This window comes from Choloepus didactylus, chromosome 12 (assembly GCF_015220235.1).
Source record: "Choloepus didactylus isolate mChoDid1 chromosome 12, mChoDid1.pri, whole genome shotgun sequence".
Lineage (NCBI taxonomy): Eukaryota > Metazoa > Chordata > Mammalia > Pilosa > Megalonychidae > Choloepus > Choloepus didactylus.
The window spans coordinates 39578041-39722219 of record NC_051318.1 but is presented as its reverse complement, the minus strand read 5'-3'; the positions used below and the strand labels follow the sequence as shown (position 1 = coordinate 39722219).

The window sequence follows — 144179 nt, the reverse complement described above, 5'->3', positions numbered from 1 at the left end:
TAAAACAGATCTTCTCTAGTTTCAATAAAGGAACTATAAAAACAAAGATGACTGTTTAATGAAGATTTGTTTCTATGATCTGGTTTTCTATTTGTTTGTTTCCATGGTTTTTTAGCAATATTCCTGCATAATCTGAAATAGTCTTGCTCAAACCCATTGCAAAAAGTAGGTGTTTTGAAACATTAGAAAGTTTTCTGACATGAGAATTTAAGTGTCTTAAAAGAAGAATGTGCTAGAAACATTTAAAAAAATTTTACCAATGTATACAGTAAGCTTTCAGTCAGCCCATATACTTTCCTTCTTCGGAATATAAAATAATCTCTCAATAGAAAGAATGCTTTAAATTGAGTAAACATCTTCACCCTTTTTTAGTTAATTAATAATTTGACAATAAACATTTTATAAAGCCTCATATGAAATACCATTTTCCCAGTGAAAGGCTCTCCATGGAAATTTAGGTATGGTATTAGAATATATAATACAGATGTACACATATATGAGTGTATGTATCTATGATCATTTATATTTTATAGGATAACAATATCAAAATTATGATCTATGACAGATCTTATGGTCATATTTTAAAATAAAATCATATTAAAAGGGATTAAATATATGTGGACAAGCAAAATATTTCTAAAGTTGCTTTTTCAATTTTAATGAAAAGTAATATTACAGGACATAGTATCACAAAATTCAGGATTTTTCTTGTAGAAAGTTTTTACTTTCAATCAAGTTATATCTCCTCCCTCCCACCCATTCTTCTCCTCCCTTCCTTCTCCACTTCTTTGCTTCCTTCCTTTCTTTTATTCCCATGAAAAGTCAATGATAACTCTGTAGAGAGAATATATTCAATAAGAGGTTGATGTAACCAGATAAAATATTGTTTTGGTTAATCACCTTAATAACAGCCCTTGTTATATCTATTTTGAAATAGCAATTATTTATTCAAAAGAACCTTATAAGGATGTATCACAAGTAGCCAGATTCCCCCTAAACACAGTCCTACTTTCAACTTGTCTTTACCAAAGTTGTTCTCTGATCTGGGAGAGTTTTCTTCCGGATTTACCTACTAAATCTTAATTATTTTTTAAACTTGGCTTAGGCACCAACTCCTCTGACACTAGCTCTTCTCTTAGCAGTCTCTACTCCCAACTGTCTGCCTTAACCAGTTAACCCCCTTCTCTGCAGTGCCCGCAGCTCCTGAGTGCAGGCATCCAATATGGCGTTCCCCAGTTAGCCCCACACATCGTCTCCCACCAGCAGGACCCTGTGCTCTCCAAATGGCATTTCGAACCCCTTGAGTCAGCTGTTTGTGTTATTATAACCATGCAATTTAATTAAAGCTTACAAGAAAACAATAACATGTGTATGGGCAAAAGATTTATTTCCCTAAAAACTAATTTAAGTGCTTTTAGAAGACTCAAGGAAGGTGATTGCAAACATTAAACAAAAGAAGTGTGATATTTGGGGAAAACAATGAAAAACCTGGAGGGATAGTGAACTCAGCGTGCTTCATATGAGTCTTTGTGGATTTACAGCTCTGTAAATGCATTGAAGCTGGAAACCACAGGAGATACATATAAATGTGGTTTATACAAGAAAGAGGCCTCAGTTTTCCAACTAATGGCCTTAGATGCGCAAAAAGGTTCAGCCCTTTCTCAGAGGAGTGACAAAAAATACAATGATGTTTTAAATTAAAACAAAATGTTTAAGGTTTGTATGTACCCTTTTTTGGCTACCCAATTCAACCAAATGTTTTGATTAACCAACTGTTCTGATAACATCTGATAATAAAGAGCTTCTATTATAATCACTTTCTCTGCTGCAATACTTTTATTCATTAAAAAAAAACCTAAATATTTCATTAGTATATTCAGTGCTTTAGGCACTAGGTTACATTCTGAGAATACAGCTGTGGAAAAAGGAAGTCTTTATGGAGCTTATAAGTTCATACATATATTATATTATTAACTTCCAGCATCTCACTGAGCTATAAATATGGCTATAGATATCTGTTTTCCCTGCTGTTTTGGTGATCATCTAAAAGATAGGAGATAAAATTTTCATTTTTGTATTTTCAGTGCCTTACAAAATATTTAGCCTCAGTGAAGGCTAAAAGAATTGGTTTAACTGAATTAATAAAGCTCAAAACTTTATTTTGTCTAAAAGCTCTAAGAGCTAATACAGATCTATATCGTGATTTATAATTTGGATATTTTTGTGCCTTAAATAAACCAAAGGCTAGGAGAGAAGTTTAAATATTTCAATGATAAAAAAATGGAAAAAAGTGACTATAATCAACATACACAGTAATACAATATTACACAGTTACTTATTAATTGGAGCATGATTTACGAAGGGAACTACTTGTGCACAGCAAGCACATTCTTGTAGAAATTTTCACAGTAGTCAGTCCGCAGCAGGTTTTCAGCATAAAAGTTCAGGATGAAATAACCTCACAGTCATGCAAGTGTGTAATGAATTTGGTCTGCACAAAAGATGAGTCAAAGTTAATTCTTTCCTAGTGAGGGAGGGCATTTTTAAAAGATGCTATTTCTTCAAATGTTGATGTGTTCCTCACCATTCTTAACACTTTAATCCTATAATAGCAGACAGGAGTATATGTAAGAATTCTTCAGAACAGCTTTCACTTTTAACAAGTTTTATTTGGCTTAAAAACTCTTTATTCCCACATAGCAGAAAAATCAATGTGAGGCTACATGAAATCTTAATGTCATTGATAATCTCATTTTGCAATCCGATGCTCCGTTCTGACCCTGTGATGGAATTGTTTCCAGGATTTGTTGCTGGAATGATTAAAGTCATCCAAATGGCCTTAGGTATATCTGCTCTGTCATGTGGTTTAACTGCCAGTCTTTGATGTTTCTTCCTAACCATGGATGTCAAGCTCTCTCTAACAGATGGTGGAGTTTCACACTTCCAGTTTCTCAATACAACTGCAGCAGATATCCGGGTAACATGCACCCACAATTTACTGAGGGTACAGTCACCTTATTGTGTTGTTTTTCTTCAAAAATTTGAAAATACAGGAAAGCATATATCAAGTGTCCATGAACCCACCACCAGTATGGAAAGTTGTTAACATTTTGACAAAATTGATTCAAATATTTTTAATTAAACACAATAAAGAATCTGAATAAAACTGAAGTCTCTTTTGTTCTCTATTCCCAGACTGAATTCTCTCTTTCCCTCCCCAATGGTAGCCTTTGTCTTGAATTTAATGTATGTCTTCCAGTCTATACAAATGAAACTTATGCATACATACATATTCAGGAATCATTTAAAAAAACATTGATTTCTATTAATGAAAATGACATTATTTTACATCTTTCTTTTTATATTCAAAATTACACATTTGGAGACCTTATTTTTCATTGTATAGATATATCACATTTTGTTTATCCATTCTTCAGTTGATGGCCATTTGGGTTGTCTCTACCTTTTGACTATTGTGAATAATGCTGCTATGAACATTAGTGTACAAGATTTTGTATGGATGTATGTTTTCATTTCTCTTGAGTGTATTATTGTATCAAATGGTAGCTCTACATTTTACTTTTTCAGGAACTTCCAGACTGTTTGTCACTGCAACATTTTACATTCCTACCAGCAGGGTATGATGGTACCAATTTCTCCACATCCCCACCAACACTTTTTCTTATCTGACTTTTAGATTCTAGACATCGCAGCAGACGTGAATTGTATCTCACTGTGGTTTTGACTAGTATTTATTTCCCTTATGGCTGATGACGTCAAGCATCTTTTCATGTGCTTACTGTCCCTTTGCATGTCTTCTTTTCAGACATGTTTATTCAGATGCTTTTCCCATATTAATTGTGTTACTTATTGAGTTGTAAAAGTTCTTTATATATTCTAGATACAAGTCACAGGTATATGATTTGCAAATATTTTATCCCAATGTGTGGGCTGTCTTTTAAATTTCTTGACAGTGTCCTTTAAAGCACAAAAGTATTTAATTTTGATGGGATCCTACTTATCTATTTTTTCTTTTGTTGCTTGTGCCTTTGGTGTTGTACCTAAGAAACCATTGCCAAATCCAAGGTCATGCAAATTTGCCCCTGTTTTCTTCCAAGAGTCTTATAATTTCAGCTTTTACATTTAAGTTTTTTGATCCATTTTGAGTTGATTTTTGCTTGTGGTATGAGACAGGGGTCCAACTTCATTCATTCAAATTGTTTATGCTCCAATTAAATAGTTTCATCTATCATTATGAAATATTTCTCTTTATCGCTAGTACTATATATATTGTGTATCCCATATAAGAACACTCTGATTTTTGCATGTTGATCTTGTATCCCACCACTTTACTGAACTCATTTATTGGCTCTAGTAGCTTTATTGTAGATTTGGGGGGATTTTCTAAATATAGGATCATGTCATCTGCAAACAGTGAAAGTTTTACTTCTTCCCCTCCAATTTGAATACTTTTTATTTCTTTTTCTTGCCTAATTGCTCTAGCTGGAACTTCCAGCACAATGTTAAATAACAATGGTGACAGTGGGCATCCTTGATTTGTTCCATATCTTAGAGGGAAAGCTCTCAGTCTTTCACCACACAACATGTCAAAACTTATGGGATGCAGTGAAGACAGTGCTGAGAGGGAAATTTATTGCTCTAAACACTTACATCAAAAAAGAAGAAAGAGCTAAGATTGAAGACATAACTTCATACCTGGAGGAACTAGGAAAGGAACAGCAGACTAACCCCAAAGAAAAGAGAAGGAAAGAAATAACAAAGATTAGAGCAGAAATAAATGAAATTGAGAATTAAAAAACAACAGAGAATCAACAAGACCAGAAGTTGGTTCTTTAAGAAAATCAATAAAATTGACAAATCCTTAGATAGGCTGAAAAAGAAAAAAAGGAGATGCAAATAAATAAAATCAGAAACAAGAGGGGAGACATTACCACTGACCCTATAGAAATAAAAAAGATCAGTAGAGGATACTATGAGTAACTGTAGGCCAACAAACTAGACAACCTAGATGAAATGGACAACTTCCTAGAAGCACATGAACACCCTTCCTTTCCAAGGTCTTTCATTTTTGCTTCAGTAGGCCGGCCTCATAAAGTGCATTGGAAAGTGTTCCCTCCTCTTCTTGTTTTTCTGAAAGTGTTTGTGAAGGCTTGGCATTATTTCTTCCTTAAATGATTAATGTAATTCACCAGTGAAGCCATCTATGCCTGACAATTTTCTAAAGGAAGATTTTTAATTACAGAGTCAATTCTTTAATAGATAAAGACTGTTCAGGTTTTTCCTTTCTATTGAGTAAATTTTGGTTATGTATGTCTTTCAAGCAACTTGTGCATTTCATCTGTTTTTCCAGCTATCATTATACAAATATTCATAATATTTCCTTGTCACATTTTAAATGTCTGCAAGATCTTTAGTAATGACCTCTCATATTCCTGATTTGGTAAGTTGTGGCTAGTCTCTTTTTCTTAATCAACTAGAGATGTATCAATTTTAATAAAATTTTCAAACATCTGGCTTCTGTTTTCATGTTTTTCTTCATTGTCCATTTTCTATCTTGCTAATTTGCACTCTTTGTTATTTCCTTTCCTCTTTATCATTCTAAATTCAATTTGTTCATCATTTTGTCTTCTTAAAGCAGGAATTTAGGGAATTGATTATAGACTTTTCTTCTTATAATTAAGCATTTTAATCTATCAGTTTTCCCCTAAACATCATTTTATTTGTATCACACAAATCTGATATGTTGTGTTTTCATTTTCATTAAATTCAGAATAGTTTTTTAATTTTTTTTAGATTTCTTCTTTGACCTGTGAGTATTTAAAACGCATTTGGGGATTTTCCAAAGATATTTTCTGTTATTAATATCTAATTTTATTGTGTTCTGGTCAAAGGACATACTCTGTATCATGCCATGTCTTTTCAATTTATTGAGACTTATTTTATATCCCAGAATTTTCCATAAGCACTTCAAAAGGATGCTTTTTTGTTATTGTTGGGTGAGTGTTTTATAAATATTAATTTAGTCAAGATAGTTAATAGTGTAGTTCAAGCCTTCTAAATCCTTACTGAATTTCTGTTCAATTCTTCTATCAGTTATTGAGAGAGAAGTGTTGAAATACACAACTATAATTTTGGATTTTTCTAATTCTTTTTCAGTTCTCTGTGTTTTCTGCTTCTTTTATTCTGAAACTCTGAAATTAAATGCATAAACATTTAGAATCATTCTGTCTTCTTGATTAATTGACCATTTATCATTATTAAATTATTCTTTAATACAAAGTGATATTCCTTGACCTAAAGTCTACTTTGTCTGATATTAATATGGCCACTTCAGCAATTTTTTATTAGTGTTGTGTGGTTAATAATTTTCCATTCTTCTACTTTAAACCTGTCTATCATTACAAGTAAAGTGGATTTTTTATAGACAGCATGTAGTTGAGTCTTGCATTTTTATCCAGTTTCATAATTCCTGCTTTTTCATTGAAATTTTTAGATCACTTACTTTTAACATAGTTAGCTATATTCAACAGCATATTTGCATTTTCCCCTTCCATCTTTATGCTATGTTGCCATGCATTTTCCTTCTACTCATGCAATCCCCAAAGTAAGTTATTATTTTAGATTTTAAATCATCAATGACATTTACATAAATTTTTAAATAATTTTAAAAATATTTTACATTTATCCATGAATTTATAAATTTTGGTTCTGTTCATACCTTTGTGTACCTCTGAGTTTGCATCTACTATCATAATTTATCTGCCAGAACATTTTTAAAATCAGTTCTTGTGGAAAAGTTCTTCATTGGTCATGAATTCTCTCAGTTTTTGTTTGTTTGGGGGAAAAATTTATTTTTTCCCTTTAAAGTATATTTTTGCTGCACTTTAAAGATGTCATTTCATTGTCTTCTTACTTGTATTATTTTCAACAAATTCTGTGGTAATTCTTTCCTTTATGTTTCTTTAATGATATATTATTTGTCTCTGGTTACATTTGAGATTTTCTCTTTTTCGGTGGTTGTCAGAAACTTAATTGCAATGTGCCTTAGTGTGTTTTTCTCTGTGTTTATTATGTTTGGGTTTATTGAACTTCTGGGATCTGGGTGTTTCCCTATTTCACCCTTACCCCAGTCTTTCATTTCTCTGTGCTTTAATTTGGAGAGTTTCTATTTCTGTGTCTTCAAGTTCACTGCTTTGCTCTTCTGCAATGTCCAATTTCTTATTTTCATCCAGGCATATTTTCATTTTGGATAATAGATTTGTCAACTCTGTAGGTTTTATTTGGTTATTTTCTATATCTTCCATACCTGTTCTGATTATGTTGATGTTTTTCTTTTAAGTTCTTGAGCATAATTTATAAGTGGTATTTTAAAGTCCTTGTCTGCTAATTCCATCATCTTAATTATTTATGGATTTATTTCTATTGGTTGATTTCCCCCTGATTATGCTTCACATTTTCCTGTATTCTTGTATATCTAGTGGTATTTTTACTGGATGCTGGGCATAGCCGATTTTACACTGTTGAGTGCCAGGTTTTGTCATCTTCCTGGAAAGAATGTTGGACTTTGTTTAAGCAAGCAAATAAGTGACTTCTGGACTGGGGTAGTGATTTTGATCCTTATTTTTAAGTTTTATCAGGGTAGATTTAGAGTAAAGACTACTATATTATTGGTTTAACCTTACTAAGAAGGCTTGGCTTCTATGGTGTCTTCAGTGAATTCCCTAAGTCTGCAGCAAGAGCTTTCCACTCTGATTGGAGCTGCAAAGTCTCTCATTCTTCTGTGAGCTCCGGGACTTGTTCAGCTTAGAGCTCCCTGGCGGTTCTTTGGCTGATTCACAGAGTTTCCTACACAGGCAAAATTTAACATCCAGTCTCATATTCAAGGGGATCCCTTTGCACATGTCTGGGGCTCCTAATCCATGCAACACCATTCTCTATTTTAATCTGTCCCAAAAATTCCAGCTGCTTCATCTCTCCCGAAGTCTAACCTGTGTTGCCTCACATCTATAAGACCACTGTACTCTGGGAGTCCTCTCCCTGCCACATCGTCCAGCAAGTTTCTCCAAGAAGAAAGTTGTGTCTCTTCTCACTTGCTTCCCTTATCTCAAGGATCACAGTCCTGCACTGCCTGTTGTCCAATATCCATACACAGTTGCCCCATTTATTTTGTCTGGTTATCTAGTTGGTTTTGGAGGGAGAATTCATTTTCATTTACTCCATTGGCCAGAAGCAGATATCTCCACATAAAATCCAAATTAATATGAATATACTAGCCTGTATACAATTAATGAGAAATCCATTCTTACTTCTTTTAGATCCCCTTCTTGTGATAGTTTGGGGCTTTTTCTAAGTCCAGAGTGCTCAGTACTGATTATTGTCACCTAAGACAAGAAAAATAGTAAATATGCTTAGTGGATTGGGGACCCTGGTCTCCGCTCTGTTCTGGCTGTGGTCGCCGCACATGCTCCATTGTGTCACTATCGTAGCAGGAATGTCAGCGTCAGTGGCATGGTTGATACTTGGAGTGTATTCTTTTTTACCTCCCTTGTCAACAAAATTATCTTTAGTAATAATCATAAAATAAAACTAGTATGTTACATATGTGAACTAAAATTTTCAACTATGGAACAAAAATATTATGCCTTTCAGTGAGTCCTCTGTTTTACACAGTTTTAAATCCAAATCAAAACTCCAAGAGATCATGTATATTGATAAAATAGAAATAATACATTTTGGTTTTTTGTCTTTATAATCACTGAACAAATATTGTTTATTTCTAATCTACTGTTTAAATACAGGAATATCTAGTACCGCAGAAGTTGGTGATACAAACTACTTCTGAAGCAAGCTCTAACTTTTCTGAGCTATTACAAACTTACTCTTGAAAAACCTCCCATGTAGGTAATTCTGCATATGTTGAGGGCTGACTGTATAACTGGGAGACCTTGGAATCAACTTCCATGTAAAATGCAATGTTTATTATAGGCTAAAAAATAAAAAGGTACACATGAAAAATTAACTTCAGAAGGAACTGATTTTTTCACAAAGAGGGCATTTTATTACTGACATTGTTTAGAATTACAGGCACATTATGATGAAATAAAGCAGACCAACTTTTAGTCATTTGACTATTGTTTTTTTTAACACTTTTTTGTGAAATATTACATGTATACAGAAAAGTGATAACTTTCAAAGTGCAGTTTAATAAGTAGTTACAGAGTAAATTTCAAAGCATGTTATGGGTCACAGTTCCACAATTTAGTTTATTTCCTTATAGCTATTATAATATACTAGAGACTAAAAAAAATATATGTAATGATTCAGTAGTCATAATCCTTTGTTAAATCCTATCTTGTCTGTTGCTTCTCCTCCCTTTCATTTGATCACTGTATCAATCTTCAGGGATATCTGGGCAGTGACCAGCCTAACTTGTTCATATTGAAAAAGTGTGTTGCCATTATGGAGAAGGGAGATGCAGCTAGTTGATATATAGAGGCTGTTGCCTCTGGGATTTGGGACTTATCTGGCATAGGAACAATCTTGAAGTTTTAAGTTTCTGAAAAATAAGCTTAGTGAGTGAAACTTTTATAGAGTCTTAGATAGGGACCTGGGTATACTTTAGGGTTTTCAGGATTACTGTTGATTTGGGTTTATCCTACTGTGGCCATTTGCAATATCTAGCTGAAGCTTGCATAAGAGTAATATCCAGGATTGAGGATTGTTTTTAAACTGTCTCCAGGCAATGCACTCTCTTATTGCTTGCACCCTGCAAGGATGGCCCCACTGTCCACCCTTGTTACACCATTTTCATCAGCCCAGGGCAGTACCTCTTCCCTGACGAAGCTCTGTGATAACCACCACATCACAGCTGGAACCCAAGCAATGCAATCCTGGGCCTTGTCCATCATCGGGAGTTTGCAGTGTTCATGGTCCCCTACATCACTCAGTCCAGCAAAGGTTCTTCAGGGTTTCAGGGATGGGGGAGAGAGCACCTCCATCACCCAGTGTCCCACCTTGTAGTGACATGGCTTTCTCAGTCACACACACACACACACACACACACACAGCTGGATCAGAAGAGCCTAGTCTACTAGAAATATTTTATTTAGCATAATTACCTCTTTATTTAAAGTGAGATGGTATATCATTTTTTGTACAAAAATTGTTTTATTTTAATAAGAGTGACATGTTGTAGAATGAGTTGGAAATTTTCTAGCTCTCTGATTTAATACAGCATATAGAAACTCTGAGCCTTAAAAGTTTATTATACTTCATCAATAAAATCCTCTGACCTAGCACCCATTAAGGGGATAATATTTGACTAACTTATTCAAATGAAATAAAATAACTTTAGCTTTTGTAAAATTGCACATGCTACTTATAAAGAATTAAATTAATGCAGAAAAAACAAAGATAAAAGTAAAATACTCAAAGCCTATCACCTAGAAATAATCATTAACATTAGGACTTTCATAAGAACTGAATCATATGTTTTCTAACAAAATATAACAAACACAATTATCTGAATTTAAGAGAAGAAAAATAAACTGAGGTAAAACCAGTGAAATCACTTAACCTTCACATGATCATTTCTTCACTCCATGAGATATTTCCCAACAAAAGATCCTTCTTAGATTAAGAAAAGATACTACATCAGACATTGACAGTGTAGTGATTATGTCTGTAATTTTAGACAGTATCAGCTAATTACCTGCAGAGATAGATGAGTGCATGAGTAATCTTATTCGTCCTCTAATCGTCAAGTATTTATATTTGTAACTACTACTCCCAAAGTTGTGAAGTATTTGTTTTATGTATAGATAAATCCAAAGCTCACCACCAATGCAATGTCTTCATTTCTAAATTCTTTATTTTCCTTCATCTCTGGATCTTTGTAATCAAGTAATTATTTGAAGAAGGGCTCAAACTGTGTCTTGTATGTATGCCTGAGTATTTCCTTTATCCTTGAAAGCAGGGCTGGCTTCATGAGTGTGCAAACTGTGCAATAGCACAAGGTCTGCACTTGGAAGCCCTGTGTTTAGTTTAATGTTCTGCTGTTGCTATCTGGAAATTCTTAACACATTTTCCACAAGGGATCTCACATTTTCATTTTGCTTTAGGCCCTGCAAATTATGTAGCTGGTAGTACTTGAAGGACATGTTTTTGGGGCACGATAGCTCTCAGTCACTCTTTTCTTCAGAACTGAGCATCAATTCAATATGACCATAGAGAAGTTGGGGACCAATCTGATATCTTTTCATTTCTGGGTCATTTGACATTGTTGCCTGAATATATCTTTCTTGATTTTGAAGTTGAACAACTTAACCAGAATATTTCTCTGTGTTAAGCTTTCTACATTGCAGTTTTTTGGAACACAGTATGTTCCTGCCTCAATCTGCAGATAAAGCTGTTTCTTTGTTTCAGAGAGTTATTCTTATATAATATATTTAGGTAGCTCTTAAAAAGCAAAGAGGCAGACCTGGACCTCCATGTGCTCCATGTTAAACTGCTCTCCTGGTGCACCCCAAACCTCCATTGGCAGGAGTGAAGAGGTGGCTCAGAGCATCCTGCTCCAGGAATAAAGAAATTTCTTAAAACAAAACAAAAACTTTTCCTGACCCCAAATCTCTCTCCAACTACTTTACAGTAAAATTCCTTGATAAAACTATTATTACTGATTCCAGCTTTGGAATGGTGGTGACTTCCTGCAGTTGCTAATCTCTTGGCTTCACATTCCATATCTGTCATTGAAGCTCCCCATCACATGTGTATCCAATTCTGTGTACTACATTCACCCCCTGTTTTAAATCCTTTGGTGGTTTCTGTTTCCTTGGTTGTCTTCTGACCTGATAGATTCATGGGTGAATATTTTAGTAATATCATCCAGATTACGTTTATTAGCCATATTGTTTAAATCCTCTATATCTTTACTGTTTTTTTTGTCTATCAATCACTCAGAGAGTTGAAAATTTCCCAGTATATTTGGAAATTTGCAGATATGTCAATTTCTCCTTATACTTAAGCAATTTTTTTCTTTTTATATTATTTATTCATTATGTATCAGTATATTTTATTCAATGCATACAATCCTAATGTTGTTATATTTTTCAAGTTGACCTCAAAGTCAACTTCTGCTCTTTGAATTGCTTGAGCACTTGCAAGTGTAAGTTGCCCAAGGGCTCCAAAGAGGTAAACGGAAGTTAGTCTGCATATTTGTTTTCTGTGTATAATATTTTTCTTTCTCTGATTTCTATACCCTTCTGTTCCAGTTTGCTTTTTACTTCTAAAAGTTTCTGAAAGTTTCTGGTTCTCTGATTTCACGCATTTTCCCACCAAGGTAATAGTTGTATTCTTTTTTATACTACACACAGACACACCTATATTCCCATTTCAATGGAATGAATGAAGAAGATCTATAGATTTCCCCTTTCTGTGACTGTTTTTATGGTATTGAAATCATCTGTTTAAGGCATCTATTGCTAAAATCATCAGGGCTTTGACTCCTTGGAAAAGTAGTTTTTTTTGATAACTTTTTTATTTCTTATGGTTATTTTCCAGGTTTTCTATTTTACTTAAATCAATTTTGATAATTTATATTTTCTGTAGAATTGAACTTAAATCAACATTTTCAAAGCTATGAACATTATTTTATTCTAATTCTGATTTAATTTAAAAAATTTTAAATACTTCCTTAGCAAACACAGATGTTACTCCTCCTACGCCTATTTTCTTTGTGTTTCTTATGCTTAGCTAAAGAAAGCCAATGATATATTAATTTTATTGGACATTTGTTATTTTATAAATAAATAATCCAAAATTAGATTTAATAAATAAATATTTTATTTATTTTAAACACATTAGTAAAATATGCTTATTTCATTTCGTGTTTCACATGAAGAAGTGCAGGATGCATAAAGAAAAAGTTAATACTCCTTTCAGCCACCTCACCATTTATTGTCCTGAGATAATGCTAACAGCCTGATGTGACTATCTTTCAATCCTGTTCTGCAAGCTTGTACAATCAGAAATGCAAGTAAACAGAGTTTTTTCATTTGTCTTTTATTTTACAAAAAGGGGATACACACCACACATTACTTTTTTAATTTCCAACTTTCAATATTTATGTATATTGGACATCCCATCCAGTTAGTATGCATAGATTTACATCATTCTTTTTATTTGGTGCATAGTATTTGATTGTATGGAGATTTTATAAAACACTTGATTTTTTTACAACTACGGGATATTGAGATTTCCATTTTTGAACACTTCAAATACTTCTGCAATAAAATTTTTCTATCTGATTTTAATTTTGTGTAATAGATTCCCCCAGAGAATGATTGCGAAACATTTTTTACATTACTATTTATTACCTGATTGTTTTGTAAAAACATAGTAGCAACTGAAACTTCCACCAGCAATGTAAGATAATGGCCATTTCCCTTCATCTCCATCAGCAGGGGATCTTATAAGTAATTTTTAATTGGTGCCTTCTTGAGTGGAAATGTTACCTCGTTTTACTATACATTTCACTTTGTGTAGGTGTGTGTGTGTGTGTGTGTGTGTGTGTATGCTAGTAGACAGTAGTTATTTCATATATTTAAGTTCTACCTTCCTAGTATGATTTTTTTGAGGACAGTTTTCTTGTCATATTTTTTCTCCTGTTTTTCTAAACATTAAAGCATACAAGTTTTAAGAATCTTCTATGAGTTGAACTGCATTTCTTAATGGATGTAACTACAAATTAGGTATGAGAGAATTAAAAAAAGGTGTATAGAGATTTTCCAGGAGGAATTTGAGAATGAGACAAGGGATTAAAGACAAAGAAGGATTTTATTTAAATTCTTTTAAAATAATAATGATGCAATTCCTTTTCTAATCATCTCTTTAAATTTTCTTACTTACATCCCACTCTAGCTAAACCACACTTCTCCCCAAATGCCATTTGCTCCTTCTGAGCCTTTCATGGTCTGATCCTTTACACAGTCACATTGAGCTGAGCTCAAACCCCTATTGCACTACTTAAGAACTAAATGACCTTGAAAATGTTGCTTAACCTCTCCAAGTTTCAGTTGCCTTATCTGAAATATAGGGGTGATAGTGGTACTTAGAATGTGTGTAAAGATCAAGTGAGATTAATCATGTAAAGTATTCCCATTCTTGATGTATTTTAAGGCAGTATTTATCAAATTGTTGATAACAAACTATTGAGTTATGAAATAAATTTGATCGATTCCAACCATCATTTTGGTTAAAGGCAAATAAATGGAGTTCAGTAGAGTGGAGTAGAAAAGGACATAACAAAATGTTTGCCCATGTTAAAGGTAAATATTGTTCTGTGAAAGCTTTATTTTGGATGCATATATTCATACATATAAATATGTGTAATACAATGTAACATAAAACGTATCTATTACTGAGGGTTCAGGGCAAAAGGTTGAAGAAAACTGTTTTAACGTCAGTTTACAGTGCAAGCTATTCAAGAAATGGAAATGAACTCTCCTTTGGACTTCTAAGACTCCTATGTGATAACACATTCTATGCACGATTAGAATTGCTTTTATGAGTGTCTTATTTTTACACCAAGATCAGAATCTCCTTGAGCATCTAGAGTGCATTTTGTTCACTTATCATCTCTGAACACTTGGCAGGGCTTTTCGCATATTTGTTTGCACTCTGTAAATGTTAAATATGTATTTTGTTAATAGATGATTAATTTTACCCATTTTTAATTCTGGAGATGAACAAATTGTCAAAGAAGACTAGAAAAGAATCTACAGGCAAATATCCAGGAATTTAACTTCAATAGGAGGAAAAAAAACACACAAAAAACCTATATTTACTTATTTATTTTAATGAGGACTCCTCATCCTGCTTGATAAAGTATTTTCCAAATTTTTGAAAGGATATGTTATTGGATGAAACCTTTCTTTCTTAATCTACATAGGGCAGGGCTTCCTAAAGTTGTTTTAATGGGCAAGCTTTACGGAAACATACTCTCTGAAATTGTATGCAAGATCTGGTGTGTGCTGTTTGTGTGTGTTCACACACACACACAAACACACACACGTACTCTAGAGAGTATGAGAGCTTACAGCATATTCTCCAAGGAGTGGTTCCATGATCCAAGAAACCACAACTAAAAGTCTATGATATATGCTAACAGTAAATTGTAATTTCCCAACTTTATGCATTCCCCATAGCCTCAACTCTTTTTCCTTTCAACTTAAAAATCATCCAGCTAGAGTTATTGATCCAGATTTGCTTCTAGTCCAAAGGGCACCCTCTGCTATTCAGTTAGGTGTGGAGGGAGGCACTGTGACTCTTTCAGTCCTTTAGGGAATCATTTAGTCACTGATCTCCAGGGTCCACCTCTCTGTAGTAATCTCTATTGTCTTTGCACAGCAATAAATCACGTTTTTGCTCAGCATCCAGACAGTTCTTGGAATATGTGACCACCACCCCTGGTTCCTCCTCCTCCAGCACTCTAGATGCCTGATGGGTGGTGCATTATGCCACTAATGCTCCGTTTGCTTTCACTCTTTCTAGTTGATAAGGGATGAGCACAGGGAAAGCTGCTACAATCAGTGGCCCTTTGGGGCCCCTCACATAATGAGTTTCCTGGGCAGGGAAGCCAGGGCAGCTCGGTGCCCAGAACAATTTGGAGGCTAATGTTTCCAGTTTTTAAGTGGAATTTAATGTCTCCACTTTTGTTTGTGGAGGTGCTTTTTGATTCTCACATTGCTGCTCACCCCAGGCAAAGGAACTTCTTTCAACACACTCCCCAGCATCAGCAGGAATGACCGGGGAGTAGGCAGGGAATGTGAACACTGTTGGTATTTAAAACAGCTACTTCCCTTCACCTTGAAGCTGATCCTCTCTCCTTCAGACTAATTCCCCTATTAAAACTGACCTTGCTTTCCAGAGAGGAGATGCCAGGGCCCTGGGGAACCTGCCCTAAGGTTTAAAAATCTGTCCTAGAAATATTGGTGTTAATGGTAAAATGATGAAGGAAGCTTTTATGCATTATTGACTATTGTGCCAGCCGGTCAGGCGGCACTCCAGACAAATTACCCTCTCCTTTTTCTGGGGCAATGTATGCCACCTCTGTAAGAAAATACTATGATTCCATTTCAGTGGTTCTCCAAAACTGCCCTTTCAGGTCTACAAGAAATCGGCTTCAGAGAAAATGGGCCACGGCTGGGTGCTAATTCCAGAACACTGGCTGCTCCAAGCAGCTGGAGTGAGAGAAGCATCACTCTGGTAGACTAAAGAAGTAGTTTATTCCTGATTTTATTTTTCCTTCATGAGATCTAAAAGCCTGAAAAATTAGTCTGTTCAAATGCTTCCCTTCATCTTAACTGAACACTTATCCTATGGTCACCAGTACAGTGGTGAAATCAAATCATGTAAGAGTGACTCTTCGGAGGAGTTCATCTTAGGACAATGATGTTATCCATTAGCCATTATTCGCTTAAAGTGCAATTTTCTATTCTTGGCTGAGTTTCCATTTTTTCCCCACTTCCCATTATACTTTATACAGTTTAACTTTTTGGCAGCAGCAGCCACGGGAATATCTGAATTTGGCTTCTGTTTTTCTTTGCCATCTGTAATAACTCCCTTGCTTTTGGATAGGCAGGATATTAATTCTCCACATGGCTCCTGATGAATCAGAAAAAAAAACAGGTGGTATCCATTTTCCAATAGACTCCTCCTGTCTAACAGTCAGTTTCCAAAGTAGTATTTGGAACCCTAATTTTTCATACAAGCAGGAAATGAATTTTTAAATCCCCATCCCTGTTTTCAGCCTTAGGCAGAAAGAATTGTGCCTCCCTTACTGCCTGTGCTCATTTGAAACTGTTATGGACCTCAGAAGAGCCATGGTCTTTTAATCCAATCCTGTTGGGTGCAACCTTAGGATTGAGTGTTTCCATGGAGATGTGACTCACCCAACTATGGGCGAGACTTTGATTAGATCATTTCCATGGTGTGGACCCCGCCCATTCTGGGTGGGTCTTGATTAGTTCACTGGAGTTCTTAAGAGAGCTCAGCAGCTGACTGAGATGCTTAGAAGTGCTTGGAGATGTGGACAAAAGGATGTTTGGATGTGCTAAGCTAAGAGAGGACTAAGCCCCGAGTTTGCCCTGGAGAAGCTAAGAGAGGACTCTTAGATGCTTAGAGAGAAAGCCACTGGAATCAGAAGCTGAAAGCAATGCAACCAAGAGCAAAGGACCAGCAGATGCCAGCCACATGCCTTTCCAGCTGACAGAGGCATTCTGGAACACTTCCAGAGGGTCATTCTAATCCAAGATCATATAGCCTTAGATTAACCTCCCATCTGACCAAGAAATATTAGTGATAATGGGAAAATGATGAAGGAAGCTGTTTTGTAGATACCCCTTTTTCCCATTTTCCAACTATTAATCCACACTTTAAAAATTTAAGGCTGGGTTTTACTTTTCTTTAAATGTCATTACAATAGGGGTTTGGCATGTGTGAGGTGTGTGTTCTCAGGCCACTGCTCCATTAGCCCCCATGTCTACATTGGTCATGGTGAAGCGGGGCTGGCTTGCTTCTCCTGCCCCAACTCCCTCCCCAACACACACTTTACCCCAAAACAAGGAAATCCTCAAGACTAAGCCCATCCTTCCCATCTCATGTACTTTTCAACACATGGACTCACAACCACATGAGGCCCCCTAACCTGACCCATCACAGATGCTGCCCTCCACCGTGCTCTCTGAATGTGCCACTGAAGAGCAAAATCCACCGTGTCCTCAATCCCTGCTCTAGAGCAGATGTGGTCTTCCCAGAGGACAGGGCGTTCCTGGTAGCCCTCTGGTGATGGTGCTTTCCTCCCCAGCCCTGGTAGTCCTAGGTCTGGGCTCCTTGCAGCTGCTTTCAGACCATTCTCCTCTGTGAAAACACATGTATTGAATAGAGAAACCAAGATGGAGGCTAGGTGAGACAGGGCTAAGGAACACCTCCGTGGAAAACACTAGATAAGGACCAGAGAGTGACCCAGAGTACCGGCTACAGCGATGTGCCAGCTGGACGGGATCTGCTAGTTCTCAGGGGCTGTATACTTGGTGAAACTGGGAGTCTGCATTCTGAAACGAGTGAGTAAGCTGGCTGGAAGTCCCGCAGCCGCGCGGCAATCTGGGGAAGCCAGGGTTTGGCATCTGGAGACCAATGGGCTCTTTTAATAAAAAAAAAAAACGGGAAAAACCCAGGAGCGGCTGCAGGTACAATTGTGGGAATCACACAGTAAAACACAGCAAGAGGGGGCTGGGCCAGCTTCTCGGTGTCTGGCCTGGAAGATAGCCCGCTGCAGATATCCCTGGGGCCGGGGGAATGGAGGGAAGTGCCAGAAGCCGAATGAAACCCCGCGGCTCGCAGCTCACTCCTGGGAAGGCTGGATAAACTCCTGCCTGGGGCCGTGCCCACAGCCCAGAGCCCCGCCAGTTGTCCCGGAGCTGGGAAGGAGGAACTGTGCGAGGAGGGGGGTGTGGAGACACCCCATTCAGCCATTTTTGCATCAGGCTGAAAGCGAACTGGCTTGGCCCAGCAGCCCGAGGCTTCCCTTGAGGGACGGCGCGCGCTGATGATGTAGCACAGCATTACCTCAGCAGAGGTCCTGGAGGAGTGCAGCTGGGTGGGGGGGCCCGCTCAGAGATCCCAGGGACACTAAGCCAAGTCTTGTGGTTTGTGGGACAGTGAGAGAGAGGGGCTGGGGCTGAAATGAAATGAAGGCTTGGACTCCTGCAGTGGCCTTGAATCTCCGGGAACCGGGGGATTTGAATATTGAGGCTGTCCTTCCTCCCTGACCACCCGTACAAGCACCCCGCACTCAGGGCGGACAGCTCCAGCAACACACCCAGGCTGAGTTCTCCGGCTGGACCCCACAAGAATCGTTTCCCCACACGGGAACAAGGTGGAGAACTGACTTGAGAGGTATAAGTGTCTCACAGACGCCATCTGCTGGTTAGTTAGAGAAAGTGTAAGTCACCAAACAGTGTTTCCGAAAAATTAGATAGGGTTTTTTTTTTTTTTTTTTTTTTTTACAAATTGAAAGAACCCTGTCAAGCAAAGCAAATGCCAAGAGGCCAAAAACAACAGAAAATCTCAATGCATATGATAAAACCAGACAATATGGAGAATCCAACTCCAAACACACAAATCAAGTTATCAGAAGAAACAAAGTTCCTCACAGAATTAATCAAAGAAATGCAATCGAGGAATGAAAGCATGGCAAAGGATTTAAAGGACATCAAGAAGACCATGGCCCAGGATATAAGCTACATAAAGAAGACCCTAGAAGAGCATAAAGAAGACATTGCAAGAGTAAATTAAAAAAATAGAAGATCTTATGGAAATAAAAGAAACTGTTGGCCAAATTAAAAAGACTCTGGATATTCACAATACAAAACTAGAGGAAGCTGAACAACATCTCAGTGTCCTAGAAGTCCGCAGAACAGAAAATGAAAGAACAAAAGAAAGAATGGAGAAAAAAATTGAAAAAATTGAAATGGATCTCAGGGAAACGATAGATAAAATAATGTCCAAACTTAAGACTCATTGGTGTCCCAGAAGGGGAAGAGAAGGGTAAAGGTCTAGAAAGAGTATTCAAAGAAATTGTTGGGGAAAACTTCCCCAACCTTCTACACAATATAAATACACAAAGCATAAATGCCCAGCGAACTCCAAATAGAATAAATCCAAATAAACCCACTCCGAGACATATTCTGATCAGATTCTCAAATACTGAAGAGAAGGAGCAAGTTCTGAAAGCAGCAAGAGAAAAGCAATTCACCACATACAAAGGAAACAACATAAGACTAAGTTGTGACCACTCAGCGGCCACGATGGAGGCGAGAAGGCAGTGGCATGACATATTTAAAATTCTGAGAGAGAAAAATTTCCAACCAAGAATACTTTAGCCAGCAAAACTCTCCTTCAAATTTGAGGGAGAGCTTAAATTTTTCACAGACAAACAAATGCTGAGAGACTTTGCCAATAAAAGACCTGCCCTACTTCAGATTCTAAAGGAAGCCCTACCAACAGAGAAACAACAGAAAGGAGAAAGAGATATAGAGAATTTTAACAGAAATATATAGTACCTTACATCCCAAAGCACCAGGACACTCATTTTCCTCTAGTGATCATGATCTTTCTCCAGAAGGGACCATAAGCTGGGACATAAAACAAGCCTCAAGAAATCAAAAAAAAAAAAAAAAAAAAAAATGAATATACTCAAAGCACATTCTCCAATCACAATGGAATACAAATAGAACTCAATGATTTTTGAACTGTAACTCCACTATTTACTTCCTACATGATATAAAATACACAAACTCTAATGACAAATCAGTGGTTTTGAACTCAATGCAAAATATGTAATTTTAGACAACTACATAACGGTAGGGGAATGGAGGAGAATAGGATCATAGTTTATGTGTCCTATTGAAGTGAAGGTGGTATCAAAGAAAAACAAGATTGACATGGATTTAAGAGGTTAATTTTAACCTCCACAGCAAACACAAAGAAATTATCAGAGAATATAACCCTAGAGATGAAATGTAGAGATTGGGTTAAGAGAAAAGGGGGAAGGGGCAATGGGGAATTAAGAAATGAGGGTGGAGATGCTGTTTGAGGTGAAGGGAAATTTCTAGTAATGGATGGTGGGAAAGAGCATTACAACATTCTAAAGGTGATTAATCCCACTAATGGAAGGCTAGGGAGGGGGTGGAATGGGAAGATTTAGGCTGTATGTATGTTTCCACAACTAAAAAAAAAAAAAGAAAGTCTAAATAGAAGATGATCGAATGCCAAGGATGAACTTGGATGGAATTGGAGGATAGAGGACAGGTGGCTCAAAGGGACACAGTTGAGACATAGGTAAAGGAAATATAGAATGTAAGCTTTGTATCATAGTTGAATCTCTTGTACTTCTTAGCTGTGCTTAATGGGATTGCATAAAAGAATGTTCTTGTTCATGGGAAGTGTATACGTGAATTATAGTGTATGTTCAAGGATGTGTGCAGCTAGCTCTCGTATGTTCAGAAGACAGAGCAATAGATGATGGATGATAGATAGGGAGGGAAAGAAATAGCGATGTGACAGCATGTTAAGGTTGGTGGATTGAGCTATCGGGGGAGGGGTGTCAGGGTATGATGGAATTCTTTGTATGGGGTTAGTATTGTTTTTGCAACTGTTCCTATAACTGTGAATTTATTTCAAAATAAAATAAAATAAAATAAAATAAAGAAAACACATGTATCAGATTCTACAACCTATTACTAAACCTGGATGTATCTTTCTTATATAATCCTTTTTCACAGAAAATTGTAGTTTCTGGCCCACTATCCTACTCCTGTAAATAGTTCCTAGTGATTCAACATAAATGACCTTTCCTACTCTGGCAAGTCAGTTCTTTGGCCTCTCTTCTCCATTGATCATGTCCTCCACCTTATCTTAACTGTCCACTCCTACAGTCATGACTTAGACCTTTGAACACTAATACTGCACCCCTTCTTGACCTCAATTTCAGGAACTACACCAAGAGATCTTTTCCAGTTCACTCCCTCTTGTACCCCAACTCCAAAAGGTATTCCAACACACCAGAGATTTTCATCCATTGACCTTCCTTCCTTTCCACCTCCCCCTCAGAGCCCCATTGACCTCCTTACTCAGCTTAGAGTCCATGCTCCATCACTGTCATTATTACTTTGCATATGCCTTTAGCTCCTTCTCCCTCTGTCCCTTTGTCATAGTCATTTGGGAAAGCTCTGACCCTGGGGAACTCTAGCGCTTTGCCGACTCCTCACTTGCATCTGATCATGGCTGGAGAAAACTACAAAACCGGGTTGTCATTTCACTAAACTCAAGTGTGCCCTTAGGGCCACAGTAATCCTTAATTCACTCTTCCACTCTCCTAGACAACTACTTCACACCTTCTCTCTCCTCCAATCTCCATTACCTTCTCCCTATTCTCACTCTTAACAGACGACGACTCTTCCCATTTCACTGAAGAATAGAGACAATCAGAAGAGAACTTTCACGTGTCCTCAATTGTCCAGCCTATAGCTATGCTACAGTACTCTGCCTCTCCTTCCATTCCTCCTCCCAGGACCCACTCTCTCTTGGTTCTCCTCCTTCCTCCCTGGTTCCTCCTTCTTGGTTTCCTTTGCTTTGTTTCTCCTTATCTCCTAGATCTCTAAACTTTGGACTGTTTAAGACTCTGTCCTCAGTCCTTCTCTCCATCCATATTCACTGACTTGGTGATCTCATCTGATCCTATGTCTTTAAAAAGACGTGTACTTCGATCTTCAGAATAGACCTCTTCTAGAATTTGAGGCTCATGTAGCCCACATGTTTGCTCAACATCTCCACTTCGGGTGCCTAATAAGCATTTTTAACCTAATAAGCCCAAAATTGAACTCCTAATTTTTCCCCTCTAGAAATATTATCTTTCCACATTTTTTTTACCTTCTTGGTAGATTGCAACACCATCCTTCTAGTTTCTTAGGACACAAACCCAGGATTCCTGTTTCCACTCCTATTCACTCATTTTCATTCATTAGAAGATCATCCTCTGCCATCAAATTATAAACAATGTGTCCACCCACTTCTTGCACATTGAGTCTGACCATCCAGTATTGGGAATAGTGCCCGCCCATTGGAGGAGCTCAATAACTGCTGAATAATTAAATAAATGAATATATATGGAGATCACTTAAAATGGGGCAAGTTATAATTTTTAAGAAATTAAATGACATGACATCATCAGACCTTTCATGAAGGTTTTGTGGATGCAGAAGTGAGAGTAATGAGTGGTGGATTTACTTACTACATCAATGCCTTGACCTCACAGTAATCTCAGTCCTTGCTTATATCAATTTTTTTTTCTCAGCAAAACAACTTATATGTAAAATACCTTCAGATTTGCTTTACAGAGTCAAATGTTAATCTAAAAATGCCTAATATCAATTGGATTGCACTTTCACTTTTGCAGTTAATATCTTTCCCACCCCATAATCAAGAACCATTTTTTTTTCAAAAAATTGATTAATTCAAGTATACTGACAGAAAGCCCAAAAGGAATTCAATTGAAATTACTGAAAACGTGGAATGAGAAGTTATGCTTATAAATTTTTGACTACCTATTTCAAAGTATTTAATTCTTCCTTCCATGGACTCAATCCTTCAAGTTCATCAATCTAATGCTTAATAGCACTGATATTCATAAAGGATGACTGTGTGATTTCATTGTTATCCTGGAGCATTATTTCAGTCATATAACAGATGATCTCTTAGTTTTATTGCCCTGTAAGATATTAAATGGTTTTTTCTCTAATGCAGAAAACTTATTTCAGCATATCTTTCCTGGTGAACTTTATAAGCCCTGTTCCTCTAATACTTGTTTGAGTTGGCTTTACCTTTTTGCTAGTTCCCTCAATGATGAGCTACATAAATCTATGTTGCATGTATGGTCTATATTTTCATGAGCATATTTTTAACTTTTTGAAATTTATGCTTTGATCATAATATTGATAGGCAATGCCTCTATACCATCACTGGCAGTGGTGAGCTCATCTGCAGTTAGCTAGAACTCTGTTACACTGCAGAAGGAATAGAGACTATGGGTCATCATGTCCAAGTCTTTCATTTTATAGAGGAGGCTTATCAGTTTAGAGTACTTGCATCTGTAACAACAAGTAACTTGCCGATTACTAGGTTCAGGCATTGGCTTGGCCTTTGAGCAACACATTTCGGGATGCAGCCTCTTTCTGGCTTTGTATCCTCCTCAATCTGCCACATGTTGACCTTTGGTCTCAAGGTCACAAGATGCACAAGGTGGGTGCTGCAGCTCCCTGCCTCATGTCCACATTCAAGGCAGGAAGGGAAGAGGTCCAGCATGCCTGCCCTTTTACCAGGGGAGCAAATGTTACCCAGTAGCCCTCTCCCACTCCACAACAAACTTTCCCTTATGTTTCATTGACTATATTTGGAGAATATGACTTCCTAGCTATAAGGAAGGCTGAGAATTTAAATATCTGGAAAAAGGAGTAAGATTTTCATGATTGGTGCAGATCAATCATGATTTATCTCCTTTGGGTTTATCACTTAAGGTAGGCATATTGTCGCCCTAAACAAACCTAGGGGTCTCTTAGAAGTAGAGAGGGTGTGAGCGGAACATGACTGTCAGGTAAGCAATATAAAGTGTCCATCCTTGGAAACAACTAAAGTGATTTGCCAATGATGTCACAGTTGGTGAGTGGCAGATCAGGAATGTAAGCAAAGCTCTCTTGACTCCAAATCCAGTGTTTGTCTCGAGGCAAACATCTATGTAATGCTTGCTTTCTCTCTATGCAGCAGGTACTCATTGCTATGAATATAAAATTGCTAAGGAAAGGGGAATTTCAGATTTGTCCCTTTGCAAATCATTAGAAATTCTGAATCAATGGCCCAAAGAACTCATAGAAAGACAGGTGGTAAAAATTTTAAAAAGCTGGCATAAGGAGGGAGGATTAAAAATAATCCTTAAACTCCATTTTAATGAATAATTTTGACCTTTGCTCCCCCCCCAATTTTTTATTTGAGCCATTAAAAAATATGAATTTTACTGCGGTTCTTTTTATTGAAGCTGCTAGAGCTCAGCCTGTAAGGAAAATAATGATAAATAAACCAATATTGATTGAGGGGCAAGAAGGATTGAAGGTTTGTATGTTTAAAGATGTCTTTGGATACATGGCTGGCAAGAGACAGCTCTGAAGTCAAACTTGATCAGGCTTCAAGCCATATGTTTAAGGGGAATATAAACAAATAAGAAAGAACTCAAAGAATATTGTTATGTTAAACAATAGTACACAAAAGAAAAGGAATGTCCTTTGGGCAGCAACTCAAGGGCTTGCAGAAGCCAGTAGGGACAATTGCCTGAAGCCGGCCACATTAGCCCATAAAGATGCTAGGAGGTTTATATCATGGTCCAGCATATAACCTACCTGGTATTGTTTGTTGTAAGTATTTAAATTGAAATATGTAGGTAAAAGAAGTGCACAACTAAAACACAAAAATGTAAATTATTTTTTAATAAAGTGAACATATCCATGTAACCAGCAACCCAATCAAGAATTGGAACATTGCCTGCTCCCCAAACCAGAAGTTTCCTCATGCCACCTCCCTAGTACTCACTACCCTCCCCAGAAAAGGTAACCTTCCCTCTCACTTCAATCATTATAGACCAGTTTTGCCTATTTTTGAACTTTATATAAATGGAATCATATTGTATTTGCTTTTGTGTCTGTTTTCTTTTCTCCCTATTGTGTTTTGGAGATTTGCCCAAGAGTTGCATGTGGACATAGTTTGTTCATTCTCATTGCTATATAGTATTCCACTGTATGAATATTCCACAATGTACTGATCTGTTTTACCTACTGATGGATATTTGCGTTGTTCCTAGTTTGGGATTATTATGAGAATATGATGATTTTGTAAATCCCTTTTGGTGTATATATGTATGCATATATGGGAGTGGAATTGTTGGGTCCTAGTGTGTGCCTATGTTTAGCTTTGGTAAGCAGTGCGGAAACGTGCTGTGTCAATTTATATCCCCACCAAGAACATACAAGAATTCCTGTTTTACCGCATTCTTAACAACATTGGTTTTAGTTTTGAATTGTAGTTGGTCTGCTGTCTGCATAATGGTATCTCATTTTGCTTTCAACTCGCATTTTCTTGCTGACTAATGATGCTGAATAACTTATGTTTTTTGGAATTCTGGGTATCCGTTTTTTGGGAAGTGCTTGTTCAAATCTTACATCCATTTCTTTGTCTGTTTGAGTCATGTGTATGTTTCTTGTTAAGATTTAGAAATTGTTTATATATTTTTGCTATGAGTTCTTTGTCATTGTAAATATCATAGATATCTTCTCATTGTGGCTTGCCTTTTCAATCTCTAAATGCTGTCATTACATGAGGAAAAGTTTTCAATTTATTGATTTTTTTCCTTTATGATTATTGCTTTTTTATTTGCCACTAAGAAATCTTTGCCTCTTTCATGGTTGTGAAAATATTCTTCCATGTTATTTTCTGGAAGCTTTATTGTTATAACTCTCAAAATTCAGTCTTTGATCCATATGAAATTGACTAATTAATTTATGAGTATTGTAAGCATATGAATTAGCATCCTGTTGCTCTTTGTGACATCCTGTTGCTCTTTGTTGCTCTTTGGTAAGACTTGGGGCAGCTGAAGGTAAATGTCATAAATAACACATATAGAAAGCCTGTGCCTTCAGATACCAAAGCATCTGCTCAATTTAGGGCCAAAAGTCGATTAAATTGGTGGTTTTGCATCATGTTGACCAGTCAAATGAATGATATTTTGACATTTTAACTAACGTGGTCCAGTGGCTGGATTGGTTTTGGCATTCTGTAAATATAGAAAAGGTTCTGAAAATGAAACTCTACTTACAAGAAGAGAAGATTCTGAAATTGGCTTCTCTCCTAGACATAATTACTCCAAAGATCACCTGTTAACAAAATTCAGCTTGATTTCCTTAGTCACTTCTTATGATGACTATAAATTCATCATTTTCCTGGCAGGGGGCTGAGCAGGTCCATTAAGTTTCCTCTTGGCTCTGTTATTCAATGCTTCCCTGCTTCTCTCCTATTCCAGGCAAAGCAGATGATTAATATAAAAATTTAAAGATAAATCGTTTTAAGATGACCACAGGTCACATCAGAAAATTTTAGATTTTGTGAAGGAGACAAGATTACTGTTTAAGGTCCTTACCGCTTTAAGAGTTTATATGTATGTATGTATGCATATAAACATACACACACATACACTTCCACACTTATCTACATACACACATTCAACACATTTTTGTATGTATATATAAATATAATATTAAGAATTATATACATTTTCCATATAAAGATTTATCTAGAAAAATCAGGTTGCTTTCTCATTTATTCAATTTTACCATTACTATTGTAACCTAAGATTTCATAAAATTTGCAAAGCAACCAGCTACAATTCTATCCTTCAGATATTACCAGCTTTATTATATTGAGTGTATTTCCTTATAGTTAATGCTTAATGAAGAAACATGTTTAATGGGAAAACATTTCTACATGCAAAAATATTTTTCTGCCTGCCTCCAAATCTGGTGAAAATTGGGAGATAGGAGTGGGTTGATCTAACTTACAATATAGACCATAAAACATATTCAAAATGCACTTTGGACGAGTTTGAGGGGGGAGTGGGGCACCTTAAAGAGATTGTTCCCCAGAAGAATAAAAACCGAGTCCAAACCAGGGGACCTGCCTGTCAATCAGGCAAGCCAGGCCAGGGTGTTTGGAGGCCACAGATGGAGCAGCAAAGTGTCCTCAGACCCAGGCCCAAGTCAAAGTTGTGGATAGAGGTGACAACACCAGAAATTGAGTGACTTCTTGTTTGGGCCACTCTATGCAACAGCTCAGTAGCAGCAGGGATTTATTAATCGATAGCTTCCAGGGCTTCTCCTGAGAGCCTCTAGGCCATATACAGGTTGCGTAGTCTCAGGATGGCTGGACTAGTTAAAATATTAGCAACAAGCTATATCTTAATTCTTACTAACCACCTCTAATGACTGAATTATGCTGAGAGCACTAATACCAGTTATTTTTTTAAAAATGAAGTCCTAAAAATTTTGTTCGTTTGCATAAAAGAGGAAAAGGAAAGACTAGACTTGGCATCAGTCTCCCAATTCAAGCTACCAACCTCCCGTTCTCAGTTCCACAGCGGGCAGCTCATACAATGTGGGGCATTTTTTTCCTAGGATCAGTGCTAGATAATATGTCCCTGACCTTTCTGAGACTGTGTCTGAGCCCCATTTGTCCATTGTTTGGCTTGAAATATATGTGGGGTGTCTTTGCAACCACCTGGGGTTGGTAGCATCATTTGAACAAACCAGACATACTTTAGAAAAGCCAAAGCCATCCCTTACTTTTGTAAATAAGTTTCATTAGAACAAGCCACCCTCATTTGCTTACATATTGTCTATGCAGCTTTTGCATTGTAAGAGCGGATTTGAGTAGTCTCAACAGAGACCATGTGTTTTGCAAAGCTAAAAGTCTTTACTAGCTGGCCTTTATAGAAAAGGTTTGCTGACCTCTAACATAGATGATGTTTCCTTCTCAGGGTATCACTTTTGGAAACATGCGGTGTCCATCTGGTTCTTGTTGATGAAGTAAATTTGGATTACCCAGTCAAAGTGTTGTACCATTTCTTGACTGTGTAATTACTACCCCCCCCCACCACCTTATAACTAGTATACCTCTGTGAGGAGATACTTTAAGGACATGCAAATATCCTATTCCTCAACAAAGTCTCCCTCCTACTTTTAGCATCCAGTGATGACTCTTGCCTGATCCAGTGTATACTACGATGACTGCAAACTGCTAATTTTCCAACTTCAGCATTCCTTCCACATTTGCCAAGTGGCCCCAGGCATGCTATTATAAGAAATAACGATTTCTTTCCCATTAATTAATTCATGTATTTATTTTTTTGTTTATTCAATTGATTACTGCTATGGACTCACAAATTCCTATTTTAATAGCTTATAATTTATCACAGTACTCATTATTTTGGTGCTCAAGTTGTCCCTGAGCTGGCCAATGAGAAGCTCCTTCAAACTAGTTCCATGTACCAGTGCTTTATTGAGCACATCCTTATTTCTGGCATAACATGATGTTCCTAGCTCATCTTGTACTTAGAGCCCCAGCTCTAGAATCAACCGTTTTTTGCTGAGGATCCCTGCTCCATTTAATGGAGAATAGTACTAGAGACCAAGATCTGGTGCTACGTATGCTCTTTGTATGGGGGCTGGTTCCACGTCTTAGCCCTTTCAACAGACGGAGCTGGGAAATGTATGCAAGTACATCCACATTATATAACTTGTTTTATGTTACATTTGGAATTACATTGTTTCAACTTTCAATTTATTTGATTACTGATGAGGCTGGACATCTAGTCTACATCTAATTATTGCCATTTTTCTGAATTGCTTAATAGTATCATTTGCCAATTTTTCTATTTGAGCTTCTGCTACTCTTACTGTTTTATAACGTTTTTATACACATTTTTCTTTTTGTCTTATATAAACTTTTTATATAGTAAGGATATTATCCTTTTCTCTGGCACATACTAAAATGTTTTCCAGATTGTTATTTACCATATCATTTCCATGTTGTTTTCCACATGAAAAATTTGTTAATTTTTTTATTTACTTGAATTCAAACATCTTTTCCCTTGTTGTTTCTGCATTTATTATTTTTCTTAGAAAGATTTTTTCTGAGACTAAGTTATTTAACTATTCTCTATATTTTTCCTTAGGATTCATTATCACTGAGTGCTTGAATGATAAAAATAATTGGTAAATAAAATATCAAAAAAAGGTACATAATTTAATCACATATGAAATTAGCTAGAAAAATGTAAGAATAGGTAGTTGGGACCAAATAAGTGATTGAGCAGATGCTGGCAGGCAGCCAATGCAGGCTGTATCCTGAGTACCTTGTAGTGACTGAATTATTACCCAATATGTTTTGCTTCAAAAATCTGCATTTTAAATTTCTCAGTATATTCGTGGGGTAGCAAAAATGATACGTTTCATAAAATGTGAATAATGTTTTCAAAATTGTGACTTTTGTCTTTATAGATAAATTTATGATTAGATAGAAACTGAATGTTTGCTCTCAAACATCTGTGCTCCTTAGCTAGGACAAAGCACTGCTCGCTGCTTTTGAATATGTGCTTGAAATGTTACTTTTCATAATTAAAAGTAATTATTGCAAAGGGTTAAAACAACTGGATAAGGTGAATGAATTTACGGTTAATCTGGGTGGCCTTTTTTTGTTTTTTAATTAATTTCCTCAATTGAAAATGAAAAGTAAAACTGAAAGTTTTTAATGCACATGATCACTTAAACTGTAAGTTTGAGTGTTGAATGAAGAAAGTTTATAACGGGTACCATGCATAATTTGACTTTTAAGAATATACAGTTCTGAAAATCACTGTAGGAATGGACCAAAAAAACATTAATAGATACCTTTCTTTCTAAACTAACTTTTTCCTGAGATACTAAGAGAGGCTGACCAGGGTAACAGAGACTGTTTTACTCCTCCCAAATGACATAAGTGACTTGACCGCGTAACAACAACAACAAAAAAAAATCCTCAGCAAAATTCCCAATAACCAAAGCCTGAAAACACTCCATTTTACCACATTGTCAATATTCTAACACCTCTCAATGATTACCCGGATATACTTTAGAAAATAGAAAAATAATGGTGCTTGTTATGTCTACATACTTAGGAAGTCTTGGTTCTCAAAATATTGTAAATAAAAAGGAAATTGCCTGAGCACTGAATCCTATATATGAAATTAAGTATTTTCCATTTTGCTGACTTCTCTGGAATTGCTAGACTCAATGAAAGTTTCTTGCAAATCTCGGTGTCATGGTTTCCTATTTCCCAATAAGACACATAGGAAAAATTTTTTCTTCAGTTTTTAATTGGGACATAGAACCCATAAAAATTGGTGTGCATTTTAATAAATAACTATAGAGCTTGCACACAGGTAAGACCCCACCTCAGTCAAGAAAAGAAAACATCGGCAGCATCCCAGGTAATCCCCAAAAGTCTCCTCCCAATTGTCTACTCTTTTTCTTCCTGGAAATGACACCTCTTGGGACTTGTTTGGTGACCACTTTTTTATTTTCTTTGCACTTTTACCACCATTGTTTGCATCCACTCAAGGTATAGTTTCTCTGTGCTTGAACTTCAACAAATTCTGTATGCACTGTTCGGTATCCGGTAGTTTTTGTTCAGTCCTGTGTTTCTCAGATTAAGCTATTTTGTTGCATGAAGTTCCAGTTCATTCATGTTTATTGCTGTATAGATTCTATTATAGGCATATACCATATGTATGGCTCATTTTCAATTTCAGGTTATGATTCTCCATGGCATTAGGTACAGTTGTATCCATGGTGCATAGGTTCTTGCAAGGAGAAGAAATGCTGGGCAATTGTGAATGTGCATTTTCGCTTTTGCTGGAGAAAACCAAATTGTCTTCAAAAGTGATTGTGTTATTTTGTATTTTCATCAGGAGGATATGAGAGTTCCTGTTGCACCACAACATCACCAACAGCATCAGGTGTTAATCTGAGCAAACGGTGAGTGTGTAGTGCTGTCCTATGTGGTCTTAATTTGCATTTCCTTGTTTAATAATAAGAAAGGGCATTTTTCATATGTTTATTGATCATTCACATTTCATCAGCCATTTGCATTTCCTGTTTCCTGAGTCGACTGTTCAAATGTCTTCAGCCTTTTTTTTTTTAAATCAGATTCTTATTCATTTGTAAGGGCACTTCATATATTTTTGAAAGTAGTTGATTCCTTCGGCGGTCATGTTACAGTCATCTTCTCTCATTCGATAGCTGGTCTTTCCCTGTCTTAATCATGTCTTTTGGTTAGTCAAAGTCCAATTTTCTGTCTTTTCCTCTGGTGTCCAGTGTTTTATATGCCTTGTTTAAGAAAATTCATTTCTACTCCAAGATCATTAATATGTCCTCAAGGTATCTTCCAAGTGGTTTAAGTTTTCCTTTCATGTTAGCTCAATAACCTACCTGGAGTTATTTCTGTGTTGACTGGTGATAGTAGGATCCACCTTATTTTTTCCATATAGATAGACAGTTGTGCTTTCAATATTTATCAAGTAGACTGTCCCTCACTGAAATATCAACTTGAGCAGAAATCAAATGTCCATATATGAGTGGTCCTTTATTTTATTCTGTTTGTTTCTCTATGGGTGCATTAATAACACACTGCTTTAATTGTTTCTGTTTTATAAGGAATTTTGATAGAACAAATCTTCCCAGGTGTTCTTTTCAAGAATGTTTTTATTCTTTCCTAGCCCTTAGTTAATTCTGATAAATTTTAGAATCACTTTGACTAGTGCCTTGAAAAACCTTGTTGAGGTTGTTTTGTTGTTTGCTTGTTTGTGTGTTTTCAACTACCCTGAATTTAAAGATTAATTTGGGGAAAACTGACGTATTTACAGAGAATCTTCTAAACCATGACCATGATGTACCTTTCCACTGATTGCACCTTTCATTGAAGTCTCAAGACCATTTTGTAGTTCTCTCCATAGAGTTCTTACACAGCATTTTAAAAGATTTATTCTTATGTCCTTGTTTTTTTTAATGTTCTTATAAATGGAATGGTTTTAATTTTTATTTTCAAATTGCTGTTGTTACGTAGACATACAAGTAATTTTGCATATTGATTTTGCACCCAGAATCATAGTTATATTCTCTTATTCATTCTAATAAATAATCTAGAGATTCCTTAGGGTTTCTCCAGCCTCACCTGTCTTCTGGGCTCTCCACTGCTTGCTTGCACATGGAGAGTCCTGGTAGCTGCCACTGCAGCTGCTCCCTCTTCTAATAGCACTGATGACTGTCTTGCCTTTTTAGGAATCAGTCCTGGGTTATAACACAGTTGACATTTAACACACCAGGGAGATTGCTGAAGTTGTTCCTGTGACCAGGCCCTTTCCTTCCAAACACAGGGAGGCTCTGGCTCCTTCTAGATTTCCAGAACTGGATGGAACACCATGCTACTGGGTGTGTGAGCTGACTTTTCGAGCAATGGTCACAGGAGTCAAATAACACAAACCAAAGGTGGAGTGGGGGATTTGGGGACCAGCAAATGCATTTCTTTTCCTTCTTTCCTACAATGGATTGTGGCAACGCCATGTTTTCTTTATAGACTTGTCAGAGATGTCCTGAGTGTTGAGCAACTGGTTTGCTGGTCTCTTTTTGTTTGTGAAACTGGCCAGCTCGGCGACGTACCACCTTGCATATACTTCTTATCCTCCCTGTCTGACCTCCTTTTGATTCCATTCTCACTGCTCTGTGATCGCACCTTCCAATAAAGTGTTAGCACATAAGCTTAACTTAGACTCTTTTAGGACTGGGCTTCCAAACAGCAATGTGCCTATGATTCACCTGGGATGTTGTCAAATGCAGATTCTGATTCAGTAAGTCTTGAGTGGGGCATGAGATCCTGCATCTCTAACAAACTTCCAGATGATTCTCGCTTACTGATTTGTAGACAACATCTTGAGTAGCAAGTGTCTAGGCTGCCTAAACTAAGTATGCTCACTTTTCCTATTCCTTGGAAAATTGTGGTTAAAACTGGAATTATTTCCTCTGTAAAATTTTTGTTGAACTCACTAGTGTAGTTATAGCAGTCTGGGTCCAATCAAGGGACAGATACCACACATCAGGTTAAACAGAGGGAGATATAAGGAAATCCTATATGGTACCTTACCCTAGGGCTGATGGCGAGTTCAGACAGAAGGATAAAAATGGAAGTGATCAGACTTTGTTCAGCCCACCGGACAGCAGAGACGTTCACTGGTTTGAAGAACTCGTCTGGAGTTGCTGGGCATGCAGGCGTGGTTGCAGGAGGTCAGCATCCGGTGGCATGGGTGTGCAGTGGGAGTCCAGATGCCCGTGGGGCAGGAACCCTTGCGAGAGCATGGGGACTTTGGTCTCTTGTCAAGAGGGCTGTGAGCCTGCAAGGTCAGAGAGGAGCTGCACTCTGGGTCCACGGCTGGGATACAAGGCTCTGCCAGAAGTCCTCACAACCACACAGCTGACGGGAGTAGCAGGAATGCCTTTTCTTCCCGTGTTGTCCCTCTAGCGCCCTCTACTGAGAAAATTTAACATTGTGCTCATTCTAAAGGAGAAATGTTGAAAGGAATACCGCGGTTTATCACAGAGCATGTATTGAGGAGTGCATTGCAATTGGGAAGCAATAAATTGATAACTGACACAGTATTCATTACGACCAGGAGCTTTTTATATTTTTGCAAGATTTTTTTCTTACTGATTTAATTTCTTCATCATTATAGGATTGTTTAGGTTTTGTACTTTTTGAATCAGTGCTTTCAGCTTATATTTTTCTGTGAATTTCTCTAGTTCATCTAAATTGTCATATTGTTTCCTTATCAGATTATAAAGTCTTTTTATTTTTATTATTTATTTATTTTATTTTTACAAACAAACACTCCCCGTTCTCTCCACCATGCCTCTCCTCCCGGTGTAACCTCTAATCTGCTTTCCGTCTTTGCAAATTTACTATTTCTAGTGATCTCTTAAAAATTATATCATACAATGTGTGTCCCAAAGTTTCTGGTTCATTTTGCTGAGCATGACATTTTCAAGGTTCTTCCATGTTGCAGCATGCCTCATAACTTCATTTTTCCTTCTGGCTGAATATTCCGTTGTGTGTATGTACCACATTTTATTTACCCATTCATTTGTTGATGTAAGCTTGGATTGTTTCCAGCTTTTGACTATTGTGAATAATGCTGCTATAAGCATTGGTGTACAGGTATCTGTTTGGGATCTATTTTCTCTCTCTTTGGGTATACAGCTAGAAGTGGGGTTGCCGGATCACATGGTAATTCTATATTTATCTTTTTGAGGAACTGCCATATTGCTTTCCATAATAGATGCACCATTTTACATTCCCACCAACAATGTGCTAAAGTTCCAATTTCTCCACATCCTCTCCAACACTTATTTTCTGTTTTTTTTTTTTTTTTTTTTTTTTTAAATAATGACCATTCTTGTGGGTGTTAGGTGGTATCTTGTAGTTTTAATTTGCATTCTCTTAGTGGCTAATAATGTTGAACATCTTTTTCATGTTTATTGTCCATTTGTCTATCTTCTTTGGAGAAATGTCTATTCAAGTCCTTTTCCCATTTTAAAAAAATTCAGTTGTTTGTCTTTTTGTGGTTGCATTTTAAAAGTTCTTTATATTTTCTGGATATTAAATCCTTATCGTTTGGTTGGCAACTATTTTCTCTCATTTTGTAGGTTGTCTTTTCACTTTCTTGATCACAAAAGTTTTAATTTTAATGAAATCAAATTTATCTAGTCTTTTTTTGATGTTCATGCTTTTGGTATCATATCTAGGAATCTGTTGCTGAATATTCCAGGTCATGAAGATTTGCCCCTATGTTATCTTCTAAAAGTTTCATAGTTTTAGCTCTTATATTTAGGTACTTGATTCAGTTTGAGTTGATTTTTGTATATGGTGTGAGGTAAGGATCTAACTTCACTCTTCTGCATGTGGATACCCAGTTTACTCAAGTATTTATTGAAGAGACTGTTCTTTCCCACTGCATGTACTTATCCTCCTTGTTGAAAATCAATTGGCCATAAATATGCAGGTCTATTTCTTGACTTTCAACTCTGTTCCACTGATCTACTTTTCTGTCTTCTACCAGTACCACATTGTTTTGGTTGCAGTTGCTTTGTAGTATAATTTGAAACCAGGAAGTTTGAGTGCTCCAAACTTGTTCTTTTTTCTAGATTGTTTTGGATATTCAAGGACCCTTGCAGTTCCATATGAATTTGAAGATTGTTTCTTTCAATTTCTAAAAAAAGGCTGCTGGAATTTTGGTAGGAATTGCATTGAATTTGTTTATTGCTTTGGTAATATTGACATGTTAAAAATTTTAACTATTCTAATACATTAGTATGGTATATTTATTTAGGTATTCTTTAATTTCTTTCAGCAGTATTTTGTAGTTGTCAGTATTCAAGTCTTTTGTACCTTAATTAAATGTAGTTCTAGATATTTTATTCTTTTAGGTGCTATGGTAAAGGGAACTGTTTTTTTAATTAACTCCTGAATTGTTCATGGTTAGTGTATCGGAACACAATAGTTTTCTTGTGGATTTCTTTGGGTTTTCTATACATAAACTTCATGACTAGAAAACTTAACATAGTAACATGAAAGCTTCAGTGAATGACAATAATAGCTGCCATTTGTTGAATGCTTTTATGAGCTGGGCATTATGGTAAGTACTTCACATATTTCTTTTCTCATTTAAGCTCCATAACAACTTTATGGCCCACTTTACAGAATAGGAAAGTAAGGCTTAAATAGATTAGCTAATTTACATCTGGTCATACATACAGTTAGGTGATAGCAAAGCATGGATATCAATCTATATTTTTCTGATTCTGAAGTTGGTGCCCTTTTCATTAAACCATGTTGCTTCCATGCATAGACAGTCTGTGTAAGAATCCTTTTTGCTGTGGTATATTTACAATTCAGTCTTTTAAATCTTTGATTTGAGGTAGATGTTTTAACAGGTTAAATGGCTATAAACAAGGATTTTTCACAAAATATTATAATGATTATCACCCCTTGAATAGTAAGTTAAAGCTACACTACATTTAAGGGAAGTATTGTACATGTTCTCATTTAAACGGTACAATGAATCCGTGCCTCGGGAAAAAATAAGTCAATGAAAGGTATGCCCTTACTTCAGATACAACAGCCATGGGAAGAGAAACTGTTAAGGATTGTGTGTGTGCCAGAAGCAGAACTCTCCTGAGAGACTTGATTGATAAATTTTCAGGAAGTTTGTGAGTTACTTGTTAAACAAAGATATTAATAATTAAATCACAAAATTTTACAGTTCAGTTATATTGTAAAAGGTGATAAATACCCAATATCACTTCCTAATTACTTTTCTACATTTTAGTATTATCTGTGCTCTTGAGGTATTATACTTCTACTGCATCTATAGGATGGGAATACTATACAATGCATGAACATCTCTTCTCAACTCTGCCTTCAATGATGTCAGAAGGGTATCTGAAATTGGGCAATGCGGGCATCTAAACACCATGCAAATTGGTAAACTCTACAAATCAGGATTTGGTTTATTGTTTTGTTGATTTTCCAGACCAAGGATTGACAAATGATGGCCAGTGGGCCAAATTCAGCCCGTTGGTTTTTGCTTTTTTTTTTTTTTAAATAAAGCTTTATTAGAAGACAGCCATACCCTTGACAATACTTACATGTTGTCTGTGGCTGCTTTTGTACTGCAATGGCAGAGCTGAGTAATGGTGAGAGAGTTCTGGCCCATAAATCCTAAAATGTTTACTATCCAGCTCTTTATGGAAAATGTTTGCCAACCCCTGGTCTAGCCTTGAGAAACTGATGGAGAAAATCATGGAAACAGCCATTACATTGTGGCGAGCATTAAAAAATTTGAGAAAATATTCTTCCAGTATTCAAAAACTGTTTCTCCTAGTCAGCAAAAAAGTCACTCATGTAATTGACAAATGGGTGAAATTCCAATATATGTAGTGCTGGAACTGAAAAAAATTTTCAATTTAATGAATGTGATTTATTTGAGGCTGAGAAATCGCTTAACAGTAGATCATATATCAGATTTCATGGTAATAAATTTATTAGGAAAAGAGTTTGCAGATTGGGATGCAACTGTCTTTGTCAAATCATGGTTGAATTGCAGCCAAGTTTGGCTATCGATGCAAGAATTTGGCAGTAATTAATGAAAACCTTATGTGAGAATCAATTGGCTATTTGAAATGTACAATAAAGAGTATTGTATATTTTATTATTGTTTGTAAATTGTGTGCTACATATTCTTAATATCAGTAAAATCAATAATAAACTTTATGTATTTATATATACATGCATATGATTTTTCCCCCAGAGAACAAGTTGATAAACATTTACTAACACACTACCAATCAGGATCCTACAGGTTGTGTAACTGCTGCTTGCCCCAGTGATGTTGGGAGTCCCAACGTGTCCCTAATGGTTTCCTCTGTAGACCAAATGAAGCAAATGAAAATGTGAGAACAGCAGTAAACAAGTCCTGGTCCCAGAAGAGTCATAAGTATCATATCCATCGCCAGCTATATTCAACCTGAAGATTATTCTGCCTGGAGACCAGAGGTGGGGAAAGATGGGAGTCAGGTGGTTAGCACCTGTGTTAATTAGGAAATAAAAATTGCCACATAGTTGAACAACATAGTAAACTTGAAATGACTTGGATAAACTTGTTGATAGCAGTCCCCTGCAAACATGCAAGTTTTTAGATGGTTCTCAGATTTTTTAATATAAGCATGTTGGCAGGACATTGTGGAAGGGATGAAATAAGAAGTTAAAAGGATTTTCTGGTTCTGGTTCTGATGGAATTGCCTTTCTACTTTAATTTTACAATATCATTAGTTTCCCAAAGTAATTAGCCAATTAATACATATATCTTTGGGCTAGTAGCCTCCTAAATGTTTTTGTAGCCTTTGATTTCTTTTTAAACTTCATGTTTGTGTGTAAAGGGTTGGGGGGATAAAAAGAGGTATTAGGTGAAGTACATAAAGTATAGAGAATACTATGGAGAAGTCCAAGAAATGGCATCCCAGAAGACCATAATTGCATTGCTGCTTTCCAAAGTGTTCCTATGTGAACTATGAGTAATGTGCTTTCATGCGTGTAGTGTGTATCTGTGTGTGTGTTTGTGGGTGTGTGAGTGACTTGCAGAACTATTTCTGGAGCATGATTCTAAGGACAGCACAAGTAGGAATGGGCTCCTGGAATGAGATCAAGCAAACAGGCAACCTTCCTTTCCCCAATCTGGCACCACTAGTGACATATATGTGAGGGAGGTGCTCCCAGATGCCTCTTCCCATCTGCTTCCCGGGCCCTCTGAACAGAATGGCTATACTGAGAATCACAGCAAAGCCAGAGCCACTGCTGTCAATTGGCCCAAAGACACCGGCCCTCCTGGTATCTGGCACAACTCAGGTCATCTACACTTCAGTGAGAGCAGCGGTCCATACCTGCCCACTCTAGGAGATGCGCACGCCTTAAAGGGCTGTTTTCCATAGATCTCTCTCCTCAATAAAGCAAAGGGGCCACAAAAAGGTGGAGAAAATTGAGTGTCCAGACACCAGAGTGTAAGGAATATCTAGCCTAAAACCAGGACCCCTTTTAGTCGTCTGTTTCTAGAAGTGGGAAGCTCCCACCTGGGGAGCACTTGCCCACGATCCTCTTCTGGGTCTGTGTGTAATTCCACCATCTGTCACATGGAGTGTTCTGGGAGAGGACTTCCTAATCCTGGAGCCGCAGAGGAATGACAGGTGAACGTGGAGGAAGGGAGAGCACAGGTCCCCCTTCTCTCTGAGTGGGCTTAGGTGGCTTCAAGTAAGGCCGAGCTGTAACTACAAATAACCTTCCAAACAGAATGTCCTCTCAAATGTCAAGGATTGGCCCTTCCTTAACTATCTTTCTGCTATCTATTTTTCTTTTCTCTTTAAATTTATTTTGGTGAAAGGGAGAATCCAACTCCAAAAAAAAAAGCAGAGCATATGTGTGTGTTTCTGTGTGTGTGTGTATTGGAGTTAGTGGGGCTTGACTACAAAAAGGCAGCACACAATAACTCCCCATTTCCCCCTGCCTCCAGTCTCTGGTAACCTCTAATTTACTTTCTGTTTCTATTAATTTGCTTATTGTAAATATTTTATATAAGTGCATTCTTACAATGTTTGTCCTTTTGTATCTGGCTTGTTCCACTCAGCATGGTGCTTTCAGGGTTCATTCATGTTGTGGCATGTATCAGAACTTCATTCCTTTCTACAGTTAAATAACATTCCATTGTATGTAACTACCACATTTAGTTTATCAGTTCATCAGCTGATATATACTTGGGTTATCATTTTTGCAAAATAGTGTTTTAGTAGTCATTCCATGTTCTTCTGTGCAATTTAAGTATAATTTTGGTTCAGGTGTGTGCCGGTTTGAATGTATTATGTCCCCCCAAATGCCATTATCTTTGATGTAATCTTGTGTGGGCAGATGTATCAGTGTTGATTAGATTGTAATTCTTTGAGTGTTTCTGCAGAGATGTGCCCCACCCAACTGTGGGTGATGACTCTGATTGGCTAATTTCCATGTGGGTGTTACCCCACCCATTCAGGGTGAGTCTAAATTAAATCACTGGTGCCATATAAATGAGCTGGCAAACAGAAGGAACTCAGTGCAGCTGTGAGTGACATTTTGTAGAGGAGCTACAGCCAAGAGGGACACTTTGAAGAATGCACAGAAGCTGAGAGAGTAGCTGCAGATGAGGGACAATTTGAAGATGGCCATTGAAAGAAGGCTTTTGATCTGGAGAAGCTAAGAGAGGACAAATGCCGCAGAACAACTGAGAGAGACATTTTGAGGAACTGCAGCCTAGAGAGGAACGTCCTGGGAGGAAGCCATTTTGAACTCAGAACTTTGGAGCAGATGCCAGCCACGTGCCTTCCAAGCTAACAGAGGTTTTCCGGACACCATTGGCCATCCTCCAGTGAAGGTACCTGATTGCTGATGTGTTACCTTGGACACTATATGGCTTTAAGACTGTAACTGTGTAACCAAATAAACCCCCTTTTATAAAAAAAAAAAAAAAAAAGGCAGCACAAGGGAACGAGGAAACTGTGCATAATGTAATTGTGGTGATGATGGGCATACAACTTCATGCATTTGTCAAAACTCACAGAACAGTAAACCCCAAACAATGGATTTCACTGTTTATAAAGTAAAAAGTAAATTTATAAAAATTTACAAACACGTCACTAGCTCTGGTAGCGCCCTTGATGAGGAAGTTAATGTGAATTAAAGGGACAAGAAAAAAAATTGATTTACTGAATTTTCCTGCTGCATCCAATATAGTAGCCTCAAACCACATATGGCTACTTGGAATTTGAAATGTGGTGAATCTGAATTGAAATGTGCTTTAAGTATAAACACACACTGGATTTTAAGGAAAGTACAAAAAATAGAAATTGTCTAATTAATAATTTTTATATTGATTGCATATAGAAATGATAATGTTTTTGAAAATTTTGGATATATTAGGTTAAATACAATATATTATTAACATTAATTTCATCTGTTTCCTAATTTTTTAACGTTTCTAGAAAAGTGAAACTTACATTTGTGGCTTACGTATTTTTAATGGACAAATACTGTCTGATACTATGTTCAAAAAACAGGAGCATTGAGAAATTAATAGTTAGTTTGGAAATTCCCCTGCTAGGATGCGCCCCTCATCCCCAAGCCCTAATTTCATACTCATTACCAAAAATTCCATTCCTCACCATCCACTCTTTCTTTGCTTTGTTCAGTTTCTCATTGGAACACTTACATTATATTAGACTCTTACAATCTTTAGTCAAATGACTCCTAAATTGACATGTCCAATCTGGCATCTAAGTAAACAAGTATCTTTCCAACCAGGGGAAATTTTGTTTCCCAGGGGACTTTTGTCAATGCCTGGAGACACTTTTGGTTGTCACATCTAGAAGGCAAGGTGGTGCAACTAGTTTTTAGTGAGCAGAAGACAGGGATGCTGCTAACTATCTTACAACACACAAGGCAGACTTTGAAAACAAAGAATTATACTGCCCAAAATGGCAAGAGTGCTGAGGTAGAAAAACTCTGATAAACATTTGTCTCTCTACTCATTCATTTATACAACAAATGCTTATTGCTAATCTATCATCAGATTTACAGAGATAAAGCATGTGCTTGGAACAAAGTAGACAATACATGATAATGTCATAATAAGAGACAGTATGAATAATAGATGAAAGTATGGATGGTTTCTCTCTGGTATTCATTTTCCCACTTGTTGAATGATATTTCTACTTGTATGTCCTTTAACTCAACACAGTTAAAAATAACTCATCATCTTTCCCTACCACCTAAAGTATCCATTTCCAAGTATATAATTATTATTTTAATGTCTTAGGAGAACTTTGACCATCTTTTCCAGCTCCTCTATCTCTTACCAAGTTGCTTTTTAAATTTTGATCTAATCTAGTTAACATAAATAATTTTGCTCATGTTCTTCTCCAACTGTGGATAAACAATTTGGGGGTATATCAGTGTATTAAAAAGGATAAATACAAAATGTGGTCCCAGCATGTAATCCAGTAGTGGTATGTCATATATTAAAGAAAAGATTACTATAACCCATGTAGCACGTAAGTGATAAATAACTGGTAGAGATAAATGTAATGGAACTCCTGGGGGAATTAAGATCAATGTAAAAATATGGAATCTTTGAGCAATTTGTCTGTTAAATTACTCTAGATTTCTCATACTTGAATGATAAAATAGACTCCCCTATATCCTGCACTAAAAACCCTAGCAATCATTATTAGTCTAATTTTCTTAGAACTTTAATTTCATAATGGCATTTCTCAAGCTCCAAAATCTACAATGACTTCTTTTCCCCAAATGTTTTAGATATCTCAATTTACTCTCCCACCATTGAAAGCATTCAATAATTTGACCCAATCCAGTTCTCATGTCTCACTATGCCCCAAAGTGCAAATACCGCACTAGCCAGATGGACCTACACACCCAAATGGTCAGTGCTGCCTCCAGATTTTTGCTGGACTCTCCTTGTCTTTCCATTGCTGATATCAATTCAAGTTATCTTTCCAGGTGCATCACAAGTCCCTTTCCTTATTGAAGCTTTCCCTACACTCTACCTTCCTTGAATCCCTTTGCACTCATAATCAGCACCACCCAACACTGAGCATTCTTATTCTCTGGGAAGGAAAGGCTATATTTAAAAGTATTAAAGTCATATAATCTAATGCAGGCCCTAAAAGAAACTCAACAAACACTCAACACTTTTGACTAAAAATGGTCAAAGAAAGAAATGTTGAATTTGTGTATTTGGAAAAAAATAATTTTATGATTATTCTATGAAAAAAAAAGTTCTTTAACTGATTTCTTTAAACAAGCTGATCAAAGAGCTGTTCCATCTAAGTGTTGACCTTCAAAGCAATCAACTTGAGGACAAAACACATTCTAATTTTCAAACTCTACCTTTTATTAAAATTTCTTTGAAGGCCTGTGGTATATTCTTTTGATTGTCTTCAAAGATTATGTGAAGGTGAACTTTAAAAACCAGCATTTGAAGCTAATTCAGGGGATTAAGATGGGTTATATCATATTTATTTTTAAATATGCAAGTGGAGTGAAGAAAGCCACTTTCACAATTGATTTTTTTTTTAATTTTTGAAAAAAGTTATCATGGCAAAAATATACTAACATGAAATTTGCCATTTTAACCATTTTTAAATCTATAATTCAATGGCATTAATTATAATCACAATGTTGTACAACCGTCGCCACCATCCATTTCCAAAACTTTTTCAGTATCCAAAGCAGAAACTCCACGTCTGTTAAGCAATATGCCCATTTCCTCCTCCCTCAGCCTCTGCTAAACTCTAATCCACATTTTCTCCCTATGAATTTCCTTATTCTAGATATTTTATATAAGTGGAATCATACAATATTTGTCTTTTTGGATCTGACATTTTTTACTTAGCATACTGTTTTCAAGGTTCATCCATGTTTGGCATTTATTAGAACTGCATTCTGTTTTATGATTTTATTAATATGCCATTGTATGTATATCCTATTGATTTTGAAATATCTCTGAACTAAGTTTTAAAAATTGCTTGAGTTCTGATTCAATATAGGCATATAGGATGTAGAAATCTGCAAGAGAATGTCACTCCAAATCTAATAATGAGAAAAATCTTGAAAATTTACAAAATCAGAACTTTTTTGAGTCCATCAGAGAGCTAAAGGGGTGATGTAAACAAGTAATTTAATTCTGACAAGTGCCAGGCCCCTCCAAGGTGAGGCAAGATCTATGAACTGTTTCATCTTTGACAGAGTATGGGAGGAAGGGATGGCTGCCATACAAGGGGATATAAAAAAATAAGCTAAATATTTTATAAATTCTTAAAGGCTAAGTTTAGGCCAGTGCATTAGTTTGATATAACCAGGATGCCCAGATAAAAGCAGAATTCACACACACTTATAATCTGTTTTTCATGTGCCCCCACAAGATACTCAAGAGGAAGATTGAGGGCAGGGCAAAAAAGCAAACAGAGTTCTCTTTGGTAGCACAGATGTTCAGGTTGTGCTTGTACATTTCATATGGAGGGACAAACATAAGAAGAACAGCATATTTCTCACCAGAAACAATACAACAATACAAGTGAGAAGACAGTAGGATTTATAAAGAAATGAAGAAAGCCAAAAATGATAAATGTAAGGTAAAAATTTAAAAAAAACATTCTTTTCCTTATTTTAAATCTCATTAAAAGATAATTGATGGTATAAGGCAAAAATATTAATAATATATTGTGGAGTTTATATCATGTTAAACTAAACTAGATGACAGCAATAGCCCAAAGGATAAGGAGGGAGGAAATAGAATAACTTAGAAATCGATAATGGAAATTTATCTGGATAATACCCAAATATTTGAAAATTGAACAATACACTTCTAAATAACCCATGGGTCAAAGGTGAAGTCACAAGGAAAGTTAAAAATATTTTTAATTAAGTAAAAATGGAAACATATATCAAAATTTGTTCAAAGACAAATTGATAGCATTAAATGCTTATATTAGAAAACAAGAAGGGTCTCAAATCAATAACTTGTAACAGTGGTCAGCAAACTTTTTCTGCGAAGGGCCAGAGAATAAATATTTGAGGTTTCGTGGGCCAAAAGCCTCGGTTGCAACTACTTAACTCTGCCCTTATAATGTGAAAGTGGCCATAGGCAATATGTAAATAAATGAGTATGGCTTTGTTCCAATAACACATTATTTGTGGACAAAAATTTGAATTTCATATGAGTCCCACATGTCATGAAATATTATTCTCCTTTAATTTTTAACTATGTAAAAATGACGTTGTAAAAGACCCCAAATTAATCTGCAGATTCAACACAATCCTAATCAAAATCCCAGTAGGATGTTTTGTAGAAATTGCCAAACTCATTGTAAAATGTATATGGAAAAGCAAAGGACCTAGAATAACCCAGGCAATGAACAAAGTTGGAGAACTCATAGGATGGACATATAGATCAATGGGATAAGATAGAAAGTCCAGAGGAGACCCAAACATGTATGGTCAATTGATTTTTGGCAAGCGTGCCATAGTAATTCAATGAAGGAAAGGTAGACTTTTCAACAAATTGTGCTGGAATTAGATATGCAATTGGAAGCTGAACTCCAGGACACAAAGAAACCAGAAATTGACGGTTTGGAAAATTCTGAGCTTCTGAAAAGTGAGTCCCTGGAGAATAATGCTCCATGTGAGGGTTTAACTGAACATGGATGCAGTCAGCCATTTCAGGGCAAGTCAGTATTGGAGATGAATTATCCAGGAAGGATCTCTGGAAAGTTCTTTTGTCTGATGAACTGGACCCCGGTGAACTACATGCAAAACCAACAAGTGTTTTTTTGCATAATCTTTACAAATGGAATCACTGCTAGTCTGGACTAAAAGAAACAGAGATGGGACAAATTGAAGGAAAAATCACTTCAAGGGCAGAACTGTGGAAGTTGACATCTGGACTGAAGATATCTTCTTGGGCCAAGAAAGCAGCCAACCCATGTGTGTGGCTAGGGTGAGTCTGCCCCAGTGCGTGGAGAGGAATGGCCTTCCACCCTGTTGTTCAGGAGGAATGCTGCCTTTCAGTGCTCACAGAGGTGAAGCCTGTGCCCCAGTGCTTGCAGAGAGCTTGGTGACCCACTTGGTGCTTGGAGAGAGGGGAGACTTCACCCCAGTGTTCGAGGTGAGCATGGCTGCCGGGCAAGCACTTAGAAGGGGTAGCCTGCTGCTTAATCAAGAACCAAACGTCTTTTCATAGATAATTCTCAGCTCTCAAAATCTATAGAGTATTCCCTGCAGGTTTTCAGAATTGTTTGGGACCCATGACCCATTTTCTTTCCAAATTTCTCCCTGTGGGAGTGGAAATGTTTATCCTATGCCTGCCCCTCCATCGTATATCAGAAGCAGATAACTTGTTCTCTAGGTTTCACAGGTCCACAGACAATGGGGAGTTGTATCTCAGGACAGACCACACTCACAACCGATTTTGATGCGACTTTGGATTTAGCATTGTTTCTGAAATGCTTTAAGACTTTTGGGATATTGTGATGATAGGATATATTTTGCATATAGAAAGAACATTGTTTTTGAGGGGAGGGGAATTCAGATGGTGGAGTGTGGTTTGAAGCTGTATGTACCCAAGTAAAACATGTTCTTAAATGTAATCCATTCCTGTGGGTACGAACCTATTGTAAGTAGGGAATTTTGATGAGGTGACTTCAGTTAAGGACTGGCTAGTGCTATCAGGATGGGTCTTAATCCTATTACTGTGGAATGAATTCAGATCAAGGCAGAGAAAGCCATAGGAAGTAAGAAGTTGAAACCAACAGATCCTGGAAGAGAAGGGAAAGACCAGGAGATGCCACCATGTGTCTTGCTTTGTGACAGAGGAGCCAAGGATCACCCACAGCCAACCCCAGAAATCTGGTCTTTGGGAAAAAAAGCATTGCCTTGATGATGCCTTGATTTGGACTTTCTTTTAACCTCAAAACTGTAAGTTAACAAATTCCTATTGTTCAAGCCAATCCATTTCATGGTATTTGAGCAGACTAGGAAAGTAAAACACTAGCAACCCCACTCCTGAGTATTAACCACAAAGGCAAGTTCATAAATGTTTATAGCAGCTTTACTCATAATTGTCAAAAAACAATTCAAATGTCAATCCACTAGTGAATGAATAAACAAATTATTTTATGACCATACAATGGAATATTACTTAGCAATAAAAAGCAACTATCGATGCATACAATGTCATGGAAAAATCTCAAAAGCATTAAGCCAAGTTAAGGAAGCCGGACATAAAGACCACAATATTATATGGTTCCATTCAAATAACATTCTAGAAAAAGCAAAACTATAGGGAAAGGAATCATATGAGTTGTTGCCAAGTGCTAGGAGATTAAGGTGGGAATTAATTCCAAAGGGGCAGATGGAAATTTGGGGGATTAATAGGGTATTCTATATTTTAATTATAGTAGTGATTTCATGACCCTATACTTGTTTCAAGATAGATGAAAATGAATCCCTGAAACGGTAAATTCTATAAAATACAATTTATACCTGAATAAAGCTATCTTTCAAAAAGTGTTCTAAATAAGGATTATTGTTTAGCTTATTGAGATTAATGTACAAACTCTCAATGTGCTTAACCTGCATTACTCTCATTCGGATACATAAAATAAAGTTAATGTTTCCAGTCAGTCCAGTTATGTCACAGTCTCATTTGGCATTTAAAAAAATATTTTTTTTCACATTTAATAGTGATGTAACTAGTGAGAAGAACCCTGCCCCAGATAAAGGCCTCACAAATATATATTAATTGGCTAAGGTGAGATTTATCTTGTGGGAATCTTCATCCACCCTGGTTGCTATTTTGTGTTGCTCTTCACTAAACTCCAACGTTGCTTCACCAAGCACAGCCTTAAGAGAGAAATACGTGATTTACATCACCTATTAAAGGCCTGCTGGTTCCAGGACAACTACTCTTAATGATTAAGTGGGTGGGAGTTGACAGCAGGTGGAGCCCCTGCTCAGAGTTTTATGGGCAAGTTTTAGGATGCAGTGATTTCTCAGTGACAGTAAGAGATGGCAATCAAGATTCAGGGGGTAGAATGAATATAACTATGAAAGTGGGGCAAACTTTGCCGGGGAGAATGAGACTGGCACTTTCTCCTTCTGCCTGTGCATGTGTGCACGTGTGTGCATATGTGAGTGTGAGTGTTGGGGAATTAAGCAGGAGACCTCCCAAAGATGGGCCAGATGATTTGATTAAGATTTAAACACCACCGTTTAGAGTTCAGCACTATGTCTATGCAATACCTATTGCTAAAACTCCCATCACAGCTGGATGATTTGGTGCATAATAATAAATTGGAATTTAGGTTCTATGTGGAACCTCAGTATTTTGGGGCATTGCCCAATTTTATGAGCTGGTACTTAAGATTCAAGCAGAGCAAAATAGGTGCTTTATTAGATAGACGTTTCTTTTTCATGCATTATTTCTTTTAATACTTACAGCAACTATCTGAGATAAATACCATTATCCTCATTTCCACCACTGGAGGAAATAAGCTTGGAGGCATTTGATGAAGGTCAGGCATGTAGTAAGTTTTTCAGTGGAACTAAAGATAGTAAGTGGTCAAGCCAAAATAGGTCCCCAAGCCTCCTGATTCTAAATCCGACTGTGCGAGTCTTCCTGAAAATCTGCTGATACACCCCTGACACAGTTATGTATTTCTGCTGAGTCTTTTTAAAAGTGATACTTCACCTGCTTTAATTGACTTCCAGGACCCAGGAACTTCTTTGAATTGGAGGCTCTGTTCATTCTGTTGGACGTGCTCCATCCATGTCTACTGATCCTTCTCTGTGTTCTAAGCTTTAAATGAGAGTGAAAGATGTAAACTCACACTTGGAGTTTCTATAGCTTTTCTCTGCTTAGTCACGCCACTGAGTGTTGTGTGAGAGGCAACGTACAAGCTGTTTGCTGAGTCCTTGAAAATAGGCTTATTTTCCTCTTTACAATTTATAAAGCATGTTCACACACAGCATCTAATTTTATTTTACCTTGGCAAAAGAGGCTGCTCTGATTCTCTTGAATCATTATTACTCATCTCTGTACTAAAGGACAGGAATGAAGAAGAAATCCCTTTAATGATTTACTAATAAGGCAGGGGAGGAAATACAAGCCAGCTGTCCTAAACCAGGATTTCTCAACCCGCTTCAGGTTAACCTGGAAGTGGGGGAGGGTCTTGTTAAATGTTCCTGGCTCCTATCTTGGAACTACTAATCTGAGTTTCTGAAGGCTGGGAATCTGCCATTGTTTTAAAAAGTTGCTCTGTGAGTCTTTTACATAATAGTTTTTTTACTATCATTATGATTGCCCTACCAGAGGTCATAAAGTTGGAGGCATGGCCTAAGATGATTCTTCAATATTCTTTGGCTCTACTATTCTATGATTTGCTCTATTCGGTTCACTGATACCCTTGTGAATATTCTGCCAGACCCCCAGAAAGAGTTAATTAAAATAAAATAATAGTTTTTTTTGGCTAAGTAGAGTGCCACTGTCATTCTGAAGCTTCTGTGGTTTCTGATTAGTTCATTTATAGCCTGAGAGACAACACTGACACAGATTTTTGGTTATTTTTAATGAGACATTTTTCATTCAATATCAATAATACTTACAGCCACATTCCTTTAGAAAATGAAAACTTAGGTTTTGAAGGAAAAAGTGAAATCCTTACTAATTGTGACACGGCTACCCTCTGGTATAGAATCCATGTTCTATACACTCTTTTTAAAAAAAATCCCAGCTCTTTTTAAAATTTTTTTCATTTTTTTTTCCCAGTGATTAGGTTTTTTTCTACTTAGTTTTATTGAGATATATTCACATACCCTGCAGTCATCCAGAGTGTACAATCAGTTGTTCACAGTACCATCATATTGTTGTGCATTCATCAACAAAATCAATTTTTTAACATTTTCATTACTTCAAAAAAATTTTTTAAATAAAAATATAAAAATGAATAAAAATACAGGTAAAGAAGAACACCTAAAACATCCCATCCCCCATACCCCCAATTATTAATTTACTTTTTGTTCCCACTTTTATACTCATCTGTCCATACACTGGATAAACGGAGTATGAGTCACAAGGTTTTCACAATTGCATAGTCACACTGTGTAAGCTGCATAGTTATACAATTCTCTTCAAAAATCAAGGGTAATGGGTTGCATTTCAGCAGTTTCAGGTATTTCCTATTAGCTATTCCAATACAGTAAAAACTAAAAAAGGATATCTATATAACACATAAGATTAATCTCCAGAATGACATCTCAACTCTATTTGAAATCTCTCAGCAACTGAAACTTTATTTTGTTTCATTTCTCTTACCCCTTTTGGTCAAGAAGACTTTCTCAATCCCATGATGCTGGGTCCAGGTTCATCCCCAGGAGTCATGTCCCATGTTGCCAGGGAGATTTACACCCTGGGAGTCAAGTTCCACATAAGAGGAAGGGCAGAGCTGGCTTACAGAGAGAGGCCACATCTGAGCAACAAAAGAGAATCTCTGGGGGTGACTTTTAGGCACAATTATAAGTAGGCTTAGCTTCTCTTTTGCAGTAACAAGCTTCATAAGGCAAGCCCCAATATCAAGGGCTCAGTCTTCTAAATTGGTAGTTCACAGTGCTTGTGAGAATATCAGTAATTCCCCAGATGGGGAAGTTTAATATTTCCCCATTTGCCACAGTCCCTGAGAGGGGCTTTGCAAATACATTTTTATTCTCTGCCCAAATTTCTTTGGGATGTATAGGAGTTTCACATTAACTTGTACAAACCAACTAGATCTCACTCCCTATTCAAAGTACTATGTATTTATGGTGTTTGAGTAAACTGATTCTGCAAGGTAAATTACCTGGTATGCTACAGAAAATATAGATTTTGCACCAAATAAAAATATCTTCCTTTGGTCCATACAAAATTTAAAGTTTTAAAACAGGGTTAATATCATCATTTGCTTTTTAGTTTGACCCGCCTTAGTCTTAACCAGATCAGCTTCATTCATATCTCCAATTGAATTCTGAACTCTTTTTCAGCTTTTTAAACAGTTGCTGTATGGGATAATACTGACATTCATAGCTGCCAAACTCTATCTCTGAGTTTCAGGTGTCACACAGATACTCAAAGTTCTAGGGACAGACCAGGTTATACACAAAGAGCTCAGCATCTCAGAATTTAGAGATAACCATTATAACTCAGGAATAGATGTGGCTGCTGTAAGAGCTTATAATCTAGGGACCATTACAATAAACCTTCCCCTGATAACCTGTGCTCTAAGATTTAGTTCTCAGAGTTTACACATTATAGTTAGTCGATACTAATGAGGCGTTATGTTTGTCTTTTTGTTTCTGGCATACTTCACTCAAAATGCTGTTCTCAAGATCCATTCATTTAGTTGCATGTCTCACAACTTCATTCCTTCTTGCAGCTGCTCAATTGTTTGCATACACCACAGTTCACCATTTTGTTCATCAGTCAGTGTACACTTAGGCCACCTCCATCCATTGCAAATCATGAATACTGCTGCCATAAACACCAGTGTGTAAATGTCCATTCATATCCCTGCTCTGAGTTCTTTCAGATATATACCCAATAATGAGATTGCAGGATCTTATGGCAACCCCATACTCAGCTTCTTGTGGAACCACCACACTGCATTCCAAATGGGCTGTACTATCCTAATTCCCCAGCAACAGTGAATAGTTACATCCCTCTCTCCATGTTTTCTCCAGCACTTGTAACCCTCTGTTTATTTTTTCCCTGCAATTTTATAGGGATATATTTTCACATACCATACAGTCATCCACAGTGTACAATCAATTGTTCAGAGTATCATCATATAGTTGTGCATTCATCACCACAATCAGTCCTTGAACACATTTATTATTCCAAAAAAATAATAATAAAAAGATAAGTGAAGAAAATAAAAATACAATACAATACAATAAAAAGGTCAGACACCACCACCACCAAGAATCCCATACCCCTGCCTTATATCCCCCTCTTATAGACATTTAGCATTGATATATTGCCTTTGTTACAGTTAATAGAAGGGTATTACAATAATACTGATAATTATATACTCTAGTTTTGCTTAATTATATTTTCCCCAATACCATCCCATTCTCATAACCTTGCAAAGTTAATATTCATTTGTTCTACCAAATGTAAGAACACTTTTATAGTTGTACATTTAATCACCATCATTGGCCACTCTAGATTTCACTAAGTTATACACTCCCAGTCTTTATCTTCTATCTTTCCTTCAAGTGTCATACATGCCCCTAGCCTTCCTCTTTCAACTTTACTCACAGTCATCTTTGTTCAATGCACTTATAATATTGTGCTACCATCACACAGTATTGTGCTATCTATTTCTGGATATATATAATCAATCCTGTTGAACAGTCTATACCCCTTCAGCATTAAATGCCTGATCTCTACCCTCTTTCTGTCTCCTGATAACCTGTGTTCTCAGCTTTAACTCTCAAAGTTTGCTCATTAATATTAGTTCATATTAGTAAGATTATACACTACTTGTCCTTTTGTTTTTGGCTAATTTTGCTCAACATAAAGTTCTCAAGTTTCATCCACATTGTTATATGCTCTATGACTTCATTCTGTCATCTGCATAATACTCCATTGTACGTATATGCCACAGTTTGTTTATCTACTCATCCATTGATGGAAATTTGGGATCTTTCCATCTTTTGGCAATCATGAATAATGCTGCTACAAACATCAGTTTATAAATGTCCATTTGTGTCTTAGCTTTCAGTTCTTTTGAGTATATACCTAGCAATGGAATTGCTGGGTCATATGGCAATTCTATAATTAGTTACCTGAGGAACTGGCACACTGCCTTCCATAGTGACTGTACCATTCTACACTCACACCAACAGTGAAAAAGTTTATCTCTTTCTCTACATCCTCTTCAGCCCTTCTAATTTTCTGTTTTTTTATTTTTATAATGGTCATTCTAGTAGGTGTGAGATGATATCTCATTGTGGTTTTGATTTGCATTTCCCTAATAGCCAATGAAGTTGAGTATCTTCTCATATGTTTTTGAGCCATTTGTATCTCCTCTTCAGAAAAGTGTCTGTACATGTCTATTGCCCATTTTTTTTTGGTCTCTTTGTTATTGAGTTGTAGGATCTCTTTATATATTCTGGATGTTAAAACCTTATCTGATATGTGGTTTCCAAATATTGTCTCCCATTGTGTAAGCGGCCTTTTTACTTTACTGACAAAGTCCTTTGATGTACAAAGGTGTTTAATTTTGAGGAGATCCCATTTATCTGTTTCTTTTTTCATTGCTCATGCTTTGGGTGTAAGGTTTAGGAAACCACCTCCTATCACAAGACTTTTAAGATATTTCCCTACATTATCTTCTAAAAGTTTTATGGTCTTAGCTCTAATATTTAGGTCTTTGATCCATTTTGAGTTAATTTTTGTATAAGGTGTAAGATTGGAGTCCTCTTTCATTCTTTTGGCTATGGATATCCAGTTCTCCAAACACCATTTATTGAAGAGCCTGCTCCATACCAGTTGGGATAGCTTGACCGCCTTATCAAAGATCAATTTTCTGTAGATTAGAGGATCTATTTCTGAACACTCAATTCAATTCCATTGGTTGGTATATCTATCTTTACGTCAGTATCATGCTTTTTTGACAACTGTAGTTTTGTAATATGCTTCAAAGTCAGGTAGGGTGAGATCTCCCATTTCCTCCCTCTTCCTCAAAATACTTTTGGCTATTCAGGGCATGTTGCTTTTCCAAATAAATTTGGTTATTGGTTTTTCTATTTTTGCAAAGTAAATTGATGGGATTTTAATTGGTATTGCATTGAATGTATAAATAAGTTTAGGTAGAAATGACATCTTAAATATATTTAGTCTTCTAATCCATGAACATGGTATGTTCTTCCATTTTATTTAGGTCTTGTTTGATTTGTTTTAGCAATTTCTTGTAGTTTTCTGTGTCTAGATCTTTTGTGGCATTGGTTAAGTTTATTCCTAAATACTTGATTCTTTTGGTTGCTATTGTAAATGGAATTTTTTTCTTGTTTTCCTCCTCATGTTGCTCACCACTGGTGTATAGAAACACTACTGATTTTTGGGTGTTGATCTTTTACCCTGTCACTTTGCTATACTCATTTATTAGCTCTAGTAGCTTTGCTGTAGATTTTTCTGGATTTTCTACATCTAGGATCATGTCATCTGCAAACAGTGAAAATTTTACTTCTTCCTCTCCAATTTGGATGCCTTTTATTTATTTTCTTGCCTAATTGCTCTAGCTAGAACTCCCAGAACAATGTTGAATAACAATGGTGACAGTGGGCATCCCTGTCTTGTTCCTGATCTTAGAGGGAAAGCTTTCAATCTTTCCCCATTGAGTATGTTGCTAGCTGTGGGGTTGTATGCCTTTATCATATTGAGAAAGGTTCCTTCTATTCCTATTACTTTGAATGTTTTCATCAAGAAAGGGTGTTGAATTTTGTCAAATTCCTTTTATGCATCAATTGAGATGATCATGTGGTTTTTCTGCTTTGATTTATTGATGTGGTATATTACATTAAGTGATTTTCTTGTGTTGAACTAACCTTGCATAGCTTGGTCATGGTGTATAACTCTTTCAGTGTGCTGCTGGATTTGATTTGTGAGTAATTTGTTGAAGATTTTTACATCTATATTCATTAAGGAGATTGGTCTATAATTTTCTTTTCTTTTAGTATCTTTGTCTGGCTTTGGTATTAGGGTGATTTTGGCTACATAGAATGAGTTAGGGAGCTTTCCCTCCTCTTCAATTTTTTTTAAGAGTTTGAGCAGAATTGGTAATAATTATTTCTTGAATGCTTGGTAGAATTCACATGTGAAGCCATCTGGTCCTGTACTTTTCTATTTTGGGAGCTTTTTGATGACTGATTCAATCTTTTATGATTGGTTTATTGAGATCATTTATTTGTTCTTGGGTAAATGTCGGTTGTTCATGCTTTTTTAGGAAGTTGTCCATTTCATCAAAGTTGTCTAGTTTGTTAGCATATAGTTGCTCATAGTATCCTCTCATTATCTCCTTTACTTCTGTGGGGTCAGTGTTTATGTCCCCCTTCCCATTTCTGATATTATTTATTTGCATCCTCTCTCTCTCTCTATTAGCTTAGCTAAGTGTCCATCAATTTTATTGATTGTCTCAAAGAATCAGCTTCTAGTTTTGATGATTCTCTATATTTTCATATTCTCAATTTCATTTATTCCTGCTCTAATCTTTGTTATTTCTTTCCTTCTGTTTGCTGTGGGGTTAGTTTGCTGTTCTTTCTCTAGTTCCTCCAGGTAAGCAGTTAATTCCTCAGTTTTTGCTCTTTCTTCTTTTTTATTACAGGCAGTTAAGGCAATAAATTTCCCTCTCAGCACCACCTTTGCTGCATCCCATAGTTTTGATATGTTGTGTTTTCATTGCCATTTGCTTTGAGATATTTACTAATTTCTCTTGAAATTTCTTCCTTGAACCACTGGCTGTTTAAGAGTGTGTTGTTTAGCCTCCATATATTTGTGAATTTTCTGGACTTCCACCTGTTATTTTCAACTTTATTCCATTATGATCTGTGAAAGTGTTTTGTATAATATCAATATTTTTAAATTTATTGAGATTTGCTTTCTGACTCAACATGTGGTATATCATGGAGAATGTTCCATGTGCACTTGAGAAAAATGTGTATCCTGCTTTGTGGGGTATAGTGTTCTAATAGTATCTGTTACATCAAGTTCATCTATCATACTATTCAATATCTCTGTTTCCTTATTGATCGTCTGTCTAGATGTTCTATCTATTAATGAAAGCAGTGTATTGAAGTCTCCAACTATAATTGTAGAGGTGTCTACTTCTTCCTTCAGTGTTGTCCTTGTGTGACTCATATATTTTGGGGCAGTCTGGCTTATTGCATAAATATTTATGATCGTTATGTCTTCTTGATGAATTGTAACTTTCATTAACATATAGTGCCCTTCTTTGTCTCTTTTAATACTTTTAAATTTGAAGACTATTTGTCTGATATTAATATAGCTACCCCCACTATTTTCTGGTTGTTGTTTGCATGAAATATCTTTTTTAAGCTTTCACTTTCAACCTATTTTTGTCCTTGTGTCTAAGGTGAGTCTCTTGTAGACAGCATATAGTTGACTCCTATTTTTAATCCATTCTGCCAGTCTATGTTTTTTATTGGGGAGTTTAATCCACTAACATTTAGTGTTATTTCTATAAAGGCAGTACTTTCTTCTACCATTTTGTCTTTTGGATTTTATATATCACATCTTATTTTTTTCTTCTCTTTCCTTTTGCCCTTATTGATAGTCTTGATTTCTACACTTTTCTCCACACCTCTTTCTATTTTCCTTCTTATAAAGGAAGTCTCTTGTTCACAAAGTCTCTCAGTGTCTGTTTGTCTGAAAATATTTTAAATTCTCCCTCATTTTTGCAGAACAGTTTTGCCAGATATAGAATTCTTGGTTGGTAGGTTTTTCTCTTTTGGTATCATAAATATATCACACCATTGCTTTCTTGCCTCCATGGTTTCTGCTGAGAAATATGCACGTAGTCTTATTTAGCTTCCTTTGTATGTGATGGATCACTTTTCTTTTGCTGCTTTCAGAATCCTCTTTTTATCTTTGACATTTGACAATCTGATTCATTAGTGTCTTGGAGTAGGTCTATTCAGGTCTATTCTGTTTGGGGTATGCTCTGCTTCTTGCTTCTATAATTTTATGTCTTTCATAAAAGATGGTAAATTTTCAGTGATTATTTCCTCCATTATTCTTTCTTCCCCTTTTCCCTTCTCTTCTCCTTCTGGGACACCCATGACACATATACTTGTGTGCTTCATGTTGTCTTTGAATTCCCTGAGCCCTTACTCATATTTTTTCCATTATTCTCCCTATCTGTTCTTTTGTGTATAGGATTTCAGATGCCCTACCCTGTAGTTCACTAATTCTTTCTTCTTCCTCTTCAAATCTGGTGTTGTAAGTCTCCATTGTGTTTTTCATCTCCTCTATTGTGTTTTCATTCCTGTAAGAAGTTCTGCCATTTGCTTTTTCAAACTTTCAAGTTCATCCTTATGTTTGCTCAATGTCCTCTATATGTCCTTTCTCTCTTTTGCCCTATCTTCCCTCAGATCATGGATTTGATTTGTGAATTGATTTAGCATGTTTGGTTGAACATCTTTAATTTAGTTGTTTCAACTCCTGTATCTCATTTAAAGTATTAGTTTGTTCCTTTGACTGGGCCATATCTTCATTTTTCCTAGTGTGGCTTGTAATTTTTTATTGGTGTCTAGACATTGATTTCCTTCATTGTTTATTCCAGAGGTTATTTTCACTCTTTTACTTTGGGTTTTCTTGCTAGTTGTCTTAGTTCTCTGATTGTTCCTCTGTGTTCAGATCAACTGATTCTAGACCTCTAACATAGCTTCTATTTAACTGACCAGAATGTTTTAGCCCTTGTTATTCTGGTTCTTGCCCTGCCTATGTCTCTCTTGCCAGCCAGTTGTCAGATTGGCTCTGCCTCCTTTTATCCCCCTATAAACAGGTGCCCACAGCATCTTGTCTCTGGGGGAGGGGGGTAGGCACTGGGCACCACAGGAAATTCTCTGTGTGTGAAACAATTCTGCTGGCTCCCAGTGGTGTTCTGTTTTTCACCAGCCAGCAAGCCCTGGTTTGCTTTAGACTGCTGCTTTAATTGTTGAGTCATCCATATTTCTCAACTTAAACAGAGCAGGCTTCCTGGGCAGGGGGTGGAGACCAGTTTCATTGGGCCTGGGATAAGGTCTATAGAGCTTCTGGGAAGTCCTAAAATTCTCTTGCACTTTCCAGTCTGCCCAGCAGATGGCACTGCTCAGTGACTTAATTGTCCTCAGAAGGTGTTTACCTGCTGGATCCAAGGCTGGGTCTGACCGGGTGAGGCTGAATTACCTCTTGGAGCTCAGCTGTGTCTGGCTGGGTGGGGTTGAATTACCTGTTTTACCCTGGCTGTGTCTGGCTGGGTGGGGCTCAATTATCTCTTGGAGCCCAGCTGAGTCTGTTTGGGTGGTACTTAATTACCTCCTGGTGCTCCTGTATGACTGGGCAAAGCTGAAGCTGCAGGTTTTGCACTTTCACTTTGCTGGGTAAAGTCTGACTCAATGAGGGGCTGTGCCCCCCACTTCCTCTGTGGCTGAGGACTCCCCCAGCTGCCAGTTTTCAGACGTCCCCCAGGCAAGTATCGTGCCACCACTACTATGTTCCTCAAGGGTGGGGGAAGAGCTTTCAGGGCTAGAAATGGCCTCTGCCCACATTTTCTTAGACTCTTTGTCCCTCACTGATGTGGGCCTTGAAATGTCCTACCCTATGCCCCTGATCTCCAAACAATGGGGATCTGTCTCACTGCTGTGAACGGTTTTTTAATGTGTGTCCCTGCTGGGAGGTGAGATGAATTGTAACTGCTGGTTCTGTATTTCTTCTGTGCTGCAAGAGACCAAGTGAGGGGGAGGGGAGAGGACCCGCCAGCCCGGAACAGAGTTCTCCTACCTTAAATCTCTCTTCTTCAGTTAAGCATCTGTGGGGTCCTTCTCCCATCCACACCCTCCTCCAGAATTCCGAACAAGTCAAGGTTATCTGCCTTTTCTGTTGAATATCAGGGGAGAAGTTTTCGGCAGCTGTTTATGTTGCCCCCTCTTGCTTTATTTTTCATTCACACAGTTAAACTGTGCAATTTAATGGCTTTTGGTATATTTACAGAATTGTGCAACCATCACCACTATCACAAAGAAATCCTGTACTCCTTAGCTATCACCCACAATTCCCCATTCCCTCAGATCAAGGCAAACAGTAGTCTACTTTCTGTCCCTATAGATTTGCCAATTTTAGATAGTTAATACAAATGGAAATAGGCAATATGTGGTCTTTAGTGACTGGCTTCTTTCAGTTAACATAATGTATTCAAAGGTCATCCATATTGTAGCATAGTATTAGTACTTCATTCTCTTTTATTGCTGAATAGTATTCCATTGTGTGGATATACCATATTTTATTTATCCATTCATCAGTTGATAGATATTTGAGGTTTTGCAACTTTAGGGTTTTAATGAATAATGCTGCTCTGAACATTCATTTATAAGTTCTTGTGTGTGTGTATGTTTTCATGAGCATATATGTAAGGTGGAATTGCTGGATAATATGGTAACTCTGTTTAAGGAACTCTGTTTTGAGGAACTGCCAGACTCTTTTCCACAGCAGCTTCGCCATTTTATGTGTAAGAAGTTAGCTCCAGTTCTTAAACATAGTGCATAGGATATTCTCAAAATATATTCATTGAAGGCCCAAAGGAAAGGCGGGTAGAGAATCAAGTTAACACTGGCTGTGAACATGTTGACTTTAGAGAGAAACCTAATCCAGGTTTTCTCCAGTATCAGGGAGTGGACGGGGTATAAACCCAGAGACCACGAATGTCCGATGGCTGAGTATACAATTCTGCTCTGATTCGAACTATATTTTCTCCAGTGAGCCTTCAGGTTTCCTTTTTTGGTGTCCTGGAATGGAACCTCTTATGAAAGAGAGCAGGTATTCAGGTCCCTAGGCACTCGTCCCAATACCTCACACTGGAAGGCCATTCTCTCTCTCTCTCAATCGCTCTCTCTCTCTTTCTCTCTGTTTCTCTATCTCTGTTTCTCTCTCTCTCTCTCTGTTTCTCTCTCTCTCTCTCTGTTTCTCTCTCTCTCTCTCTCTCTCTCTCTCTCTCCCCCTCTGACACACACACACACACACACACACACACATGTTGATAAAGTTTTTGAGTTCACAAAGCTGTAGTTTATTTTGGAGAGCAGGAAAGGGAGTGACATGCCCTGTCCATGTGTTTTGGCTCCTCCAGCTTGGAGAACACACACCCTTCTCTCCCCTTGGTCTAGTCTGTGTGAGGCCTGTGAGGTCAGGGCCTTGCCTGTATGTCCCAGTTCAGGGGAAAGTGGTGAACATTAATCCCACTGCCAGAACTTTATGGTTACTCACACACCCTGCTGTCGCCCCAGTTAAACCAGATCATAAATTTCAGTGCCAGTGGGGAGTTGAGCCTGAACTACCCAACCAAGAATCACTAGGAAGGGTCTGATGTGGTGTCGTTCCTGCCCATCTGGGCTTGGGTGTCACTGAGAACGCACGTTCTACTTCCTGCACATGCCAAAACTCCAGAATCATCCCTTTCTGCTGTCTTCCTTCTACCTTATCCTACAGCATTCCTCCTTGTTTCCCAATTCCTGCTGCCTTTCCCTGGAAGCTTCTTTCCATCACTCTCATCGAATGTGTCTAATTCCTTTTAGGTCTTTAGTTTAGACTTAACTTTTCTTGTGGAGGGCTTTTCCAATTCCCAAAGTCTGGCCTCAACTCTGCTTTTATGTGCCCTGTATCATTGCATATTTCCTCTATCACACTGAATTGAATTTGCCTGTATATCTGGCTGTCTCCCTCTCTAGTTGGAAAGCTCCATGGGGGGATGGAACAGGACAGTGGTGGCTCCTCATTGTATCCTTGGTGGCCAGCAGAGTGCACAGCACATGCTAGGAATTCAATAATGTGTAGAAGGAATGAATGAAGTTCTTTCTAGTTTACAGCACACTGAACATCAAACCTTTGGAAACATCAACAAATGACATCTCTGAACCCAGAGAAGAAATCAGCAGACCTCTATGTAATCACTGTCACATTCAGACATCTATCAGCAAAATCATCTTCACATCTGTGATTAATCAGCATGAAGACACATTTTCTGTTTCCTTAACTGACAAACCGTTAAAATTGCTTACTGCCTTGAGCGATCTAAATTAGATCTTTCCTCTGGTGTGCTGCAGAAGGATTACAGGTGTAAGACTGGTCCTTTCTGTTCTTAAGGTGGTGATGGAGGAGGAAGGGGTGAAAGGTCCTGGGATAGCTCTAGCCTCTGCCTCGCAAGGTACCCAGCTTCTGATCATGAGCAGCCGCCTCCATCCACTCAGGCAAACACGGGCATGGTGTGTACGTGCTAAGTTTGAACAAGAGATGGCCACCATGTTGACAGATTTGGCCTTCATTGATTAATATTGTTGTTTAAATTATAGCCATTGTTAGGTTTCAAGTACATGTGTCTTTAGGTGGGAAGTTGGAGGAAGTAACGTATTTTCAGGCTGACCCCAGCAACAGCCCAATATACCTAGATTTCCGGACTTTCTCCCATTTTTATTAAAGAACAAAAGTGTGGGTGGGGGGATTTTAGTAGTAATAGCAGTAGTAATTAGTCACAGTAGATGCAGTCATGGTAGTACAAATTGTATTTCTAAGCCAAAATGTTAAATGGGATGAAATGTCTAGCCTCAGTTTTCATCTATGGAAGCGATCAGCTGCAAACAAGAAATTTCCTGAAAATCTTGTGCTTTATCTTAAAAACTCCATGCAATATATACTTGCTATTCCATAATATGTCTGTGTCAACTCTTTCCCTCTAAAACAACTGGCCCCCTTCCGAGCGCTGCCCAACCCCCAGGGGAGGGAGGACGGCTGCATGCAGCTCTCTCTTCTTGTATAGTTTCTGCACCTCATTCCAGGTTACATCACCCAAGATGGTGTGAAATGAAAGACAAACCATGAATTTCTATGTTAAGAGGGTGTTATAGGTTGCTAATGCTGCCAGGATGCAAAATAACAGAAATGGACTGGCATTTATAAAAGGGGAGGTATATTTGGTTACACAGTTACAGTCTTAAGGCCATAAAGTGTCCAAGATAACACATCAGCAATCGGGTACCTTCACTGGAGGATGGCCAATGGTGTCCAGAAAACCTCTGTTAGCTGGGAAGGCATGTGGCTGGTGCCTACTCTGGAGTTCTGGTTTCAAAATGGCTTCCTCCCAGGACATTCCTCTCTAGGATGCAGTTTCTCTTCAAAATGTCACTCTCAGTTGCTCTTGGGGAGTTTGTCCTCTCTTCGCTTCTCTGGAGCAAAAGTCTGCTTTCAAAGGCCATCTCCAAAATGTCTCTGTAAGTTGCAGAATCCTCTCTCGCTCCTGTGCATTCTTCAAAGTGTCCCTCTTGGCTGTAGCAAGCTCATTCCTTCTGTCTGAGCTTATATAGTGCTCTAGTAAATTAATCAAGGCCCACACTGAATGGGCGGGGCCACACCTCCATGGAAATTATCCAATCAGAGTTATCACCCACAGTTGGGTGGGGCGCATCTCCATGGAAACACTCAAAGGATTCCAATCTAATCAACACCAATACTCTGCCCACACAAGATTGCATCAAAGATGATGGCGTTTTGGGAGACATAATACATCCAAACCAGCACAGTGGAAAAGTGATGGATGGGACAAAAACAATAAGTTACTAAACTCAGGTGGATAACAGTCATCATCTCTATATTGGGAATAAAAATAACTACTTCAGGGAGTGCCGAAGGGATTAGCTGTGGTAATGAATATACGGTGCCTTATAACAGAATGAATGGGTTTTTTTTTTTAAGGGAATAGGAATAGGAGCTTTATCTGAGCTGGGGTGACAGCATTTGGGGCTTGCAGCCGGGCCTCCCCAAGTCTCACTGTAATTATGGAACAGTTCAGGACATGACCAGCTGGGAATCCTTGTCCTGAGAGCACTGCAGCCTGTCAGTGGTCCATGATTGTTCATCATGCTCACATTCAATTATGCTTGGCAGGTACTATGAGCCTGGAAACCTTGCCAGAGATGTTTTCGGACCGTAATTTGGCTGTTTCTGACTAAGGCGGTTTCAGACTCAAGTGCTTGATTGGTATTTTATCATTTGTTCAGAGGAGGCCATTATGTTGGCTCTTTTAGATAATGGGACACAGTGTTTTCATGAGGCCAGAGTAACTCTCAAGGTGCCATGTTCATTCAGCGTGAGAGCTCTGGAAAAGGCACTAATATATTTTTAGCACTAGACCTAACTGTTTTAGCCGATGAATATGATAATCAGGCTGAATCCTGTCTTTATGGTGGCTGCCCTGATTCTGTCCCATGACATGACCAGCTTCCCTAATGGCTTCCTGCTCATAAATTTGAACACAATATGAAAGGTGCCATCCAAATGCCAGGAAATGATGCTCAGCCCATCTCTTTTCATTGTTTCTAGAGAACTATCCTTATTTGGACAAATAGCCCAGATCGTCACCCATAAAATAAGAGACTAGGATTGCATAATCTCTAAGATGCTTTCCAGCTTGTATGTTTTTGAATTTTGAAATTCTCTGTTGTCATATGCGAGTCAGAGATGTTTCTTAACCCCATGGGAAAAAAAGATAAAAGATCCTTAAGCTATTTTATGAACTGAAGATCCCAATGACCTTGAAGAATGTCACGAGCCAGTATCTGAACTAGACAAGACTGAAACGTCCACCCACTTCATACAGAGAAGAACCACACTGAAACTCCTTGAGGACTGGTTCTGATTGAGAGCAGGCAGGCCTAACATGGAGGATCCCACCAGCTCATTTGGTGGGATCCCATGGACTCACCCTGGAGAACATAAAAATGTGCACCGTGGGCATGTGATGAACATGCTCAGTTTTGAACATTCCTTTCTCTGAAGCATGAGCTGTAAATCTTGGTAGGGAAAGGCTGACTCTTCCGTACATTTCACCAATGGTCAGATTTTTAAAATTTGAAGGCTTCATCAGAGAACAAATCTCTAAGCCCTTTACATAATTTTGAAGAAGCCAGATAGCCTGTAGATAATGTGGCAGTTGACTCGGTATCCCTGGGGCTGCAGGGTGGGGGTGGGAGTTGCCCACCCAGTAGCATTGCTTGATGAAAATACACGGTCCACCTGGGGAGGGGGGGTGTATTACCCAATAGTCCATTTCTATGCAACAGGAGCAAATAGTAACAAAGGTTTAAACCCAGAATGTGACAGCTGAAAGAAACCTTTAAATTCACCTCAAACTCCTCAATCTACAGATGAAGTGCACGGAGACCCAGCATAACTGATGGACTTGATCCAGCTCCCTCAGCCACCGAATAGCAGAGCCAGATGGAGAAACCTGGTATCCTCAAGTCAGGGAGGCCCTAATTCAAAACCTGGCGGGGCCACTCACTAGTTATGTTACCCTCCGTAATTTACATACTCTCCCCTGAGCCTCAGGTTCTTCAAATATGAAGTGAAAATGATCATACTGCTTTTTAGGGTTCCTGGGGAGACTGAATTCATTTACATGGCCTACAGCCTACTATGTTGGGAAGGCACATGTTATTTTCTTGCCCTCCCCTCCTCTTATCTCAGGTTGAAGCGAAGCGCCCTGCAGCCCGTGATTTTCTTTTCCCAAACCTGCTCTGGTTGCAGCCTGGTATTGCGTAACCCGCTGTCAGAGGTCGCGGGTCCCTGGCGCGGGTTTGGCGTTCCTCCCAGCAGGGGGCGCCAGAGCACGCCCGCGCCGCCCGCGCGCTCCTCCCGCCGCCTTGTTTCCAAGCCGCGAGCCATTCGAGTCCTCTTCGGGAAAGGCCCGACGAGCTCTGCTCGCATCGTTTTCTTTCCAGTGGAAGCGCTTCTCCTGCTTCATTTAAAAGAGTTCATAGTGTTTTGGCCACAAATATGTGCCCATATTTTTTCATTATTTTGTCTGATTTGGTTTTGTTTGAGGGGATAATAGGTAACATTTATTTCGCATCTCCTGAGCTCAGGGCCCCGTGCTAGGTACCTCATATTCATTCTCTCACCTAATCCCTTCAGCACCCCCAAAGTAGTTATTTTTACTTCTAATTTAGAGACATGACTGTGTATTCAGATGAGTTTAGGAATTTGTAAGAAGCAAGACTCTTTCTAAACGAAGGATAGGATTGGGGTAGGAAGGGGGTGGTGTTTCATTTTATTGTTCCTGCCTACCTTCTGTCCAAACCTAATCAACATTTATTCAGTGAATGATGTAAGTCAGGCACTGTTGTAAATGCAGGGAAACAGGAAACAAGAAGAATGTGGCAGGTTTTCTTACTAATTTTCAAAGAATACGTAACAGTGTTTTTGCCTCCTCTGAGCTCCTGTTTTGGAAGGGGTGGGGGTTGGGCAGCTCACCGTGCAGCTTGTTCAAAATGCAGAGTCTCGGGCTGCACCCCAGAGCTAGTGAATCAGGACCTGCATTTTCACAAGCTCCCCAGGTGGTTTCAGTGTATGTTAAAGTTGGAGAAGCACTGCCCTGGAGAGCACCCAGTAAACTGCCTTCAAATATTTGGAGGGCTAATATTTGAAAAAGTGAGTGTATTTGTTTTGCTTTGCTTTAAAAAGCAAGTTTAGGTTTAATTAATATAGGTCACAGCAGAAGGAGGTTCCCAACTCTTGTAAAGAGTGGGGGATTTAGAGTTGAACTTTATTCCAAACTTCACTAGCAGCTTGCTAACCACCCAGGGAAGCTGAAGTTGGAGGAGCTCAGTGTACTATGTCTTTCTGATTATTCCTGCCTATAAAATGGGAACGTTGATATCTAGCCCACAGGTTTTTTTTTTTTTCCCATTCAATGAGATAATAAATATCATAACTATAGCCAATTGCATTAGTCCAAGAATGAATGAATGCATTGCCCCGTGAGGTAGTGAGCTCCTCATCACAAACTGATAATCAAGATCAACCTGGAGACTTTACATCAGAGACATTGTAGGAGGACATTACAGTGGGTGGTAGGGTGCATGGAGTCCTAAGACTCTTGTCCCATAAAATGCATTGTAAGAGCAAATAAGAAAATGAGGAGTGACAGCTTGAGAAATCACTCTACAGAGTGCAGGGTACATCTTTTGAGATATTTTTGCTTTCTGCTAAGGTTCTGTGGAATAGGGATGTATATGAAAGAGCTTTTATAGCTTATAAAAGTGGTTTCAGCATCATTCAGGGAGACCTTGTTAAAAATGTACACACCGAGGTCCCATCCAGATTCCAGTAGGGGAACTTGGGTCGGGAAGAGGCATCTGCATTTTAATAAGCTTCCCAAACAGTTCTGACACTTGCCAAAGCTTGGGAATCACTGGAATAGAAACATTTCATTTAACAAACTCAGTCTGCAGACATTTATTAAGCATATAGTATGTGCCATTATACTGTGGATACAGAAATTAGCGAGAAGCCAATCCTGCCCTCAAAAGTCTTGCAAAGTAATGTGAGGCCTACATGACCAAATAGATACAGTAAAATAGAATTACTGATGTTATGATGGAATGTGTTGAGAGCTTTGTGGGAACCCAAAGAAGGAAGCAGCCACTTCTACCTGAGTTAAGCTGCTAAGAATGGGAAGGTGGTTCTCAGGAAAGGTTTCATCGAGGAGAGGAACCCTAGCTGAGTCTTAAAAAGGTAAGTAATTACAATACTGGATAAAATGTACATAGCCCCCAGCTAGATGCTAGGCCTGTTCTAAGTGTTTTACATATATTATCTCATTTAATCCACACAAGAACTCCTAGTGGTAGTTTGACAGGCAGATTAAAGAATAATAGCACCCCACCCCCACCCCCCAACCCCACTGATGTCCTCACATTAATCTCCGGAACCTGTGAATATCTTATGTTACATGCCAAAAGAGACTTTGCAGATGGTTAAGGTTATGGACCTTAGGTAGCCAGAGTATCTTGAATGAGCTGGGCGGGCCCAGTCTAATCACACAAAGCCTTAAAAGCAGAGCACTCTCTGCCTAGAAGCAGAAATGATGCAGCTGGAAGGGAAGTCAGAGAGGGTCTAAGTGTGAGAAGTATTTGCCTACTGTTGGCTCTGAGATGTAGGGGCCCACCTGCAAGGACTGGAGAGTGGGCTCTGATAGCTAAGGAGATCTCTGGCTAACAACCTGCAAGGAAACGAGGACCTCAGTCCTAGAACCACAAAGAAATTGATTCTGTCAACAACCTGAAGGAGCTTGGGAGAGGATTCTTTCCCTTAGCCTCCTCATGAGAATCCAGCAGGCTGACACCTTGATTTCGGAGAACCCACTGGTCAGACCTGACCTGCAGAACTATGAGCTAGGAAGTGGGTGCTGCCTTTAGCTGCTGTGTACGTGGTGATTTATTATGGCAGCATAGAAAACAACACAGGTAAGAACCATTATTTTCCTCATTTAACTGGTGAGCAGACCGAGGCACAGGGAGGTTATGCAACTTTTCCCACAGTGACGCAGCTTTACGAATGAGAGAATTTGGAAGCCAGTACCAAAACTCTGGCTGCAGAGCCTCTGCCCTCAACTAGTGGCTACGCTGTCAGGTAGCAGGTATGGGAAGGCTTCTGGGCAGGACAGTGTGAATGAAGGCAAGGAGGTATGTGTGGGGGCTCCTAAGGAGTTCAGTATGGCTGGCGCATATGGTGTGGATGGGACGGGAGTGGTGGGAAAGTGGGACGGGGAAGCAAGTGGCCCAGTTAGGAACAGATCGCATAAGTTCACTAATTTCATATTTATTGTGCCAGAAGTGAGACCAGTGTCCCCTCACCCCTTCAAAATCTTGACTTTTTAGAACTAAAGTGAGGTGGCACCTGGTTACCTGGGAGCTTTCTGAACAACCTGGACCCCTGGAGCGAGGACAAAGGGAGGCAGTCTGTTTACTGATTCTCCCTGCCTCTGCAGCCATGCAGTTAGGAGCAAGTGGAAACAATGAGGAGAAGAGCATGCACTTAACTCGGTTGTGACCACTGGAACCCAAAGTACCACTTGTCTTGTCAGCACTGTGTTATTAATCAGAGGAAAACAGTGGTGTCTCCCTGGGAGACACACACCAGGAGCAGAGAGCATGAAGCCCTCGGCCCTGGGGAGCCTCTTCCTGCAGCGCGGCACAAGGCATGAGAGTTAGGAGAACCAACATGGCAGGCTCTCGGTGCCTGGCACACAGCAGGCCATCCGTAAATGTTCGCGGATGAATGAATGGAGGACTGACTAAAGAACAGGAAACCTGGTCAAGTAGCTTTTTTTGTCCATGTGTGCCTCCATCTGCACACTCTACCTAGCCCCCCAAACAAAGACAAAACTTCCACTAGTTTGGACTAGGTTGGTTCTAATTTTGCCTGTCTTGAATGGCATCTCTTCAGCACTGAGGTAGGTGAGAAAAGGTCATGATTTACAGAAACCTTTCTGCCTCAGAGAACGCTCATTAGCCTGACATATTGTGTTTTCTTTATTGTAGTTGTCACCTGTTATTGGACACTCTGGTCAAAATTAATATCACAATCATTCTATGACTCTATGTTTGAGCTCTGTTTGCTTTTTAAGCCATTTAGTCTTTTGTTTCTGGGATGGGAGTGGAGGGCTGGGGTGGCAGAGAATCTGAGTAATGTGATACCAGCCGGTGAAGAATGGGGCTAGGAACTTGAAACGTTTTTGGTTTACGTAGTCCTGGCCGACATGACGTGGTCATCTATTTTCAGACATGTTTTCCCCACTCAGACAGTTTCTTCTGAAATCAGGACAAGACTTTTCCTTCTTTTCTTTTCCTGTTCCCTTCCCTTCCCTTCCCACCCCTTCTCATCTTCTCTTTTTCCCTCTCTTCCCTTCTGCCTCCTTCCCTGTTCCCTCCCCCTCCCCCCTCCCCTCCCCTCCCCCTCCTCCCCTCCCCCTCCTCCCCTCCCCCCTCCTCCCTCCTCCTCCCCCTCCTCCTCTCCCTCCTCCTCTTCCTCCAACTTTCCCCTCTCTGTCTCCCTCCCTCCCTTTCTCTCTCCCCATTGGATACTTGCAGTGCCCAGGAATTTCTTCAAATTCTGTGTGTCCCAGAAACAGGCAAACGCTAGCTCATTCAAAGGATGCCAGAAGTCAATTCTCTCTCACATTTTGCCAAAAATATGTAAATAAATCATAGAGGACACCTTGTCATTTGAACCAAATTCTGGAAATACATTCAAATGTGTTTTTGTCCTTTTTATTGAATTTCTACCTGAAAAAATAGATGCCCTTCTCTTTTCACATTTTGACAGCTGTATGTGGTTTTATTTTCTCTCTTAGGTTTCTTGATTACTTTTTTTTTTTAAAACATGATGTGATGTAAAGAGGGTGGACTTTCTAATCGGATGTCTGCCTTCTAATTCGTCTTCCCCCTGACTAGCTGGCAGACCAGGAGGACACCACTCACCCTCTGTGAGCCTCAGTTTCTTCATCAGTCACCAGAAGGCCTGCTGAGCTCACAAGATTTCCATGAGGATGTACAGAAAAGAGCTTCGAAACGGTACCATGCAGATATCTCTGTTTTTAATTCCTCCACTGTATCATTCTCATTTGCTTTCCCTCACGTTCTTCTCTCTTCTTTCCTCAAAACTGGCATTTTAAAACTGTTGCTGTTAAAATGAGTACTTGCCTTTTAAAAATCTTCAAGTTGCTAAGCAGCATCCGCCCCTCCCCCTCCCCTTTTATGCAGCCTGGTTGCCATAGTATCATCTGAACATGGTAACAAGAAGCAAAGAGCAATCATTTTTCCCTAAGTAGGGCTGGGCAGACAGATAAACATGCTGAAATGTTTCTTTACAACTCATCTCCAGGAAAGGGGGAAACTGCTTCGTGTGACACAGCCCAGTTTCTCTTATCAGTCCCTGCCCTTCTTTCCTGTTCACTCGTAGCTGTTCACACCTGTAGCTCCTTGGATGTCACACCGCCCCTTGTGTGACTCTTCCTAAAAAGGCTTTTAAAGGGATGCGGCTGCTACTCGCTTGTTTATAGCTATTTAGGGCTAAATGCAGACTCAGACCCTTCTCGGCTAGTTGATAAACACAGAGCATTGAGCGTGACTCAAGATTGTGAGAACAGAACTGGTTGCCCTAGCAGGTTTGGGGAAGATAATAAATAAACGTCATCAGAGCGACATCCAAGAGTGCTTTTTAAAAATGGAGAAGATTAAGAAAGAAACTAATTGAAATCTCACATGTATTTGAGAAATACACACCCAAGATCCCAGTAGCTCAACTCCAAGCTCACAAGGTTAGACTCTTGAGTATCAATAATATAAACTGAAACACAGAGCTGGAAGGGACTTTTCCTCTTTGGCCCACATGGTCCTGTATGTTCAGATTCCCAGAGCCAGGATGCATGGGTTGTTAAAACATTGAAATAGTTCTGTAGTGGTTTGTGCTGCCCCTAGCTCCCAGAGTGCCCTCTTGCTGTCCCAGTCACCTGCGCTTCATGAACCCCCAGGACCCTCCAGCCCTCCCCATAATCAGAGATCTAAGGGGCTCGAGCTGGTGCAGCAAGAGGCCTCCAAGAGTCTGTCCCAGCACGGAGACCAGCGCCTGTTCTGATTGATCATATTCCTATTAAACCTGCTGTTAAATATTTTGAATACTGACTAAAGGCTGCCCTTGCTTACTCCAAAGTCGCTTCTAGATAATCTGACAGTGTTTTCCTGAGGAAGCAAAATTCCCTTCCTTCCAGATGAAGCCATCAGGACAGAGGGCCACCTTTTGTGGAAAAACTTGCCTGCTCTCAGCTTTCGTTGGGCAGACACCCACTGTGAACTGGTCCTGCAGAGTTTGTGAGGAACCAGCCCTGTTGCCAGCACTCTTCTGCTTGGCTGCCCCCACGACAGTGACACACATTTGCTCGGCAGATGGTTAAAATGCGAAGCCCAGTCCACAGATTCCCCGGTGCTCTGCTTTTTGATCCCCTGAGTTGATTCCCTACATCTGAAATACATATGGTTCAGAGGGACTTTGAGAGGGCTTTCTGGGCAAAGGCAGGGCCATCCCCAGGCTCATCCAAACAGATTGACTTCTACCTCAAAGTGGAAGAATATTCCTTCCTACGGTTTTCCAGGGCCATTCTGATTCTGTTCTGGAAGGCCTTTGCTCTTCCTCCACTCCCTTGGCAACCACTTCAGAGTGAATAACACATCTTGTCAGAGAGTCTTAGAACCTGGGAAGGGAGCAGAGATTTGCCATCTTTGGCTCAGCCCAGCATGAGCCTCGGGCCTTGCAGATAAATGGTCTCCATCCCGCACCTCTCAGAGAGATTCTGCCACATCACGCAGTTACTCAGCCCCGGGTTGCTGACCCTCCTCTAGGAAACCACTGGGTGATATCTAAAGAATGCATTTGCCGTCGGTGGAAGCAGAATTTAGTTGTCAGAATCCCCTGTAAATTAGTCCTTCTGAGTCCAGCATTGTTGGCTCTCCCCATGTCTTCCTTGATCTCAAATTCTTGGTCTCAGGTGAGAAATGCACCCACTCCACACCTGAGTAGCACCTGCCGCATGGTCTTTCCTCTAGTACTTTGCCAAGCTGACTCCCAGAACCTTCATCTATGGCCATGTCTGTAACTATGTCAAAAGGTGTGCTTCCCACAAAGAACTCTTTCCCTCTTTTCAGATTTTATGTACTTCCTCACAGTTGCCTAACTTGGCTGTACCCAGAGGGCCCTTGGTCAGAGCTACGCAGGACTTTAGCCATGTTCTTGACCAACTTATCTTTGGGCTAGGTTCCAGTGGTATTCTGGTAAATGTTTTATAAGAAGCTTTCTGGCAACAACAGCAGCAGCAGCAGAAGTAGCGCTAATTTGTAGCATTTGCCGGTTTCTGTGGTGTAAATCATGGACATCTAAGCTACCCACATGGAGTGACCCAATGCAGAATTAGTTGGAAAGAGATGTGCACAACTGGCTCTTGCAAGTTGCTACAAGCTGGCTCAAATACACCTCCAGAGTAATCCTATTATCAGGGGATTATGACTGTTGATATTTTTTCATGTTCCTTTCTGTATATTGTTTTCAACTAACATCTAATACTGTCAGATAGATCAATCCTTTAGGCTAATAGTTTCCAAACTATTTTTTTTGTCCAGTGACCTTTATATTAATATAAATCAATGAACTACCTAAAAGCAGCACTGGCCTGATGAGAGATTTGGGAGAACTTTATGGCCCCACACTATTCTAGAGTTCTAGGGAACACTGTGAATCACTGCTTTAGTTTATTTTTTATTTTTTCCACTTTTTGATGATCCAAAGCAAGCAGAATTATGTGGAATATATGATAGAGTTCTTGACACGTGATTGTTTTCTTGAAATCTTTAGAATAAATTGAAATGAACCTTGGAGCAATTTGTAAAACCTGTTGCTTTCTGCTAGAAGGAGCTCCCAGGGGCTCTATTAATCAACATACCCATAATGACCTCATATGAGCTGTAGGACAGGCCCTTGCTCTACCAGGATGCCTAATTTAAATGTTTGTCTGCAGCTCCTAATGTTCTCTGGCTTCAGCTGTCTACCAAGAACTGAGAGGTATGAGTCACACAGCTTAACTGGCTTGCAGGTTTTTCAGTCCTGCTATTTTTCTTAGTCACCACCTTGTTCTGTCTCTTGTTTTCTCTCTGTTTGGCACACAATTATTTCATGTCAGTTCAGATAGCCCTAAAAAATCCTTTTATATATTCTCCTCCCAACAGAGTGATTCCAGTTTTGTTCATCTGCTTTACGATGTAAATCAGTTTAATGGAATGCACCATTCAATCTTAATGGACTCATGATTTCATTTGATGTTACTTTCATTTTGGTTAGAGAATGCACTTGGAGTTTCCTGAGATTCCAGCAATTGAGTTATAAATAAAGAAATAAAACAAAAATTCTAAAGTGGGAAAGGAATCTATGAAGACAGAAGAGAGAACAGAAGTCACAGGAGGGTTCTCCTTCTCTTTGAACCCTTCATGTCTCTCAGAGACCATCACTGCATTGTGTCAGACTGAATTGGTCTTCTATTTCTAATTCCTCACGGCTGTACTCTTGGCTCTGAAAGCAGTAGTAACTGGGATATATAAATACTGAGTACTGTCTTCATGCTAAGTGGTAACAGAAGTGATAATCCCCATCTCCCATGCTGTAGGGAGACATACAACTGCAAAAGCTTGAAGGGCTTTAGCTTTAAGCTAAAGTTGTGAAAGGGCTAATGGTAAGATTGCAGACATCAAACTGGGTTAGGAAATAGCTCTGGTCTAGAGGAATGGGGGAGGGACACAGCTTCTTTTTTCAATGGCTGGCCCTTAACAGTGCCTCTAAAACCACACATTTAGGTTACCACCATTGCTGATCTGCCAGGAAGGGGAATAGCCAGCCTTATCCATATCCTCATCTTCAGTGAATTACTGGAGTCCCCCATTTAGACATCCTAAAATGTTTCACACTGATCATATCCAAAATAGAACTAATCAAATCCATTTTTTATTCTGTGTTCCATATCTCAATTAGTAGTTCCATTCATAGAGTCATCCAGACCATGAACCTGGGAGTCTTGTTTGACCTCGTGCCTTTCCCTTCTATCCACTTAGTAACCAAGCCCTGTCATCTGCCTTTTTAAGGTCTCACATTTCTATCTCTTTCTTTCCATTTACAACACCATTGCCCTAATTTAGGCTCTTTTCATTTTTGCCTAGTCTGGAATAATGTTTTATTCATAGGAAGATCTCAATAACTGTTAGTTCAATGATCAAGTTACCATAAATCTTCCTCCTAACTTGCTGTCCCCCCATCGTTTGTGCTTCCCCTCTCTAAATTACACTCCGTACTCCAAAAAAAAGTTCTAAAACCCAAAGCACATCACGTCACTTTGAAATCACAGCATTCCACCCTCCACATTACCCCTACTGGGCTTGTGCCTCCCTTTGAGGTCCCACACACGCTTCAATCCAGCCACACACATCTGAGCACCATCCTGCCAAGGACTTTCATACACTCTGCTGCCTCCATTGCACTTTGCTCCCCCAGCATCGGCCCCACGCAGACAGCCTAACCAAGGTCCTGAGCCAATCTGACCCATTCCAGGGATGCATTTTAGGATCACATCACCAGCAATGGGAGATTATGAGTGTTTCTCACCTAGGCCTTGTTCCAAATTATCTCTTCCCCTTTCCATATTCTCCCTGGTTCACCAGGGCTGCAAAACCTGGAAACTAATTCCCCAGAAGTCCTGTCAGAGGTTTACAGCTTAGATTCTGCCAATGAGAAAATCTTAAGTGCAATTAAGAGCTAGAAGAGAAGGAGACAACAACATTGTTCCTGCAGTAGCAATAGGCAGCCTTATAGGTTTTCTTAGATGGCATGCGTGAGATTTTTTTTGTGTGTGGGTATATGTATATTTATATATATAAAACAAAAATTTGCCATTTTAACCATTTTTACATGTGGGAATGCCGTGGAATCAATTACATTCACAATGTTGCGCTACCATCGCCACCATCCATTACCAAAATTTTTTTATCACTGGAAACAGGAACTCTGTACCCATTGAGCAATAACTCCCCATTCCCCATATTTCACTCAGCATAATGTCTTCAAGGTTTATCCAAGTTGTAGCATTTATCAGAACTTTGTTCCTTTTTATGGCTGAGTATTACTCCACTGTATGTGTATACCATGTTTATCCAATCATCTGTTGAAGGACACTTGGGTTGTTTGCAGATTTTGGCTATTGTGAGTATTGCTGCTTTGAACATCAGTGTCACATGTGAGATTCTGATAACGGCTTCCAGGAGTCCTTTTGCGAATCACCAGTAGTGCTGTTGCAGACATCCGAGATCACTGATTAACGTTTCCTGCAATTTTTGCTCTTCTGATTTCCCAAATTCTAACAGCAGCTTTTGCTGACTTTTGGTCCCTAGCCTTTCAAAAGTTTTGTAAAGATCCCCTATGTTAAATTTTTCATGTTGGAAATATATGAATGATTTTCTGTTTTCCTGACCAAACCTTAGCCAACACAACTCAGGTAACCAATGATTCAGACATGAGTTTAAGCCAAGCCTCAACTTCAAGCTCAACTATTTTTGGCCCATCTGTGTTTGCAAAAATCATTAGGATTCCACATCTGTTTCAGTTCCTGAGTTGTATTCTGAATGCTTTGCAAGAATTAAACCCCAGTGGTGGATCCCAGCCCACTTGGCTCAGACCCTAAATTCTGCTGGCCTGTCATATAAGGTGTGTTGGGTTGTGTGTATTATGTCCCCCAGAAAAAGGCATATTCTTTAATGCAATCTTGTGGGGGCAGATTGATCTTTTTTATTAGGGTGTGACCTCTTGATTGGATGTTTCCATGGGGATTTGGCCCCACCCTTCAGAGTAGGTCTTGATTAGTTTACTGGAGTTCTTTGAAGGGAGCTTGCACAGAGAGCAAAGAAAGGAAAATGCCCCAGGTTATGCTAAGCCAAGGCCCAGACGCTCACTGACCTCACTGACGCTTTGAGATGCTGACTCAGAGGCTGCTCCAGAGAAGATAAGAGGACAAAACACCCCAAGAGCATCTGAGAGAGTAGCTGAAATACATCCCGGGACCAGCAGACGGCAGTACGTGCCTTACCAGCTGACAGAGGTGTTATGGACGCCACCCGCCGTTCTTCAGTGTTGAAGCCTTATTTTGGACACTTTTATGGCCTTAAGACGTAACTTTGTAACTAAATAACCCCCTTTATAAAAGCCAGTCCACTTCTGGTATTTTGCATGACAGCAGCATTAGCAAACCGGAACCTAAGGGAACTCAACTTTGTCCCCTTGCCCATTCAACCCCTTGAAGTTGTGCACTACAATGGACAACCTGTCTGAAATCAAAGTGCTGTCGTTATCCAACTTTGGTATTCACCACTGCCTAGACAGTTCTGCTCTGATTCTTTACTCACTTTTGGGCTCCAAACTGCACTTTGGTTCCAATCAATGTTGGTTAAACATTGAATTCCTGCCCCATCTGTCCAGGTAACAAATCATACAACCAAATTTGCTTCTGGCCTGGGTCATGCCTCATCTCTTTGTTGTCTGGTTTCTTTCCTTCTCCTGGTTGTCTAGTCTTGAAATTGCATACCCCTCAGTTGAACCTGTATATTTGGAAATATACACATAATATACTTACACTAGCTGGTTATAACATTAAGCTAAAAACATACCAATTGTTTAAAAGCATAACATTTTTCTTTATCATGTAACTTCAAGTCCCAGTTGTAGCTAATTGCAAGTTGGGGTATGATTTATGGTACATATGGACAAAAGAAAGCCACTGAGGTCATAATGAATACACATTACATTATTTAACACAGACACTGAGTCAGGACTGGTCAGAACTGCTCATGATAGAGCTTCATATTCTTGAAGTTACCTGCCCTTTTTCCCCTACATATTACATCCTGGTAACTTGTTTACTTCTTTCTTATATGCACTATTACCAAGAGTTTACTCAGTGTCCTGAGCAATCCTTTTCCATTTCTAGGGATCAGAACATACAAATACACTCTGCTTTTGAATCAGCCCTCTGTAGTTTCAATGTGATACTAAAAGAGTTCTTTCTTCTCTTTGGCACTCTCTCTGCTTTTCCTCTCTGGAAAATTTTTGTAACCACATGAGTACATTTAGTACTACAGACTCTTCTTTAAGAAGTAATTTATGGAAAACCAATCCATGTGCATTATGAGTGCCAATGTTATAAGTTCCCATAATCATATAATTTCAGGATTTGTTTCAGCCAGAAAACAGGGAAATCAATTTTGATATGTCTGCACAACCCTCATGTCCATATTCAGAAGGGAATACTTGATGCAAAAGAAAATAACAGAAAAAAAATCATGGCAGCAATTGTTTTTATCTGCCTGTACTTTTAATATTTAAATGTAGAAGTAGAAATGATTTCTGCTAAAAATTAGATATGGCCAGGGTACCTATTCTTCTTTGAAATTTTTAAAAGAGATTCCACCCACCTATCACATTGTTCTGCAAGATGAGTCACGGACACTGTATTGCCACAAAAGGAAGATTCTAACACATTTAGTCATAGACCTCCTGGCTGGACAGATCGGGCTTTCAGATCTGTCATGCTCGAGTCTCCTAGCAATGATGTGTACTTCATAGTCACAGTGGCAGCGTGATGACTCCATTCCTGGGGATTTCATCCTGGGGCTTCATACATTTCCCTTCTCTCATGCCATCAAGTCTTGCTTCAGTCAGTTTCCAAACTCCAATTGCCTGCTTTCCAACAGGGGTTTCCATGACAACTTCCATTTGTGGCATTATTGACTCCATCACTCCATTTCATCTCTTCTCTGTGGCTCTGAGCTCTTTTTTGCATGTTGGACCCAAACATTCTGGTTCCCTCTCTAACCCCTCTGTTTTTTTTTTTTGTTTGTTTGTTTTTTAATCTTCATTTTATTGAGATAGATTCGTATACCACGCAGTCATACAAAACAAATCGTACTTTCGATTGTTTACAGTACCATTACACAGTGGTACATTCATCACCCAAATCAATCCCTGACACCTTCATTAGCACACACACAAAAATAACAAGAATAATAATTAGAGTGAAAAAGAGCAATTGAAGTAAAAAAGAACACTGGGTACCTTTGTCTGTTTGTTTCTTTCCCCTATTTTTCTACTCATCCATCCATAAACTAGACAAAGTGGAGTGTGGTCCTTATGGCTTTCCCAATCCCATTGTCACCCCTCATAAGCTACATTTTTATACAACTGTCTTCAAGATTCATGGGTTCTGGGTTGTAGTTTGATAGTTTCAGGTATCCACCACCAACTACCCCAATTCTTTAGAACCTAAAAAGGGTTGTCTAAAATGTGCATAAGAGTGCCCACCAGAGTGACCTCTCGGCTCCTTTTGGAATCTCTCTGCCACTGAAGCTTATTTCATTTCCTTTCACATCCCCCTTTTGGTCAAGAAGATGTTCTCCGTCCCACGATGCCGGGTCTACATTCCTCCCCGGGAGTCATATTCCACGTTGCCAGGGAGATTCACTCCCCTGGGTGTCTGATCCCACGTAGGGGGGAGGGCAGTGATTTCACCTTTCAAGTTGGCTTAGCTAGAGAGACAGGGCCACATCTGAGCAACAAAGAGGCATTCGGGAGGAGGCTCTTAGGCACAACCATAAGGAGGCCTAGCCTCTCCTTTGCAGCAACCGTCTTCCCAAGGGCAAAACCCGTGGTAGAGGGCTCAACCCACCAAACCACCAGTCCCCCATGTCTGTGGCCATGCCAACAACCATGGAGGCGGGGTAGTCGAATACCCCTGCATTCTCCACAGGCTCCCCAAGGGGACACTACATCTTTTTTTTTTTCCTTGTTTTTCTTTTTTCTTTTTTTTTTTTTAACTTTCCCTTCTTTTTTAAATCAACTGTATGAAAAAAAAGTTAAAAAGAAAGCAAACATACAATAAAAGAACATTTCAAAGAGACCATAACAAGGGAGTAAGAAAAAGACAACTAACCTAAGATAACTGCTTAACTTCCAACATGTTCCTACTTTACCCCAAGAAAGTTACCTAATATAGCAACATTTCTGTGAACTTGCTCCTACTATATCCATCAGAAATTAACAGACCATAGTCATTCCTGGGCATCCCCAGAACGTTAAATAGCTTATCTGTTCTTCTTGGATTATTGTTCCCCCTTCCTTAATTGCTCTCTATTGCTAGTTCCCCTACATTCTACATTATAAACCATTTGTTTTACATTTTTCAAAGTTCACATTAGTGGTAGCATATAATATTTCTCTTTTTGTGCCTGGCTTATTTCAAACAGCATTATGTCTTCAAGGTTCATCCATGTTGTCATATGTTTCACGAGATCGTTCCTTCTTACTGCCGTGTAGTATTCCATCGTGTGTATATACCACATTTTATTTATCCACTCATCTGTTGAAGGACATTTGGGTTGTTTCCATCTCTTGGCAATTGTGAATAATGCTGCTATGAACATTGGCGTGCAGTTATCTGTTTGTGTCACTGCTTTCCGATCTTCCGGGTATATACCGAGAAGTGCAATCGCTGGATCGAACGGTAACTCTATATCTAGTTTTCTAAGGAACTGCCAGACTGACTTCCAGAGTGGCTGAACCATTATACAGTCCCACCAACAATGAATAAGACTTCCAATTTCTCCACATCCCCTCCAGCATTTGTAGTTTCCTGTTTGTTTAATGGCAGCCATTCTAACCGGTGTTGGATGGTATCTCATTGTGGTCTTAATTTGCATCTCTCTAATAGCTGGTGAAGCTGAACATTTTTTCATGTGTTTCTTGGCCATTTGTGTTTTCTCTTCAGAGAACTGTCTTTTCATATCTTTTGCCCATTTTATAATTGGGCCGACTGTACTATTGTCATTGAGTTGTAGGATTTCTTTATATATGCAAGATATCAGTCTTTTGTCAGATACATGGTTTCCAAAAATTTTTTCCCATTGAGTTGGCTGCCTCTTTACCTTTTTGAGAAATTCCTTTGAGGTGCAGAAACTTCTAAGCTTGAGGAGTTCCCATTTATCTATTTTCTCTTTTGTTGCTTGTGCTTTGGGTGTAAAGTCTAGGAAGTGGCCGCCTAATACAAGGCCTTGAAGATGTTTTCCTACATTATCTTCTAGGAGTTTTATGGTACTTTCTTTTATATTGAGATCTTTGGTCCATTTTGAGTTAATTTTTGTGTAGGGGGTGAGGTAGGGGTCCTCTTTCATTCTTTTGGATATGGATATCCAACTCTCCCAGCCCCATTTGTTGAAAAGACCATTATGACTCAGTTCAGTGACTTTGGGGGCCTTATCAAAGATCAGTCGGCCATAGATCTGAGGGTCTATCTCTGAATTCTCAATTCGATTCCATTGATCTATATGTCTATCTTTGTGCCAGTACCATGCTGTTTTGGCAACTGTGGCTTTATAAAAAGCTTCAATGTCAGGGAGTGTAAGTCCTCCCACTTCGTTTTTCTTTTTTAGAGTGTCTTTAGCAATTCGAGGCATCTTCCCTTTCCAAATAAATTTGATAACTAGCTTTTCCAAGTCTGCCAAGTAGGTTGTTGGAATTTTGATTGGGATTGCATTGAATCTGTAGATGAGTTTGGGTAGAATTGACATCTTAATGACATTTAGTCTTCCTATCCATGAACATGGAATATTTTTCCATCTTTTAAGGTCCCCTTCTATTTCTTTTAGTAGAGTTATGTAGTTTTCTTTGTATAGGTCTTTTACATCTTTGGTTAAGTTTATTCCTAGGTACTTGATTTTTTTAGTTGCTATTGAAAATGGTATCTTTTTCTTGAGTGTCTCTTCAGTTTGTTCATTTCTAGCATATAGAAACATTACTGACTTATGTGCATTAACCTTGTATCCCGCTACTTTGCTAAATTTGTTTATTAGCTCTAGTAGCTGTATCGTCGATTTCTCAGGGTTTTCTAGATATAAGATCATATCATCTGCAAACAATGACAGTTTTACTTCTTCTTTTCCAATTTGGATGCCTTTTATTTCTTTGTCTTGCCGGATTGCCCTGGCTAGCACTTCCAGCACAATGTTGAATAACAGTGGTGACAGCGGGCATCCTTGTCTTGTTCCTGATCTTAGAGGGAAGGCTTTCAGTCTCTCACCATTGAGTACTATGCTGGCTGTGGGTTTTTCATATATGCTCTTTATCATGTTGAGGAAGTTTCCTTCAATTCCTACCTTTTGAAGTGTTTTTATCAAAAATGGATGTTGGATTTTGTCAAATGCTTTTTCAGCATCTATTGAGATGATCAATTGATTTTTCCCCTTTGACTTGTTAATGTGTTGTAATACATTGATTGATTTTCTTATGTTGAACCATCCTTGCATGCCTGGAATAAACCCCACTTGGTCATGGTGTATGATTGTTTTAATGTGTCTTTGGATTCGATTTGCAAGTATTTTGTTGAGGATTTTTGCATCTATATTCATTAGGGAGATTGGCCGGTAGTTTTCCTTTTTTGTAGCATCTTTGCCTGGTTTTGGTATTAGATTGATGTTAGCTTCATAAAATGAGTTAGGTAGTGTTCCCTTTTCTTCAATGTTTTGAAAGAGTTTGAGTAAGATTGGTGTCAGTTCTTTCTGGAAAGTTTGGTAGAATTCCCCTGTGAAGCCATCTGGCCCTGGGCTTTTATTTGTGGGAAGATTTTTGATGACTGATTGGATCTCTTTGCTTGTGATGGGTTGGTTGAGGTCTTCTATTTCTTCTCTGGTCAGTCTAGGTTGTTCATATGTTTCCAGGAAATTGTCCATTTCCTCTACATTATCCAGTTTGTTGCCATACAGTTGTTCATAGTATCCTCTTATAATTTTTTTAATTTCTTCAGGATAGGCAGTTATGTCACCTTTTTCATTCATTATTTTGTTTATATGGGTCTTCTCTCTATTTGATCTTGTCAGTCTAGCTAGGGGCTTGTCAATCTTGTTGATCTTCTCAAAGAACCAACTTTTGGTGATATTTATCCTCTCTATTGTTTTTTGTTCTCTATGTCATTTATTTCTGCTTTAATCCTTGTTATTTCTTTTCTTCTACTTGGTTTAGGATTGGTTTGCTGTTCATTTTCTAGCTTCTTCAGTTGATCCATTAGTTCTTTGATTTTGGCTCTTTCTTCCTTTTTAATATATGCGTTTAGTGCTATAAATTTCCCCCTTAGCACTGCTTTTGCTGCATCCCATAGGTTTTGGTATTTTGTGTTCTCATTTTCATTCGTCTCTATATATTTAGCAATTTCTCTTGCTATTTCTTCTTTAACCCACTGATTGTTTAGGAGTGTGTTGTTTAACCTCCAGGTATTTGTGAATTTTCTAAGTCTCTGATGGTTATTGACTTCTAATTGTATTCCATTGTGGTCGGAGAATGTGCTTTGAATAATTTCAATCTTTTTAAATTTATTGAGGCTTGTTTTATGTCCCAGCATATGATCTATTCTGGAGAAAGTTCCATGAGCACTAGAAAAGTATGTGTATCCTGGTGATTTGGGATGTAATGCCCTGTATATGTCTGTTAAATCTAATTCATTTATCTGATTGTTTAGGTTTTCAATTTCCTTATTGGTCTTCTGTCTGGTTGATCTATCTATAGGAGAGAGTGATGTGTTGAAGTCTCCCACAATTATTGTGGAAACATCAATTGCTTCCTTTAGTTTTGCCAGTGTTTCTCTCATGTATTTTGTGGCACCTTGATTGGGTGCATAGACATTTACGATTGTTATTTCTTCTTGTTGAATTGCCCCTTTTATTAGTATGTAGTGGCCGTCTTTGTCTCTCAAAACATCCCTGCATTTGAAGTCTATTTTATCTGAGATTAATATTGCTACACGTGCTTTCTTTTGGCTGTAGCTTGCATGAAATATTTTTTTCCATCCTTTCACTTTCAGTTTCTTTGTGTCCCTGTGTCTAAGATGAGTCTCTTGTATGCAACATATTGATGGTTCATTTTTTTTGATCCATTCTGCGAATCTATATCTTTTAATTGGGGAGTTTAATCCATTTACATTCAACGTTATAACCGTGAAGGCATTTCTTGAATCAGCCATCTTATCCTTTGCTTTATGTTTGTCATATTTTTCCCCTCTCTCTATTAATATCCTTTATTGTACCCATACCAAATCTCTTTAGTACTGAACCTTTCTCCAAGTCTCTCTGTCCTTTCTTTGTTTCTCTGTCTGTAGGGCTCTCTTTAGTATCTCCAGTAGGGCAGGTCTCTTGTTAGCAAATTCTCTCAGCATTTGTTTGTCTGTGAAAAATTTAAGCTCTCCCTCAAATTTGAAGGAGAGCTTTGCTGGATAAAGTATTCTTGGCTGGAAATTTTACTCACTCAGAATTTTAAATATATCGTGCCACTGCCTTCTCACCTCCATGGTGGCTGCTGAGTAGTCACTACTTAGTCTTATGCTGTTTCCTTTGTATGTGGTGAATTGCTTTTCTCTTGCTGCTTTCAGAACTTGCTCCTTCTCTTCTGTGTTTGACAGTGTGATCAGAATATGTCTCGGAGTGGGTTTATTTGGATTTATTCTATTTGGAGTTCGCTGAGCATTTATGATTTGTGTATTTATGTTGTTTACAAGATTTGGGAAGTTTTCCCCAACAATTTCTTTGAATACTCTTCCTAGACCTTTACCCTTTTCTTCCCCTTCTGGGACACCAATGAGTCTTATATTTGGACGTTTCATATTATCTATCATATCCCTGAGGTCCATTTCGATTTTTTCAATTTTTTTCCCCATTCTTTTATGCTTTCATTTTCCATTCTGTCATCTTCGAGGTCACTGATTCATTGTTCAACTTCCTCTAGTCTTGTACTATGAGTGTCCAGAATCTTTTTAATTTGGTCAACAGTTTCTTTAATTTCCATAAGATCATCCATTTTTTTATTTAGTCTTGCAGTGTCTTCTGTATGCTCTTCTAGGGTCTTCTTGATTTCCTTTGTCTCCCATACTATAGTCTCATTGTTCATCTTTAGTTCTTTGAGTAGCTGCTCTAGGTGCTGTGTCTCTTCTGGTCTTTTGATTTGGGTGCTTGGGCTTGTGTTATCCGTATCGTCTGTTTTTTTCATATGCTTTATAATTTTCTGTTGTTTTTGGCCTCGTGGCATTTGCTGAACTTGATAGGGTTCTTTTAGGATTTGTAGACCAATTGAAGTCCTTATCTCTAATTTATCAGATCTACAGCTTCGTGGAGTACACTTTCTCTAACTAACCAGCAGGTGGCGTCCACGAGCCACCTGTTCTCCACAAGCCAGTTCTCCCCTGCTTAGCCTTTTTGGTGAGTGGGAGAGTGAGTCTTGTGGGGTCCAATTGGTGTACCAAGCTTGTGTGTGTAGTTGGTGTTGCCTGCCCTGTATATGGGGTGTGTTTCTGGGCAGTCAAGGGGGGTGGTGGCTCTAACAATCAAATCTCCCTGGTGATCCTAGAGTTTTAAAGCTGCTGCAATAGTCTAATCCTTCAGTTCAGTCCTGCCACAGTTTGTCTCTGCCACTGACCCACAAGTTCTTGGTATTGGCGTATGGCTCCTGAGACTTGCAAGTGGGCCCCTTTTCCAGGCTGTGCACCCCGGGTCCTCTGTTGAGGGATGACTGTGCTATGTCACAGGTGAGTGCCGTCCCCCCAGGGCAGTTCTGGGCTGCTGGGCTGTGTAGGGAGGCTCCCAGTCTGCTGAAATGATGGCTGAATGGGGCTTTGTTAATTCACACTGCTCTACCTTCCCAACTCTGGGACAATCAGCTGAGGTTGCAGGGAAGGCTAAAGTCCACGCCCAGTTTTGTGGTGTGTGCCTGTTATTTGAAGCACTTCCGTCACACTGGGTTGTCTGGGGCAGTTCTGGGCTATGGGGCTGTCGATGGGCAGGAGTGTTTCCTGTCCACCAGGATGATGGCTGTGAGCGGACACCCCCCTTTTCTTGGGAAGTTGTGGTGTTTAGTGAATTTTCTCAGCCACTGGATTATTGCGTTTGTCTCAGAGCTCTCTTAGTTCTGCTCTTGACTTGACCTGCCCAAATTGCAAGTCTTTGAAGCTTTCTGTATTGGGCTTCTTAGAGTAATTGTTTTAGAAAAAGAAAAAAGGATTAAAAAAAAAAAAAAAAAAAGGGCCCTCCTCAGAGATCTAATGGGTTATTGAAATGCTAAGAGACAAAGCAACCAGGGCCATTAAGGAATGGTCCACAGGGCAGAGAGATCAGCTTTTCTTCGGGATTTGCATATGCGCCTCAGGGCCTGAGCTGGGGCCTGAGCTCTGCCCTTCCCATTTCTATGTTCACCAGAACTCCAAAAATCCTCTGCTTTTATTTTGGAGTCTTTCGTGTTGTTTTTTTCTATGCCTGTCTCCTCTCTGCTGGGCTGGCTGCTCTCAGATTCTCTGGTGTCTGGTCTCAGTCTATCTATGGTTGGAGTTTGAATCAGTAGAATGAGTTTCCGATAAGAGCTGCCACTGCAGTTCTCCCTTCTCCTTCCCGGAGCTGACAGCCCCTCCTCCCACGGGACTGAGCCTGGCAGGGAGGGGCGCGGGTCCCCTGGCCGCAAAAACTTACAGATTTCGCTGATCTCAGCAGTTCCACGTTTTCATGAGTGTTGTATGAAGTATGCCCAAAGTCAGATTGCTCTGTGGTGTCCAGTCCACGCAGTTCCTGGCTTTCTACCTACTTTCCTGGAGGAGTAACTAAAACATACAGCTCACCAGTCTGCCATCTTGCCCCACCTCTAACCCCTCTGTTTTTATGTTGTGCTTGACTTTGATCCCAGCCTCTCTGAGTTCAACTTGCATTTCCAAGAGTTTCGTTCTCACAGACACCGGAGAGAATCAAAGTCAAAGTCATAATTTTAAACTACCCCCTCCCCCCCATCACAGACTCCTGGGTCAGATGAAAGGTCTCCTGCCTTTTAGAAAGTTATAGACATTGATTTTCTGCCCTGGAAAACAAAGGTTATGTAAGAAAGAATCGAGGGAAATCCCCTTCCCACAAAAGAACATATACACATATAATGATCAGCTTTCAAGATAATTCCACATGTTTAACCAATTAAAAACTTACTTATGATCATAAATGTGTTTTCTCAGGTGCATCCCCTTGGAAGGGAAACCATATCCTCTCAGTCATTCACTCCTTAGTATAAAATGACTTTATCACCCAATGACATATTAGCAGTTGTGAATAAAGGCAGGAGATTGAAGAGAGGGAGGATCCTTTTAAAGTGTGGAATACTGAGTGAGAAGAAGGGCGATGTCTCGTAGGGAGACTTTCCCAAAATATAAAGAACCTAGAGTCTGAGGAAATGACACAGCACTTTGTGTGAGGTGGTGGAGCTGTTGATAAAGGGCGGTAGTAGGGTGGTGTCACATACTTTGCAGATTTCTTCAGAATATTGTTGGTAGCACCTGTAACTGACCCCTGCAAAGTGTTCCACCCCTTTGCCCTTGGTATGTGGTGGTAGGTTGCTGGTGCCGGCATTTGTGTGGTATTCTGCCACATGCAATTCAAATCTTCCTTCTGTAGTTTTCTTAAGAGGAATAGCAGACACGTAAATGCACACCTATCACATGCTACCTAGAACACAGACTTTGCTCTTTCCTCATTCTCATCTTCCTTACTCCTCTCCATTTTAAACTCTTCATATAAAGGGCTCGTTAATAATCATTCCCGTGAAGTTCCATTGGTTCCCTTAACCATCTGCTGTTAATGAAAGACATACAGGGAGAAATGGATGCACAGACATGGTCACAAAGGATGATAGATATTTACATTATTTGAAATACCAAGAATTTTGTTATATTGGCTAGAGTATAAGTTTCAAGACTTAGGGAGATCTGGGTGTGATCTTTGTCCTGCCTCTTACCTAGCTGAAGGCCCTTGAATGAATTATTTAACCTCTTGGAGCCTGAGTTTACCCAGTAAAGGGGGAATAAAGTGTCTACCTCATAGGGTTGTGAAGATTAAAGTATGCAATATGCCTAGCAGAGTGTTTAGCCAAATTAAATTTAAATAAAAGGTGTTTTTAACACATACTGGGGAAAAACGAAGACATTTTTAGCTTTCTAGAGGTTTGTCTGTAATTTTTTTTATCAATATTCATCCAGAAATCCATCCAACTAAAATTATTGAGAGACTACTATGTGCCAGCCAGTGTAAAATTTCCTTTTAAGAATTTCGGTTAAGGATGTGCTTTAGACTTATTCTGAAATCATAAGAACAGAGTTGCCTTTATTAGAGTTAAGATATTTATGCTCTTATTGGCTGATTTGGAATTCTATGCTTGCTTACTATATTTGAAAAACCAGTCTTGATTCATCTGATGGTCCAAATTGTCTTGAGAGCCTTCATTCCCTTTCATTTCAAGGCAAAAAAAAAAAAAAAAAAAAAAAAAAAAATTTATGTACCACTCTCTGTGAGCTGAGGGCAGTGTTAAGACACTGGGAGGCAAGGAGTGGTTTAGGGGAGAATGAGGCAGTGTTCCATTTCCAGGAACATTACATATGATTGGGAGCCAAAGCACTGGGCAAATGACTAATAGAATACAATGGAGTGAGTGCAACGAGCAAGCAGTATTATAAATGTGGAGAGAGGGGTTCATTCTGGCTGGGAGATTCAAGACTAGTGGCTGATGTGGCATTGATCCATGGCCTTGAAGAAAGAGCAGGATCAGACCTAAGAAGATGGAAAGAAAGGGAGGCCTGTGTATGCAAAGGCAGAGAGAAGGATAAACTTCTCAGTTGCTATATTCAGAGAAACAATGAATTTAGCTAAAGTTATAGCTTTGAAAGCACAGAACCACTAAGTTTTAAAGCTGGAAGAGATGCTAGAATCCAATCCACTCATTTCACGGCATGTGATAACAAGGATTATGGGAGATGCGTTTAGAAAATCATGTTGGAGCAATTCATGGAGGGTTTAGAGTGTCATTTGAAATGTCTGGAGTAGTAAAATTTAATGTATTTGCAGCTCTTAATTCTGTGTTTGGGTCCCTCTGTAGTAGTAGTTCTCAAACATGGAGAAATTCCTAGAGAACTTGTTAATACACTGATTGCTGGCCCCCATTCCCAGAATTTCTGTTTCAGTAGCGCTGGATGGGGCCTGAGAATCTGCATTTCTGACGGCTAACCAAGGGATGTCAATGCTGCTCGTCCAGAGACCACACTTTGAGACCCATCATTGTATACTATTGGTTTTCAACTCGGGCTGCCCATAGAGTCACCAGAGGAAATTTTTAAAAGCACTGAGTCTTGTACCTCACCCCAGGCCAGTGGACCCAGAAGCACTGAGGATGGGAAATTGGCATAGATAATTTTCTAATGACCCCAGGTGATATCCTAGGTCAGCATTTCTCAATATTTCCTGTGCATATGGATCACTGGGAATCTTGCTAATATGCAGATTCCTTTAGAGAAGGTCTGGGTTGGGGCCTGAGATTCTGTATTTCAAATAAGCTCCTAGCAGATGTCAATGCTGCTGGTTGGTGGACCATACTTTGAATAGCCAGGCTCTAGAAAATTCAGTTCTAGAAAGAAAAAGTCCTTTCTTATTTTTATTTCCCCCCTCACTTCTATCTCCAAGCTTCCATGCAGTGGTTGATTCTGTCTCCAGAACCTATTTGAATAGTGCCTAAGAAAGAAGGGCAGGGAGGCAGAAGCACTTTGGGGAGCAATCAGCAGCTGAGGTGACCTGAGACAGGAATCTGGGCAAAGTGACGGCCAAGAGAGAAATTCTGCCTGGCCACAGCTCGACCCACACTGTCCACCTGAGCCTACTGGCCTCACCAATGCAGTGCTTGGCAGCCCCTGCTCCCCACGCTGCCCTCCTCTCAATTGTTCCTGATGTGGGCCTCTGCTCCACTTGCCCACCCTTTTGCGGCAACTTGCTTTTTTTTTTTTGCACAAATTACTCTTTGCTATAAGCATAATTCCCAGTGAGAGAATAAGAAGCTTTTTGTTGTATCTATTAATCATGAAAGAGTTTGAAAGCTGGAATGAGGAGAGGGAGAAAGGTGTATATACTAAATGGAAAATGCCTATTTGAAATGGGGATTTTCTGACCAGCCTCCTGGTAGGATCTGCACTCCTCTCCATGACCTTAAATACCTTCTCCCTTGTGTGTGCGTGTGTGTGTGTGTGTGTGTGAGTGAGTGTGTGTGCATTGGGGGACAGGGGACTAGAGCAGAGGGATTTTTTCCTAATGATGACTTAAAATGCTCTTGGCTAGAAAGTTATACTCAGAGGAATAAAAATGAAAACATTCCAGGTATGTAGGGTGATTCTTCTTTCCTTACTACCTTGGACAGATCAACTCTAAGACACCCAAATTATTTCAATTAAAGGAAAATATCAGAGAACAAGCTGCACTGTGCTGTGACTGAACAAAGAAAGAAAACAGTAATTGTTTTCTTAAACTGTGTTTATATTAACAAAAGCCTCTGGAAAGAGTTAGTCCTTGAAATTCTTCTCCATGGGACCTTGCAACATTACCACTTAGGAGTGGGAACTGATCATTTATTTCCTGATTATACATGGGTGAGGAAATTTTTTTCAAGAGTTCCAGGAGCAACTTCCAAATGGACATGAATATAGATTCATGCAAAGGTTGTGAGGGATTCAGACCAATTGTGATACTTTGCAATATTCACAAATTTGTGTCACTCTCTCAATTGGTTTTGCTCCTCATCTGTGTGAGTACAGAAACAAAAGGTATTTGGAGCCCTTGCGGGTAGGCAGAGCATCTTAAAATACCCTCCTAAAGAGAAAGCACTGTAAATTCAAATCAGACTTCCAAAATAAACTCAGCAGGGTAGCACTCTGGAGCTTAAAGAGCCAGGTCCCCATTCCCAGTTCTTCTGGGGGTTTAAAACTTCAGTACCCTTGACTGTTCAAATCCTCCTCTGTGAGCCTGCTTCCCCTGGGAGGGATCAGTCATTCTGAAATGCAGTCGAGATTTCTACCATTCCAGATCCAAGTTTCCACGAGCCCTGCACATTAACCTCTTCTGTTAGTCATTATCAATCTTCCCTCTATGGTGGAGGGAATTAGATGTACTTGGTGTGTTGGCCAGTGAGTGATCATGCAAAGGCCAAGAATTAGACATATGAAGTTAGATCAGGACTTTAGTCTTCGAAGTTGCCAGGGGCAGGGGTAATGACATCGGCTGGTATACAATTCTCTCAGAACTCGTTCCAAGTTCTGTCCTGTTTGTCTCAGCCATTTCTGCCACCAGAGCAAACTTGCATGTTTTGGAGCATAAGTACTGATCATCTGTTGTGCTTTAAAGTGGGTGTTTTTTTTTTTTTTTAAGGAGCTAATTTGGTTGTGCAATACCATAGAGAGGAGCCACTTGTAAATTATATTTAGGTGCGTGTATATTCTTCCACTTGTGGTGATGATGAATCATATCCATCTCCAATTTATTATGTAATCCACACTTACAAGAAGGGCTGTGGGCCCCTGCAACATGTGAGTGGGTCCCACCCAGTATCTATACTCCACCTCGAAGAAGGGTCTCTTTTCTTCCCTCCCTCGGTTGGGCCTTTCTGTGGAGAGCAGAGTTCTAAAACTGAAAATCCCTTGTGCCAGAAACCCCCACAAACTGGGACAGTTGTTCACCCTATAAGGCCATTTGCCTATGTCTGGCCTTAGGTGCTGGGGGTGTGGACACAGTCCTGGATCCTTATGGCACTGGGTGCCACCCAGGCCTCTTGGCTCCAGCAGGAAATGTGCCTGGGAGTCAGGAGACAGATTTGGGGGTGCAGCAATATCTGCTCTGGTCATGGAGAGGAGGATCATTCATTCTCCCCTGCACACAGAGCTATGGGCAGATGTACAGGTGTCCCCCTGGGCCAAGGGAGATGAGGACTCCAGGCAAAAAGTTCTGATTCTATTCCATTGCAATCCCTGGGCTCCAAGACCTCAGGTAAACACACCTGGAGGGTTTGATTTGCCCTGTTAGAAGACTGATGGGTCTCAAGAAGTTCCAGCAGTGTTTTGTTTCAACCTACAGTGCTCTCAACCATGTACCCCAAGCCAGTGGCCATATCTGTTTGTTTATGTATATTAATTTAGCTTATACTGCAACGCATAATTGTGGATCTCTCCCAAAGGACCCAAGTGTGTTGACTCAAATGGCCAACCAGGTATTTACCTACATTTTCTCAGAAAACTACTAAGACATCCATTTATTTTCCATAGACCCATTTTACATTGTGCTGAAATGGCCAAGTTTCTTCTGGTATTACCAAAAAAAAAAAAAAAAAAAAAAAAAAAAAAATCCATTCCATGTTGCTGGAATCAGACCCACTGAGATTTTTCACCAAGAGCAAGATTGCATTGTGTAGTTGGAAAGAACTGGCTGTTTTTTCCTGCACCAACACCATCAGACTAATGGCCTTCCAGATGATTAATTGGCATTGTTCTCTTTAGTGTATATAACCAGAAGGGCCCAATTTAAGCTGGCCCAAGAAATCTGTCCCTTCCTCTGGATTCCAAATCTTAATTTGGAGTTTAGATTCCTGTCCTTTCATGTGATGACATTTGAAGAACTCTTCTTATTCTTCCCTCATTCAATTATTCAGCAAAGATTTATTGAGAACTTACAATATATAGGACATGGTTCTGAGTATTAGAAATTCAAAGATGAGTAAGACATGGCCCTTACTTTCAAGGAGCTTACCTTAATGTCTGGAAGAAGAGACAAATGCTTTCTCAGATTGTATTCATATTGCACTTAGGAAGGTCTGTGGTACTGCCCTGTTGTACACCTCCAGGGGGAGCCATGGACATGATTTTTTTATGGGAATGGCAGCCCCTAGGATACAATGTGAATAATATCCTGGAGATGGGCAACATTGTTGCCCTGGAAGGGGTCACAAAACCTTTGCCGAGGATGATACATTTGAGTTGAGCTTTGAAACGGTGAGTAGGTAGACACAACATAGAAGGATTTTGCAGGAAATAACCCAGCAAAAAGAGGTAAAACTATGGAAATACAAATATGTAAGGCTAGAGTTCAATAGGCAGGAGGAAATGTGGAAGGAGATGAAAGGGTGTAGAAGGAGGCAGGAGCCAGATGGGAAGGATCATGTATGTCATATCAAGGAGTTTGAAATGTAACTGGTAAGCACAATCGAGTCGTCAAAGGGCTTTAAATATGGTGGTGCCTTGCATTTTTGAAAGTTCATTCGGGGAGGAATGTGGAAGATGGGTTTCTGTAAGGAAGGAGTAAAGGAACGGAATGAACAAGAGATCAAATAGATACGTTAGGAGGCCACTGAAATAGCCCAACAGAGAAGTGATGGAAATGTGAATTAGGGTAAAGAAGTGAAGCTTGATCTCAGACATTTAGAAGGTGAGGTCCATAGGTCCAGGTCTCTACATAGATGTAAGGTATAAGCAAAGGGTGTTGCTGGAGATGACTGCCCTATGGTGGATGATAATGAATTTAACCAAAATAATGAAAGGTGATTTTGGTATGAGGATGATGAGTTTGGTTTGGGGGCATATTGAGTTGGAAATTGGGACCACCAAGAGTGCCGTAGAGTTAACTCTGGAACTCAGGAGAGAGGTCCGGGCCCCCAAAAGCAATTTTGAAACCACCAGCTTTAAGGGCATGGTAGAGGACAGTCTCCCAAAATTCTGATTTCCTCCCTTCTGTCAGCTCTAGGATGACCTCTGATCAACTTTCCTCATGATTTGACTTTTTCAAAGCCATCACTGGGAATCTATTCAGTCTTAGCTGTCAGATTGAATTCCCACTTACATGGGCCTCTACTTGATTATTGCAACTCAAATTCCCTTCCTCAGGTTTCTGTGCTCTTCTGTTTCTCTGATTCCTTCTAACTAAATAGTTGGATAGACTTTCTCTTGGGCTCTGGTCCAGTATACTGCAGTGAAAGGATTCTAAATCTGAACCCCCACTCTTCCACTTTTGAGCCATGTGGTCTCATACAAATTATTTAACTTCTCTGACCCTCAGTTTACTCACCTTTGCAAATAACTCTATTAATAATGACTTGAGTGTAATCACATTTGCATGCCACATCAACAGATGTGCAATGAACATTATATTTTTTCATTCATCAATTTTGTGTCTCAGAATCTATTAGAATTGGAAGAAAAATTTAGAGTCTCTCATATAAGTCTATCAAATTAAAGGTGAGAAATCTGGGCCCCAGAATATGAAAATGATTTTACCATGTTTACATCGCTAGTTAGTGACAGTCTTTGGATTCCACATTCTAATGTTTAACACTATACCATGCTCCTTCCCTCTTGTGATTTCCGAAGAATCGTGGCTTCCCATCTATCACTGCAGCATTCTGGGGCTTCCTGTGAGGAGAAAGGAAGACGAATGCTATAATAGTTATCTATTGCTGCATAACAAATTACCACAAATTTAATGGCTCAAAACAACCCCTATCTATTGTCTCATAGTTTCTGCAAGTCAGATGTCTGGGCTCGGCTTAGCTCTGTCCTCTGCTCAGCGTCTCACAAGGTTGCAATCAAGGTGTCAGTCAGGCTGTGTTCTTAGCTGGAGGCTTCTTTGGGGAAGAATTTGCTTCCAAGTTCATTTAGGTTGCTGGCAGAATCTACCTCCTTTAGTTGTAGGAATGAGGTCTCCGTTTTCTTGCAGGCTTTCAGCTGGGGCCAGCTCTCAGCACTCACAGTTTTTGTCAGCTGACCCTCTCACGGGCCCTGTCACAACATGGCAGGCAGCTTGCTTCTCTAAAGCCAGCCAAGGGAGAGTCTCATCACCTATTTGCTAGAAAGGCTACATATACATTATATATATATGTATATATATATACACACACACATACAGCACACATACATACTAAATAATGATAGGAGTGACATCCCATTACCTTTGCCATATTCCACTGGTTAGAAGCAAGTTCAGGTCCTGCCTACAGTCAAGGGGATCACACAGGACATAACACCAGGGATGGATATCATTGGGGTCTTCTCATATTTCTGCTTACTGCAGATACCATCATGGTTTGCACTAAGAAAGTGGCATAGAGGACTGTCTGGTTGGTCCTCAGACTCATCTAATCCAAGCCAACACATGGCAGTGCTTTCAGGAGAGCTGGTTCTGGAAGGGCTCGAAATGCCGGTAGAGTCTGATTCAAGGTGTCCTTAGGAGGCCCTGTCAGGCCCATGGTCACACAAAAAAACAGAGTTGGCCTGGTGCTAGTAGGATAAAGGACTGAGTGTGTGTGTGTGTGTGTGTGTGTGTGTGTGCGTGTGCGCACGCACCAAGGCTGGAGGTGAACCTTCTTGGGAGCACACCAAAAGATCCTGACTGCCATTTTGGCATTTTCTGAAGTGGCTTTTTCCTGTATTGTTGGTATACTCTGTGACATGAGTCATGCTGGCTCTTTATTAAAAATCCATCTTCTCCAGCTGAGGCAAAGTAAATATTTACCCATATCTTACTCTGGTTCCAGCCTTGTGAAGTGTCTGTGCCTTCTCCGTGGAGCTACCCAAACCTCCTGGGTATGGCTAAAAGGAGGGAGACATTCTTCTTTTCCTCAACCCCTCTGGGTACTGAAAACCTGTGGCAGGGTGTGGAAAGGGAACCGTATTCTCTGCCTCCAGGACCCTGCTGGGAGTTTATCCTGCCTACCACCACCTGTCAAGTGTTCTTGGAACTCTCCTTTCACCATGCTACTTCCTTGCTCAGAGACTTTCAGTGGCCCCTCCTTTCTAAACCCATATGCTTCATCATACCCTTTAAGGTCTACCATGATTTGTAACCCTTCACTCACCACTCTGCTCCTTACACAGTGTAATTTCCCACGGCTACTCAACACCCCTGCTCTGGCTAGGTAGGCATGCACACATGAGCAATGCCAGTTACCATGTGTACTACTCATGTGGTTCTACTGTCCCTCCACCCACCCCCAAAAGTCCCCTCTTATACTCCTATTCATCAAAAGCATATGAGTGTTCCAAACCCGTCTTAAACCTCACTGCCTCCTGGTCCATCCTGCATGCATTAACCTGCTCCAACTTTGAGCTCTCATAGCATTGGCTAACTGAAACTGAGTGCCTATTTTAGACAATCTATTGTGTTCTGTTACATTAATTATTTAATTAATTATTTCATGGAGATGTGCCTTGTTTCTCTGGTGAGATTATAAATCTCTTGAAGGCAGGATCTACATTTTTCAACTTTTTCTTTCTCTGTCTCTCTCCCCCTCCTTCCTTTCTTTTTCATGGTGGATAAAATTTGGATTTGGGGGCTGGACACACCCCAAATTTAAATATTTAAGTCTCAGTTCCACCACTTTCTACCTGTGTGAAACTTCAGTGATAGTCATTTTTCTTGTTTTTAAATGAGAATGGTAAGTACCTCATATGGTTACTGAAAAAAGTCAATGAAGTAATATCAGTGAAGAAATGAGTGTATGTAATTCTTGGCACATAGTAGGGATTCAATTAATGAAAGCTATTACAGGATCCTTAATTGCACATTAATGACCACTTCTGTTCAATCAGGCAAGAAATAGTTGAGCACCTTCCATGAGCCCAGCTCTGTGCTTAGGTGATAGGGAAACATCTAGGGCAAAACAATCATGCTCTTGTGGGTAGTAAGGCAACTGGGTGCAGCAGTCTGCAGACGATGTGACCCAAAGCTATGTAATACACCCATAAGACATCATCATTTCAAAAACAATTGAAAAGAATCCTTTACAATGATTTCTTTAAAACAAAACCAGATAACAAGCTTCCTGATCCCGGGGGCAAGATGGTGGACTGGTGAGCTGTATGTTTTAGTTACTTCTCCAGGAAAGTAGGTAGAAAGCCAGGAACTGCGTGGACTGGACACCACAGAGCAATCTGACTTTGGGCATACTTCATAAAACACTCATGAAAATGTGGAACTGCTGAGATCAGCGAAATCTGTAAGTTTTTGTGGCCAGGGGACCCGCACCCCTCCCTGCCAGGCTCAGTCCCGTGGGAGGAGGGGCTGTCAGCTCCGGGAAGGAGAAGGGAGAACTGCAGTGGCAGCCCTTATCGGAAACTCATTCTACTGATCCAAACCCCAACCATAGATAGACTGAGACCAGACACCAGAGAATGTGAGAGCAGCCAGCCCAGCAGAGAGGAGACAGGCATAGAAAAAAAAAAACAACACGAAAAACTCCAAAATAAAAGCGGAGGATTTTTGGAGTTCTGGTGAACATAGAAAGGGGAAGGGCAGAGCTCAGGCCCTGAGGCTCATATGGAAATCCCAAAGAAAAGCTGATCTCTCTGCCCTGTGGACCTTTCCTTAATGGCCCTAATTGCTTTCTCTCTTAGCATTTCAATAACCCATTAGATTTCTGAGGAGGGCCCTTTTTTTTTTTTTTTTTTTTTTTTTAAACCTTTTTTCTTTTTCTAAAACAATTACTCTAAGAAGCCCAATACAGAAAGCTTCAAAGACTTGCAAGTTGGGCAGGTCAAGACAAGAGCAGAACTAAGAGAGCTCTGAGACAAAAGGCAATAATCCAGTGGCTGAGAAAATTCACTAAACACCACAACTTCCCAAGAAAAGGGGGGTGTCTGCTCACAGCCATCATCCTGGTGGACAGGAAACACTCCTGCCCATCGCCAGCCCCATAGCCCAGAGCTGCTCCAGACAACCCAGTGTGACGGAAGCGCTTCAAATAACAGGCACACACCACAAAACTGGGCGTGGACATTAGCCTTCCCTGCAACCTCAGCTGATTGTCCCAGAGTTGGGAAGGTGGAGCAGTGTGAATTAATAAAGCCCCATTCAGCCATAATTTCAGCAGACTGGGAGCCTCCCTACACAGCCCAGCAGCCCAGAACTGCCCTGGGGGGACGGCACTCACCTGTGACATAACACAGTCATCCCTCAACAGAGGACCCGTGGTGCACAGCCTGGAAGAGGGGCCCACTTGCAAGTCTCAGGAGCCTTATGCCAATACCAAGAACTTGTGTGTCAGTGGCAGAGACAAACTGTGGCAGGACTGAACTGAAGGATTAGACTATTGCAGCAGCTTTAAAACTCTAGGATCACCAGGGAGAGTTGATTGTTAGAGCCACCCCCCCCCTCCCTGACTACCCAGAAACACGCCCCATATACAGGGCAGGCAACACCAACTACACACGCAAGCTTGGTACACCAATTGGACCCCACAAGACTCACTCCCCCACTCACCAAAAAGGCTAAGCAGGGGAGAACTGGCTTGTGGAGAACAGGTGGCTCGTGGACGCCATCTGCTGGTTAGTTAGAGAAAGTGTACTCCACGAAGCTGTAGATCTGATAAATTAGAGATAAGGACTTCAATTGGTCTACAAATCCTAAAAGAACCCTATCAAGTTCAGCAAATGCCACGAGGCCAAAAACAACAGAAAATTATAAAGCATATGAAAAAACCAGACGATATGGATAATCCAAGCCCAAGCACCCAAATCAAAAGATCAGAAGAGACAGAGCACCTAGAGCAGCTACTCAAAGAACTAAAGATGAACAATGGGACCATAGTATGGGATACAAAGGAGATCAAGAAGACCCTAGAAGAGCATAAAGAAGACATTGCAAGACTAAATAAAAAAATGGATGATCTTATGGAAATTAAAGAAACTGTTGACCAAATTAAAAAGATTCTGGACACTTATAGTACAAGACTAGAGGAAGTTGAACAACGAATCAGTGACCTCGAAGATGACAGAATGGAAAATGAAAGCATAAAAGAAAGAATGGGGAAAAAAATTGAAAAAATCGAAATGGACCTCAGGGATATGATAGATAATATGAAACGTCCAAATATAAGACTCATTGGTGTCCCAGAAGGGGAAGAAAAGGGTAAAGGTCTAGGAAGAGTATTCAAAGAAATTGTTGGGGAAAACTTCCCAAATCTTGTAAACAACATAAATACACAAATCATAAATGCTCAGCGAACTCCAAATAGAATAAATCCAAATAAACCCACTCCGAGACATATTCTGATCACACTGTCAAACACAGAAGAGGAGCAAGTTCTGAAAGCAGCAAGAGAAAAGCAATTCACCACATACAAAGGAAACAGCATAAGACTAAGTAGTGACTACTCAGCAGCCACCATGGAGGCGAGAAGGCAGTGGCACGATATATTTAAAATTCTGAGTGAGAAAAATTTCCAGCCAAGAATACTTTATCCAGCAAAGCTCTCCTTCAAATTTGAGGGAGAGCTTAAATTTTTCACAGACAAACAAATGCTGAGAGAATTTGCTAACAAGAGACCTGCCCTACTGGAGATACTAAAGAGAGCCCTACAGACAGAGAAACAAAGAAAGGACAGAGAGACTTGGAGAAAATTCAGTACTAAAGAGATTCGGTATGGGTACAATAAAGGATATTAATAGAGAGAGGGGAAAAATATGACAAACATAAACCAAAGGATAAGATGGCTGATTCAAGAAATGCCTTCACGGTTATAACGTTGAATGTAAATGGATTAAACTCCCCAATTAAAAGATATAGATTCGCAGAATGGATAAAAAAAAATGAACCATCAATATGTTGCATACAGGAGACTCATCTTAGACACAGGGACACAAAGAAACTGAAAGTGAAAGGATGGAAAAAAATATTTCATGCAAGCTACAGCCAAAAGAAAGCAGGTGTAGCAATATTAATCTCAGATAAAATAGACTTTAAATGCAGGGATGTTTTGAGAGACAAAGAAGGCCACTACATACTAATAAAAGGGGCAATTCAACAAGAAGAAATAACAATCATAAATGTCTATGCACCCAATCAAGGTGCCACAAAATACATGAGAGAAACACTGGCAAAACTAAAGGAAGCAATTGATGTTTCCACAATAATTGTGGGAGACTTCAACACATCACTCTCTCCTATAGATAGATCAACCAGACAGAAGACCAATAAGGAAATTGAAAACCTAAACAATCAGATAAATGAATTAGATTTAACAGACATATACAGGGCATTACATCCCAAATCACCAGGATACACATACTTTTCTAGTGCTCATGGAACTTTCTCCAGAATAGATCATATGCTGGGACATAAAACAAGCCTCAATAAATTTAAAAAGATTGAAATTATTCAAAGCACATTCTCCGACCACAATGGAATACAATTAGAAGTCAATAACCATCAGAGACTTAGAAAATTCACAAATACCTGGAGGTTAAACAACACACTCCTAAACAATCAGTGGGTTAAAGAAGAAATAGCAACAGAAATTGCTAAATATATAGAGACGAATGAAAATGAGAACACAACATACCAAAACCTATGGGATGCAGCAAAAGCAGTGCTAAGGGGGAAATTTATAGCACTAAATGCATATATTAAAAAGGAAGAAAGAGCCAAAATCAAAGAACTAATGGATCAACTGAAGAAGCTAGAAAATGAACAGCAAACCAATCCTAAACCAAGTAGAAGAAAAGAAATAACAAGGATTAAAGCAGAAATAAATGACATAGAGAACAAAAAAACAATAGAGAGGATAAATATCACCAAAAGTTGGTTCTTTGAGAAGATCAACAAGATTGACAAGCCCCTAGCTAGACTGACAAGATCAAAAAGAGAGAAGACCCATATAAACAAAATAATGAATGAAAAAGGTGACATAACTGCCTATCCTGAAGAAATTAAAAAAATTATAAGAGGATACTATGAACAACTGTATGGCAACAAACTGGATAATGTAGAAGAAATGGACAATTTCCTGGAAACATATGAACAACCTAGACTGACCAGAGAAGAAATAGAAGACCTCAACCAACCCATCACAAGCAAAGAGATCCAATCAGTCATCAAAAATCTTCCCACAAATAAATGCCCAGGGCCAGATGGCTTCACAGGGGAATTCTACCAAACTTTCCAGAAAGAACTGACACCAATCTTACTCAAACTCTTTCAAAACATTGAAGAAAAGGGAACACTACCTAACTCATTTTATGAAGCTAACATCAATCTAATACCAAAACCAGGCAAAGATGCTACAAAAAAGGAAAACTACCGGCCAATCTCCCTAATGAATATAGATGCAAAAATCCTCAACAAAATACTTGCAAATCGAATCCAAAGACACATTAAAAAAATCATACACCATGACCAAGTGGGGTTCATTCCAGGCATGCAAGGATGGTTCAACATAAGAAAATCAATCAACGTATTACAACACATTAAAAATTCAAAAGGGAAAAATCAAATGATCATCTCAATAGATGCTGAAAAAGCATTTGACAAAATCCAGCATCCGTTTTTGATAAAAACACTTCAAAAGGTAGGAATTGAAGGAAACTTCCTCAATATGATAAAGAGCATATATGAAGAACCCACAGCCAGCATAGTACTCAATGGTGAGAGACTGAAAGCCTCCCCTCTAAGATCAGGAACAAGACAAGGATGCCCGCTGTCACCACGGTTATTCAACTTCATGCTGGAAGTGCTAGCCAGGGCAATCCGGCAAGACAAAGAAATAAAAGGCATCCAAATTGGAAAAGAAGAAGTAAAACTGTCATTGTTTGCAGATGATATGATCTTATATCTGGAAAACCCTGAGAAATTGACGATACAGCTAGTAGAGCTAATAAACAAATTTAGCAAAGTAGCGGGATACAAGATTAATGCACATAAGTCAGTAATGTTTCTATATGCTAGAAATGAACAAACTGAAGAGACACTCAAGAAAAAGATACCATTTTCAATAGCAACTAAAAAAATCAAGTACCTAGGAATAAACTTAACCAAAGATGTAAAAGACCTATACAAAGAAAACTACATAACTCTACTAAAAGAAATAGAAGGGGACCTTAAAAGATGGAAAAATATTCCATGTTCATGGATAGGAAGGCTAAATGTCATTAAGATGTCAATTCTACCCAAACTCATCTACAGATTCAATGCAATCCCAATCAAAATTCCAACAACCTACTTTGCAGACTTGGAAAAGCTAGTTATCAAATTTATTTGGAAAGGGAAGATGCCTCGAATTGCTAAAGACACTCTAAAAAAGAAAAACGAAGTGGGAGGACTTACACTCCCTGACTTTGAAGCTTATTATAAAGCCACAGTTGCCAAAACAGCATGGTACTGGCACAAAGATAGACATATAGATCAATGGAATCGAATTGAGAATTCAGAGATAGACCCTCAGATCTATGGCCGACTGACCTTTATAAGGCCCCCAAAGTCACTGAACTGAGTCATAATGGTCTTTTCAACAAATGGGGCTGGGAGAGTTGGATATCCATATCCAAAAGAATGAAAGAGGACCCCTACCTCACCCCCCTACACAAAAATTAACTCAAAATGGACCAAAGATCTCAATATAAAAGAAAGTACCATAAAACTCCTAGAAGATAATGTAGGAAAACATCTTCAAGGCCTTGTATTAGGCGGCCACTTCCTAGACTTTACACCCAAAGCACAAGCAACAAAAGAGAAAATAGATAAATGGGAACTCCTCAAGCTTAGAAGTTTCTGCACCTCAAAGGAATTTCTCAAAAAGGTAAAGAGGCAGCCAACTCAATGGGAAAAAATTTTTGGAAACCATGTATCTGACAAAAGACTGATATCTTGCATATACAAAGAAATCCTACAACTCAATGACAGTAGTACAGACAGCCCAATTATAAAATGGGCAAAAGATATGAAAAGACAGTTCTCTGAAGAGGAAATACAAATGGCCAAGAAACACATGAAAAAATGTTCAGCTTCACTAGCTATTAGAGAGATGCAAATTAAGACCACAATGAGATACCATCTAACACCGATTAGAATGGCTGCCATTAAAAAAACAGGAAACTACAAATGCTGGAGGGGATGTGGAGAAATTGAAAGTCTTGTTCATTGTTGGTGGGACTGTATAATGGTTCAGCCACTCTGGAAGTCAGTCTGGCAGTTCCTTAGAAAACTAGATATAGAGTTACCGTTCGATCCAGCGATTGCACTTCTCGGTATATACCCGGAAGATCGGAAAGCAGTGACACGAACAGATATCTGCACGCCAATGTTCATAGCAGCATTATTCACAATTGCCAAGAGATGGAAACAACCCAAATGTCCTTCAACAGATGAGTGGATAAATAAAATGTGGTATATACACACGATGGAATACTACGCGGCAGTAAGAAGGAACGATCTCGTGAAACATATGACAACATGGATGAACCTTGAAGACATAATGCTGTTTGAAATAAGCCAGGCACAAAAAGAGAAATATTATATGCTACCACTAATGTGAACTTTGAAAAATGTAAAACAAATGGTTTATAATGTAGAATGTAGGGGAACTAGCAATAGAGAGCAATTAAGGAAGGGGGAACAATAATCCAAGGAGAACAGATAAGCTATTTAACATTCTGGGGATGCCCAGGAATGACTATGGTCTGTTAATTTCTTATGGATATAGTAGGAACAAGTTCACAGAAATGTTGCTATATTAGGTAACTTTCTTGGGGTAAAGTAGGAACATGTTGGAAGTTAAGCAGTTATCTTAGGTTAGTTGTCTTTTTCTTACTCCCTTGTTATGGTCTCTCTGAAATGTTCTTTTATTGTATGTTTGTTTTCTTTTTAACTATTTTTTCATACAGTTGATTTAAAAAAGAAGGGAAAGTTAAAAAAAAAAAAAAGAAAAACAAGGAAAAAAAGATGTAGTGCCCCCTTGAGGAGCCTGTGGAGAATGCAGGGGTATTGGGCTACCCCACGTCGATGGTTGCTAACGTGACCACAGACATAGGGGACTGGTGGTTTGATGGGTTGAGCCCTCTACCATAGGTTTTACCGTTGAGAAGACGGTTGCTGCAAAGGAGAGGCTAGGCCTCCCTATGGTTGTGCCTAAGAGCCTCCTCCCGAATGCCTCTTTGTTGCTCAGATGTGGCCCTCTCTCTCTGGCTAAGCCAACTTGAAAGGTGAAATCACTGCCCTCCCCCCTACGTGGGATCAGACACCCAGGGGAGTGAATCTCCCTGGCAACGTGGAATATGACTCCCGGGGAGGAATGTAGACCTGGCATCGTGGGACAGAGAACATCTTCTTGACCAAAAGGGGGATGTGAAAGAAAATGAAATAAGCTTGAGTGGCAGAGAGATTCCAAAAGGAGCCTAGAGGTCACTCTGGTGGGCACTCTTATGCACACTTTAGACAACCCTTTTTAGGTTCTAAAGAATTGGGGTAGCTGGTGGTGGATACCTGAAACTATCAAACTACAACCCAGAACCCATGAATCTCGAAGACAGTTGTATAAAAATGTAGCTTATGAGGGGTGACAGTGGGATTGGGAAAGCCATAAGGACCACACTCCACTTTGTCTAGTTTATGGATGGATGAGTAGAAAAACAGGGGAAGGAAACAAACAGACAAAGGTACCCTGTGTTCTTTTTTACTTCAGTTGCTCTTTTTCACTCTAATTATTATTCTTGTTATTCTTGTGTGTGTGCTAATGAAGGTGTCAGGGATTGATTTGGGTGATGAATGTACCACTATGTAATGGTACTGTGAACAATCGAATGTACGATTTGTTTTGTATGACTGCGTGGTATGTGAATATATCTCAATAAAATGAAGATTAAAAAAAAAAAAAAAAGAGAGATCCCCCCCCCCCAAAAAAAAAAAAAACAAAACCAAGCAAGCAAGCAAAGAGAACAGTCCTTTCAGTCTGCAGTGTCTTCCCATGTGGCATACAGAGGAGAGGGGCTTGGAGCTCCCAGCTAACTGACTCATACCCACTTTCCCTGCTCCACAAAACCCCTACCAGTAGGTGATGGTGAGGGAGGCTGCCTCTGAAGAGCAGGTAAGCAGATGGTGCTGTTTGGGTGAGCTGCTAATGAGAAGGAAGATGGAGGTCTCCACCTTCTGCTGACAGTGGGGAGGGGTTGGGGTTGGGTAGCTGCTTCGTCTTCAACATCTTCATCTGTGTCCTCCAAGCTCTTCACTGCTCCTGACATGTGCTCTTCATGTTTGTTGAAGACACTGGGGACCTATCTTAGGATTCAAGTGCCTTCTAAAGCTCCCGGGAGTCCCTGAGGTGGAGAACTACTATAGTAAGTACCTAGTAAATATTTGCTGAGTTGAGTGTGCCCTTCTTTTGGAAGCTGATCTCGAAACCGTGTAGATCATATTCCAATTGAAGGGGATAAGTCATCCTGACAAGATTCTGCTGTTCTAAAAGCTAAAAGTGAAATTCAGGCAAATTGTCTTAAAGCTGAAGTATAAATGTTTATCTGGGATGTGATGCTCAAATGTAAGCTTTTAGAGGAATTCAGTGCTTTCTCTGCTTGCTTTTGTGGGTGGCTCAATAAATGCAAACACGTCAACATTAATTCCTGTCAGAGTAAGATTGCAAGTGGTAGAATTCATTGGTTTTCCCTTTTACAGAATGCAGAGTGCCTTAATTACTGAAATGAAATACCACATTATGAAAATCCCAAAGGAACATGAGATTTCTTGTTTGAGAGGCACCCACTGAGCCAGGAAGTCTAGTGCCCGGTTATTGCAGAGGATAAATTGAATGCTTCAGAGGAAAGGGAAAACGTCCCATCATGTGTCTCTTCATCTGAGTGTCCCAATCTCTCTGGCATTTGGTGCTGCTCTGTTTTACTGCCCTTTCTTTGCTGATTACTAATTCTACTGTCGGTTTTCACCGTAAACTAGCTTCCCAAGCTCCTTTGCAGAGAAAGTTTTGAGTGTTGTCTCCAGAGGCTTGTAAGGATTAAATGAGAACTTAGTTGGTTCCTCATTTTACAGCTGAAGAAGCTAAAACTAAGAGGCAGGGTCATGACTCAGAGACTTGAAACTGGGATGCGTGATTCCAAATCTCATGTACGCCCCATTAAACCATATTGCCCTCAGGCCTGCCTACTTCCAGAAGTGTCCCTAAGGTGCTCAGAGGTGCAGAGAGAGCCTTAGCACCTTGAATCCTGCTGACTCCGTGGCCACATGGTAGAGAAGAGCAAGAGAAAACTGCCTGGGAAGCCCCCAGCCCTGTGCCACTGGGGAAAGACAGTTTCCCTTTTAGCTGCTCTCCATCCCTGGGCCAGGGTCAAGCTTGGGGAATTTTGAACAATGCTCCTGATCCTCATGCAATTACTTTTGACTACTCTCTCCCTCAACTTGGACTTTCTCAAGAAGTCTCTTGTGAGAGTTTAATGGAAAGATATGGGCGAAGCAAATGACTCCTCAACTCTTTGCAAGATTTAGCGATAGTAGTAGCACTATTTAATAATCTCTTAACTGTGTGTCGGCATTATGCTAAAAACTTTACACACATTGATCTTCTCAGGACCTCTACCAAGAGGTATCCTTACTATCCCCATTTACTAATGAGGAAACAAGGCCTAGTGAGGTTAAATCAAGTACCTAAGAAAACACAGCAAGAAAGTAAGAGAGCCATTGTTTGAATCCTCATCTCCTGAGTTTAGGGTCTAAACTCTCAGGCACCCTGATATATCACTGTACACGTTTAGAGAAAAATTCTCCAAAAAGTGTTGTTTTTATTTGAATCTCTTCATTTCTCATAAAATTTCTGCTCCTTATGTTCTCTTCCCTGCTTTATGCCCCCTATACCTCCATCAAAGATTAACTAATATTAATCAGCTTATTCTTAAACATGACTGTGTTTCAGCACACAAGGTGCTAGAAGCCTGTTAATGCTTACAGGTATCACTCATTGCTGCCAATCACGTGGAAACAGGCTGGCTGGATAGTCTCAGGGTCTAGCCAGGAGGGGAGAGTCCAAGAATGGGGAGAAGTAGGAGACATGGAAAGGGTGAGAAAAGGGAGGCTTCCTTCTGGGACTTGGGTCTGGTGCCAGCACAGAAAACCTTGAGTTTTAAGGAGTGGGATTTGGGATTTTTCCCGAGTGATGTAGCTCTCTGGGATTTCTCCCAGCGAGAAATCCTGGCATCCCTAAAGAGGGCAAACATGGATCCAGACACAACTCCCATGCAGTATGCAAGTATCATTAATGAAAGTAGTATTGGAAAAAAGTGTTTAAACTCAATTTTATCTTACTCCCAGTTTACAGGAAATTTAGGGGTTAGGGAACCAAGGTAAATGGCTCCATGAGCAAGCCATCAGACAAACCCAGAAAGTAGGGCATTCCACCAGACCATTGTCAGTCTCTTCTACTAATCAATAACATGAAAACAAAAATGTGGGTCCAGGGGGTGGGGAGGAAGTGTTCAAGGTTAAAAGAGAATAAAAGAAATAATACAACCAAATGCAATTGTGGCCCTTGATTGAACCCTGCTTTGATTAAATGAGCCATCAAACACATTTAAGGGAGAACAGGGCAAATTTAAATCTGGAACAGGCATCATATGTATGTAGGTATTAGTTTTAATTTTGTTAGTTGCCATAAAGATATTGCGATTATATGGAAAAATGTTCTTGGTGTTTAGAGCTCTTACTAAAGCCTTCTTGAGTAAAATGTGATGATGTCTAAATTTTACTTCCAATGCTAAATCAAAAATAATAATAAAATATGTATGGCAAAGTGTCAACAATTGTTAATTCTATGTGATGGGTGTATGGTATTCATTATACTCTACTCTCATGACTATGATAAAGCTAATAAAATGTAAAATTAAAACTTTGGTTTGGCAGTGTAAGAGCAATGTAGTGATTTATAAGACCTAGTTATGGGATAATTGCCACATGTATAATGGTTATTAGGCATATTGTGAATATGTCAGATTCATTTTGGTGAGTCTTTTTGATTCCCAGACCACTCTGTTCACGTATACTCAGACGGCTGTTGTTCATGATGAAATAAAAAGAACCTTCTTGTGTGGCGTGGTCTGACTTTAGAAGCGCGTGGTGGGAATCCTGTCTGAGACTGTTCGGGGACATCTACAGCCAGAGGCTTCATGACCCTTCATTGAGCAATTTGGGAGGCTGCCCAGCCCATTAGACAGCCAGCCCTTTCGGAGCAAGAAGCAGCAGCTGTGGCTGGGGAAAGAGGATGCTATATCCCTGTCTGCCCTTTCTTGTCTCCTCCAACTCTCTTTTTTGCCTTGTCTGTTTTCATAGGCAGCTATTTCATCCATCCACTTTCTTACATATGAGGCTGGACAGTCGCTCAATTCTCTTATGGTTGTATGGAGTCTGTTGTCTAGCCTTTTTCCTGCTTAATTTTTCCAAATCTGTCCTTCCTCCTGATGTTTATTCACCATTTTACCTGTCCTTTCTTGAAGCTTTTCTTGTTGAGTTTTTACATGATTCTTTCATCCTGTTTTCACTCTGGTTGAGGATTTTACCGTGATTTATACTTTTATACTTCAGTTCCCTGTTTGACAACACTTTTTTTTTCCCTAATGCCATCTGCCTCTTTGAAGAGGACTGGTGATATATACACATTACAGATTCACATTCTCTCTCTCTCTCTTTCTCTCTCTCTCTCTCTCTCTCTCTCTCTCTCTCTCTCTCACACACACACACACACACACACACACACACACACACACACACACAGCTCATGTGCTAAGTGATGCTGAGGAAAATATTTGGCAAAAGGTGAAGTAATCTTTAAAACTGCACCATATATTAAGCATTTGGATTATGTTGGTGAGTTTAAATTTTGTTGCATGTGCAGTATTTTCCTTCTAGTGGCAAAAGCTGCTTGAGTTTACCTTCCTCTATTGCAGAATTCTCCATTTACTTCCCTTATGTCTCATTCTGATTTGTTTGGGGTAATTTAGGTTTTGAGGCATTCTTCTCTTGTTATAGTCTAAAATGCCTTTTCTAAATTGAAATTCTTCCTTAAGAGAGCCAAGAGCTCTGATGCTTCTAAATTTACATCTGGGTAACAGATTTGCTACAAAGTTGGAATACTGGGGAACAAACTTAATGTTTCAGAATTTTTACAAAGAGTTACATTCCTCAAGGTTTCATCCAGTGAGTTCCATCATCAGGGACAGATGGTCTACTTTACGGGTAATCAGGAAGTTTCAGCAACATGACATCATGTTTATCTTTCTTGAAATTTATCTTTTTGGTTTGGCTTCTGAGAATTAGTCCATGTGCCCATCTCTGTCTCACTCCCTTTGGCAGATTCTGATAAAAAATAATATCTAGAAATGTTTTTGCATTGTCTCTTTAATATATTTATATGCTTCTAAAAATATATACTAGCTATACTTAAACATCTTTAGATCATAGAATACTCAGTTTTTTGATGTACTTCCTTTCTTTTATGGAAACTAATATGCCTTATTTTGAGCAAATTGATGAGCTAAAAGCCCTCTAAAAGGACAAAGTTATAGGAAAAGAGCCCAAAATTAATCATTTTGACCCTAAATTGTGCTCAAAATTGCCCTTTATACCTCTGACATTTAAATACAAGCTTTATCCCCAGAGAGTCTTGAGATCTTGCTCCTAGGATGGTAGCGAGGGGTGGTGTTTAATGAAATGGGTTTCACTAAATGATCTATGATAAGTGATTAAAAACAAAAATATGAAAGGCAAATCAATGTCTAACCACGTTCATAATAGTAGACAAATGCCACTGTCCAACCCCCGACCTGCCACCAAACCAACTATGCCAGTTCCTTTTGCAGAAGTAGTATTTAGTTAGCTGAGATGATACGTTAGAATTCTTTCACTTGCCTTCCATGCTGAATATTCTTCATTGAAAAACAGCACACATATCTTTTTCCTCCTCTGTTGAAATGTAAATAGATTATGCTTACAATTTGTTTGCAGCATCTGTGCCTACTACAATTCACACACACTATGTTGCTTCTCTTACATTCTATAGGATCATTTAATGTAGTTCATAGTCCTCAAAGCTCTTGAGGGGAGGGAGAGGCGGTCAGGGAAAGAGGTGATTGTGCTAAGCTGTGAGTGTAAACTCCCTCTCAGTATAGAATGACTCACATTCTCTGTGAACTGAGTCACTACCAAGCAGACCCGGAGTTGTTGTCTACTACATCACCCATGGCTGTTTGTTCAGGAGGCACATGGAAAGCAGAGTCTTCTGCAGGGCCGAGTATTCAGCAACTTAAACTGCCAATATTTTTCACCTAAGGAATTGAACAAGAAGGAAAGTTAATTTGCAAAGCAAAAAAAGGAATGAAAAATTCACTAGCAACTCTAGGTAGAACATTGGTAGAGGGGAAAAATTTTTAAAAAAGGCAAAAGGAATAAAAACCCAAGGGATGTTAGTGTTCTCATTTAAGGAGAATTAATGCATATTATAACTCTACTTATTTATTATTAGTTGTATACAAAACAGTAGACAGTAGTTGATTTAATAGGAAAGCTTAGTAAAGATATTAAATCTGCATTTGTTTTCATTCATTAATCAGTATTTGATTTCCTACAAAGAACGGAACTTGGCTTGTCTTATTGAGATAATGTATTCAGCTTTGATTTCTTAGTTGTAAATAGAATCATCAAATGCCGAATGCATTTGCCCCTTAAAAACAATCCCCACTCTGATTTTGTATCTGAAAGTATTTGGAAGTCCTATGAAAGCACAATAGTCTCAGGTCTTAGTCCCTCAAAACCTGTCCTTGATCAAACCAGACACGCCTCCACTCCACACACTCTAGTACTCATTTCTATACTCCCCGCCTCCCTCCTTCCTCCTCTTGACCAGAAATTGTCATGGGATGGCTCCTCATAGGTCACGTACCCTCCTACCTGCTTTTGCTCTCTGCCCTCAGTTTTCAAAGCTTCCCGTCTTCCATTTTGGAACCAACATCTTGAAGGGACTCTCTCCAGGGAACTGTGAAATGATGACTTACCCTAAAGGGAAATCTGGATTTAGCTGGTGGCCACAGGAATTGTACTAACATGCAGCTTTGGAAGCTTTGTTTTGTTTCTGGTAACATAGAGATTTTCCTGGTTTGTCTTGAGAAAAATCAGAGGTGTTGCTCAGGAGAAATGAGAAAGTTGTAAATCTTGCCTTTGGTCCTTCTGGTTTCTCAAGAAGCACTAGTCATTCACTCTGACAACCAAGGCTCTTTACTTTCTTTGTAACTACCTGGACCAGATTTATGCTTTCACTTAACTCTGCATTCTGATATTAGTCAATGATGGCTTAAAAATGAGTGTTGCTCCTCCCAGGTACACTTGCCTTTTTATTGGTTCTTCTTGAAAACTTACTTAGTCCCAAAGGAATAAGTCTCCAATTGTGAAATTGTGTCAACAAAGTTAGCATTGAGAGAGATGTTTGAGACGCTTTCCCATATCCCTTAACTCATCTCATATGAACAATCATTTACGTGTAATCACTCCCAACATTAGACCAGTTTGTGTCGGATCATACCACATAACCATTAACTGATTTGAGTCTTGGACTCCTGGTAACACAGTAGAATTTGTTGAAGGGTCTTCTTGCCATCAACACTTTATAAATCCCTCAATGGCCCTGTACCACTGAATGCTACTCAAGATGGAAATCTAAGGTGCAAGTCTACACACTGACTCTTCAACAATGTGGATAACTGGAGACAGGTATAGTAGGAATACTGGCTTCAGGATTACTGGTCCACAGTGCTATCTGACTATGCAGATGAAATGAATAGCATTTATGCCTGAATAAAATGTTCTTACCTTTCTTCAACTCCCAGATAACATTTTATTGATAGTTAAGATTTAGCTTTAGCATTCAGATTTCCATGTAATTTTATGATGCAGCTATTTCCCAGGACTTATTCTAACTGTAACTGATACTAAATAACCCCCTTATATTTTTTCCTTTGTATGTTTATTACATATTTATAAAGTATAGTGGGAACGGTCTTACCCTGACTTACTTTGGGGCAGTTAAATATTTGTTATGGAGGAAGAAAGTTTAAATGATTATATACATGGAGCCATATAAAATGGAAAAAGGAAGAGCATGCCCCAAACTGCTTAGCACCAACAGCTGGGAAAGAGAGAGTTCTAACAGAATCGTGCCCCTCGGTAAGTGTGGGACTTGTACTCTGGTGTGAGAGCTGTAGGGTTCTGACATAACCTTTTCTTTGGCTTAGGTCACTGTCATGATGTTTTAAAATCTGCGAAGCTCCTCTCTCTGTCTCTAAATGATGCTCCCTATTACTATTCTTAATGGCAGCCACCACATGGTGGGCTGAGGTGGTGGGGTTGGGGGTGGGGGGGTCAGAGGGTATGAAATAGGGAAGAATCTCAAACAGAAACAAATATGAAGGTCAGGGACAGGGATGGAGAGAAAGAAAGTTAGAAGCAGACAATTGGGCAGAATTCTGAAATAGGGCTGTGAAGTTTGCATAAGGACTGTGGTACTCACTATTGGTAGTCCCATGTATTCATACTTTCTAATCTACAGGCACATGGTAGAATTGCACTTCTCCCACCAATCTGAAGTGTGTCTATGAAACTTTCTTCAGCCAGTGAAATATTAAGAGGAGTGATACATATTTTATATCTGAGTGGAAGTTTCAAGAGAAAATTTTCCCTTCACTACAGCAACATTTGAGAAAATGACTTCTCCATCAGCCTGGGTGGACATGTGGAATGACTGAGAAAAAGATCTTTGTTGCTTTATATATTTGACATTTGGGGGGTGTTTGTTATTGCAATGTAACCTGGCCTAGTCTGACTGATACTGAAAAAGAAGAGAGGAGCAATCATAATATGAATGAAACTAAAATAATTAAAGACAAAGAAAGAGAGAAAAAAGAGAGGTCAAGGAAGAGATGGAGAGAAAGGGAGAGAGCAAAAAGGGAATTTCAAAGTGAAGAGAAAGAACACGGCATGGTGACGAAGGAGAAAGACTCAGGGTGACTGAGTGTGTGGTTGCCCATTATATCTGGAATGTTAACTTGTGATATAAAGTAAGTGTATGGATATTAACTATGTACCTCACATTATTTCATAAATAGCCATTAGCTAGTATTCTTATAGCTATGCCTCAGCCTGTACATTTGAGATTATCATCATTTTTACATGGAAACACAGTAAGAGATATGGACATTAGTTGCTGTTTGAAACTTGATAGTTCAGCTATATTATAAAGTAATAGTTTGGAGCAGAAAAGAGCCTGACAAATCATCTAATTCTGAGTTCTGCAGACCATGCCCTGAGATGTGCTAAGGCTTTCATGAGGGTATCTCAGAGGCTATTCCCTGAATCATGTGGCAAGATGAACAAAGCAATTGATCTACCTCAATTTCAGGTGCACTTTATCTGATGTATATAGCAAGCTTTTGCATAAGATTTTATTTGAAGAAAGGGTCTCTCTCTTTAAAAGAAAAAAACTTTGCTAACCACAGATCCATTCCATCATGGCAGGATATCACATCTCTTCTCTCATATTCCACCCAAGCATCAGGTTTGAAGTTCACTGTTCATTCAAAATGAAATGAAGTTTCCAGCATACCATATGACTTACTAATGAAAAATGAGCATAGGAAAATAGCTTTTGGCCAGGGATCTCACTTGATTGGCAGGCTTTCAGAATGGTCACTGGGGAATTAAAGACCTATAGAAAAGGGTCCTATGGAAAGATGATCTTTTATATTGTGGGGATAATTGGGACAGGAAAATTTCCTGAAGCTCTGACTATAGAGACAGCCTTTTCCCTATTCAGGACTCAGAGCCACAATCTAGCATTTTCACCATAACGCATAGAGATTCTCCCTTCCTACCCAAAGCCAGGAGCAGCTCCAGGGTGCCCCGGACACCTTGGCTCATCACCCAACAGTCACACTGGTTGTTGATTCCCGAGGATGAGATGAGCGAGACCAAAATGCAGCCTTACGGCTACTTCTGGTTTGAATATCTCCTTTTCTTAAGAAAAGCCACACGTGTCATCTCATAGTTGAAAAGGCAATACTTGAGTCTGCAGCGGGACTGGTAGGTTCTTGCTGTTCTATGGACCACATCAGAACCCTGTAAGTTTTGGATAAATTTGGCTGTAACAATGTAGAGGGCAGCAGCATCTAGAACAGAATGTTGGACACCGGATTCTCTTGGAAAGGGAGCATAATGGCAATTATCCAAACAGATATAGAGCCTAGAAGAGTGTCTAGAAATTTGAAAAGTTGAATGAACAATCTATGGTTCGCTCTCTTTTTCCTTTGGTTGCTTGTGAAGTAGTCAGGTTGAGCAGTACCAAACAGTACTTAAGTGCTGAATGCACGGTCCATTCACTTTATGTTAATCCCAGGCTAAGATACTTAGGGGAATGTTATTCATCGTGGATTGTTGAGATTTCTAAATTCGAAGTGTTTGAAAGTAATTGAGCTGTGTTTACATAATCCATGTTCATGCTGGCAGTTGTCCCTAACTATTTCCATCATCATGCCTCCCCACCCAATACTGTAATTTGGCTGAGTTTTAAGCAATAGCCCACCAGTGGCTAAGAATGGTACCATGTTGACAATCTAGAATAATTTTTCTACTTACTAAAGTAATATTCATGTTTACCTGACTCTTCAACTTACAAGTGAAACAGTCCATTTCATATCTATTTCTCACATTGGTTATAGTTTTGGAGGTGTTTGGCACCTGTGAAAATATAACGGGATCAATGAAAACTGTAACTTTCTCTATTCTTATTATCTAGAAGGGAAAGAAATAACATTCAAACCAGTCTCTGGAGTCCATTTGAGTACATAGGGAAGGAGGCTACTGAGCAAACTAAGTGAAAATACTGATCTTGATCCTGATGTCCAAGTCATGTTTTCCTAAGGAAAAAAGGAGAAATATTGTTTAAAGACAATAGAGGCAACTGATCATGGGTGACAGGTGAATGAACAGGTTGCAGAGTTGAAGAGAAACAACAAAGGACAAAATTTGGGGAACAGGAAGGGATTGAGGTAAGGAAGGCCGAGGAACCCCTGGCTCTGAGCAGCAAAGGGAGGTGTCTTAGTTTGTCAGGGCTGTTATAATAATTACCATGGACTGGTTGGATTAAACAACAAGTATTTATTGCCTCACAATTTTGGAGGCTGGAAGTCCACAAAATCAAGGTGTCGGCACCCATGCCTTCTCTGGCTTCTGTAGCATTCAGGAGGTGGCACATCAGCAATCCTAACTCAGTGTCTGCCTCTGTCAGGTGCCCGTGGCCATCTCTCTCATTCTCTCCAAATTTCCTCTGCTTCTAAGGACTCCAGTCATATTGGATTAAGACCCAATCTGATTCACTTTGGCCTTACCTTAACCAATGACATCTTCAAATCTCCTACTTGTAAATGGTTCACGTCTACAGGACTGGGGGTCAGGACTTGAACATATTTTTGTGGGGGACATGATTCAATCCACAACAGGAGGGAGCTAAGGAACAGAAAGAAATGACAGAGAGTCAGGCATCAGTCAAGTCTCCATTCAGCCTAAACTGCCAATGTGCAGATTTGACCTTGGAAAGAAATAAGAGTTCACAGACATCACGATAAATGGTTAAGAAAGAGGGATGCTGTGTGACTGGTTATATAAGGGGGGAAAATAACAAAAGCAGGCTCAGTCCCTGACAAAGACATCCATTCATTGAAAATGTTCATTTGAAACTTCTGGAAGAAAATTTCAAAAAAATTAAAATTAGAGCCTTGTTATGTCATTCGGAAATGCTCTGAGTTTAGCTGAGACAGTTCTGTCCATGGAATGCGGGAAGGAAAATCTCTGTACTAGTGTTCTATTCTTTCAATTAGATAAGGCCCAAGGAAAATTAAAACAATCCATGCTCACATAAATGAAGAAGTAGCAGCATATAAGAAATGGATCAGTATTACTTACTATCTTCCATGAAAACTTTTGAGAATTTTATGTTAAGATATATGCCTTATACCATCTATTTTCAGAGTTAGTGAATGTTCTGCCTAGGACATGATGGAATCCACAGTGATTTTCTGTAGTAGTAATTACTAAAAGTGGGATCATTAGTCCCATTCTTAGTATGAATACACATGCACTCATATATGCATTAGCATTCACACATGCACGTGTGCAAACATTCACCATTCAAAAACAAATTAAAACTGCCTAGAGAGGAGCAAAGATTCAAACCCATCTTTGAACTTGGGAATCTTCCACACAATATGTTTGCTGTTTGTATGGATTTGATGAAACATGCCTATGCTCAAGCCAAGATATACTGTCACTATGGCTGTTTATCTTGGAGATGCAGGGCTTTACCAGTGAACTGCGTGGGTGGGAAACAGAAGGGAGAGAAAGTGATAGGACAGGATTCAGCACTGGCAGGCAGAAAGGGAATGTAATACTATGGCTCCTAAGGTACTTTCTCATTAGTGATTAAATGAGGACATGTGGTGTGGTTCAGATGGGTGTTTAATGCCTTGTCTTAAGTTAAAGTGAAATGTTCCTAGAGATAAATCCATCTGCTTCCTTGTATGCTGTGGATGCTTAGTAAATATTTAATGTCAACTCTGCTTCATTCTCAGGTTCACTAAGCCATTCTCTGCCTTCTCAGGGAGCAAGCAGCCTTGGTACTTCCCCAGAGGGTGTGCCCTGCCACCTTGATTATAGCTTTGAAGGTGGCCACCTTGGTGTGACTCGGAGCCGACTGGGGACAGGCATGCCTCACACCGTAACAGCTCATAGTAGCAAACGCTTAGGGAACTTATGAGTTAGCCCATGGACTAAGGGCTTCACCCTCTTTCTCCCCTACTCCTCACAGCAGTTTTCCCAGGTAGCTCCTATTTTTACCTCCATCAGACAGAAGAGTAGGATGTGGTTTAGAGAAGGTAATTCGCCTAAAGAAAAGCTGCTAGAACTTGGTGGACAGAGGTTTGGATCTGTATATTTCTAACTCTAAATCTGTATACTTACCTGACATCTTGCTCTACTACCCCTACAAGAGACTGCTTTTCCCCTAGAGAATTGTTTTCTCCTTGATCCGCACACTTGAGAGGTATTTCTTAAAAGGATGGATGCCTTTCCTTTTTGTCTCTGCAGGGGAGTTGTTCTCCCAGAAGTGGAATTAGGAAATCCATTGCAATGACTGGCCCTGAAATATTATGCCATTGTACATGCCAATGCACAGTAAATAAGGTCACCTGAGAGTCTGGGCCAACAATTCAAGGTGTATTCTCCAATTGTCCTTTGGGGCTGCATGGCCAAATGCAGTGACAGCAGTGTTTTTTGTCTTGGAAATTGTTGCCAATCTAGTAACCAAAAGTGGAGAACCTTTCCAATCCACAATAATCAGCCATCCTACACTTAGCATCAGTAGGTCCACAGGGCACACAATGACAGGAATCAACACAGCTTTTTTACTTGCCTGGCATAAGTTATTAAGCAGTCTGCCCAGAAATGTCATTTGTTCTTCAGAGTTACTCATGCTGAGCTGCCTCCTTACCTTTTGGAGCTGAAAAACTGATTTTTACAAGATGAATAGTGGGAGCCTTGAGGTTACATAAAGTAGGAGCAAGATTAGCTATTTTTCGATTGCCAAATAATTTCTACCCAATTTTTAAAAACTACAGGTAATGGCTCAACTCCACATGATCTCTTCAGGTTGCCCTGATACTTGGAAGCTTTTCCAAGAGAGAAAACACGCATGAATTTGGGATAGGCCAATATGGGTGGGTTTTCAGGAAGTCAGGGTTACCAAGCTTGTAGCAGTTTACCAAGCCTTGAATATAGTCAGGAAAATGCCCAGTGACTGCATGATGACATCATTCTTGTTAATTTGCTTCTGAATCTGTTCCCGGAGACCATCCTGACCAATCTTCAGGGTACTTACCTGGCCTGGCAAAGCTACACATCATTAACTACAGTACAAGAAAAACCACATTGGCTGTGGGGCTGTCTGGGGTCTTGAGAATCACTTCTAGGTGCACCAGGGAAGTAGCAGAATTTCTAGACCACTCAGAATTCTTTGGCCTGCTCCTAACGCAGCACATCTTCAGTCAGGCTTTCAGATAAAGAAGGCAGATTGATTTGTGTTTACTTGGCTCCTCCAACAAACCACTAAAAGGACCATTAAGAGTTAAAGACTATGTAAGCCCTCAGGAAAAAGAGAGACAACAGAAACCCAGTTTTCCAAGTTGAAATGCAGATGGATGAATGGTAACTGACTTTGCAGATACCCAAAAGCTGAAACATCAGCCAGCAGCTGGTGAAGCCTAGAAGTAACTTGAATTGTGCAACAGAAAACCAGGAATGGCAGTACCAGGTACTTTTCAAAGTGGGGGTAAGGAGGGGTTTGAAAATAGGAAAATATTTTGAAAGCCTGTTTAAGAAGAATTTAGACCCTATATTCCCTCTCCCACTCCACACAACCCCATAACTATATTCCCTTCCCCTAAACCTAGCAGAAGATTAAATTTTTATTTTTTGGAGGATGTAAACCAGAGGGGTTCTGGCCTAGGGATACCCTACACAGCTAGGAGCAGGTGCAGTGTGCTCAGTGGTGTTATGTTTAGCTGGTTATGTTTAGCAAGCAGCTTGGTCCGGGGTGTGGGATGGGAGACCTGATTTGTAGTCATTGCCAATTTCAGTAGTGTAAATACATCCACCAAGATTAATTTCAAGATAACACTGTGATGTTTCTGATGGTGGAATTGGGGAGAGATGCACACAATTAGCTTTTGGAAACTGGGGCAAACTTGGTCCAGCACACCACTGAGTAGGCCCATAAATGGAAGTTTATACAACAAACTGCAAGACAATCTCCACCTTCACACCCTTTCCTCTATTTGATGCCTGTAATTCCAGCAGCCAGTATTAGACCCTCTAGATAGTAAATTGGAAGTTTTTTCCCTGAAGAATCTGACTGGTTGGGAAAGAAGAGGGGAGGACCTAGAGATATTTAGAGTCATGATGCCCAATGAAATGACCAACAAGATCACTCTATAATGGATTCAATCTGGGAACAAGCATCCCCACAAAGAGCTTCCAATGGTGGTTTAGAGAGCCACTCATATGTAAGCAGATATCCAGAGGTGACCAGGTATTTTAGAAATTTAATAACTTGAGAGTCAGATATAAAAATAAACAGAAAAATGTATTTAGAATTAAAGAAGGATGATGTAGAGAAAAGAAAACTTTGAAAAGATTGAGAAGGGGTATGCTCTCATGAAACAAGAAAAAGATGCTTCTATTAAGGAAAACTCAGAAAACAGAGAAGAATCTTAGAATTAAAAAAGTATGGCAGGAAAAGCAGAAAACCTTCTAGAAAGCAGTAAAGGCAAAGATATGAACAATGAGAAAAAATATTTAACAATTAGTGTATTAATCCAAGAGATCCAAAAATCCAAATCATAGGAGTTCTATAAAGAAAGAGGAATCAGAGAGGAGAAAACTATCCAATAAATACAAATAAGTTTTCCAGAACTGAAGTATATGAGTTTCTGCATAAAGGGATTACCAAGTTTGAGCATAATGGGTAGGCCCAAACCAAGGATCATCTTTTTTCAATTTCAGAACCCAAGGCTCATGATAGCTAGAAAATGTGCTGAGCTTAGCAGTCTACTCATTGTAATTAGTTTCAGAAGGACATTAAGCAGACTTTCTAAGTTCTCCTTAGAGGAATAAAATAACAGAAGAGCATCAAGTATACCTGTGGCCCAATGAATCAGTGTCTTCCTCCTCAAAAGACAAAAGTTTGACATTCCTGAGTAATCAATGAAAAAAAAGAGTCATAAAACTCTACACATAAGAGCTTGCACATCAATATCTAAATCTAATCACTGAAGGTGGAACAGCAAGATGTGCTTGAGACAGCACAGGATAGAGATATTTGCCTGTGCCTTCCTCACAAAGATCCAACGTCATCCCTAACATGATAGGAATGTATCATGCAGCCATTACTTAGTTTTTGCCCCCTACTCCCTTTCCTTTACCTATAGAGACCCTAACTCACATCCCCACTTTGAACTCATTTGGGGAAGATTCCTCCAGTTCCTTGGCAGAGCACTTAGAATAAATCACCTTCACACTGAGAAACATGTTTCTCCTTTGTAGCATTGGAACGGGTGGGCTCTTACATTGGCAAAAGCCATGGTTTCAGTATCACTCATCATTTTCAATTTCAGAACACTAGAGACGAAGAGAAGATTCTAAAAAGCTTTCAGAAAGTAAAAAACAAAGGAGCAAGATTCAGAATAGAATTTACTTCTCAAAACTATGCTGGAAGACAGAGCTACATGACCAGTGCATGCCTTCGAAATTCTGAGGTGGTACGATTTTCAGTCTAGAATTTTATACCCAGCCACACCCTTAGTGAGAGGATAAAATAATGACATTGTCAGACATTCAAGGCCCCCAAAAATCTTCTTTGCTCCTCCAAAACAAGGGAGCATAACAATAAAAAGATTCAATCCAGGAAACAAGTGATCAGATGTAATAGAGCAGCCAAGGGAATCACCCAGGATGAAGGTGAAGGGAGTCTCAGGACACAGCTCAGCAGTATATCTAGAGAATAATAACAGATTGAAGAGACAGAGCGGAGGGCTCTGGAGGGATGCCTTAAAGAAGACTGAACAGCAATTGCATCCCTAATATATATGGTTAGGAGGAGATTTACGTTTACAGCAAAAAGTTTGGGAATTAATAATAGCCACATATCAAACTAACCAAACCAAAACAAACAAGCAAACAAAAAAACCCAAACACTCAGACACACACACACCAAAAAGGAAGCAGTTAATCTATAAAAACGTAGTATAAAAAAAGGAAATGTAATAATGGTTTACTACATGGCTCACTGTGAATAGCATTTTTCAACCTTATAAAACTGTAGTTACTGTATATTGATCTAAACAAACATTATAGTATAATTGTACAGGAAGAATATGTGGAGAGGAATTGTGTGTGTGAGTGTGTGTGTGTGTGTGTGTGTTCTGGGAAGGGTAAGGAGTGAGAGAGCAAAATTCTAGCCTTCTATTTAGATCTGAAAAATTAAGAAAAACAGTATATCAAATTATTTACAAATGTAGGTAAATCATCAAAAGAAATAGTTAAAAATATAAGTAGTTGGGGGATGGTGAGAAGAGACTGCTGGGATATATTTTTTTTAAATGAGCCTTATAGAACTGTTTTATTTTTAAGCTATGAACACATGTAATTTTAATTTTAAAGTAAATCTACAAGAAAAATAAGATTATATTTAGAAGAGGAGAAACCTTTCACAAAGCTCCAACATATCTGTGAATGTCTGAATATGCTCTGAAATGATTGGAACAAAGGATAGTGTACACTCTTGTACAAACCATAGTACTATGCCCAGCCCCCAAGTTCTAGCACATATACACAAGAGTGAAGAAACAAAGTAGCCAACAATTTGAGGTTTCCTAAAATTTTCCAATGTTTTGTCTTCCAGAGAGGTTGTACCTATAAATTTCTCCTATATGTTCCCGCTACCCTTTGACATAGTTATGTAGAAGGGATGTACTAAACTCCATGCTAATTAACAGTATCCATGCCTGTCTTATCCACTAGGTTTTCACTCTGTGAATTTGGTTTGATATAGTTAATATTTCTGGAAGATATCTATATCTTGTGCCAGACTCTGCAGAGTGCTCAAGAATCAAATGCATTCATTCCTTCCTTCTTTCATTCATAGAAACATTTGTTTCTAATGGTATAAAATAATTAGAGTCATGTAAAATAATTAGAGTGGAGATAGATTGACTTTTTAATTATCATGAGTACCTTGGTCAAGAATTTTAGTTTTCACAAGAAGACCTTAACCCTATTTTTTACCCAGATGATTTTTTAAACATATGGATTAACAACCATAGTATAGAAGAGGGAGTGAATGATTCTGTCTGGAAGTAGCAGGGAAGGCCACGCAGAAGAGAAGTATGTCTTATTCTACTTTTACCCCTAATGCCTAGAACGGTGCCTGCCAAGCATGTCAACCAGGTACTGTTTTTTGAATGAATAAGTGGTGGAAAGAAGGAAAACTGGCTGGCTAGATGGCTGGCTGGCTGGATAAGCTGAAAGATTCCATTACCGAAATTCACCTTGGCCCATTATGAAGATAATTCTCAGAGCAGAAGGACCAATATTCAAGACCGTGAAATAGGTTGTGTTCATTCCAAAAAAAAGAAATCTTTTGGTCAGAGCTGACATGGCTCCTACACAGTCAGGACCTGATTATTCCAGCCCCTCTGGCTTCCATAAATCCAATTTTGAGATGAGCGCAGACTCCCAGGGGGCCATGCTTTTTAAAAGGGCCCATTTCTAGAGCTCTTTGTTTCCTTGGATTAGATTTCAGGGAACCAGGGGACTAATTACACACATGGACTTCAGCATGTTTCTCAGCTATTTGTATTTGAGTTGGAAGCACACTTTCCATTCTCTCATTCCAGGTTGTTCTCTTTACCGATGATTAATACATATTTTTGGATCCAGGTTTTAAATAAGAAGCATTCTGTCCAAAATAAAGTCCTGCTCCAATCACTCACACTCTTGTCTAAATCCAAAAGTCATTATACCTCTGGGAAGAACTTGTTTTCTTATGTTTAAATGACATGGCTCCTGTAAGGGAACAGATCTCTGTTATAACATTAACTCTGGGGTGAAAGGGCCATCTGGAATTGAACTGCTGTCTCCCAAGCCAAGTTGCGTGATTTAAGCCAAATTGTAAGAAAATTCCCAATCGCGTTTAGCTCACCTTGCTGAGCTGGCTGCTTCCACGCTCGTTGTAAAAGGCAGGAGAGGCCCCTAATAAATCACACAGTGCTTTCATTGAAAGAAATCATTGCTTTTGGAGAGAGTAAAGGTAAGTCCAACAAAGTAGGGTGGCTTCTGCTCCCCAGAAATAAAGAGCAGACATGGCTTAATTTCTTTGTTTCTGCCTAAAAGCATTGTCTGCCCTTAACCCTTTGAAAACCCAGTGTGGAAAATGAAATAGCACTAACTTAGCTGGATTGTGAGGACCCTAAACACACACACATGTGCATGCACAGACATGCACAAAATTAGGCAGGTAAAGTAAAAAATTTGCTTAAAAGGTATGATGGCCAAGTATAAAGGACTTTTTTCTTTTTAGAGAAGTTACAGAACTTACAGAAAAATAATGCAGAAAATAGAGAATTCTCATATGTTCCCCCTCACACACCCAGTTTTCCCTGTTATTAACACATTGCATGAGTGTGGTACTTTGTTACAATTGATGAAACAATATTATTTTAATTATATTACTAGCTATAGTACATAGTTTACATTAGAGTTCACCAATTGTGTTGTATAATCCTATGTTTTCTTTTAATTTTTGATATAACAACATATTAAACCTAAAATTTCCCCTTTTAGCCACATTCAAATATATAATATGGTATTGTTAATTACATTCACAATGTTGTGCTGCTGTCACCACCATTCATTACCAAAACATTTCCATTGCCCCAAACAGAAGCTCTGTACTAGTTAAGCATTAACTCCCCATTCCCCAATTTTACTCTATGGATTTGCATATTCTGATTATTTCATTTTAGTGAGATCATATTATAGTTGTCCTGTTGTGTCTGGCTCATTTTACTCAACTTGATGTCTTCAAGGTTCATGCATATTGTCGCATGTATCAGAACTACATTCCTTTTTATGACTGAATAATATTCCATTGTGTGTATATACCACATTTTCTTTATCCATTCATCTGTTGATGGATACTTGGGTTGCTTTCATCTTTTGACAATTGTGAATAATGCCACTATGGACACTGGTGTTCATATGTCTGTTTGGGTCCTTGCTTTCAGTTCTTTCGGGTAAATACCCAGGAGTGGCATTGCTGAGTTGAATGGTAATTTTATACTCAACTTTCTGAGAAAAAGCCAAACTGTCTTCCAGAGCAGCTACACCATTTTACATTCTCACCAACGGTGAACCAATGTTCCAATTTCTCCACATCCTCTCCAACACTTGTTATTTTCCATTTTTTTTAACAGTAGCTATTCTAGTGCATATGAAACGGTATCTCATTGTGGTTATGATTTGCATTTTCCTAATGCGTAACGATGTTGAGCATTGTTTCATGTGCTTATTGACAATTTGTATATCTTCTTTGGAGAAATGTCTATTCAAGTCTTTTGTCCATTTTTAATTGCGTTGTTTGTCTTTTTGTTCTTGAGTTGTAGGATTTATTTAAATATTCAGATATTAAAACCTTATCAGATATATGGTTTAAAATATTTTCTCCAATTCTATAGATTACTTTTTTACTTTCATGATAAAGTCCTTTGCTGCACAAAAGTTTTACATTTTGATAAAGTCCCACTTATCCACTTTTTTCTTTTATTGCTCCTACTTTTGGTGTGAAGTCTAAGAAACCATTGCCTAATACAAGTCCTGAAGATGCTTTCCTATGTTTTCTTCTGGGAGCTTTATAGTTGTGGCTTTTATACTTAGGCCGTTGATCCATTTTGAGTTAACATTTGTATATGATGTGAAGTAGAGGTCCATTTTCATTCTTTTCCATATAGCTATCCAGTTTTCCCAGCACCATTTGTTGAAAAGACTATTCTTACTAAGTGGATTTGACCTCCTTGTCAAAGTCAATTGGCCATAGATGTAAGGGTTTATTTCTGAACTATCCATATGATTCCACTGGTCTGTCTTCTGTCCTTGTGCCAGTACCATGTCATTTTGGTTACTTTGCTTTGTAATAAGCTATAAAATTGGGAATTGTAATAAGTTATAAAATTGAGAAGTGTTCCTCTTTTTCAAGATGGTTGTGGCTGTTCAGGCCCCCTTACCCTTCTATATAAATTTGATGAATGGCTTTTCCATTTTTGCAAAGAAGGCTGTTGGAATTTTGATTGGGATTGCATTGAATCAGTATATTGCTTTGGGTACAATTGACATCTCAATGATATTTAGTTTTCCAATCAATAAGCATAGACTATCCTTCCATTTATTTACGTCTTCTTTGATTTCTTTTAACAATGTTTTGTAATTTTCCATGTGTAACTCTTTTATATCCTGGCTAAATTTATTTCTAGATAATTGATTCATATAGTTACTTCTGTTAAAGAATTTTTTTTCTTCATTTCCTCTTCAGATTTTTCATTAATAGTGTATAGAAACATGACTGATTTTTACATATTGATCTTGTACACTGCCACTTTGTAGAATTCATTTATTAGCTCAAGTAGCAGTTTTGTGGATTTTTCAGGAATATGTATGTATATATATAAAATCATGTCATTGATAATTGGAAAAGTTTTACTTCTTCCTTTCCAGTTTGTATGACTTTCATTTGTTTTTCTTGCCTAATTGCTCTGGCTAGAATTTCTAGTAGAATGTTGAATAACATTGGTGACAGTGGGCATCCTTTTCTTGTTACTGGGAAAGACTTCAATCTTTTACCATTGAGTACGATGTTAGCTGTGGGTTTTTCATATATGCCCTTTATCAAGTTGAGGATGATTTCTTCTGTTCCTACTGGTTAATACTCTGTGACTGTGTGATTGTGAAAATCTCATGGCTCATGCTCCCTTTATCCAATGTATGAACAGATAAGTAGAAAAATGGGGATAAAAAGTAAAAGAATAATGGGGAAAGGGGTGGTTGAGGGAGATAGGTTGTTTGCGGTGTTGTTTTTTACTTTTATTTTAATTTTAATTTTTATTCTTATTCTTATTTTTATTATTTTTTTGGAGTAATGAAAGTGTTCAAAATTTAATTGTGGTGATGAATGCACAACTATATGATGATACTGTGAACAATTGATTGCACACTTTGGATGACTGTATGGTATGTGACAATATCTCAATAAAATTGCAAGGAAAAAAGTGGGTGCTGGATTTCTTAAATGCCTTTTATGCATCAATTGAGATGACCATATATTTTTGTTCCTTCATTCCATTAATGTAGTGTATTACATTAGTTGATTTTCTTATGTTGAACCACACTTACATACTTGGGATCAATCCCACTTGGTCATGTTTTATATGTCTTTAAATGTGCTGTTGGATTTGGTTTGCCAGTATTTTGTTGAGAAAGTTTGTATCTATATTCATAAGGGATATTTGTCTGTGACTTTTTTTCTTGTGGTATCTTTATCTGGCTTTAGTATTAGGGTGATGTTGTCCTTAGAGAATGAATTAGGATGTATTCTCAACTCTTCAGTTTTTTGGAAGAGTTTGAGTAGGGTTGGTGTTAATTCTTCTTGAAATTTTTGGCAAAATTCACCAGTAAAGCCATCAGATTCTGGGATTTTATTTAGTGGAAAGTTTTTGATAATTGATTCCATCTCTTTACTTGTTATCGATCTATTGCGATCCTCTATTTATTCTGGAATCAGTGCAGGTAGTTTATGTGTGTCTAGGAATTTGTTCTTTTCATCTAAGTTATCTAATGTGTTGACATACAGTTTTTCATAGTATTTTGTTAAAATCCTTTTTATTTATTTGTGGTCAGTAATAATGTAACCCTTTTATTTCTGATTTTAGTTTTTTGCATCCTCTCTGTTTTTTATTTATCAGTCTAAATAAAGGTTTGTCAATTTTATTGATCTTTTCAAAGAACCAATTTTTGGTTTCACTGATTCTTTCTATAGTTTTTGTATTCTATATTTCATTTATCTCCACTTTAATCTTTGTTATTGCCTTCCTTCTGCCTGATTTGTGTCTAGTTTGCTCTTCATTTTCTAGATCCTCCAGTTGTGAGGTTAGGTCTCTGATTTGAGATACTTCTTCTCTTTTAATGTAAGCATTTAGAGGTATAAATTTTCCTCTTAGCACTGCCTTTGCTGCGTCCCGTAAGTTTGTTATACTGTGTTTCTATCTTCTTTGTCTCAAGATATTTCCTCAATTCCCTTATGATTTCTTCTTTGACCCACTGGTTGTTTAATAATGCATTGTTTAATTTCCACATATTTGTGAATTTTCCTGTTCTCCCTCTGTTATTGATTTCTAGATTCATTCCATTGTGATCAGAAAAAATACATTATATGATTTCAGTATTTCTGAATCTATTGAAATTTGTTTTTGTGCCCTAATATATGGGCTATCTCCCAGAGAATGATCCTCTGCACTAAGGAAGAATGGGTATTCGGCTGCTGTTGGGTGAATGTTCTATATATGTCTGTCAGGTCCATTTAGTTCATAGACTCATTCAAGCATTCTATTTCCTTATTGACCTTCTGTCTAGATGTCCTGTCCATTATCAAAAGTCGTGTACTGAAGTCTCCTACTAGTAATACAGAACCACCTATCACTCTAGTCAAATTTGTCATTATTGGCTTCATATATTCAGTGGCTCTGCCATTGGGTGCATATATATATTTATAATTATTATGTCTTCTTGTTGAACTTACTCATTTATCAGTATATAGTGACCTTCTTTTTCCCTTGTAACAGTTTTTAACTTAAAGTCTGTTTTATCTGGTATTAATATAGCTACCCCAGCTCTCTTTTGGTTACTATTTGCATGGTATATATTTTTTTCCATTCTTTCACTTTCAACCCCCTTTGGTCTTGAATTTAAAGTAAGTCTCATGTAAACAGCATGTAGTTGGGTTATGCTTGTTACTTACCCATTCTGCCAATTTCTGTCTTTTGATTAGAGCATTTAATCCACTTACATTTAAAGTAACTACTGATAATGCAGGACTTTCTTCTGCCATTTGCTGTTTGGTGTTTGTGAGTCTTATACTTTTTGGTCCTTCAATTCTTCCATATTTATGCCTACTTTCATATTTATTTGATATGCTTTGTACCATTTTGAGTTGCTTCTCATTTCTATCTATCTATCTATCTATCTATCTTTCTATCTATCTATCTATCTATCTATCTATCTGTATATACATATGAGAGAGGTTATCATGGGGCTTAAATTTAATATCCTAAATATGTAACAATCACATTTTGTTTGATATCAGCTTAACCTCAATATCATACACATTCACTGTCCGAATAACCCTGTGTCCCTCCATCTTTTTGGAAGAGGATTAGGGACCCAAAATGTCAGCAGAGGCTGTCTCCACTCTGTCCTAGGGAGGATGTAGAGAAGAGGCCAGCAAGGGTGCTGTGAGCTTCTCCAAATATTTATCATTATTATTATTATATCTTAGAGATGTTGTAGGTTTTTCCCACAAACCTCCTATTATTAACACTTAGCATTAGTGTGGCACTTTTATTACAATTGGTGAAAGAATATTATAATTGTACTACTGACTATAGTCCATAGTTTACAATAGGGTTTACTGTTTGTTATGTACAGTCTTATGGCTTCTATAGTTTTGAGGAAGATGTCTCTGCTAATTTTTGCTTAGTTGTTCAAGGATTCTGTGAGGGAGCATCTTGGTTGACCTAAAGCCATGTTTTCAAACTTAAAAATATTGAATCCATGAATTCTCCTTTAAATCCCTGCATTTAATTCTCTTGGCTTTGTAGGCAGGTAACTCAACAGCCTTTGGACAATTGCATTTATGGAATGTAATTTATGAGGTAATAACACACCATTTAAACCTATTCTCAGCCCCCATTTACTCTCTGAGGTTGGAGATGCTTTCCTACTTTTTCTTAGTGCATGTGTCAGATGGGTGTTAGTAACCTGTGCAGACCTGGTGGGGGAATGTCCATCTGCCTGCAGCAATCACACTCTCTGCAGCCTGGGTGGCTGCCCCTCTGCTTTGTTAGAGCCAAGCTAACCATATTTATTGGCACCGGCTTTTCATTTTTGAGGATAAACTCCTTGGAATGAAAATCAGAAATCTCAGCTTTCCACACTTGTGTCTATTAGCCTGCATGCTGACAGAGATCAGTCTGCTTTATAGCTTTCTAAAGAGGGCTTTATTTCATTTCACTTAATGATATTTTACTTCTTAAAACCTATTTTTTTCCTGCCACCATGGTTTAGGCAGAACTGAAAAGTGGCATTTCTCACTTATTTTTTCAGTTGAAATAGATAATGTCATACAACATTCTTTCTGAGATTAGAGATGGGATTTTCCTTGGTTTGTTGGAAGCTATTTGTCGATCCTTCCCTCTCAAATTGTGGTCTACATATCACAGCATCAGCATCACTTGAGAGCTTGTTAGAAATACGGAATCTCAAGCCCCACTGCAGCCCTCCATCTGCTTATTAACACAGCCCCCAGGTGACACATATGCACTGGTTTGAGAAGTTTGAGAAGCACTGGTTTGGACATTGTATTTCACTGAAGCCAATACAGATCATTTCCCAGTAGTGTCTGACACTGAGCAGAAAATTAATCAAATTGGACTTCTAATTTGTCTTTTTGGCCACTAAGAATCCAGCAACTTATTTTTCCCATCCATTTCTACATAATTCTGGGTATTTGATAATCATCATCTCAGCTCCTTTCACAGCTAAATAGCACCTCACCAGAGAGGGTGAGGATAGTCTTGGTAGATTTAATGCCAGTATTGTATTTCAAGACCTAAAATGCCAGGAGCATGTTGAAATGCCTAGCTATTCTAAGGTATTTACACTCAGCCCTTACTATAGTAACATCCTTGGTTCAAAGAGCTTTAAGTGAAAACTTGTACAAACAACTGAGTTATTATTAAAATCAACATTAGAACTCTAATTTTTATAAATGGACAAGTAGACTTAAGCATCAACTATAAGTGTCTAAAATATGTATTTATAATAGAATAACACACTCCAAATGATTATGCATCCTATCATTACACTGATAGAATATAAATATTCCCTGATACAACAAGGAACTTAAGAGCAGCTGCCAAATGAGTGCTTGCCATGTCATCAGTTGACCCAAGCTGGGCAGATTACCTAGAGTTGATAGAAACACATGCATGTGTTTGGGATCCATTTTTCAATACATTGAGTGTTTTTTTTAAAAAAGATAAAGCCCCTTTATTTTACACAGACACAAAGGACCTGAGGAGTATATCCACTTGGGATCTACATCAAACTAACCCCAAGAATGAAAAGTATGGTGGGAGAACAAGAGGTGGGGAGCTTGCAACTATCAGGGAAGCCCAGTTTGCCTAAGAACTTGCATGGGTGATTTGGGGTAGGCAATTTTAGACAAAAACACCTGTTCTTCCTTTTGTTTTCTGGGGTGAGGGCCGTGATTTATCCTCTGGCTGTACACACTTGCACACTCTCAGCAACTACCTATGTCCGCTGACCTGTGGACCCAGTTTGGCTCCTGCATCCTTCTCTGGTAATTACCATTTTCTCAGTTGGTTACCACAGTATGTGTTTTTCTGAGACTGGAAGATAACAAAGAGTCTTTGCTACAGTGTTTCTGATATGCAGGGACCCCAAGGAATGGGACCCAGTGCCACGGCCTCCCTTGCCTGGGCCTAAGGGTGATTCTGCTAGGCCCACTGTGCCACTGCCAACAACACATTACTTTTGCTAATGGTACTGTCTTGGCTTAGAATGTCTAACCTCCTACCCAACCCTACCTCCCCCCCATCCTGCCAGCCCCAGCCACACACACCATTTCTTCCTACTTGGCAGTTCCTCCTCATGCATCCAGACCCAGGTGGGTTTTTTCTCTTTCTAAAAGAAAGAAGTCATTCTCAAAGCTTCCAAGCACCTTTCCTTGGCACCCCCTCAAGCTGGATATACTTTATTGATAAGGCACTTACCACATTGGTATAGCTATGATTTACATGACTGTGTCTCAACTGCTAACCTGTGATTTCTTCCAGTGCCACTACTCTGCCATATTAACTGGCAGAGTTAACTCCTAGCATGGTGTGTGTCACACAGAAGTACTTATTAAATACAGAATGGCAGATGAATGAATGAGTGAACAAATGAGAAGCTCCAAGCAAAAGAAAAAAAATTTAAATAATTGCAAGTTTGGGTGAGGCAGCAGCCATAGCACAAAGGGGGGGATGGAAATGGGACAGGGTAAATATCCCCATGTTCTACTGCCTAATAGGAACTTTTTAAAGGATTGCATTAATTTGTATATTCTCCCTCTTTTAGAGAGAACCAAGTTTAGACAAAATTTTACAATAAAAAAAAGGTGATTAATTTTCCATTTCTAAATAATGCCAGAGGAAGAATGCCTCTTAGTTCCAGAGAAACACAGGTCTGGTTTTGCCTCTGATCTGGCTCCTGCCAGTAACCAGGTCTGCTTACCACAATGCAAAGATCTGGAATGGGCTTCCTGGGGGCAGAATCAGGAAGTTCTCATACTACCACACTTAGAAAAGGGAAACAAACTCTATGTCCAAAAAACATAATTTGAAGAACTATGAGAAAATGCAGTCTAAGGGAAATTAGTAAAAATGAATGTTTTTTATAATAATCTTTTAAAAGGTGAATGTCACCTTAATTTAACTGGGACTTTGCCATTACAGTTCTTCTCTATCTGTGATATAGTTAAACTCTATTATCTAAAGCACTGACCCAAGATGAGCTAAACTTGGTTGTCTAAACTTGGTTCTCTCTAAAAGAGGGAGAATATACAAACAGAAAAAGAAAGAAAGAAAGAAAAAGAAAGAAAGAAAGAAAGAAAGAAAGAAAGAAAGAAAGAAAGAAAGAAAGGAAGGAAGGAAGAAAGAAAGAAAATAGCTCTGGCATTTTTTCCATGTCTTTTTTGAGTCCTTTGGTTCTGAATTAGTTATTCAGAGGAAGGAAAAGGGAATCAGATTTTCACTTGGAAGATTTGGAACATAGTTTGAGAGGTATAGTCAGCATTGTAACATAAAATAATCCCTAGAAAATTTTTTTTAAAAAGTTTGTTTTAATAGTGCAAACATGGAAAACAAAGAGTGGCAAATCTTCATGGGTAGGGATATACCAGAAAGCAGATTTCTGAGTGCCAGCATCTCTCTAGTACCTAGGACACTCCCCGAGGAGGGATGGTGTTTATGAGTCTTGAATACTGTGTGATATGTTTAGACTTATTGAAAAGACGCATGTGTTTTAAAAAGTGTAATACCACCCATCTAATCTTCTTATGTTCTATTGTATAATTCATATTGTCCATGACATATAGAATCTACCTCTGGGTATCAGGAGTCTTCAAGTCAGTTTCCAAACCAGAGAGAGGTGCCTGTTACTTTGGGTAGACTTTCTCCATCATGGAAATTGTACTCGCCTTTTCTATGCCTACTGTTTATCCATATCTTAAGACAAGTAAGGAGAAATCCATTCTAATCAAAGGGTATAGTCAATACGCAAACATAAAGTGACAGACTCAATGTTCGTTGGAGATCTGATAGGATTGGAGAAGTCATAGCATGAGTCTCTTTGGAATGTCACAATTGTATTCCATGTTGCTTAGAGCAACGTTGGGGGCAAATATGAATTTTTAATTCAGAAGATACACTGTTTGGGCATTTCCCCCAAAGTTAAGTCAACTATTAAGTAGCATGTGAATTGTAAGGGTTCAAAAAATTTCTTTTAGGCAGTCTGTTAGCATATCCATGCACTCACAGTAGGGGATCCCTTTCATCTCCCACCTTAGCTGCCATAATTCCTTCCTCTTTTGGACAATTCTGAATCTGCAGCATGGAGGGAAGGTGGGGTAGAGAATGGAAGAAGGGGTGTAGAAGGTTCTACTACCATGAATGTCTTACTCAACTCTGATTTTCTCCAATGGACTCTGCTCCAAAAGTTGAGGCAAGAGAAACTGCTTGACTACCCAACACAGAATAAGTGCTCAAAAATATTTATTGAACTAATGAATAAATGAATATTTAAATATTAGGCAGCTATCTGCCTATATTAAGAACAGAAATGAATAGTATAAAGTAGCAAAGGATCATTCAACTTGAAATCCAGGAATTGATACCAATAACCCCAAAAACAAAATAAATCAAACAGAATATATGTAGGAGAGCGCCTTCGGTTTAAAGAGATTGCTGTCGGAATTGCCTCTTGATTGTAAACGTCACCTACATGCTTCACAATGTTTCCATTAGGCCCAAACATGAGAAGATCAATTAATGCTTTATTTAAAAAAAAGGAGGGATCTGAAAAACGGGAACCAGAAAGTAGAAATTCTTATAGGACAACCTAAAAGTTAAAGGGGACAAAGCATTTAAAAAAACAAAAACAAAAACAAAAAAACTGTAGAGAACAAAATCTCTTTAGTTATAAAAGTGTATGCTTCATTGTTTTCCAAAGAAAAGTGAAATTAACATCAAATGTGAATGTATATTATTTTTTTCCTTTTTTTAAAAATAAAGCAGCCCCTTTGACACCTTTGAGATTAGTTAGAGCTGAATTTGTTTATACTTAATCATACAGCTGAGTATTCATACTGAAGAGCTGAGTATCTTGGGAATGGTTTTATAAGTAATATTTTTCTTATCCTTCCAATGTTCTTCATGCTCCTGAAAGTAGAGACCATTTTGCAAATAGAAAATGAGGGCTGAGGAATGAAGTACATTCCACCATGTCTTAGGAAGGTCTACATGATTTGTCCCTTTACCCATATATTTAAAGTTGGCTAATTTCTTGCCATATTAGCACATGATATGGCAGGAAAAAAAGAGAAGCTCTACAGATTTTTAGGTTTTTGCTTTGACTAAAAATAAAAATGGTTAGAAGTTTAAAAAGGACAGCTTCAAAACACATCAAACCCAATTAATCCCCAAATTAACTTTTATTTCCCTCGTGGCTCCCCTGTGTTACCAACAAATGAAGAACAATGAAGAAAGAATACTGTTATGTAAACAAAAGAGACTAGACATATTAAATAAATATTACATTCCCCTTCCCTAGCTCCCTTTTTTACTTATTTTTCGATAGAACTTACACCTTCAATATTCTATATAATTTTTTACTTTGTTTATTGTCCTATTCCCACTACTAGAAAGCAGCTCTGTGAGGGCATGGATATTTGTGTGTTTTATTTTCTGATGCATCCCCAGTGCTGAAGCAGAGACTGGCACACAGTAGACACTCTGTAAACATTTGTTGAATTGAATAAGCATAACGAAGGGACTACAGATATTATGTAAAGAAAATAACTCAGAACCCCACTTTTCTAGCAGCATTTATTTGAAACAGAATGTGGTGCAGTAGTCTTTCAAGGACTACCAGGTCATGTTTTACAGAAACAATAAATAACATTTCTGTGGCACTCAAGCGATTTACAAAGTGCTTTCTCATGCAGTGTCTCATTTGATCTGTCCCAAATCACCATAGCCAGTAAGTGCTGGAGCTGACACTTTAAGCCGTGTCCTTTGAGGGCAAATTTCCTCTACTCCTCCGTCAGCCACATGACTTCTCATTTCTGGATTGCTTTCACTCAGCGGTGCCCACTACGCAGCATCCCCGGACCTGGCCATTTCAGGGACTGATGACTTCTCATCGTTAATGCATCTGGGTTGACCTGATGCACTGCTGAATGTCATCATCTTTGGTAACGCTTATTTGACTAGCATGTTCTTACAGTTCTTATCGGACACACTTTGTCAAATGAAATAGAAGGGGTAATTATTTCAGGTAGTTTCATTTCCTTTCTTTGAGATCCCCCAATAGTTGATAGAAAACAACTCAACACCGTGTCAGACACTCTTCTAGGCACTGGGGTACCTTGGTGAACAAGAAGGGCTTGAAAAATGATGGTTTCATTTCTGTCCGCAACCAGAGGTCAGTTGGGTTGGAAATTTCACAAAATCAAGATATCTCTTGCTCTCATACTTTTCTGAGGATACACAAGCTGGCTGAAGACAAATGTTCTACTGTATTTTGAAAGCTTTTTGTGTCCCTAAATGGCATCATCAATTCAAAATGACCCTGTAGGTGTCTGTTGCATTTAAAGATCACCATATTCCTTGGGATTTATGGTTATGTGTGTGAGAAGGTCAAATCAGAAAGTCTAATAACAGGGCTCACACTCTTCCCTGCACACTAGTGTTGCAGTCTGCTCTTCCATTTGTGACTAGGGTGACCCTTCCCAAACCTCGTCTAATAATAGGAGCTCCCCTGTTTTACATGGCTGCTGACGGCCTGGTTTTCTGGGAAGTTATGCCCTTGCAATGCGGCCACATTGTTTGATGTGGCTCTCCAGCATGTAACTTACAATGGTATATTTGATTTCATGGCTTTGATCAAAATGAGATGGCTTCAATTTAGCACCTCTCGGAAAAGAAAGCCAATTGCTAATAAAAAAGCATCTGGTCATTCTTTACTTACATTGCAACCACATCCTAACAACAATGGCCTTAATGCATTAGAACTCTGAAGCTGAAGTCCTCACAACTTTAACAGTGGCTGTTGTGGTCACTCTGACACTGCACATCATAGAGTCATCCTGACCCCTTTCATTTGATATAGTTTTTTGTGACTAGGATGTCAATTTCCTTCTTGCCTGAGTTCATGCTAAATTCAACATGCCAGGAGACAGTTACAAGTTACATGTAGGTTTGTGATATTAAAAGTGTGTGGGTGTGTGAATGAAGCTAACAATTATCACTCCCATTTATGGAGCACCAACAATGAACCATTCATTACACTAGGTGCTTTACATATGCTATCTCATTTAAAACTTCCAATAATAATTATGGGGCACAAAGAGCTCCAGACTGAGACACTTGCTCAAGGTTGCACTGTGTAACTGCTGGAATTCAAATGTAGGTTGTCTAATCTCAAGCCTTACACAGGATTGCCTCTACTCCAACACTAGAATTTTCTCTGAAGAGTTCAGCCATGCCACTTAATTGTAATAATAGTTAATACATAGCATTCACTGTGAGCAAAGCACTATTATTGCTTTATGTATTACCCCATTCAATACTCATAAATAAGGTAAGTGCTACTATTACATTTCTATAGTTGAGGAAACTGAGGCTCAGAGAGGTTAAGCGTCTTGACCAAAGTCATACAGCTTGCAAATTATAGAGTTGGGATTTGAAATCAGAGGCACTAATAATAACTACTATATTATTTGGGCTTCTTGGCTTATCAAATACCTTTGAAGATAGTTTTGCACAGTCATTACAGCAATAAACATTTTCTTTGAAACTGCCTAAATATATTCATATGTATATACAATACCCTACACATAAACACACATACCCACACACATATTTGCATATTTAATACTCCCTTCTTAATGTTTTCACCATATGAATCATTTAGAGTTTGAAACTCTCCCACCCAAATATATTCTGTCTGCCTACAGAGAACACACCTAGAATTGTCCTCCTTTATTCCCCAAGTCCACATAGATTCCTGTGGGCACCAAACCAAACAGTATAAAAAGGAGAATCGACCTGCATGTAGTTCATTTTCAGACTGCCACTGTATCTTCATTGGTCCATTCCAGGATGAAGGCTAAGAGCTCATTTCTGAGGCATCCACCAGGATCATGGACAGTGGAGCACTGGGAAACTTAGTTACCGAAGACACAGATAGCTCAGGGCACTACCTGACACTGAGTCAACTGTGTGAACTCTAAATGTCTAGCTCTTGTTCCAGTGCCCTCTTCCACTTAGCCCTGGGCACATTCCTAATTTCTCTGTTTTGTTCTCCAGGTAGAAGTGTTACTAATCTATTTAGGGCAGAGCTCTGATTTGGATGTCAAATAAAACTGATTGATTTTATGCTTCTGTAAAGGTTACCTCAAAAGGTGAAATGATTTCTGCTGCAGAAGAGCACCCATAAATCCAAGCTATTTGTGACAAGTCTTGTACCTCTCTAGGAAGATGGATTCTTGGATCTGCAAATAATCCTAGAAAAGATAGCAAATTTTGCATTGGACTTGTCTTCAGGAGTTCACGAACTCTGTAGGTATCAGAAAAGCTCACTTATGTGAGACTACATCGTTAAATGAGAATTTGTTGTGTGACTTGGACCTAGAGCAAAACTGTAAGAGAGAAGAATTAATTTATTGTACTGTTCTTTTGGAAAATTAAAAGGGCACCCCTTGTACTCAATTGTTACCTCATGGTCATCAGTTAAGAACCCTACAACATGTTGCCTCCAAATGATTGAGAAGGTCAGTATGTGACTAGAGTCCTTCCATCTCTTTCAAGGCTCCACAAAGGCAGGGAGTTGTTTTCTTTGATGTTTTCCAAATGCCCAAAACTGAGCCTGCACACAGTAGGTGCTCAAAATATTAAGTTTAATGAGTATGTGAATTTCATTAAATCCTTGATATATCTTGAATTTCTTGGTATCCTCAAAATTCTTTGGGATTCTTGGCCCAACAAATGGAGGAACAGAGCTGTGAGAGATGGGTGAATGTGGGAAAAAAGTGATAGAGGAAAGGAATGTGTGTGTATGTGTGTGTACATGTGTCTATAAAAATAATATAACAATGGATGGATTGTAGTGCACACTAGTCGAAAGCAACAGCACATTGACTTGTCTTTCCAATTTTCCTAAACTAACCACCATTCAAAGGTAGGACACTGGGGGAGACTTGAAGTCACTTAAACATGTGGTATGAAGAAAGATAATGAAACTACACCTTATGCAACAAGTACCAAGTTAGGCTCTTCATATGCATTGTCCTCTCTAATACACAGAATTAACCAAGGCAGAGATCATTGTTCCCATGATGCAGTGATGAGGTTGAATGACTTACCTAAAAATGACTCGCAGAGTAACAATTTCAACCTAGTTTTTGGTTCCAGTTGCTGCCATTTATTCCTCTCTTCCTGCTATCACCACCCTGGTTCAGGCCTGCCCTGCCCTCTCTTTCATCCCTATAGTCTGAGTGATGCTTCTAATGTACAAATCAGGGCATATCACTCCTCCTAATAAATTCCTTGAAGTGGTACCAAAGGACCCCATGACATAGCCCTTGCACGTACCCAGTGTCTCAGGCCATGCCTCAATCACCCACCTTCCCGTCTGCTTATGGTTCTCTTCAAGAAGCAGATCATTTCTCACCTCCACAGCCTGATTATTCTACTTCCTCTTTCTGGAATGCCCGTCACTCCTATCTTTGCCTGACTAAATCAGAATCATCTTCCAACACTTAATGAAACTTCAGTTCCTTCGGGAAATTTGCCTGATCCCCAGCTTAATTTAGGTGTGTTTCTATAGCATTCTTTAAATTCCTGTCTTGAAAATTTGCCACTTTATGTTAAAAGAGTCTTGTGAAGAAAATTGTATAACAATGTGGCTTACAAAGGGTGACAGTGTGTTGGTGAAAACCTTGTGGATCACACTCTGTTTATCCAGTGTATGGATGGATGAGTAGAAAAATGGGGGCACAAAAACTAAAATGAAAAATAGGGTGGGATGGGAGGATGGTTTGGGTATTCTTTTTTACTTTTATTTTTTACTCTTATTTTTATTCTTTCTGGTATAAGGAAAATGTTGAAAAAATAGATTGGGGTGATGAATGCACAACTATATGATGGTACTGTGAACAGTGGATTATACATCATGGATGATTGCCTGGTATGTGAATATATCTCAATAAAACTGAACTTAAAATAAAAATAAATGAATAAAGAGCCTTGTTAAGTCATCTTTCTCACTTGTTTATAAGCTCTTTAAAGGCAAGGGCTTTAAATACTGTTTTTATATACTCAGGGCCTATAATAAAGTAAATTTGAAGAGTTGCTTTCTCTTTTCTGAGGAAAACACATAGAAAAAGAGAGAGTGACAATTGTCATCATTTGATATTGGTGGGTGGGAAGGGGGTATGAGGAAAGATGAGCTTATGAGAGGAAAAAATAGGATGACATTCAGGAGGGAAGACCTCAACTTTATACCCCACAGCCACGTACTTCTCAATGTCTATACCCAGTTTGTTCAGCCTTTCTTCTGGTTACTTGGAAGAGTTGGCCCCTCTCACAACTAAGGTTTATCACTTCATCTCTAGATCCCATTCTCTCCTTCCTCTGCAGGGACCTCATTCCATTGATCATTTCTCCTGCCCTCTTCTTTCCCTGTCTCCTATACCTTCAACTGACTAATGCTTCCCATCAGTATTTAATGTGTTCCAGTCTTGGGACTTCCTTTTAAAGAAAGTTGGTTGCATACATGTTTTGTCTCCATTCCTTCCTGCAAACCCATGAGAGTAATGAAATAAAAATGGCACAGAAACACTTAGACAACGGAAACAGGAAAGAAGTCTAGTGAGTGAGATATGTAAACCAAGTTTAGAAGATGGGAAGAGGATGGTAAACAGTGGTTGACTGAACAGAAGGAAAGTTACATGACTGCAAATGGAAATGCAAGCTGATTTCTGCTGCAAACTTCGTACCAATTGAAGAACTGGAGGCATGAGGTACCTCAGGAGTCAGGTTTACCAAGTATGGTTGAAAACAGAATTGGCTGTGAAAGAAACAGTTAGACTCCTTTACAACCAATTAACAATCATCTTTTATCTCAGCATCAGGAGGTTTATTTTCTAGAGAAATTGAAGTAAAGACTGTCCAGACACAGAAACACCAAGGCCAGTGGAGATAGGTGGTGACTGACTCCCCTGAAAACAAGGAGATTCAACAGAAGTCCAGACACTGATGATGACATCCTCAGGCCCTTCTCCCACTCTGCTCCCAGATAATAAGCAACCAGACTTGGATCCCTAGGAGGGAGATTATAGAGTTCTTCCACTGAGAAAATGACTCTCGGTGATAGCCATGGAAGTTTACCACTCAGGTCCCCTTTAAGAGACTCTCCTGGGGAAAGCACAGTCACATTGAGGCCACAAATCCCTGGGTTACATCCAGCCAATAACCGAGTATGTCAGGGGTACTAGTGTTTGCCTATTCCTGCCCGATAGGGACTTTTCCAACAGGCAACCATTGCTCAAGGGCTTCCCAATGTCTGGCTAAGACTTTCTCAAAACTTCACTGTGCCAGACACAAAAAGACAAATATTATATGATCTCACTTATATGAAATACCTGGAATAAGCAAATTCATGGAGACAGAGTGTAGATTACAGGTTACCAGAGGTGGGGGAGGAGGGAAGTGAAGGGGAAGGTATTGCTTGATGGGTGCAGAGTTTCTGGTTGAGGTAATAAAAAAGTTGGGGTAATGGATATTGGTGATGGCAGCACAATATTATGAATGTAATTAATACCACTGAATTGCACACTTGAAAGTGGTTAAAATAGGAAATTCTGAGTTTTATATGTTACTATAATAAAAAGTTATGGGAAAAAAAATTTAAACTATGAAATCGGGCTGTCTCTACCCAATCATTGCAGACTGAAAATTCTTCCTGCCTACCCCTGCTCTCTTATCTTGTACCCTTCACAGGTGTTTCCCCAATAAGTCTCTTGCACTTATAATCCTGTATTGAGGCCTCCTTCTCAGAGGATCTGAACTGACAAAGTGGTATAAGAGTAATCCAAGAAAATAGGTGCTATGATGGGGTTTGGGGACTGGCTCATTCACCACTTGGCTGGTGAGGAAGACCTCATTCCAAGTGGCACATGGAGTGTGGATAGTCCCTGGCATAAGGTGGTGGCCCAATTGCTGAAGATTTCATTGGTGATGACCTGGAAAAGTACCTTGGTAGAAGAGACTATCCTTTGTTGGTGTGATGATTCTGGATAATTCAGGCACTTAAAGCCAAGAAGGGAACAATGCCTACAAACATGGCAGAATCGGCTGATTATTTCTAATTTTATCGACACCTTGCAGAGGGAAAATGAGAAACTGAGGGTAGTAAAAACATAGTTAAATTCTAAGTGTGAGAGCTAAGGGAACTCTCTGGTAGCTCACAGCTTGCTATAGTGGAAGAGTGGAAGCAACTAAGAAGGCTCAGGCTTCTCCAAACATGTTTACATTCTCTAAGACAAGCTATCCATTAAGTACAATCATAAAATATTTACATTCCCAGACAGTGCAGGTCTTAAAATGTACTTTCTATGTATGTGTTCTTAGAAAGCTACTGAAGAAGGAGCACTACTGTGGCAGATTGAATTATGTACCCCAGAAAGAAATATATCCTTGATCTTAATCCATTTTTGTGGGTGTGAACCCATGGTAAACAGGATCTTTTGAAGACGTTATTTTTAATTAAGGCATGGCCCAACTGAGTGAGGTTGGGCCTTAATCCTATTACTCAAGGCTTTGAGGAAAAAACTATGTGTGTAAGCAGAAGCTGGAAGTTAATGGAACCTGGAAGAGAAAGGAGAAGATGCCACCACATGTGTGGCCATGTGACAGAAAAGCCAAGGGTCCGAGGATCACCAGCAGCAGCCCCAGAATGCCACAGTCTTAAGGGAGAAAGCATCCCTTGCTGATGCCTCGAAACTGTGAGCCAATAAATTCTCATTGTTTAAGCCCACCCATTTTGTGGTATTTGTGATCACCACTAGGAACCTAAGACAACTACCAACAAGACAGGGTAAACCAAGAAAGAAAAATACACAGAATTTGGGAAATAGGGAATCTCCATCCCGGAAGCAATTGGAATGAATCCGTAGGATGCTAGCAAGAAAACACCAAGATGATTGCTCTTCGGCATGAGGAGAGAGCACCCAGGGTAGGTTGGAGCAGGAGGATGGAGAATGATGGTACAAAGGACATCAACAGCAATAATTAAAAAATGGAGCTGATTCATTTTTGTGTTGACTATATTGAGAATAGTATACACTTCTGTTGGAGGGTTTCGAGAATTAATGATCAGCACAGAGAAATTTAATGAAAAAAATAAGACATAAGAAAGAAAAACAGTTATTGTGTATTTTGTGGCTCAACATAAATAATAATTATATAGTAAACACTGTATTTTTTAAATAACATTTTTATATAACCATTTTGGGAAAATAGAGGAGGAGAAATATGTGTTTGCTTATATAGGATTTCTCCAAGAGTGCTTTGTTCTCATCTTTCATAGTAGGGAGTCAATATATATGTCCAAAATGAATATTACTTAGAAATACAACAGTAAATATCAAAATAAATAAGTAAAAATGTTGACTGTGTCTCTGGGAAGTAGGTCTTGGAGACAGAGACTTGAAGCAATGGAATTCTATTTATTTTTATTAGCCTTTGAGCCATTTGACTTTTCAAAGCTTTATACATGTATTTCTTTGATAAAACACCTCATTATTTCCACAAGGAAGAGCAAACATTTAAGCATGTTCCAGTTGCTCCCATCTTAAAACAAACAACAACACAAACCTCTTTTGACAATTTGTCCTCTTTAAGCTACTGCTCCTTTTTCTTCTCTTCAGCCTAGCTTCATTGGTACTGGCTGTACTCCCTGTCTCCACTTCTCACCAAAGACGTATTTATCCACCTGCTATTCCACTGTGTCTGTTCTGCTCACTGCCCGTACTTACTTCTTTGCTATTCAATTCCATGAATTCCCTTCCCCTGCTTGACAACATTGAACAGTCTTCTTTTTTGGCTTACTTACCACAATTCCTCCTATTTTCTTTGCTCCTCTGGTCACTCCTTCACATCCTCCTATCACCATCACCCCCACATTTTATAAGTAAATGTGCTCAGAAAAGCCCTTTTCCAGCCCATGTGTCCTATCACTGTCAGGCCTCAGAGAACTCATTTCCCCATCACTTCCTGGGTTGAATTCATATCCTATTTCATATCCCTTACTGGGGGTTCTCCTCTGGACCATGTTCCCAAGCTGAACCTTCAGCCAAGTGTCTTCTCCCTGCCTCCTGGGACTTAAATTGCTTGTTTCCCCACCTGCTTTCATCTAAGATGAGGCCATTGTTTCCCTTGAACTAGGCCTTTTGCTCACTCTTCTGCCCAGCCCCAACTCCTAAGACTGCTGTCTTGGTCCAGTTCCTGCTTGTGCAAAAAGTTAGCGCAAGCCTAACCCTGCTTGTTCTAAAGGAGGAAGGAACACGGCATGTCAGAGGAACAGTAAAAGAAGTCCAGAGTGGCTGGAGAAGTGAGGGCAGCAGAGGCAGTGACTAAAGATGAGGCTGGAGAGGTGGGAAAGGACAAGACAATTAACAGCCCTTTGTTCATGTTAAAAATGCTTATCTCTATTTTAAGACTAATAGAAAACCATTGAATTGTTTCAAGCATGGAATAGTTGTGACCAGATTCCCACAAAAGACAAGTTTGAATGAAATTCAAAGCATGTTGTAATGTATGGATAAGAGAAAAACAGTTAAGAATGGTGCAGGTGAGAGATAATGGTAGTTTGGTTTAGGGTATGATGATAGAGATGGAAAGATGTAATTGAAACAGAGAAAATTGTAGGATTTGGCAATTACTTGGTTGTGGGTAGTGAGAGAAAGGCATCAAAGATGACTTCCAGGTTTCCATCTTGTACATTTGATTAGATGATGTTGCCATTTGCAGATAATCAGGACATTGGAGGGGGACCACATTTGGGGGAGAAGATAAATTTTTGCACTTGAGATGTATTTGAGACAGGTAAGTGATGTTTTTTAATAAATCAGCTGGATATATATGTCTGGAGCATAATAGAGTGGTCTGAGTTGGCAGATAAAATTGATGTAGTCATGGGTGTTATATGAGCTTCCTATCACTGCTGTAACAAATTGCCACTAACTTTGTGGCTTAAAACAATACAAGTTGATTCACATTTCTGGAGGTCTGAAGTCCAAAATGGAGCTCATTTGGCTAAAATCAAGGTGTTGGCAAAGCTGCATTCCTTCTGGAAGGCTCTAAGGACTAATCTTTTTCCTTGTTTCTTCAAGCTTCTAGAGGTCACCTCTATTCCTTGACTCATGGTCCCTTCCACCATTCCAAAGTCAGCAGCATAGCATCTCTCTCTCTCTCATCATCTACTTCCATCATCATATCTATTTGTCTAACTCTAACTCTTTTCCTTATAATGATTGATATGATTACATTGGAATGATCCAGATAATCCAGGACAACCTTCTATCTCAAGATCCTAATCACATCTGCAAAGTCCCTTTTGCCATGGAAGGTAACATATTCATGGGATCTCGGGAATAGGATGTGGACATCTTTGAGGGGTCATTGTTCAAACTGTCGACCACAGCTGCAGAGACACAACTTTATAGATGTTTATTGAATAGTTGAGTAAATGAATGAGGTATGTTAAATGAAATGTTATTGTCCTCTAAATCTGAAAATATCAAACTCAGAGAGGTAAAGAAGTATAATGCATTATCCAAAGGAATTAATGAAACTTACAGTACCATTGAGACCCAAGTTGTTCTTACCCAAAAAGAAAGGCAAAGGTGTTCTTGCCTCTAAAGAAAGTGTTCCCTTTTGACCATTTAGAGGAAAGACAAATCATTCCTAAAACCCGGCTTCTTGAGAATTTTCTCAGCTTTCTTAATTCTTAATGTAGGTTTTCTGGCCATAATTTTGGTGAGATGTAACATATGGTATGTCAAGAGGGAATAAAGTATGTGATGATACCATGAGGTAGAGGGAGCTGCTCTTTCTGGTCAACTCACTCTGGGTGCTCGCATCTTGACTTTCTTTGTGATGACCACAGTTCACCGAGTACACTGCTACCATGAACATGACACCACTCAGGTTACCTCCAATGAGCTGCTCACAATGGTTTTATTTCCTGATCCTATAACCCTGTGATCTGCTGGTTGAGGAGTTTTCATACTCAAGGGAGTTATACTTCCATTAGATGATACAGCATGGTTCCAAAGGAGTAGAAGCTTGTTTTTAATTTGGTTATTCCAGGCTCTGCCTGCCACTGGATGGACAAGCAAAAGAAGGGTTGGGGTTTAACTAAGTGTACTTGACTATCAAGGGACAATAGGGGTGCTGTCATACAAGATAGGCCCACTGAGGTCAGATGCCTCAAAAGTGAATGTAGGGAAAGCAACTCAGTCAATGAAGTAGGGGTGAAAGAAGGAAGCCATAAAACTTGCAGCCCACTGACAATTTTTAGAAAAATAACAATTGTAGTCATTAGTCATTTTCCTTCTTTGTTGCTCTATGCATTAATAAATATTTTAACTGATTTCCCCTTTCTTTCCCCTCTCAATCTCCCTGTATCATACATAGAACACATTAGTGACATATTTGCCGTTTAGCCCATAGCTGGAAGGCTATTGATGAGGGATCACGATGGAAGGAGAGAAAGAGTGGATGCACTCAGGTAATTCAAGCTTGGAAATGGATGGAGTCAATGGGAAGACTTTGAGTTGTCATCCTTTTGAGAGAGGAGATTAGACCACTTTGGTGTCAGGGAGAGTTAAATTATGTTAGTCATTTTCTGGACATATTTTAAACTGTCAAGATGGAAATAAAGTTGTGGTAGATGTTAGGCAACCAAAAAGTGGAGTATTTTTGGAGAAATATCAGAGTTTTGTTTTTGTTTTATTTTTGGTTGCCCAGCACCCTCATTTTTTTCAAGAGCACCTTGATTTCTTTATGGGGAATTATTCTAACAATTGACCATGCAAGTTCCAACTAGTACGGATACTTGGAGAGTAATTCAACTCAAGATTTTTATGTCCATAAAAGATAGATTTTACCACTATAGAATGAAAATATGCAGTTTACCATACAGTTACTATATAGTTAAGTCAAACATGAATATGTGTGTATCAAATAAAACATTATGGACTGGGGATTTTTTTTAAATCAACTCTAATCTCTTTTCAACAAGGAATTGAGGAAACCTTAAGTTACATGTGACTATGGGATGTATTTCCTCTTTGGTTTTCTCTTCTGTTTGATTGTGCAGTCCCACTGATCTCTCTGTGTGTCTCTCCTTTTGTTCCAACTTTCTTTCCTTCTGATATAATAATTAATAGAAATTGCAGCAAATTCCATCTCTTCCAGTAATCATCCAAAATTCAACAACTATGTGACACAAACTCTAGCTATCTCTGTTTTTAATTATACATAATTTAAGAAGATTCCTCTGTCTCCAGTGCACCCCTAAAATACATTGTATTTGCTTATTATTTGAGACTGGGATCTCTCTGAGAGATGCAGTTTGGCAAATGTTTTCTCATCACCTTACTGATCTCTCCCTCTACCTTGCTCTGGGCCCTCCCCAATCTGCCATCATACTCTGCCAAATAGCCAGCAGGATCCTCTCTCTGCCCAGAGCCCATTTGTGTTTCTCCTGAGCACACAGTGGCAGGCACATGGTGCTGCACTGCTTGACAGTTTCATACCCACAGTTGGGTCCCTCTCAGAAAGCCCCTTGGCCTGCTCAGCACAGGAAAGTAAACCATGCGTCCTCCAGTGTACGCCTTCAGTTCTCATCTTTAAATTTTCTCTTAATGATAATTTCTGATCCTTTGCCTGGGTAGATGGTGTTTACTGGCTTTCGTGTACCAACAAAGGGGAGAATTTATTGTCCTACCTCCTCTGACTTTACGTTTGTTTTTTTTTTTTTTCAGTTGTTGAATTGCTTCCAGGCAAGTGAACTGATTATTTGTTTGGCCTGCACAGGAATCAGGCATTTGGATGTGAAACCAAATCCCCAATCTCTTCTTCACCCTTATGCTTAGGTCTAATCATTCTGATGAGAGAATGAAACTAAGACTTTTAAAATAAAACTAGAGATTTCAGAGATGAACAGAAAGTATTACAGCTAAAGTGACTTTTGGAGACCATCTGACTCAAACCACACATCTTCAAAACAAGGAAACTGAGGCCAATCAAATGGAAGTATCTTTCCCACAGCTAATTAGGAGGAGAAGAAGCTATTCTGACATTCATTCCACTATGTCTTTCCTACAAGATATAGAGAGTATCATTTTAGGAAAACTTGAAGTGTATATTCAATACAGTCTAAGCTCTCACTACACAACTTAGCTTTGCCTGATGCTTTGGCAAGACTTGAGAGTCATCTTTCCTCTCAAAAAAAAGTCTTTACTTGGGCTTACCGCTCCCGTTGGCTTCCATGCTGTTTTGCGC

The 144179-nt window shown here is 39.0% G+C and overlaps 1 long non-coding RNA gene across 2 annotated transcripts; it reads left to right on the top strand.

Moving 5' to 3' along the window:
• The first annotated feature begins 66138 nt into the window (after positions 1-66138).
• On the top strand, positions 66139-143810 carry LOC119507347. 2 transcript variants are annotated; one of them, XR_005211210.1, is made up of 3 exons: positions 66139-66510; positions 68500-68619; positions 143660-143810. It is a non-coding gene; the product is annotated as an uncharacterized LOC119507347 (long non-coding RNA). The 2 variants fall into 2 exon arrangements; XR_005211209.1 differs by lacking the exon at positions 143660-143810 and adding an exon at positions 71821-72979.
• The last annotated feature ends 369 nt before the right edge of the window (positions 143811-144179 follow it).